The 140,568-nt window shown below is 42.6% G+C and overlaps 13 protein-coding genes and 1 long non-coding RNA gene across 23 annotated transcripts in view; 8 read left to right on the forward strand and 6 right to left on the reverse strand.

Moving 5' to 3' along the window:
• Nucleotides 1–2,666: 2,666 nt before the first annotated feature.
• Nucleotides 2,667–7,909, forward strand: inhbab (inhibin subunit beta Ab). Its single transcript, XM_062481195.1, has 2 exons — nt 2,667–3,713; nt 6,276–7,909. The coding sequence occupies exons 1-2, from the start codon at nt 3,245–3,247 to the stop codon at nt 7,088–7,090; spliced, it is 1,284 nt and encodes a 427-aa protein (XP_062337179.1). The 5' UTR covers nt 2,667–3,244; the 3' UTR covers nt 7,091–7,909.
• Nucleotides 7,910–18,359: 10,450 nt separating this feature from the next.
• On the forward strand, nt 18,360–19,847 carry mplkip (M-phase specific PLK1 interacting protein). Its single transcript, XM_062481122.1, has 3 exons — nt 18,360–18,864; nt 18,954–19,253; nt 19,287–19,847. Exons 1-2 carry the CDS (start codon nt 18,493–18,495, stop codon nt 19,137–19,139), a joined length of 558 nt encoding a protein of 185 aa, XP_062337106.1. The 5' UTR covers nt 18,360–18,492; the 3' UTR covers nt 19,140–19,253; nt 19,287–19,847.
• Nucleotides 19,661–23,920, reverse strand: c16h7orf25 (chromosome 16 C7orf25 homolog). 4 transcript variants are annotated; one of them, XM_062481121.1, is made up of 3 exons: nt 23,549–23,732; nt 22,706–22,884; nt 19,661–22,333 (listed from the first exon to the last, which is right to left on the reverse strand). In XM_062481121.1, exons 2-3 carry the CDS (start codon nt 22,866–22,868, stop codon nt 21,567–21,569), a joined length of 930 nt encoding a protein of 309 aa, XP_062337105.1. In that variant the 5' UTR covers nt 22,869–22,884; nt 23,549–23,732; the 3' UTR covers nt 19,661–21,566. The 4 variants fall into 4 exon arrangements, with proteins under 4 accessions (XP_062337105.1, XP_062337103.1, XP_062337102.1 ...); XM_062481119.1 differs by lacking the exon at nt 23,549–23,732 and adding an exon at nt 23,796–23,920 and having other exon boundaries at nt 19,661–22,884; XM_062481118.1 differs by lacking the exon at nt 23,549–23,732 and adding an exon at nt 23,739–23,850 and having other exon boundaries at nt 19,661–22,884.
• Nucleotides 23,921–25,166: 1,246 nt separating this feature from the next.
• Nucleotides 25,167–27,333, reverse strand: LOC134036529 (uncharacterized). Its single transcript, XM_062481516.1, has 6 exons — nt 27,235–27,333; nt 26,422–27,003; nt 26,146–26,277; nt 25,679–26,032; nt 25,446–25,497; nt 25,167–25,330 (listed from the first exon to the last, which is right to left on the reverse strand). Exons 1-6 carry the CDS (start codon nt 27,310–27,312, stop codon nt 25,299–25,301), a joined length of 1,230 nt encoding a protein of 409 aa, XP_062337500.1. The 5' UTR covers nt 27,313–27,333; the 3' UTR covers nt 25,167–25,298.
• Nucleotides 27,334–30,390: 3,057 nt separating this feature from the next.
• On the reverse strand, nt 30,391–35,307 carry rx2 (retinal homeobox gene 2). Its single transcript, XM_062481222.1, has 4 exons — nt 35,143–35,307; nt 33,926–34,406; nt 32,635–32,888; nt 30,391–32,488 (listed from the first exon to the last, which is right to left on the reverse strand). Exons 2-4 carry the CDS (start codon nt 34,212–34,214, stop codon nt 32,045–32,047), a joined length of 987 nt encoding a protein of 328 aa, XP_062337206.1. The 5' UTR covers nt 34,215–34,406; nt 35,143–35,307; the 3' UTR covers nt 30,391–32,044.
• A 5,838-nt stretch (nt 35,308–41,145) lies between these two features.
• Nucleotides 41,146–44,335, reverse strand: cplx4c (complexin 4c). The gene is made up of 3 exons (XM_062481262.1): nt 43,894–44,335; nt 41,726–41,813; nt 41,146–41,446 (listed from the first exon to the last, which is right to left on the reverse strand). The coding sequence occupies exons 1-3, from the start codon at nt 44,067–44,069 to the stop codon at nt 41,228–41,230; spliced, it is 483 nt and encodes a 160-aa protein (XP_062337246.1). The 5' UTR covers nt 44,070–44,335; the 3' UTR covers nt 41,146–41,227.
• A 2,121-nt stretch (nt 44,336–46,456) lies between these two features.
• atcayb (ATCAY kinesin light chain interacting caytaxin b) lies at nt 46,457–55,568 on the forward strand. Its single transcript, XM_062481266.1, has 13 exons — nt 46,457–47,242; nt 49,374–49,480; nt 50,399–50,457; nt 50,892–51,119; nt 51,359–51,514; nt 51,686–51,788; nt 52,126–52,257; nt 52,568–52,654; nt 52,986–53,084; nt 53,344–53,370; nt 53,483–53,524; nt 53,799–53,844; nt 54,544–55,568. The coding sequence occupies exons 2-12, from the start codon at nt 49,404–49,406 to the stop codon at nt 53,836–53,838; spliced, it is 1,050 nt and encodes a 349-aa protein (XP_062337250.1). The 5' UTR covers nt 46,457–47,242; nt 49,374–49,403; the 3' UTR covers nt 53,839–53,844; nt 54,544–55,568.
• LOC134036359 (uncharacterized) lies at nt 50,230–62,861 on the reverse strand. 2 transcript variants are annotated; one of them, XR_009932411.1, is made up of 6 exons: nt 62,705–62,861; nt 62,243–62,458; nt 52,625–52,737; nt 51,858–51,924; nt 51,335–51,492; nt 50,230–51,135 (listed from the first exon to the last, which is right to left on the reverse strand). It is a non-coding gene; the product is annotated as an uncharacterized LOC134036359 (long non-coding RNA). The 2 variants fall into 2 exon arrangements; XR_009932410.1 differs by lacking the exon at nt 51,858–51,924.
• LOC134036807 (nicotinamide riboside kinase 2-like) lies at nt 57,374–59,795 on the forward strand. The gene is made up of 7 exons (XM_062481907.1): nt 57,374–57,534; nt 57,611–57,701; nt 58,380–58,428; nt 58,673–58,847; nt 58,938–59,009; nt 59,178–59,284; nt 59,400–59,795. The coding sequence occupies exons 1-7, from the start codon at nt 57,509–57,511 to the stop codon at nt 59,483–59,485; spliced, it is 606 nt and encodes a 201-aa protein (XP_062337891.1). The 5' UTR covers nt 57,374–57,508; the 3' UTR covers nt 59,486–59,795.
• Nucleotides 62,862–63,728: 867 nt separating the features above from the next.
• On the forward strand, nt 63,729–66,983 carry loxl5b (lysyl oxidase-like 5b). The gene is made up of 7 exons (XM_062481202.1): nt 63,729–64,858; nt 64,960–65,068; nt 65,303–65,440; nt 65,554–65,710; nt 65,841–65,936; nt 66,087–66,202; nt 66,278–66,983. The coding sequence occupies exons 1-7, from the start codon at nt 63,913–63,915 to the stop codon at nt 66,282–66,284; spliced, it is 1,569 nt and encodes a 522-aa protein (XP_062337186.1). The 5' UTR covers nt 63,729–63,912; the 3' UTR covers nt 66,285–66,983.
• A 4,545-nt stretch (nt 66,984–71,528) lies between these two features.
• si:ch211-178n15.1 (uncharacterized) lies at nt 71,529–76,823 on the reverse strand. The gene is made up of 3 exons (XM_062481862.1): nt 74,913–76,823; nt 73,635–74,289; nt 71,529–72,095 (listed from the first exon to the last, which is right to left on the reverse strand). The coding sequence occupies exons 1-2, from the start codon at nt 75,921–75,923 to the stop codon at nt 73,738–73,740; spliced, it is 1,563 nt and encodes a 520-aa protein (XP_062337846.1). The 5' UTR covers nt 75,924–76,823; the 3' UTR covers nt 71,529–72,095; nt 73,635–73,737.
• An 11,401-nt stretch (nt 76,824–88,224) lies between these two features.
• On the forward strand, nt 88,225–111,379 carry myo9b (myosin IXb). 6 transcript variants are annotated; one of them, XM_062480653.1, is made up of 42 exons: nt 88,225–88,440; nt 88,540–88,633; nt 89,058–89,921; nt 92,795–92,889; nt 93,273–93,335; nt 93,523–93,622; nt 93,787–93,887; nt 95,678–95,801; nt 96,102–96,191; nt 96,345–96,461; nt 96,615–96,749; nt 96,881–97,002; nt 97,180–97,321; nt 97,584–97,779; nt 97,884–97,980; nt 98,220–98,318; nt 98,468–98,507; nt 98,727–98,849; nt 98,963–99,043; nt 99,207–99,317; nt 99,577–99,699; nt 101,459–101,608; nt 101,942–102,081; nt 102,247–102,735; nt 102,872–102,953; nt 103,319–103,525; nt 104,009–104,094; nt 104,357–104,457; nt 104,680–104,846; nt 105,233–105,340; nt 105,522–105,698; nt 106,297–106,338; nt 106,464–106,575; nt 106,730–106,803; nt 106,985–107,177; nt 107,325–107,453; nt 107,592–107,697; nt 108,425–108,556; nt 108,862–108,985; nt 109,214–109,305; nt 109,595–109,719; nt 110,062–111,379. In XM_062480653.1, exons 3-42 carry the CDS (start codon nt 89,121–89,123, stop codon nt 110,355–110,357), a joined length of 5,892 nt encoding a protein of 1,963 aa, XP_062336637.1. In that variant the 5' UTR covers nt 88,225–88,440; nt 88,540–88,633; nt 89,058–89,120; the 3' UTR covers nt 110,358–111,379. The 6 variants fall into 6 exon arrangements, with proteins under 6 accessions (XP_062336637.1, XP_062336636.1, XP_062336639.1 ...); XM_062480652.1 differs by having other exon boundaries at nt 88,225–88,633; XM_062480655.1 differs by having other exon boundaries at nt 88,225–88,633; nt 99,210–99,317.
• An 854-nt stretch (nt 111,380–112,233) lies between these two features.
• Nucleotides 112,234–128,979, forward strand: mfsd14a2 (major facilitator superfamily domain containing 14A2). Its single transcript, XM_062480792.1, has 12 exons — nt 112,234–112,509; nt 114,597–114,692; nt 117,853–117,915; nt 118,239–118,366; nt 119,946–120,060; nt 120,864–121,082; nt 121,377–121,490; nt 123,043–123,114; nt 123,436–123,548; nt 125,491–125,588; nt 125,708–125,874; nt 126,142–128,979. The coding sequence occupies exons 1-12, from the start codon at nt 112,426–112,428 to the stop codon at nt 126,352–126,354; spliced, it is 1,482 nt and encodes a 493-aa protein (XP_062336776.1). The 5' UTR covers nt 112,234–112,425; the 3' UTR covers nt 126,355–128,979.
• A 4,872-nt stretch (nt 128,980–133,851) lies between these two features.
• LOC134037084 (insulin receptor-like) overlaps nt 133,852–140,568 on the forward strand; it is a 36,942-nt gene continuing 30,225 nt past the window's right edge. The window contains exon 1 of the mRNA XM_062482388.1: nt 133,852–135,076. Coding sequence (XP_062338372.1) covers nt 134,998–135,076 — 79 coding nt within the window. The 5' untranslated portion in view covers nt 133,852–134,997. The remainder of the gene's footprint in view (nt 135,077–140,568) is intronic.

Here is a 140,568-nt window from a genome sequence, read left to right on the forward strand (position 1 = left end):
TGTGTCTCCAGCAGTTGTCGTTCCAAAATAGCCTTTAATGGCACATGCATCTTATCATGGAGCTAGGTGGGTTTGAGCAGTGTAATCATGAATATTTCATGAGCCGTTATCAGACAGTGAGTAATGTAGACTTAAATGTCCTCTGAAGTGTTGGCTTATAAAATGGGTTTAATAGAATTTATATCATTTCATATCAACCTAAAATCACTGACACATTCAGGGATGAGACATTGGTGTGAACAGGTCTACTTGTCTTCTTAAAAGCAGACGTGCAGCACACTAGGAGGCCTCTATGTGAAGGTGAAAATTACATGAAATTTCTATAGCTGTCAATCCTTCATTCTTGATGTGAATGCATATAAACATGAGGGTGTAAAATTCTTGACAAAGAATCAGTAGCAGTCACTGTGGAGCTGTTATGGTAGTTAGGAGTGGTATAAATATGTTTAAAAATGAAACTATTGTACAATTGCTCATGTGGTCTTGACATGAAGTGGCGTCTGAACTGGGTTCAAAAGGGACCCTTATGGTTCGCCATCTGTTTACGTTATTATCACCATGACTTTACCATTTGAAAGTACAGTTCACATGAGACATAAGAAGGACTTAATTTCAGTCATAAAAAACAATGGGTGGACAGCTTGCACATCCGTGAAGTCTACAATCTCTCTTTGTGTCTTTGACTCACATACCCACAAAATATGATCCTATTTTGATGGCTGACTGATGATAGGCTGGGTTTGTCTCTTGGAAACAAATTACAAAGACAGCAGGCCAGATAAAGTTGAGTTCACATCTGGAATAAGCACAAATACACACACACACACATTTCTGTGACACACAGAAGGTAACAATTCACAATGCCAGACAATGTCATGGCCATCTCAGTCGCTAGAGGGCCTCTGACTAGGGTTATTCATTAACATGTTTATTTGCAAAGAAAAATAACACTTTTGACTAATAACATACCAGTTATTACACCCACATGCTGGATTCTTTATTAGACCATCTCCTCACCTAAAGCTGGACCTTGGAAATTGTTTGCCCTTCTGGTGGAGTGTTTTAGTCAGACAAGATGAATGTATAACTCCCTTTATCCCTTTCAGCTTGAATTTATCTCAATGATCTAAGCCTTGTTATCTATGGAGGCTGATGCAGATTTGACTGGTGGAGACCTCCTTTTTCCTTAAATCCCTATCATTTTATCTGGACAGGAAATGCTTCTGTCCCTTACTCTTGTAACAATCACTTGTGTTCAGCATCGTGTCTAAACTAGTGTAATTACAGTAAGTATCAAACATTTAATGACATTGTGGTGGATGAAGATATGGTGAATCTTAGGGGGGGGCATCGACTACTACTCCCCGTCCTATTTTATGACAAAAGGCAGGAAATTCTCTTTTTACTGGACTTTTACTCATACTTTTAGAATTTAAATGTCTTTATTTTATTGCATCATTCCAAACATAATCTCAAAGTCATAACCTAACCTCCTGTATCCAAAAGGTGTGGACAGCAGAGGACAAGAAAGCCTTCACTCGGTAGTAGAGCACCAAAAGTGTTGAATTACACTGAACCAGTTTACCATAATACTTACACAGTGGATAGGCACAATACCTGTTCATCATATTACGTAGACACAACAGAGACAGAGGAAAAGACAACAAAAACACAGGGTGAAAGATGGGGCACTGGAGATAAAGAGGGGTAGATATAAAGAAAAGGAGAAAAACAAACTAAGAAGAATAAAAGATGATAACCTCAAGAGGTAAAAGCTAAACAGGGTGACTGACTCAAATGAGCAGCAATAAATGTCCTCACGTGTATCAGTAGATTGCCACCAGAGGGAGTAGTGCTGTATTCTGTGTGGTTGTAAAAGACAAAATCATCTAATATCAACAGGTTTCATCCTTCCTCGTCTGTCTGAAACCGGTTTTGGACTGCAGCGTGATGCAACACATCTCGTGAAATGTAAAGTTCAACATTGTAAGTGGGAACATTTCAAGTACAATATACTAACAGTGAAAAATACACATTGTAGACCATTCACACACGTGAAATAACTTGCACTATTTTACACCTTGTGGGTTTATTGAGATGAGGAAGATCTCTTAATGAATCTCACATCAAACCACCTCTGTCTCTTGGTAAGTCATGAGTCTGGTGTCGTTAATCCAACAAGTGTCGGTTGTGCCAAATTGAGAACTGCTGAAAGTAGATGTGCGTGAACCTGCTCCATATGTGTATCCTGTCCACACGCATGTGTGTTAGCATGTGTGCATGTGCATGTGACGGAGGGGGAAATGTGTGTATGTCAGTGTTAAGTGTGTGGTATGAATGAATCAGGGAGACTCCGTGCGTACACACTGCCTCTTCCTCCTACTCCGTCGTGACGTGCATCTGTCAGGAAACTCCACCACGATGCTCGAAAAGTCATCCGACTGCAAGGCTCGAAAAAGCTACGTGAAAAGGGAGAGACCGAGGTATGTACAAAAAATGCTTTGATTTCTGACTCTTGTGTGAGTCTTACGTGTGAATAGGAGGGGGGGGGGCTGAGGTTGGGGGGGGCTGAAGTCAGTGACTCATGCATAGTGAAACATAGTAATGGAGGTAGGCTAGCGGAGGGATAAAAGAGGCAGGGAGGTATAATTACAGTAAGAAGATAAAGAGAGACTGTTCAGAGAGAAAGAGAGGAGAGAGGACCCAGTAACCCTGCCCACTTCCACAAAGCCATTCAGCTCTGGTGCACGGAGCGCTCAGAGTCTGTGGCACATCAGCAGGACCCCACTGCAGCTCAGTAGCTCTCTCCCAACTCCCACAAGGACAGGACAATCTATCACAAAATCATTCCACTACGTCTGCAAGAAAAGAAGACCGGCTTAGTGAGACAAAACACCTGCTGTACACATCAAGAAAGGTATTTTTTGGAGGGTAACTGAAGCAAATACTAAATGAGACCTTAAATGTTCTGTATTTGTTACAAGATCAAGATTGGTATTGCTGAACTCTTCTGCAAGACCTTTTACGGAAGTATTTAACTTTTTTTAAACTTTTGAGAATCAAAACGATCTGTCCTTGATTTTTGCCCTCCTGGGCAAGAACAGTTTTCTAGTGGCAACACCTCAACACCTTGTGATTCAGCGAGGTAAGGAGAGGAGAACTTCTGTGCACTTGTCCTCTTTTGTCAACACCGTTTGTGGGTAAGAGTTGGTAAGAGAGTACGTGTGTCCTAAATCTACAACCCATGATGCCCTCGTTAGCTCTTGTGACTGGGATATTGGTACTGCTCATGGCAGCGTGGACAGGTTGGGCTTCACCGACTCCGGCAGGGTCAGTGGGTGCGGACGAGTCCATGCAGGGGCCAGCAGAGGAGATCCAGGCATCCTCCTGCCCAGCCTGTGCTCTAGCTCAAATGAAAAGGGAGTCCCCGGATTTGGTACCCAGCACTGGCACTGACTTGGGTTCAATGACGACAGGACAGACTGACATGGTGGAGGCGGTGAAGAGGCACATCTTGAACATGCTCCACTTAAGTACACGGCCCAATATCACGCACCCCGTCCCCCGGGCTGCCCTCCTTAATGCCATCAAGAAGCTCCATGTGGGCCGGGTGGGTGAAGACGGAAGCGTGCAGATCCAGGACGAGGTGGATAGATCGGACGAGGGACTACCGCCTGAGCCACCTTCTGAAATCATCACCTTTGCAGAACCAGGTGAGGTGACAACTGTGTGTGTGTGTGTTTGTGTTCAAGGGTCTGAGGGAATATTGCTCCAAATCTGTGTACCCTGTCACTTTTAGTCAAAACGTATTTTAAGTAAGTATTGAATCAAATGTATCACTACATTTTCCGTTCTTCACTTTTACAACTCATGCTAAATATTATTAATTGCACACCACACAGTCATTACTGGCAAATATTTCCTAAGCTCAAAGAAGATTAAATATCTATGAAATGTTGTTAGCCTAGTATGGATTTATATATTATGTTGATGTAAGTGGGAGGGTCTGTGCGGGCATAATGCCCTAAAGTGAAAGCTTCGATTTGAGTATATGTGCATAGACAAAAGCTAATTGTCTGGGCAATAACGAACATAATATACATTTCTGTATATCTGCTGTGAGGCTAATCCATTGGATTTAAATAGCGAATCATACCTCTTTCTAGGAAACTCCATGAGGGAGCCATAATTACTCAATGAGACCTAGTGACTAAAAGCAGGAGAAAAGACTCGCTCAATCGGACAAACAAGGCGATTGGCTGTCAGTCTCTGTGACTCCCTGCAATACACTGTGTTTCCCATTGCTGTGGGAACCCTGACAATAATTGTACAACAATGCATTCATAAGCAAGATGTGGCTTTGTCTTTGCACAAAGAAATGAATACATGAAACACATACCAGTTTTACACATCTTGTAATCTAATGTGTGTAGTCTTTGGAGACTGTTGGAAAGTGCTAGCGAGGGATACCCACCCAGTAGCAAAGGGAAGGCTGCCAACAAGACACATGTTCCCCAGCTGTGTCTCAACGCTGGTGCTTTGTGTCAGCCCAGGAAACCCCACCGTACACAAACGTAGATATAACTTAAGAGCAGCACTGCTAGTGCATGCTATGTCGCCACGGCATGCTGATTACTATTAAGATTTGTGTTGCACCATTCCATTGATCAGTTGCAATTTCAGTTGGTTACATGGGGATGAATACAGTTCTCAGTTTAAATAATTGAACTAAGTTTAATAAGTTGAAGGTATTGTACATTGTCATAATTAGAAATCCAATTTGGTACAAATTCCTGTACATGAACAGCAAGCCACCCCAAGCAGGGGGTGCATCACTCCCTGCTCTGCTGATCACAGCCATTGTATGAATCAGGCTGGAAGACCAAGCGGGTCACAAATGCATTCTTTCCTGCCTTGTTTGCTTACATAAATGTGCATAATGGCCACGGGCTATAAATAGTATATCCCTTTGAATGAAACCTTCGATTAATAAAAGGCTGCTCAAAGAGTTGCCGAAATTAGGAGGGGGTAGTGGGGTAAATTGGGGCTAGAACCAAACATACCCACAGGGCTTTTGGCCGTACATAATCACTTCATTCATCCAAATATGGGCCCCAATAATTACTTTGGGCTGTGTGTAAAGGCTATAAATGGAGAAGGGGGGTCAAGGCATTGCACAATGAGTGAGACAGACAGAGGGCAAGGGAGGAATAGAAAATGAGAGAGAGGGGTATTGGGAGACAGAAGGAGAGTGAGAGAGCGAGAGGTAAAAGGATGAGACAGAGAGATGGAGAAAATAATCTGCGTGCATCTCACAGCAACTGCTGCTGTCGTCTGACTGAATGAAGGACAAACAACAGTGTTGACAACATTCCTGTGGCTGCAGTGGGTCTCTCCCTGACACAAATGTTTGGAATGATTCAGTTTTTTTTTCCATTCTGATATTTAGTCAAATGCTTTTAGGGGCATTGCTCACATTCAAGTTTTTATAAATTCTGATTATTATAACATTTGGTGGTCCAAAATATTACTTTTTAACAAGCTCAAGACTTAGGCTCTCATGATTGTCTGTTCTTACTTCAGGTTAAATGGATAATATGGTCATCCTTAGGATTTAACTATTTTTCCAATTCCCCAAATGAACATAAAAAAATATAAGTAATAACTGCCTTTTAAAGCCTCACAAAGAACCTCTCTCGTAACATTACAATGTAAATATCTCACAAAGCAATTGGCAGGCACATTCAAGCTTATCGGAAGTCACAGACCTTTAGCAAACAACCTTTTGTAACAGTGTTGAGTTTTCAGAGTGGACTGTCCTAAGATGTGACATACCATGCAAAATCTAATTTTTTTAGCAAACATACAATCTGCATTCAGTGTAAGGTAGTTGCTCTTTATTGTCATAGCTGATAGTCAGCAACATAGTATAATATATTTGAGATAGATCAAACTGCTCTAAATAACCTGCATAACTCATTATCAAGATCATTAACCTTTACATTATTTTAAATATATATTTTTTCTTTAACAATAATGACACTGAAAAGTTGCTGCATACATACCATATGTAAAAAACAGATAGTCTGGGATTTTTTTTTGTATTGCACTTATTTCATAAATATCATTTTTTTTGTTGAGATCCAAGTGTTTAAATTAATGTGTCCTAAGGTCTTTTTTCATATATGACAGTATATACCAAGTGTTGTACTGATGTCTCAAAGGAAATACTGGGAATTCTGTTGGCTAACAGAAGTTTCTTTTTGCATGCTTAGGGGACTCTCCAACCAGTGCGACCTTTGATATATCGAAGGAAGGGGGCAGCCTGTCTGTGGTGGAGCAAGCCAATGTCTGGATCTTCCTCAAGCTGCCCAAGGGCAACCGTGGCAAGGGCAAGGTAACCATCCAGCTCCTACAACGACACCATCTAAAGGGCCCTACGTTGGGTACTACCAACTTGGCCCAAGAGGAGGAGTCTATATCTGAGAAGACAGTTGACACCCGCCGCAGTGGTTGGCATACATTACCTGTAGCTCGCAGTGTGCAAAGCCTCCTAGACAGTGGTGGCAGTGTCCTCAGCCTGCATGTGTCTTGCCCTCTGTGCGCCGAGGCCAACGCCTTGCCAATATTGGCCCCAATGATAGGCGAGCAAGGTACGGAGAAGGATCAATCACACCGACCCTTCCTCATGGTGGTGCTCCGGCCAAGCGAGGATCAACCCCACCTGCGCAACAAAAGGGCTCTTGAGTGCGACAGCAAGATCCGCATCTGCTGCAAGCGGCAATTTTACGTGAACTTCAAGGACATCGGTTGGAATGACTGGATCATTGCTCCGTCAGGTTACCATGCCAACTACTGCGAGGGCGACTGCCCAAGTCACGTGTCAAGCTTCACAGGGTCCTCACTCTCCTTCCACTCCACAGTGATCAACCACTATCGCATGCGGGGCTACACCCCCTTTCAGAACATCAAGTCCTGTTGTGTTCCTACGCGGCTACGTGCTATGTCCATGCTCTACTACAACGAAGAGCAGAAGATTATCAAAAAGGACATCCAGAACATGATTGTGGAGGAGTGTGGATGCTCATAAAAGACATGGAGGCTTGACAAGAGACTTGTGTAAACTAGTGACTTGGATGAGAAAATGGACAATCGTTGCCATTTTTCCTTTCAAAATGCTAATGCTTGTCTGTCTTCATAAATGGGATCTAAGTTGTCTGATATAAAGGTCTCTGTTTATAATATATTTTTGTTAAAGAGAGTAGAACAATGGCATTTTTCTGTAAAATTGAATTTTTGATTTGCTGCACTGCAAAGAAAACGGAGTTTATAAGGAACCTGAGAACACTATGCAACTAATCAGGTGTTATGACTTGAGGTCACGCCCCGTCCGCACCCCTCTCCACCCCCACCCCCCCCACACACGCTGAAACACACCCCTCCGAAAACCTTTTTGATACATTCAGTTTTTTTAACCTGTTTCTCTTTGTTTTTTTGTTGAGCAATACTTGAAAAATGTTTGACTAGCTACTGGAGCCAAACTCATATCTTTCTGATAAGATATATAATTATTGTCAATATTAATATTATTATCTCTTTACTATCTTGTTTTGTACATAAAATATAATGAATGTTACATTTGCACTATACCAACATTCTTGCTAGCTGTGTCATAGCTGGCACTGAGAAAAGAGGGGCTGCGTAAACCGCTGCTAAGTACATAAAGAAAAAACTTTATATTGTACAGTATGAACACAAGTACACTGACTAATACAGCTGCAGACTTACTCTCAATTAAAGTAATACCAAAGATAGGTGACCACTAGACTTCAATGTACAATTTGTAATCATTTGTAATATTAAGGTTCCTAACATCTAGCAATGAATGACAATGATTTCAGAACACCGATAACATGGGAGTCAGGTGGCTGAGTGGTGAGGGAATCGGGCTAGTAATCCGAAGGTTGCCAGTTCGATTCCCGGTCATGCCAACTGACGTTGTGTCCTTGGGCAAGGCACTTCACCCTACTTGCCTCGGGGGGAATGTCCCTGTACTTACTGTAAGTCGGATAAGAGCGTCTGCTAAATGACTAAATGTAAATGTAACATCATAACTGAAAAACAGTAAGACACCGTAACAAGTAAGAAAAACGTAAACTCACTTTTTGTGCATTTCGCAACTGCATTAAGTTGTAAAGTATGGTTATTGCTTTGTTTTACAAATCTGAACAGTGCTTGTGGATGTTTTTATATAATTTATTTGCCATCAAAATTTGCTTCATCATTAAATATGCTGTACTAATTTTGTTTAGCGTCTTCTGTTATAGCTCGGAAAAACATAGTCTCCTACTGGTTGCACAGTGTTTTAATTTTACAGTGCTTTGGTATGTTCCATTTACACGTGAGACAATGGTAATTTTAAATATATCTTTTGGGGCATTGTTCATGCTTTATTGGACCGTTTTAAAGACAGCACGCAGCTAAGGGCCAAGGCAGAACTTGAACCCAGGCCGCTGCGGTGAGATCTCAGCCTGCATGATACACGCACTTATCCTCCTGTGAGCTTGGGGCGCCCCCAGACAAAGGTAATTGGATATTAAAACATTCAGGTATACAAACCAGTTCATCTTCAGATTTGAATAAGATTGGTACCAAAAAAAAGAACAATAGTTATACTAAAACTCAATCCCATTAAAACTTTCCTAACATTTTCTCTCGGAAATCTTTCATGTTATACGAATAATAGTTTAGTGCTTTATCCAAGTGTGGAAAAAGGAAATTATATGGTTTGGTAAAGGACAAAGATTTGGTATAGGAGGAAGTAGGCCAGCTGTGGAGGCAACGTGTTTCCTGTTCCATGTGTTGCATGTGGGAACACCAGCAGTTAGAGTTTGATAGCTTTGTGAAAGTGCCAATAACAGGGAATTTGGGGAAATCCACATGTGACATCCATATGTTTTCAGACTAAAGTATAAACACAGCCTCTAGTAAGATGATTTGAATGATATATTTCTGGTCATCGATAGTTATCTACAGTATCCATCTGGCCATCTATAGTTTATCAGTACTTGAATTTGTCTGACCAAAGGAAAAAAATCTTAAACCCCAAATTACAGTAGTAATTGAAAGGGGTGCCAGAAACCGTCTTGAGCTCCAGAGTGCTGAAAGAGTGGAGGTCTATAGCTTGTTTTAGACTATTTCACCCAATCAGCTCATGTTTAGACTGGGGTGCAGGGGGCCAATCCACCCATTAGGAAATCCCCATTTAAATTAATGTCTGTTTTGCCTAGTTTTGTAAATTGTACATCTTTCAACAATTGCCATATCTACTGTACCACCATTCTACCTTAACGGTTTGTTGTAAACTTGTGTTTCTTACATAAGTTGTTGATAACAAGCCCCTTTCTCTAGTTGGTGTTTAATGTATGAAGGGTATGCACGAACAGACAGGAAGAAGGTAGAGGTAATGCCTGCACAAAGTTTGAACGTCGCAAGCAGCTAGAGATTTTTCCCAATGGCTAAAATGAATGCATGAGAAACTTCTCAAGATACATTGCCAAGTGATGCTAGTGATACAAGAGGAATCAGAGAAACAAATCGAGAGGACATACATTACACCCAAGGATATCTGACATTCAAAATCAGCAGAGCATAGAGTAGGACACACTCACAAATTATTAGGATGAATAGGCAATATGTTCACACTCTGAAATACATAATTTTAGGTAGATGTAAAAGTTTTACACTGTGCTAATCTGATCTAATTTGCAAACATTGCAACACTCTCTGTGCTTGGAGTAATGTGCAATCAATTAAACCAAGTATTTCCGACTACAGTGCTGTAACCTTCTAATAAGGCCAATGCACTTTGACTGTTTGCAGAATCCTTTCCGTATTTACTTTAATCTTAACCAGTCGCCACTTTTTTCTATCAATCTTTGTCCCCCACCCCCACCCCCCCTTCTTCAAACATTGTACCCATTTTAAAGAAAATACCACTAATGAACTTTGTCCAGTTGTGAAGTGGAGGCAAGGTCTACTCCGGTTCACTTTCAATTAAATGAGTGGGTATTGACGGTGTACGTGAGTGAAATGTGTTCCAGGTAGAACCGGACGCCATGACGTTGTACAACGGTAATGTGAGTTTTAGCAATGACCGCCAGAGGGCAACAGTGAGAATGTTTAGGTGGCAGCACCCTCACTTGCTGCAGAAATGGAGGTTATGGTTATGGAGGTTGGTGGAAACAAAGAAAGGGCATCGACTCCCATCCAGCCAACTCCACCAACTTCATGGCCAGCAGTTCCTGACTGCTGATGTCGTAGTTCTTTTCTGTAGACGAAGGTTTCAGCGAGAAGTATGCGTATGGATGTAGCTTGGCCGGGCTTGCTGTGACAATGGGATTGGACGGCTCCCACTCTGACCACAAATCCATAGTCGCGAAGTATGTCATTGTCAAAGGCCTGGAAGACTGAAGGAGTGTTTGCTAGCCCATATGGCATCACACAATATTCGTCCTGCTCATTATGAAGGTTGTCTTCCACTCATCTCTATCTAATCTGGACAAGTTTGGCTTCTGAAGTCTAATTAGGTGAACATTCTGGCGTGTCAGAGATGCTGTGGGTACCAATGGAAGAGGGTACCCTATACTTGATGACATGGTTTAGACCCTGATCATTTATCCAAGGATGAAGACCACTTCCCCTCTTTTACAAGAAAAAGAAGCTGGCCCCAGCATGGGAGGCTGGGGGTCAAGTGAGTCCATGGTCCAAGGCTTCCTGGGTGTAACTATTCATTGCCTTGGGATGTACAGTTTTACCTAATTAATATATATAATACAATTATATCCAACAAAACTAATCAGAGCAAAGCTCTGGACGGGTCACTGATATCAGACAGTGATATTTCCAACCTGGCTCATCAAGCCATACTGAAGATTGTCCCTCGCTGAGACAATAAGCATTCAATAAATGCAGTCGAATTTCTGAGCTGTAATAGAACAGAACATTTGGGCGCATGAAAATACCTTTCCAAACGGGAAGCACTCGGGGAAAAATCATCAAAAATCCAGTGCTTGGATGTTGTTGTGCACAATATTCTCATGCATAATGAATGCCACTAGACATTCTTGCCTCTATCCCTCCAAACTACGTCTGGAGTTCGAAAACCTGGCTTTGTATTGTTCTGGTGTTTTTGAGACCCAAGACTACTATGCACAGACAGCCACTGCAAAATCTTTGCACACTGTTCTACACATAGCAATTCGTTGGCGATGTTCAGCATCTCTATATATTACATTTTTGAAACTATGTCGGTGAATTTCCATCTCAGAATCATACATTTAGGTTATTTCAGTCTCTGCATAATTACTCTCTTATTTTCACACAACTCCCTTTTGTACTATCGGGCACCTGATTGGTTATAATAGGGACCCACCAAATTACTTAATTAAGCAATTATTCCACCCACATGGTGGAGCCGGTCTGTCTGCAACCACAATGGGGAGCCGGTAGTGTAAGTGTGTGACTTCCGGATTAATTGCAAGAGCAGGTTATTTTCATGTTGCGTTAGTCAATAGTGTTAGACTGGTAGCTGCTACCCAGGAGACTTTGTGGTTAGAAGTTTTTGGCCAAGGAAAAGATACAAAGGCTCGGGTAAACTAATGTCTAATGACACACTTTCCATCGCGTGTAACGTCTGTTTGCTGTTGGTCCATCCTAAGAACCAGAGGAGCACTTCGAATGTATTGTTGTATTTATTTATTACAGTGAGCTTCCTATGGCATTGGGCATGTTTTATCCAGACAACTATGTATTCTGGTGGCCATACTTTGAACATAATTAGGGTGTTCAAAGCTTCCAAAGAAATAAGTTTCAATAGTGTCCGGTTTACCACGGTCAATATTCACACTGGCTTACAACCTGCTTAGAGAATGAAAACTTAGAAACTTGTGGTCCCACCCCAACTTTTGTCAAAATAGACAGGGTATCCCCTGTTAGCCAACCACTCAGCCCACACGCACACAGACTTATTCACTTGCACACAACAGAAATCAGTGGTCCCTTTTTCTCTGCGTTTAAGAGATTACTCATGCCAAAAGAGAATTACTATATTTGGTACTGGATGCCAAGGATGCTGCAATAACAGCACATGTGAGCATTACAAAGTGTGTATGTGGGTGGTTTGTGTTACTGTACACCCCCCCCCCCCTCTCTCTCTCTCTCTCTCTCTCTCTCTCTCTCACCCTCCCTCTTTTTCTCTTCATTTTCATGTTCAGACAGGAGCATTTTACTAAAACAACTAAATGAATCTAATGCATACCATGGTGCCTGGAAAAAGCCCGGGATTCTGATCCTACTAGTATGGCTCAACTCACAGTTTTAATAAATTGGATTCATTTTTGATATCTCACCATTCTATCATGCAGAAGTTAACCTTGGTAGAAAACTAAATTAAACTGTAGGGCTGTTTAACTTTGAGTTCCATGGCTCTTTAGGACATCGTTTGGTTATGGGAAATCTCCAGGTTTATCGTTGAATCACTCAGAGAAAGACGGAACCACTCCACATAAGGAAACTAGGCTTGATGGGCTTAAGGTGCGTGAGGTCCTAAACGGGATGGTACAGGGGAATGATACAGTGTACACACTGTACAGACAAACCTCCAAGGACAAACAGGATCAACATCGGATGACAAACATTCCTTCTACTCTACAGTTTGTGCCAAGCATGCCTCCAGGCAACCATTTTTATCTACCGGGAGCCGTCTCTTTCCAATCATTTAAATGCAATTTGGAATTTTGTATCCTTTTACAGAATAAATGGATCTTTACAAGTACAACATTTGCATATTAATTTATTAATTAAAACAGGACAAATTTAACATGGACAAGTTTTGCATCGTGATCTATGAATATTCTTTCCTGCATCATGACCATCATTTCTACTGCGTTTTACACCCACACAACACCTTCCCCTGCTTTTTGACTTGACTTAAGGAACGCATCAGTGCCCGGGGGAGAGGTGTGAATAATGTGTGTGTGGTATAAGTGTGTATATAGAAATAATTAAATGTGAAGAATAATCCATTACCAGTCTGGTCTTTGATGTGTAGGTGTCAAAGGATCCATGGCTTACTTCACTTCCACAAAAACGATTCAAATCATTGAACACTCTGGAGTGTTGTGGATTTGTATTATGTATTCAATGGTTCATGCCCTAAGAAAAACAATTATCATCAATTTGGAGGATCATAAAGTTCATATTTTATCATCTAGTTATAATCTATTTTCAGTCAAGTCATTGAATTTAATTCTGTACAACTAGCAATGCCAGTACAGCAAATGCCAGCAAAAGCATTTGTGAAAATAAAGTGATTGATTCCTTTGTTTCCAGCAAGTATCCAATAAATACAAACTGCTCCTCCATATGTACTGGAAACAACCCTTCATAAAAAATAAAACCCTTCATAAAAATAATAAAGATGGGCAAATTAAATCCTTTTTACTCGGCCTTAAACTAACTGAACCACATCACTTCTCATGTTGACATATAAACAGTGAACATATATTGTGTTAGCTAATCCATGTTAATCTTGTTTGGTCCGTTGTGGGGAAACATGGCTCAGAAAGGTCAGCCCCTGAGCCAGGAGCGACAGCTCCATGACCAGACAGACAAGGCTTGCAGAGATTGATGGGGACAGAGGGGCATCAATAAACTGTACTAGACAGGGCGGTTTCAAAGCCACAATAAAAGACAAAACCCTCAATCCACCACCCATTACCCATTTTCCCAGCATATAGGCCTACATCATGGCCTGAAATAAAGTTCAATAGTCCTTCATTTACAATATAAGCACAAAATGTTTTGCTACATAAATGCTTCAAAACTGTTTGAATCATTTCAGGGTAGGAGGCAACCTAAAATGTGTGTTGGCAGCAAAGTGATGCTGTTCTGTTCCTGCCACTTGATGTGTTACATCTAGTGGAAATGACATACAGATATTTTGGGTCTGATGTTAGCAAAAGGCCTAAACAGATCAAATCTGAGAAAACAATCAACAATTTACTTTAACAGTTGGGTCTTGTCATTAATAAGGGAAGAGGGACATAACTACCATGACAAATGCATTGTTTTAGAGGGAGTGACAAGTTCACATGAATCCCAAGAAGACACAGCCAAGCCTTTTTTCAAATGTATTACTTTTAATTAGGACACTGTCTTGTATGTTTCCCCACAAATGGGCAACAGTTTTCAGACTGAAAAATAACTTGCCACTCTCAAACCCACAATCACTGAGGTTTTTGTATTGTGGTTTTGAAAAGTTTATACATCATTCATTAGGATTGGAATACATCTTAGGGCTCTCATTAAGGCTGGACTGTATTGAAATTTAAATACATATTCTGAGAAGACATATACTACTCTATGCCATAGTTCATGACAGTGTAATGCCGTTAAAACACATGTACAGTGTGATGCTCTGGGGCAAACAATGTGGCACTAATTATGTTTTTGGAAGAACATTTTATACAATTGGCCAATAGAACTATATTGTTTCCGCGACTGATCACGCACAGGGTGGCTTCATGCTGTCCCTCACTACTCGACCCTCACAAGCTATCGGTATTCTCCTTGATCTGTCCCAGATCCTTCTGTTCTTTCCCTCTAACCCTCAACTCAGAGGTTCTACATTCCATCTGAAAAGGCCGACATAGCCCATATCATCAGACGGAGTGCTTTCAATCAATGGGCCTTTTTCATCTGGGGCTGCCATGACGTCAGCACACACCCTCCTCTGACCTCTAGATCAAGGTGACCTCACGTGTAGTCGCCCCCTTCACCTTTTCCGGTTTGTCACTGTGGGGTCAAGAGCAGAAGTAGGCTCTGCATGCATGTTTTCATATTGCAGGGTTTCTACATTCCATTTTCCGAAATGTATGTCTTTGCAGTAAGATTACTCATTAATCGTCTTATTTTATGTAAAGCACTTTGAGCTGCAATTCTTGTATGAAAAGTGCTATATAAATAAAGTCTTACTTACTTACTTACTTATGAGAAAGTAATTTAGTACTTTTTTTAACCCAACCAAACTACTCTGTAACTGTTCTCTATAACCAACACCATGGCTTAGTTATAGTGAAACAGTCCTGGTCTTTAGTACATTTAAATAGCTTATCAGACATATTTACGTAACTTATAGCAGAAGTAAATCAGGCTTTTTCCCTGGTGTTGGTGTTCCTGACAGAAACAAGAGAGTGGTTCTCTGTGATGTACTGCCTTCTAGATGTAGGTTATGGTATTGCCGGGCTTGGTTGGAAAGTAGATTGACTGATTGTTTCACCTCAAAAAGCAGGCTAGTCTGTGTGAATTATTTTTAGCCACAGGCTCAAATGTTTACAGATATGATTGAAAAGTACATACATTGTCTTTGTACATCTGAGTAAAGTAACATTTGGCGATTGGCATCTTCCTAAGAGAAAAGAAAGTGTCTGGGCCACAGTGCCAATATACGGAGGGGTGGGTTGTAATACTTATCATTGTAGAACTTATTGTGTCTGTCAGTGCAATAAAATGTCAGTGACAGCTGTTTAAAGGTGTGCATGGTTGTACACTGGAGTCATAAATCCACTTTCCCACTGGTAGAGCACAAAAGGCCAGCTGGGGAAGAAAAATGTGTGTGCACGTGCTGACCCAAGTAGTTAGGCATTTCTGTATGGCCTACATTGGCACAGTTGAGTAGCAATAGAACTAGGACGTTAGGGTTTCGGTTCATTAGGAACGCTTTTGGAAATGTTCAGTGTTCTGAAGTTGATCAGACGCCATTGTTATTTGCTGAAGTACTTTTAATTGCTAGGCACTGGGTGTGTAAGTGTGTGTTGCACCAACACAAAGCAATTGTCCAAATGGGATCATTCCTTTTTTGTACTGGGTAAGTGATGAGGTCATGATGTACCTTTTAGAATATCCCAACAATTTTGTTACATTTTGTCACAAATGATACTGGCTGGAGTGCTTTAATATTCTAGAGAACAGATGCTGTAAAATATGATTATGGCAATAACTTGATTAAATAAGATATGGTAGCCTGTTGCTGTGGTTTTGTTATTTGACGCTTGTCTGTATGTTCAGTGCTGTACCACAGATTGCCTCGCGGAGGACTTTTAAGTTATGGTTAGCTAGGTGTAAGAGAAATGTATCTTTCAGCAATGCTGTTGCTGGCAGCAATGTTGCTGCCAGCAAAAGCTTGAAGGACAGTTTTTGAGCAATGATTGCTTTGTTCCAAAACATTGTGTTGAGTTGAAGCTGAACTTTTCATGCAACCAAAACACAAATTGAATTTTGAAAGAATAGAATTTTGAAAAAAATTCAGGACACCTTAAAACCAACCACACTTAAATGTGTTTTATTAATTATAACCTTCACAAAATTATTTCAATGCTGTTTTGTTGGCATCAAATCAGCAACTTTTAAGAATCTTAATATAAAAAAGGGTCAATTAAGCAAATGGACAGAATTGTATCAGTTAGGCTGGGAGACACCCTGCCCCCATATCTTCTATGCTTAAGATTTGAGCTGCAGGATAGGTTTTGCCTGTTGTTTTCATGCGCCATTGTCTCACCTCCTGTTGTCATGTATGCTGATCAGTAAAGGTCAAGGTGTGGTCTGATTGAGACATTTAAGAGACGACCACAGTTGATGCTTAGGTACAAATGGGAATGTGGACTATTGTGAAAAGCAAACGACTTCACTCATTCACATTTTAATGAGCACGTCAGCTGAAACCTTGTGGTGCAGGTTATCTTTCCACTGATACCATTAACGCCATCAATGCTTGGTCTCACAATTGACAGTTAAGTTCTATCTATATATATATATATATATGCCAATTGACTTGAAAACAGGCTTTGAGTTTTCATCTAGTTAATAAGAGTTGATAAGCGGGTATATCAAAGATGTCGAGGATATCTATGAATCCTTATCAATAGACATACATACATAGATTGAATTGTGTCCCGGAGCACATTTGCAGTTAGGGTTTCAAATGCATGGGTTTAAATGTTGTCTGACAATTGTGCTGTGGGACAAAGTTCTATAGATTAATTCATTTTGTGACTGAGCACAAAAGTGTGGTACCAGACTGAAATTATAGCTTTCGTGTATTCTGTCAAACTGTCACTGCTTTTGACGTTCCTGAAAAAAGGGAGTTAATGCAATGTAGATTACAATCCCAAACAATTATTAGATTTGAATAGACCGTTATCATGGGTAATCCAAAATAGGGAACTTATTGTTAGAATGTTCCAAGTGTTATAGAGAGGCACACTAAATAGTCACAGGGAGCTGGTTAGGAATAGTTTGTGACTAACAAAGCATGGACCCAGATGACACGGTATGGTTATTAGAGCATGAATCAAGTGCAGAGACAACGCTTTAAATAAACAGCCTGTACTGTGAGGCCCAGACAAGGCCTCTCGGTGTTATGTTGGACCCGATGGACCGTCCAATAACAGGATACGCATTCACAGGAACAGGAAGCCATAATGCTGATCGGTGTTGTCTCCCTTCCAACCTGCCGTTATGATTGACCTACAATCCAGCTCTGGTACAGAGGTGTGCCATTTCTCTGAGACACGCTGTTTTGTAACATTCATTACATTTAGTGGATGACAAGATGGCATGCATTTGGACATTATTAAAACGTATAACGATGTGCCATTTAATCATCCATCAATTATTAACAAATACACAGTCAATTCAATTTCCATTCCGTTGCTACATTCATCTAGTCACAAATGCGTTTTCAGTTGTAGACAGGAAGTGACATGAGGGTCATCACAGAGAGTTGTATTTTATCTAATTAGCGGATTGGGTACTAGCGGCTCATGACTAAAGTGCTTTTCATTTTCAGGGAGAATGCCTGTTTGATGAGAGAGGGGACATATTTATATTTAGTATTGATTCATTTAAAGGAATTCATACCATGCAGATGCTGAATTGTTTAGAGGAGCAAGGTCAATATATACCATTGTCATTAAATAAAGCCCAGTCATAAACTATAATAGTATTTTTTAATCCAAATATATACATTGTCTTGATATCGATTAGTGTAAGTCAATATTGATATATTTTTTTGTATTTTTACAAAACCTGTATGACATTTCACATTGTGTATTTTGTAAACATGGTCAAGTGGTTATTTTACTTTACAGTTTGTAAATGTCTGGCTAATAGATATCAATAACTCAGTGCAATGCAATTTTTAGTATAACTAGAGCCGATTCCGGCTGAATTTAGGAATATGTTTTGCATATTTCAAGCCATGCTCTTATTTTGAAGGCCTGTTTCAAGCTTCTATCGGACGTGACGCTCCCGGAAATGAATTTCGAAGAACAATAAAAAGTAGGCCTGTCTGCTACTCCAGCCAGATGTGTGTTTAACACTACAAATAAACTCACAAAGTACAGAGATACTCTTGTGTACTTTTACAGTTGAATGATGTATAGGCCTAACTTCAGACAACAAAGCCCGGGAGTGGGGTCAAGACGGGGAGGTTTTCGAAACTCAACTCCTACGGGGGACAATGGCGCCGGAGCTCTACAGGATGCATTTCCATCACCAGCATGGGCATTTCGTGGTGGCCCACCTCCGTCTTTTGGATCACCAAGATATGGGCAGTTTGACTCCCCAAATAATACCCAAAGACATTTTGGTGGCAACGCTGGAGGTTGTTATGGCGGAAGTGATGGTAAAATGAAATACGATAACAGCGCATCACCTGGACATACGCCTCGTAGATGGAATCCGAATCAACAAGGCGGTTCTCCATACAGAAATTCTAGTCCCAGGCGGTTTATGGAATATGGGGTAAATGTCAGTTTCACATTTCTATCGTCAATTTCTTAATGTTATTTTATTTTCCCGATGTATAATTAATTCTTCAATCTATATTTAAGAATTCACCACGGAATTCCTCTCCTTTCGGGTCGACACATGGCAGAGGTAAGGGGGCAGATGGTGTGGAAAAGTATTACAGCCCAACTATGCTGCAAGACCCCTGGGCTATTTTACAGCCAGTTGCAGTAACAGACTCTAAATGCCAACAATCCACAAACACAGGCAAGCCTGGGAGATATTACTAAAGGAATATATAGTATAGTATTTGTTTATACGTGTTTTAGGTTAGGAGGTGCATTTCTAGCAGTCTTAACGGCATCCTTTATGGCATGGGTTCCTGGTCCTCGGGCCTCCCTGCCCTGCATGTTTTAGATGTTTTCCTGCTCCAACACAGGAAATATCTAAAACATGCAGGGCAGGGAGGCCCGAGGACCAGGATTGGGAACCCCTGCTTTATGGGATTTATGGTGTGAAAGGGAAATCCTCTGTTTATATTACAAAGCAAGAGTGCATTAGAAATTAACGGATTTCGGCTTTATTCAAACCCTGTGAAGAACCATTTTATCACTTACAACAAATGCAAAAATGTGTGGTTGCACTTCAGTATACATTAATGTAGATTTTACGTCCTGCATTGTATTCTACCGTCATTGATATTGAAATGTACCCTATCCAGGTCAATCTCACTGTCCACCGTGTGTTGTAAATCTAAATGTGAAATTTACTGACACCAGATTATCCAGATTCTTTTTTTTTTTTTTTACACTAGTCATTTTTTATATCAATGAGAAAGCTAGAAATTAAAAGCAGCTTTATAAAATGAGAAATCTCTACCTTTGAGCACCTGGCCAGGTAAGCCATGGGCAGGAACATTTTAAAATGGGTGAGGAGTCCCTTTCACCTTGAATACAGACCTCAATTGCTCTCAGTAAATTGCAAGGATACTGATTAATGATAGAAAAAACATTGGAAAATGAATTGTAGGATTTATTTCTTTGTGTTTTATTAAAGATTAGTGCAAATGTTATGCATCTTAAAATCAAATGTGTATATTTTCAAGTTTTTTTTAAAAACAATTGTCTAATTAAAAACTATGACGAAGAGAATATTGGAAAATAAAAATTGTGTATTGAATTGTCCTGCTTCTTTTCCCTTTCAGATTCTAAATCTGCCTACATAATCTGCCTACCTATACAATAAATCATTAATTTACAATTTTGTGATTATGGTAAAATAATAATCTCATTTATGTTAGTAAATGCATTAGCAGTCAGGAAGGACAGTATAGTTTGTATATTTTTTCACCAATTACTACAAAATTAGACACGCTATTTTTGTGTTGCATTTTGGAATTTTTTAAATAAAACATGGACGACTTTACAGATTCCAATAGAATCTTGATAATGAGAAAACTATTTTGCCATTGTTTGCACTACAGAAAACTGTTGTATTGATTAAAGCTGCAATACAATTAGAATTCTTAGTTTAGTATCTGGAGCATCAGCAATTGAGGGTTTGTGGCCAGAAACAAAGAACTTTCTTCTGAAACTCGTCAATAAATTCTTGTTCTGAGAAATTAAGGCCAATGCTTGCTAAATTATAATTATAATAATTTCCAAGAAACTGAATATCACTTCACAGAACAGCTTGACAATGTCACGTTTAGCAACAATCTTACACCAGACCTTATGGCAACCTTTCACTTACTCTTGAAATTTAAGTTGTTGTAAATTGACCCTACTTATGACATTCTTCTTAATAAATGAATCATGCATTCAAATATATACTACATTTTAGCAACAGCAAAATGATTTAATATAAAATGCCCTCACATGGTTAACTGAGAACGAACAAGACTGTCACAAGATGCAAAATGTAATATTATAGTATATTATTATTATAATATATATATATATATATATATTATATATTCAATTCTGAACATTAAATAAATGTATTAAAATACGTTTTTGAAGATGCTTTATTTGCATCTTACTTAGACTTTCAATACAGAGTTTAGAATTTAATCAGCAGCACATTTGTCAAAGCAGAATAATTTACCAAGCAATAACCGTCCGGCATCAACAGTCAAGCAAATATATACCCAAATTGGATGTATTCAAAAAGCCAATCTAAATAATAACAAACAAAAGGAGTTAGTAATCTTAGAGTTCTGCTGCAGTTTGCAATTATTGCACAAATTACTTTTACATTGTAGTAAATTATTTAAACAAAAATACATTGATTCAAAAAAGCACTGCGATAGCCGGTATAATCCTTGCATATGATGCCTGACAAAAAAGCCTGGTTCTCAGCCTCCAAGTGATCTAGTGTTCATTCTACAAAGCTGGAGCTCTGAACTTGGGCTTCTCCTCTTGACAGACCAAATCCTCACCAAAATGAACCAGTAAATTCATAGTCTCTCCTTGCAGCCTTCTTTATCTTCCTTTTCTTGGTTTCTTAAGATCCACACATCTTTATCCCACAAATGTGTAAAGTAACCAAAAATAATTGTTCTCAGAATACTCTGTGTTCTGACAAGCCATGTCCAAGCAAGCACGCTGTTTGAATTAAAACAATTAGCAATCCCATCTTGAACCCAACCAGCTTGGTTTGTGGTTTATGGACAGCCACAAATTGCAGGCTACAATAATGGTTCTGGTCACTTTGTTTCATACCGGTGTGGCCCTCCATTCCTTACCCTCTGTAAGTGCTCTGGGTTGGTGAATAAAGACACTGTAACGTACACCCTGATTGGCTGCCGCTCTCACAAAACCACTGTTAGCGGTCATGGTGACAGCCTGCAAGGAGTCTCCTGTGCCGAAAATCATGAGTGAGCGGTGGTTTACTTTGGAGCTGGTTGTCAGTCGCTGGGTGCGATCTGAGGGCTGGTCAGGCACCACATGGAGCCGGGCTAGGAGTTTCTCTGCACGGGCCTTCTCCCCAGGTCCACCCAGTGTTTCAAGGATGACCCGGAAGTCCTGTACAGCAGATTGGCAGGCATACAGCTCCTTGTCCTGCATGAACTCCTCCAGACAAGGCAGCACCTTCTCCCGACGCTCCTGTGCTGCCTGTTCTGTTAGCACCTGCTCCTTGAAGGTAAAGTGGCAGCTGCCATGGCTGAGTGAAGACACGTAGGTGATGAGTGTAGTGATATCTAGGTTGGCCCGTTTACACACATCCACTTTCACCTCTGTCGGGAAGGCTAAGCTAGCTACAATGGTGTCCCTGTCTACTCTAGTGTGCTCCATACACAGTTCGCCATTGTCATCTTCATCGGTCGAGTCAACTCCTTCATCAAAATGGTCTTTGTCCTCAACAACTTCGCTCTCAGCCCCTTGATCATCAGCATCATCCACCTCCCCATCATCTTCAGTAACTACGGAGTTCACTGCAACAATGTCTCCACGCACAGAAATGCCCATTTCTCGCAGACGATCTGCCATAGGGCAGGAGACGCCATTATAGAAAGCAAAGATAATGTGTGGATTGCTGTACTGGACGGGCTGCTGATGGCTGGCCTGGATAAAGTCCTCGGCTTGATGCACCACACTCTTGTCCCCATACTGTCCTCGCCCCTGCCAGATATTATGCAGGGCCTCTGCCTTGCGCCCAATGGCTTTAACCCAGGTATGCCCACCATTAGCAACAACATCAACCACCAGTGACTGCTTTACGCCATCAGTGTCCTCATAAGCAAAGACATGAAGAACACTAATCACCCCTTCCAGGCTTTCAGCTGACTCAACTATAGCTTTGAGGTGAGTAAGATTGGTGCTCTGGAGATGGGATTCTTTGATCGAAACCTTACCAGCATCCACCTTGGAGAGAAACCGGAGTTCTGCACGTAGCTTGCTGCAAAGTTTAGCTCTTCCTTCTACATCTTGTGACTGACGGTCACATAGAAGATCCACTCTCCCCAGCAGCTCCTGGGCCACCCTGATTCGCTCTTGAAGCATAGCCTGCACAGCCATCACATTGGCATTATTCCTGAAGACACAAAACATTTTTAACAGAAGACCAAACCTTTTCTGCCACCTGAAAATTAATAGGGTTGCTGCATTCATCGATATACTATAGAAAGTTTTAAATCCTTTCTAGAAACCACACAAAGGAACAAGTTAAACATTATGAGCCATAAACGTCATAGGGCAGAAGGATTGGAACCTGTCACTGCTCACTAAAGGGGCAGTGTAAACACCATGTACATGGAGTTTCTTTTTTTACTCAGCAGCACAGCAAAATGAACTTCAGTACCTTTCTGAAATCTAAATCCTGTTAATCACAGAAACAATGATTGCAATTAATTGATTTCCTGCATGTAACCAGAATCTGATGCCTTTAAGAGAAGCCCCAGACACGTTTACTGCCGAGTCGAGGCTACCACAGCAATTCTAACGTCGCTGGCAGATTTGCTGTATACGATTAGCCTACGTAGCTAGTTGTCGCAACTGAACCTAGCTAGTAGTAGCTAATGACTGAACTAGCTAGCCAAATCCAGGAGATAACATGTAATAGCCATAGCTCTAGCGATTTTGCGAATATATTAACGCAAGCCACGTTAACAACAAAAACGAATTTGAATGTACATATTTATATTAGTCATGGAGTATTAAAAATATTTATAAAAAGGGTCTGACCCCGCCTTACTTACCAAGCTGGTCTAGCTAACAACAAACAAGCCACAGCACAGTCACCAGCGAGCTAGCCAGCAAAGTTGACCAAGTAGTAGATAGCTAACAAATAACTAGATACAATTTACACGTTATTTGGCCATATGTTGAGTCTTAAAATGACAGATTAAGTAATGCGTTAATTTCAAACAAATTAAAAGGCCAAAATACCATAAACGCGTATGAGAACCTTGCAAGCCGACTACTGTTAGCAGCGTGCTAGCTTACGTAGTTTGGTACCAACAAGTCGCACACGTAGGTACGGTCCTCTTCTCTTCTTTTTTGACTGACTGACCGCTGATCGCATCCAACTTAAAGGTTCATATGCGCCACCTATTGTGCAGGAGTGTATGGCCATTCAGAGTAAGCTTCAACAAAAAAACTAATTTCCGGTTCATTTCTTGCATATTTTCTGAAAGTTTCCTTTTATATTATAATTGAATATCTATGTAAAATTATATATCTAAAATACACATAATTCTTCTGCCTTTTTCCAACAACTTCAGATAATTCTAATTCTGAGGTTTTGGTCCCATTAAATGGCTTTCAAAGAGCTTTTCTTCTTTATTCGATATTGTGAGATGGGATGGGTTGGACTGTATAAAATCCCATTCAAGTCAGTTAGTCACCCCCGGTCGCAGCTCACTGAATTAATAGTTAACCAGTCCAGATCACGAATAGTAGTCGGTAAATCAGTGTCTGGAGCTATCTAGATTGCTAGTCGTCTGTAAGATTCAGTTGTTGTATTTGTCAAACATAGCAATGATTTAGCTGTAGTGTTTATTTGAGCCCGTCAGACACTTGCCAATGCAAAGCAAACCAGGTACACAGATAGGATCATGCTAAATCTTGACAGCATATTGTATTTCTTGCATCTGATCATGTGTGTAAATGTTGAATTTTGATCGATATTGTAAGACTTCATTCACTCAGTGCACTCAGGCAAACACACTTTCTAAACATGAAGGTGCCTGTGGCTCAGTTTGCAGTTTGCAATGTCAGCGTTCTGGACACTGGCCATTCATTTTATATTATATCTGGCCAAAATGTCAGCCTTCAGGACACTGGCCATTCATTTGATACTATATCTGGACAAAATGTCAACATTCTGGACACTGGCCATTAATTTGACACTATAGCTGGACAAAATGTCAGGCTTCTGGACACTGGCCATTCATTTCATACTGCATCTGGACAAAATGTCAGCCTTTTGGATTACAAGTTTGCTTCATTGGTTTCAGGACCCTGGACAGCAGCATTAAATCTCACGCAGTGTAGGCAGGCCTGTGATGGAGTTTTTCCTAAGAGAGTGAGTGGTATTTAAAGCATCAAGTAACCGTGTGTCTAGAAGGGAGGATGCATGATCTGAACATATAACCAGCATTTAAATCCGAGCATAACACTAAGATTGATTACCCAGATTGGCTGATTTGATAGCTGGTCTATAATCAAAAACAAGAAGCTTACACATTCAATGGGGACACTCTAAAGTAAAGGAAAGGACGAATGCAAGCCACTCTAAGTATTTGGGTATTATTATACTTTAATATGTTCTAAAAATACAAATCTTTACACCTGTATTTAAAAATGTTCTGTAAATATGTTGGTTAGCTGGTGTGATGACTCAGATGGTCCACATGGGAGGGTTCTAGTCTTCCTCTGTGGGGAGGCCGCAGCAGCAGCAGGAAAACAATTCACGAACACGCCTGAAGAATCCACGGATGCCTCCTTTCATACGCTTTTCCGAAGGTTCTGACTGACATCTGAAAATGACAACTCTTTGATTATATTCATACTCTGCAAGCCACAGGAGAACACATATATGTCATCACAAGAAACGATTTGGATGTCGAGATCAACAAGTAGGCCCACACTCACTACGGTTCTCCTCTGCCACGTCTCTGCACACATCTCCCAGAACCTGAATGGTCTAGAGACACAGAACCGTGTAAGGGAACAGAAACAAAATCTACCCTACAGTAAGAACCATTGACATTATCCAGAATGAATAACAATACGTTGCAATGCCATTAAACATGATACAAAGTTGATACAAACCCCCCCTCCAAATATCTTTTTTTTCAGAACATCAATAGATTGTTGTGTCTCACCATGGATTGATGGAGATCAGAATTGGTTGCTAGGACACAGCCAATGACCACGCTGGGTTTCTCATCTGAGAGTTCAGGCTCCACCTTGGGAGCTTCAACCTCCAGGAGGTTGCTCAGAGTCTCTTCTGAGAATCTGGATGCAGCAGTGGTCTTTGGAGACCTCAGGGAAGGCTGAACCTGGTCTGAGGTGACCTCCGTGATAACTGCCTTCATCACTTTATCATTGTGAGCCATGACTGGTTCCTGGAGAAAGTCCTCCATGGCAACTGCCAGACATCTGGCCTGGGCAGAGATCTTGGGGGCAGCCTCATGAAGGTTGTCTTTCACTGTTAAGCCTTCGCTGATGTTGTTGTTCTGTAAACAGTATAAAGGTTTACTGATTTTTGGTACACATTATATGCTGTGTTTGGCAATACATGTCACATGGAAATAGTGAGATGTTTAACTTTTGCAATTGCGGCCTTTACATTATCAGCGATAGCTCTAGATGCTTTCAGGAGAAGGTCTTTCATGGAAACTTCAGGGGTACTAGCTGTGGTGGCAATCTCACACATCTGGTTGGAGAAGTCCTCCGGTACATCAGTGCCCCTGTCCCCCATCTTCAGCAAAAAGAGTATTATTTATGTACATGTGCTGTAGGTGTCTCGAAATCGAACACATACCAATGCCAGGAGGGCCTTCTCTTGAGATCTATTCACATTTATGTATTGTATGATATTAAAAACAAGACACAATTACAATACCTCCATGTCATCCACGATAGCTGAGATCATAGAACGAGTCACAGCCAGACCATCAAATTCTGTGCTGTCATGTCCTATCAGCTGGAAGGATGTTAAGGCATGCTCAAACTTCTGCAAGATGGCAACCACCATGTTTTTTACCACTCTGTAAGTGATGGAACCCAGTGCTGAGACATCCTGGGGAGTGAGCACAGAGCTGGCTGCATCCTCCACAAGCCTGAAGACATCTACAATGGCTGCCTTGGCCCACGGCCCCTCCATGGAGGTGAGGCCTGGCTGCTCAGAGCTGAACAGTGATCCCCATAGCTCCTCTTCTCTGTCCTCCAGGAGGTAGTGGAGAGTAGCTGTCACCAACTCAGGGACCAGCTTCTCTGCTCTTTGGAGCAGCGTTGATGTGCTTGGCACATTCTCATTTGGAGACCCTGCATCCCCAGCAGGTGGAGAGGACTCCATTTCGCCCTTTGTGTCATGCATGGCGCTGCACGCAAGGTTGGAAAACAGGGGGAGGAGGAGATTTCTGACCTCAGCTTCGGCTGATGGCCTGATCATGCCCAGGAACATCTCAAGTCCCTCCAAGGTGACCTAGAGGAACAGGAAAGAGAGAGTGCGAAAGAGAGAGAGAGAGAGAGAGAGAGAGAGAGAGAGAGAGAGAGAGAGAGAGAGAGAGAGAGAGAGAGAGAGAGAGAGAGAGAAAGAGGAAGAGAGAGGGAGAATGAGAATTAAGAGAGATAAGGAAATGGTGAGAAGTCCACTCTACCAGGATTTTCCCGGGTGTCTCATGAGAAAACTTCTTGATGTTGTCTTATAGCCTACCTTCTTCCCAAACTTCTTAGAGAGACGTTGCTCCTTTTCCAGTTCTGTAAAGACCTTTCTCTCAATCCCCTCCAGCATAGGACGGCTGAGGACATGTTGAGGTCTACAGAAGAGGACATGTGTGACTGGACACACATTTTCAGTGAATGTTATAGAATTGTAAAATGTGAGAAGTGTAAAGCTTGCTTACATTGGTCCGAATCCTGCCTCTCTCAACAGAAAATCTTTAATATGCTCCAAGTTCACCTGGTCAGGAACATCTCCCAGTTTCTTGACAATCAAGAACTGTCGCATGATAGTTTTCTGCAAGATACATACTGAATTTACTGGTCTATGGGGATGGTTGTAGTGATCATCATGCTACCAGTCCAATAGTACAATATTACCTGTCCTGTACACAAATCCATTGTAAGATTCATCATCAAGCAGATGACTACTGTCCTAGAGAATGAGATAATGTTTTGAATCAACATAAACATTATTAGATCAGATGTAGGCCTAGAAATAAACATTTTGAGAGAGTTGAAAACTATCTCTAATATTATGGAAATCCAATGTAGGCCTAGACCAACCGACCACGCAGGTTATGTTAAGCATAATAGAGAAAGGTTGGAGCCTGCCTGAGAGATCATCCTGCAGGCTAGGTTAACCAAGCCTAAAATATTACAAACCGGCTCGAAATACCTCAATTTAAAACTCTTAAATAAATGTGTGTGAAGCCAGAGTAGTCATAAGTGCGAAACCTACAATAGTCGACGGGTGAGACGTAGTTCTTGTGTTAAGCTGCCATAATTATCTGTTTTTAATTGTCCTTTGACAAATGAGACCGTGCAACATAGTACTCAGTGTTACATGATGTGACTAATGAGAGTAGGCTACTTACCTCACACTAAGAAACAATTGATTGGGGTTACTTTTTTCGATTAAATACAGTTAGAGCACTAAATATGTCGTTTAGTGGTGTTGATTTGCCCGTGAATTATACCGCCTGTATCAAAGTTCTAGATGCAGTTTTTGGAATGTTGAGTAACATTGTGACACTTTTATTATCAGGGTGCTAAGTGGCGTGAGATTACCATACCTGTCAATGTGTGTGAGTGGGTTCGTTTCTTGCCATTAAATTAATTGTAAATAGTGGGACAAGTTATTCCTTAGGCTACTTCTCAGCGCGAGAAATACAGGGTGTTGTTTGACAGCATGAGAAATGGTTGAAAGGCGTGAGTCTCACGGCGAATGCGAGACTTGAGAGCCCTGCTAATAAACCTGGCACTTGGATTCTACATTATCTGGCCAGAGCCAGAAGCCAGAAAAAATGACAAAATGACATGTACTTCACAGATGAAGATGTTCAGCTTTGAAAGACTAGTTGCAAAAATGTGATCAAATGTATTTCGCAATGACGAAAGTATTTTTGATGATGCTCATTAGACCTGATGATTATTGACCTATGCACTTTTTGTAAAGCTCTCTTGTAAGTCGTTTTGGACAAAAGCGTCTGCTAAATGACTAAATGTAAATGTGAATTATGCATATTATCAAACATTTAACAAACTCCCTAAACCCACATACTTGTTTAGATCACTGAATATGACAATATTACTTATATAGCTCGAATTGTGTAAAGTGTAAAAAGTTTAATCAAACTTGGGTCAGTGTTTTTGTGGTAACTTTTGTCTGTAGAGGGTGCCATTTTTCAGTCAAAAATGCAGGCACACACTTTTAAATACTCTTTCCTGTCAAGCTCTGTGACCTGACCAGAATGAACTCATTAGAGGCATATGTGTTTACAACAGTACATGTGTCTGAGAGAGAGAGAAAGAGAGGGAGAGAAAAAGAGTGTGTGCAGTGTAGCATGATCAGGGGTGTCCCCTTCTGACTGACACATCCTTTTTCCCCCAAGTGAACATTGGCAAAGGAGACAAGTAACTGGCGCCAGCCATCAAATCACCCCCTGCCCCCTGACTGATCCCCAATTATGTCAAGAGGAAAAAATTGTGTCCCTTTGAAAAGCGTTCTTAATCAAACCCAATTAATTCCGCTCATTTCCCTTATTATTTCCACCATGGAACACGTCCTCCCAGTCAGCCTGTTAACTGCAGCCCAGGCCCTAACCGAGGTCATGCTTCACCAAACAAAATAACAGATAATGTGGTAATTAGTAAGTAGTTAAGGGTGTTTCTCATCCAAATTCTGAGGCCAACCTTTATGTTGAACAACTGCCAAATTATCCCCCTACACCAGGTGTTTTTCGAAAGTTTGGTCAAGTTAACTAATGCTAAACACAGAAACAGCGATATGACAATCAGAAATGACGAAAACAGCAAGAAACAACTCATCAATTAACTTCTGCATAGAACCTTCTGCACTTTTCCTGTTCCAGATTCTCCTCATGCTTACTTTATGTGTTTAACAAATAGGCGTGCTATTAAATGGTTTTGGCAAATATATGAATGATCAATAATGGAACATTTAATCCATGTGGTCTGTGTGTGCCTCAGTCCTAAGTCTGTCTATCATTCACGCTCCATACTCGATCACACCAGGCTATTAGCCAGTCACGGCCTCACCTATAAGCTCCCCGAGACCTCTCCCTGACCTGCTGTGCTGTGTGTGTGACAGGTCCTTCTTATTAGAAACAACTGGGACAAGATGTCCACATTCTCAGGATAGTCAGACAGGTGGTAAGCCCAAATTCAATATCTCAGTTCCATATCATCCTACAGCATTGATCACTTTGGCATGTCGTTGACCCAGATGGGGTCCTCCAAGTGTCCCATCTGCCCTCCTACACACACACACATACACATACGCACACACACACAATGCACAGAGGATTGGCTGGCCCACACAGGACACTTTAGTGCGTCCTCAGGGCAATTAGAAGGCCAGGCCAGGCCTGTGTTCAGGGCCTTCTGACACCCCTGGTGAGGCCTGATGGAGTGGAGCCTCATCTGCCTAACAGCCTGGCAGGACTCCACAGGCCTGGAGGAACACAGAGCCCAGGAACAACAGGTCACCCCCAGATCTCTCTCTGTGAGCGCTTACATTGGCCCATTGTACGCCGGTTCTCATTAACAGCATTAAGTCATGTCGTGGGTCAGTAATGCATAGTGGTCAGAGGGAAACTTACAAGCTTTAACCATCTTAGTGTTTCTATTGTATCTTTATTACCATTTGCACATGGAACATGGAAGTGTGCAACATTCTGTAGGTTTGTGATAACACAGCAACTGCATAACAAACAACTAAACATAGAAATACTTTCAATAATATAACACAGTGTACAAAGATTGGCTTATTTTCTCAACAAAGTCAATCAATTAAAAAAACATAATTTTGTCATTGTTTATGAAATATTTTCTCACCCACCGTAAATCATATTTTCTATTTGAATTCTTTGGCTTTTTGATGCACTGGAGTGAACCTGAAACAAAAAGGATGCTGAATATTGATGCTATTGTTATTTAGATCTAAACTGTCACCATTTAAGAATGGAAAGAAATGCTCAATTGTAGAACTGCAGTTAAGTGTATTGTTTATAGATGAGATTCTAACATATTCCTAGAGACTTTACAAAGCTACAAAAATGCAATTTTTGTGAAGGAAACTATTGAGGTAACATGTACGTGTATCTTAGGAATACTCTATTCAGTTTTGAATGACAAATGATGTCATGTTTTAAGGTCTAAGCCCAAAGGTCTGTCATTTTTTACGCCTGTTAGAGCCTTTGACCATTTTCTTTCAACAACCATAGACAAAGGAATATAATCAATAGTGCTTAACAATGAATCGACCCAGTTTAGTGACACATCAGGCTGCTACACACACCCGCCCCCCCCCCCCCCACACACACACACATACACAGTGAACACCATCTGACTTTGAACTCCATCAACAACCGCCACATTCTTTGAGTCTCGTAACTTAAAAAATAAACATTTGTAAAAAGTCATGCCTGTGTCTATTTATTTTTTCACAACAAACACAGAAATTACTACAACAAATCAACTTGCCTGTTTGGAACACCTTTTAAACGATGCACTGAGCATCAATTCTGACTGATCTGGATTGTAAGGACATACAAGTGTGCATAAGAAGCTGTTGCATGATACATTGCATCATATCAGCCAAAAAGTAACAAATCTTAGCAAAGGAGTGGGAACCCATTGACTAAATTGCATCTGAGTGCAGCTGCCTATAAATTATGTCTATAAACCAGTCATTTTCAAGGCTTCATCTAGGAGTTTAGAGGTATCCTTGTCTTCCTAACTTAGCTGGCATGACAGATGACAGATGCCTTTCATCGAACATGGACATGCTTGGCACCATCTCTACCATCTGCATCAACTAGATGCAATTACTTAGATTTGGCTTCACTTCCTTGAAAAATATTGTAATGTCAAAATGATATTTGTTTTGATATGCAGAGATTTTCTACATAACATTGTGGGTGACACTTTGTCAGTGATGTGTTCTTTAAAAAAAAACTTTTTGTCTTACAGTAAAAAATTGGAGCAAGAGTGTAAATCATTTATAGAATAAAACAACAAGAAAATGATAGTTTCACTGGCCCTTCATGAAACAAAACATCCATGTCCTTTATACGCACAGTCAGACCCAAGACAAAAAAAAGTAAAGGTGTCCTCATCTCCCAGAGTCATTCAATGAGCTTTCAATGTGCTTTGCATCCTCCATTGGAACATGAGATCCAGAGGCCGTTTGTAAACATACAGTACATTCACTTGTATCACTGTTAATATCCTCACAGTGTCTCCATGATATATCCTTCCGCCTCGCTTCAGCCATTCAATCACATGTGTTGCCACGTTTTATCCATGGATTGAATGTGCTCTTTGGCCTTCATCCGCAATGCTGCAATGCTGGAGCTCCTCTGGTCCACGTCCTCCATGGGGAACTTATCACTGAAGTTGGAGGGACATTGATAGGGTGGAGGGGGCATGGATTGCATACCTTGGACCATGCCCGGGGGTGTATTGAGGAAGCCATGGCTGGTGTAGGTAGGTTGTAGACCCTGCCCAGGCCCCATGAACCCTGGGATACTGTGCATGGGGGGGCCGCTGGGCATTGGCGAGGTCAACCAGGGATCCAGGGGTAGGGTGTTGCTCATCGGGCCTACATTGGAGGACATGGGGGGTCGATTGAAGGACAGCATTGGCGAGTCGTGGAGCTTCATGCTGCTGGTGTCCATCTTCTCCTGACGTCGCCATTTGGCCCTGCGGTTCTGGAACCACACCTAGGGAAGATCGTCATGGAGCGTATCAGATGCATTTGCAAGTGGATTCCGCCAAAAAATCCATACCACCAAAACACAGAGCTTTACAGACTACATATCATATCACTGATGTTTAGGCTAGTTATTGGATAATGAGAGCCTCATACCTGCACACGGACCTCTGGCAGGTTGACCTTCATGGCCAGCTCCTCACGGCTGTATACGTCAGGATAGTGGGATTTCTCGAATGCTCTCTCCAGCTCATGGAGCTGGTATGTGGTGAAGGTGGTGCGGTTACGTCTGTGCTTCTTCTTGGGATTGTCTTCCTCGGGCGGCTCTGGAGACTTGCAGTCGCTGTCCACCTCTTTCTGCAGGTCACTCATTTCTCCCTCGCACTTGTCACTGGAGAAAAGGCTCGACTCTGGTGGGAGAAAGTGAAACGGGTCCCACTCAAATTGGACAACTACCATATCTGTTGCTATTGTGTTGAAAACAAATTAACTGCTTCAGTTGTTAAGGAAGCCAACATTAGAGACATTGGCAAGAGACATAATGGAAGTATGAACTTATGCTAACAAAGTTTGGTAGGGTTCTACACACCAGTTAGTCAAAGAAGTTATAACTTTTCAGCACATCGGACAGCGCCTGCTAAACGCAAACAACTTCAAACAGCAAGTTGTTCAGCTCAAATATCGGTCAAATTATTATTTGAAAGTATTATTTGAATTATAATTTTGAAAGTAAATTCTTTACTTTCAAAAGAAACACAAGACAGATTGTCTTAAGATACAAACCTGCAGTTGCACTTATTTCAAGAAATTCTAAAATGTTAGTCAATGCTTTTCCATCTAATCAGTCTCATTTGTGAAAGTGAACACACGATGCAGCCCAACCAACCTTCTATACTGACAAACGTCTTTCTCTGATGTCGGTAATCTCACAGAAACAGATGCTGCCTGCAATCCTCAAAGTCTCCACATTACAAACCTTAATCTAGCCAAATACTTTGTTGGGTAAAGTCTATCCAGCCTGTCTTTTCTAGGAAGGATTGAAGTGTAAATGATCCATGTGTGCCTTGTTAATCAATTTGGAATCGTCCAATCACTGGCTTTGGAGTGAATAAGTAAACTTTTCAATAATTCCTCAAGTAATCCAGCCATTTCTTATTTGCTTCTGATCATGTATTAAACATGAATTCCACAATAACCTTGACCCTTATAGTATAATACTATCATATAGTATAGTATAATATAAATTGATGCAATTGAAATCCCTGACCTGGTTCTAATACTAACATTTGGCACTCACTTCTACCAAACCAAGACTAAACTTGCAACTTGCAAACTTGCCTTTGAAACTTAGCAACTCATATTACAATGCCAAACATCAGACAGCAACAAACTCAACATTCCAAATGGTGTTATTTCTGAATGAATGAATCATGACCGGAGGACTCACCATGAAAGGCTAAGTGCTGTGTGCTATCGACCAGGCTGGGAAGATGTCCATAGGGATTGGACGGGACCTGCTTCCCCTGGTCCTCCAGCTCCCCACTGTCCACTTTTTGGCCCCTTACATCCCCCACAGTGTTGAGTAAAGGGTCCTGGTCCTTATTGAAGCCTAGGATGACATCAATGCTGTGGACACGGCCTCCTCCACTGGACGCCCCTTCTTTTACCATGTCATAATTGTCTGGTGACAGGCAGCCATCATCCACCATTCCCAAGGTATCCATTGACAAATGCATCCGAACCCTATTAGTTTCTCTCTCACACGCTCTCTCTCTTCTTTCAGCGGAAACCCCACCAGGTACAACACGTGATAGCAACTGACCAAGTGGTCACTCCTTACATCCGTAAGGATTAGGAAAGAGCATGAGAGGGGAGGGTTGTAGGTTTGCGTCTCTCGGCTACCCCTCTTGTAGGGATGAATTTCCAGTCTGCAAAATGAAGAGAGAAAGAAAATTAGATCATCACTTTCTCCCAATTATTGCCTAAACTCGCTCTGTTCAAATTGAGTTATGGTGTTGCAACAGAACTGGTTCCCAGTTTTAAATGCCCCAAAAAAATGATAATACCATCAAATCTTCCTGAAAAAAGGAATCTAAATACATCTAGACAAGATGCATGCATTACACAGCCACTTTTTTGGCTACATTTTTATTTTTTACTCTGTAGGGAAAAAATAATAAAATGACAGAATTTAAGTCAAGATCTGCATGTATATTACAAAGGATCTTGGACGATATAAGATTTTCTTAAAATCATGCCATCTCATTCTCACTATGGAAACCCAAAGAAAGAAATCAATATAAAGTTTTCTAGTTTGAATCGACAATATTTTAAACATAAATTCCTACTGTGACTCATTACACATTACTTTACTTACTAATATATATTAAATATAAATTAAAATTCTGCAGCATTTAAAGCTGAAACTAGTTGTTCCTATTGATTAAAATGTTCAACAAAAAATGGGAAATACTTTTTGACTCCTGATTAAGGAGATGAAATGAAACCCTTCAATTGCACAACTTTTAGCAACTTTTAGACATCTGGGTCAAAACAAACCAAAGAAAAAATACGATAATTTTGATTGACACATTACAACTAAAATAACCAACTTAATTTGAATGTGATGAAAATTTAAATATGGATGAATGTAAAAATTCCTACCTCTTTTAAGTTTGCTTAAGGCTATATACCGCACACATGTTGCTTCTATCTCTGAAGTAGGCGAATGACAGCGAAGACACTTCCGCTCAGCATAGACTCCTCTCTCGGGCTATAAGTCCTTGAAATCCTAAGCACACAAGTGAGCAAAGCAACAACAACTGAAACTCAATGTAACAGGAAAATTAATGTTCTCTCTCTTGAATAAACCCTTCTTTAATTGTGCAGAGCACAGGGGCTTGTAAAAGAATTGAAGTAAAAAGAAAGGATTTAAGAGGTTTAATAATTGGAATCCTTCCCCTTTAAGAATGATTGACAGTTGTTTTCTGGTCAAGTAATTGCTCCAAATGTGGCCTGCATTCAGCCCACAGAGGGAGGCCATTGCTAATGAAGCCTTGACAAAACTTTCTTTCAAAAAACTATTGTCTAAAAGATAATGGCTTTCACTTAGAGTTTTTGCTAATCCCTTCATTATAGACAATATATGAGCGACAAGACACAGAGATTGGCTTTAGCTAAACACTAATGGTTGCACACACTGAAGTGTTCACGAAACATCTGAATTCAAACAAGTCCTTTTGAAATGTAAGTGGGAAAGAACTGTGAAAAAAGCAATGAAATATGTGAATGTACTGTATGTTTAAAGGATTATAATATGCAATAGAACATTGATATCCTTAGAAATATGTGAATTAAATGTGCTACTTTTCCATTTTGGCTTTCCATTTTATTTATTTTTTGTTATTTCACGGACAATTTAAAGTAACAAACAAAAGTTTGTTGACTAGTGTCAATATACTAAAATTACAAACAATTAAGATGGTCACCTAATAGAATGTCAAGGCTGTGAATCCAATTTGTAATTACAGATTTAACTCTAAATACTGAAAACATGTAAACAGATAAAGTAATTATTTAAATCCAGACAATTACTCCACTAGGTCCATTGAATCATTATGCATGAAACATGTTAAGTAGGTCACACCAGGTGAGTCATCAATTGTTTGATGCATAAGGGTAATATGCATTCTTACAACAAAAAAGCTATGCAGATCAGGGAATTCCATATTTGCATAATACTATTTATTTCTCACATGACACCCGTTGACGCGTTTGACATTGATATGACTCTTCTCCTGAGACACTGCACGGTAATCTCTCTATATCAGTCCAGGGCTTGGATTGACTCCTTGGCACAGGTGGAATGGGCAGGCCCTTTTTCTACTGACTAGATACGTTTCCCTGCGGACAGCTGGCCACCCCAAAGCTAGGGAAGCTAAGTGTCACAGAGATCAACCCTCACCTTAATGAGCCTAAAGACTTCACTGGAGATTTCCTCTGACCTCATCTGTCTAAAGATAAGTTAAAGTAGCTCCTGAGTTTCAGAAACAGCTTCATTGGAAAGGTATGAACAGGGTTGGGTGAGATTTGACATTTTGACTGATATTGACTAATTGAATATCTTATATGTCATTATATGTATTGCACTTCTGAATGATTGGACTTGATATCGAGCAAATGTAACCCAACTACGTGGCAAGTAGTTCATGGCATGCCAGAAATTCCTTTGGGCAAATAATCTGATTCTGTTTCTCACTTTGTACATCGTGGCAGATGGCCCATTTAAAACAATAAATACAGAGCCTTGGGAGAAAGCAAAGGCAAAACAATCCTCCATGATGTGTACAACAACATCAGTTCTTCAAGAATCAAAAGCTTTGCTAAAGCTCAGACTGAGAGGGAAAACACCTGACTGCATTTGTTGCAGTCAGGTGTTTGTTGCATTTGTTGATGGAATTATCTTTTTGCCAAGACACCCAGTGACTGATGGCCAGCCTCTTACAGTCTTAGTCGTGGATATGTGTGATAATCTTCGTTCAAATAAATGACTTAAGTGGTGCACCTTTAGCATGTGTACTATCCATATGTTGTTCCGTGTTGGCAGTATGGAAATACCACAGAGGCTTACAGTATATAGTACATCATGTGTAAACACACACTTTACAAATACCAATATCATCAATAATTGACATAGTTGTATACTATGGCTCCAGGCCCGGTCATTGGGGAGCAGTTTTAAAAAATTGGGAAAGGCAAAGTGTGGCTTTGTGTTATACGCTGTATGTTTTCAATTAAGACCACTGTAATTGTCTTAGTAAGGTGATTCTTCTTGGCTGCAGAATCTGCAGAGGCCAGTTAGATGGGATGATGATTAGATGTTCTCAGATGTACTAAACCACATTATATGGAGATCTACAGGTTATGAAGTGAAGAGTTAAGAGTTTTTCTGGCAACATCCTAGAAGAGTGCATGTGCTTTCGTGTCTTTATAAACAGTGCATTTAGTTTGACTGTTTTGATTATTTTTGTAATATGTCAATTTATTTGTAAATCAGCATGCAAACTTGAGAACTCAACAACTCTATGGATCCTTGTTGGATTATCTATAACAACATGCAACCTGTAATTGACTGCAAATAACATGTACAAGTTGCACCTGCATTTGTATAAATTACACAGAATCCCTTAATCTGAGATACAGTTTGACAGTCAAATAAAAACAAATATTGTTCTGGTAAAGAGATGAAAACAGTCATAAACACTAATCTAAAGCCTAAAATGTATTTAGCGAAGTAATGTTTTAACATCGGCATTTGTTAAGTCAAGTAATAATCATTTTACAAAGTTAATATATTAAGGCTGTACTTTGCCTGTTTCCTCATTATCCTAATTGAGTACAAATTGGTTAAGAGGGTACAGCGTAGCTATCAAGCTGCTTAGTTTTATCAGATGACAATTTAAGTCTGGGAGATCCTATTAGGAAGAAAGCAGCTAACGCGTGAAGGTGCTGTGTCAGCTAACAAGGGGAAAGGGGGATGGGGAGCAGAGAGGGGGAGATGGAGAGAAGATTGAAAGGAAGGGTAAAAGGCTAAGAGACTTGACATGTAATGTGTTTGTCTAAGTTATATGATACTCTGGAACTCATCTCCTTTCATGTCTCATGTTCAACCACTGTCTCTTTCACCCCATTGTTCATATAAGTATGTATGTATTGTATGTATGTATATATGTATTATTAACCGTAGGCTTATGGACTGTACAGTGTGTACTGCCTGTATTTTACTTTATTTAGCCTATGTATTTGTTAAACAGTCACTTAACATTTTAACTGCATTATCATATTCTGTTGAATAGCATTACCTGTAGAGCCATGTACAGGTAAATCCGTATATTATATCATTTACTTGAACCTCTGAGAACAGAGTGTAATTCTGTCAACATTGTTGTTCATGTGACTCTAAGTTTGGTTACCTGACGACCTGTAAGCGCATTCCCTGCTTCATTCTCTGCTTCATTCAGGATAATTGTTGCAAGCTTCCTGAGTGCTTACAGTCAACCCCTTCTGTTCCTGCCTTCAGATTCAAATAGCTATTCTGCACTACTGACTATCCTCCAAATTCATAGGGAATAACAAGTATTCAAAGCCAAATACATCTTTACACTACATATTTGTTTATTTATTCATTTATTACATAGACCTGTTACACAGCAGCCCTCTCCAGCAACCTCTGCAAAACCTGGCTACATGGCACCAAATAATGACATGACGCAGAATCTTGTTAACTTGGTAATTTGTGTACATTAGTTTTGACCCAGCTACAAATACAATAGCAAACCTATAGTACTTGTGTAACAATTTTACTTTCAAACCTAAATCAGACAGATCAGTACAGCTATTTTATCAATCATTCTCCAAAACATTTGAGTCCAGACGTGGTCATGTACATACTTAATGCAATTGACCAAGTGACATGTACTAATTGACCTAACTTGTTGTAGGCTAGATCTAGTTCTCTGATCTTCTGCAATTAAATGTATCTGGCTTCAAGCTTCTGACTACAGATCTAATTTAATGTATGCGTATGATTGTGTTAGGATTTTTTTTGTTGCAATTGCTACTACTGAGTAGAAGTGTTGAAATGAATGGTTACATTTATATAAATGTGATGCGCATTGTGGTAGGTGTAAATCCTTTAAAATGCTTTTCCTATCCATTTCTTTCATAAATGTGATTGTCTCTGAAACCCCCGAAAGAATAATGTGAATGCCATTCTGATTAGCTTTTGGGGGTTACAGAAATAAATATATCTATCAAGTTCTCATCCACAAACTAATCATGAGCAAATTATTGAAAAAAATATAAAACATTTTACTCCTAAGGAAACCTTTCAGACAAAGTTTTCATTGGTGATTTGTTTTCTTACAGTAACATGTAATCCACAGTCCCTGGCTACTTTAGGAAACTGTGAATCACTTTGGCATGTCATCTTTTAGTTTCAGTCACAACAGTCACCAACCAGATAACCCTGAAACCCCACCACCTGCTCAACTTAAATAAAGTCCATTCTGGTATGAAATAGCTGTAGGTGACAAAAAATACACAGTTACCCCTCTCAAAAATATTTCTCAATCCCCAAAGAGGAAGTGATCAATTTGGTCAATTTAGACACTGCAATGTAAACACAAATATATAACGAGATATAATCAGATGCAATATAGTAGAGCTCTCAAATAATTGCAATTAAATTGTCAAATGGATAATCTGAGATGAGATTGGTATTTTAGATACATTCAAAATAAATACATGCACACACTACATACACAACTGCATTGTATTATAAATACACATACACAAGTAAGTGCAATACAATTAACACACATTTACATTTAGTAGACGCTCTTATCCAGAGCGACTTACAGTAAGTACAGGGACATTCCCCCGAGGCAAGTAGGGTGAAGTGCCTTGCCCAAGGACACATCGCCATCTGGCTCGGCCGGGAATCGAACTGGCAACCTTCTGATTACAAGCCCGCTTCCCTAACCGCTCAGCCACCTGACTCCCACAAAATTGACAAATATTTAGGTTTCAGGCATGGCTGCTAATCTTATGAGTATGTGTATGTGAATGCACAAATATGAATTGGGTATTACTTTGAATGTGTGTGAATATTTGCTAATGAACGTATATGCATTTGTTTGCATGTGTGCATGAGAGTTTGGATGATGTACAGTTAGATGGCTTACATGGTACAGTCACTGGGAGCTACAGTCAAAGTTAAAATTAGCCTGAGAAGGATATTAGGGTCTATCTGTCAGTCTGGCTAACAACAACTGTTAAGATTCTGCGTAGGAGGCAAAAGACCATTTGAGGTGACACCAATCGGACAGCGGATGAGTTATCAAGCTCCTCCCCTTTTGTCATGGTGACTTGCCATGCACAGTCTGAATCAGTGGACCCATACTACACAGTACATCGTGTCCAGATTCAGATTGTTAAACAATTATTACAATTATATTTATAACAGTAGGATCCTTGAGAAAAAAGGGATTGATAAAGTGCATGCATGGTTTACTATGATCTTTTAAAAAGATTAGCAGGCTATATGTGAGATGGATATTTTAAAGGACGACATACAATTGTTTTGTTTGACAAACTTCATTAATATACAAATGCTAAGAGTTGTATGATTTAAGAAACATCAAGAGTTTAATGTATTGTAACATTATTTAATAGTTTATTAATTATTACCTACATTTGACTGAGTGGGATTATATCACTGTTCATTAAATGTAATTACACTTGTTGAACTGTATTCACAGTGGCAAATGTTTTTTATATATATGTATATCATTTTGTTACTAATACAATCACAGGCAGATATTAATAATAAAATGTGTACCATCAATGAGGAGTCACTGTTCCTCTAGATGCAAAACCTTTACCCCTTCTTGGGTAATTTAAATCATTTTTAAACAATATTAATTATTAACTGTGTATTCGCAGAATAAAAAAGTTTTTGAAATTAAAGAATTTATAGTGTAATTGATCTGTGTGAACCTCTGTTTATGGAGAATGTGTTTCCAGAATACACAAAGACGATATCGTCAGTGTTGTTAAGTACTGACTTAATTGGGATATCTATATCAAAAATATTTGAAATATTTAAAACTATGAATTCGATATTTTGGTGACTTGGATTTTGACGTGTGGCTGAAGTCCATTTGTGGAAGAGCAATCCTGTGAATAATCACATGACAACACACTTCTCCTCTGCTGCCTGCTTCACCTCTGTCATAGTGGTCTGAGCTTTGATTCTTATTGCATCCATGTCCATGTTTTGAAGATTGCCCAGGAGTGAGTCATTGATCTCCTCCTCTTCTTCATCCTCTTCTACCATCTTGGCAAGATCCTCTGGAAGGTCAATATCATCTCCCGCCATCTGGATGGTTGCATCGTCTTGACCGCTCTGAGAGCGAGAAAATTAGGTTCAATGCATCTGTAGTTATGATATCCACACAACTAAATATACATTACAGAAAAAATACAAGGATACATTATTTTGGGGAGATTGAGAACACATAGCCAGATAACTGACTTTGAAAAAGAAGGCATGCTTGTTAACCACTAGACAAACTGCAGATTTATAAAAGTACGGAATCAAGTACATTTTAATAAAGGAAGATTTTTGTAATTGGACGTTGTGCAGTCAAAAGAGTTGCTGTGTTCATAAATGGGAAACAATTACCTCTGGGAGGCGATACTTGTCTCTCAGAGCCACCCTGAGATTGGCCCTCTCAGCCTTTTTAACAGCAAAATCCTGATCTCGCTGAATCCTGGAGGGGAAAAGTACTCGGATTAGTAAGTCACCAATGACCTACACATCAATAAATTGTTGCATGCATTTTTGAGATTGGTATTTTAGATACATTCAAAATAAATACATGCACATATTACATAAAATAAATAGATGAATGATACAACTGCATTGGTTCAAAATGAATGAAATGAAATTAATTTTTAAAAATTAAGTGAAAGACTCTTCATTTATTTGTATATTGATAGTGTTGTTTGTTAGATAGTGGTCTATGTTAAACATGTAGTATTGTCTTGCGTATTTAGTATTCTGTACATTCATGTGTTACATGCTTTTATTTTAATGGTGGATTCAGGCCTTAAAATATAAATAATGACTCATAAATGTATGTGCTGTATAAAACCTAATGAAAAACAGTAACATGAATACAGAAATGTTGGTACCCCTGCTCTGGTCATGTTTGAAGACCTCAAGTGTCCAGCCCCGAACAGAAGGACCATGCATTAAAGGGTCACTGGAGGTTGGAAGCTGGACAAGAGAACAGGTGGTTTGCAACTGAGCATTCCAAGAAAGTCCATTGTTTTCTGAGCAGTTTAATCTCACTGTCATGTGGATCTTCAAGGAAAATATTCCATGCGGTGAACTGGCTTTTATATATGCACTGCAAATCAAATAATTGGTGTGTGAGCTAATATTATTACACTTCTATTGAAGGTGCCATGGTTGATCAAGGCCACTTTGGATTAGACTTCTGTACAGTACCATGGTTGATTGCACTACAGTAGATACAGTAGCTCTATAGAGGCGTCTAGGATATATTTCTGTCCTTTATACTGCACTGGTTATATAAAGATAATATACAAACAAAATGCTGTAATGCTAAATGCTGTCACTTTAATTACCTTTAATGAACAGTGATATAATCCCACTCAGTCAAATGTAGGTAATAATTAATAAACTATTAAATAATGTTACAATACATTAAACTCTTGATGTTTCTTAAATCATACAACTCTTAGCATTTGTATATTAATGAAGTTTGTCAAACAAAACAATTGTATGTCGTCCTTTAAAATATCCATCTCACATATAGCCTGCTAATCCTTTTAAAAGATCATAGTAAACCATGCATGCACTTTATCAATACATTTTTTGGCAAGGATCCTACTGTTATAAATATAATTGTAATAATTGTTTAACAATCTGAATCTGGACACGATGTACTGTGTAGTATGGGTCCACTGATTCAGACTGTGCATGGCAAGTCACCATGGCAAAAGGGGAGGAGCTTGATAACTCATCCACTGTCCGATTGGTGTCACCTCAAATGGTCTTTTGCCTCCTACGCAGAATCTTAACAGTTGTTGTTAGCCAGACTGACAGATAGACCCTAATCTCCTTCTCAGGATAATTTTAACTTTGACTGTAGCTCCCAGTGACTGTACCATGTAAGCCATCTAACTGTACATCATCCAAACTCTCATGCACACATGCAAACAAATGCATATACATTCACTAGCAAATATTCACACACATTCAAAGTAATACCCAATTCATATTTGTGCATTCACATACACATACTCATAAGATTAGCAGCCATGCCTGAAACCTAAATATTTGTGAATTTTGTGCCCCCACCCCCATACACACTTCTTACCTTACAACATTAGAAACAATGCTAATCACAGTCACTAATTGTCTGTTTGTATAACATACAGCAGGTCACCTCACACCCCTATTCCAATGTGGAGGCTACTTTACGGTAACTGCCTAGCGTGTTTAACTTTATAAACACTGCCAGGATGGACTTCGTAGTTGTTTGGAGCTGATACATTGGTTTCTGTCACACATGTCGTATAAAGCTGTAAACATGTGTTTACCTTTTCAGCATTCTCAACCTGTTACACATTCTGGCAATCCAAGTTCTGGGACAATTCAAGTTTTGGGATATATTTTACAGTAATATTTTTACCTTGCAGGACTTGTGTAGCTTATGTATTTGAGTAATTGGATTAAACGGCAATACTTGATATGCAAATGCATATACAGCAACCCTTTATATTCCATTCACTTGAACCCCTAAACATCTGCCTACTCACTTCTCCTCCACCAGTTGCTTCTGATACTCCTCAAACTCCTCTCGGGACATGCCTTTGGATGCTGGAGTCTCCTTGCCGTCTGCAGCCGCAGTGCTGTCACCCTCCTCTCCTCCTCCTCCTCCGCCTTTCATATTTTTTAACTTGTCCCCCAACATGTGCTTCATGAGGAATGTCATGGCTGCTGGTGTTCTGGTGTAGAGGCGACACTGTGGAGGAGAGTGAGGGGGTGCCGCAGGGCACCAGTTTAGGGTCAGGAGCACCTCAGATGGAGAGCCAGAAGGAGACTTTTTGGAAGATGGCAATGCTGGGATATTTACAGCAATTTGAAGGTATTCCAGGAGTCCAACCTTGTTAAATAATATCCCCAGACACCATTGACACCTCTGTCTATTGTCTCTGTCAAGGTGAGGGGCTGCGGGTGTCAATATATTCGGGCTAGATTAAAACCGCTCAAGGGCTTAGCTCATTATAGCCTACTGACAATGGGAGCCTTTCACCTTGTAACAAGGTCCCACTGAAAGCCCATAGACTTGTATACACCAACCCCTCTGAAGCCTGTAGGTGCTCTTACCCCTCTTACAGTGCAACAGTAGCCTACTACATGAAACAATAAAAAAAAGTATTTGAATGAAATTGAAACAGGATGCATCATTCACAAAATAATCTTGTGAGTTCTTAAGATTGGAGATCTCTGAATTGTTTAATGAAGGCTAAGCTGTATGAAACCCACAAGAACAGGGCAACAATTGACTGTGGCAATCTACAAACACAGGTCGGACAGGTCACATTTTTATGTGTAAATACAGTAGGTGCTGTATTACCGTAGTAGCTCCTGTACATACAGTGTTATATCAGTAGAAGCAGCATTGTAATGTGCCAACTGGTGCTAAGAGAGAAGGAGTATCTTCCTCTCTCACAGCCTAGCCTCCTTGGTTTGTGACTCCCAGTGAACTTGGATAATGATGTTCGTTCACACCTAGAGTGGTTAGAAAGATTACCCCTAAACGGACAAATTAACAGACACAAACACTCATAAGATCACACTCACGAGAATTAAGAGTCCTGATTTTCGAATTCTCGTGAGTGCAATCTCATGAGTCTTATGAGACTTAAGACACACTTTAACGCAAATTGGCTTGGTCTTAACAAGGAACATTGCAAGGTGTACTTAAAGCTGTCAGATATCCTCAGGAGACCTTTCCAGCCCATTGACTTTAGCTGACCGTATTAGCATAGTCCCTTAAATGTGACAAGAGCCAGAGTGGATTCACAAGATTTTGAATTATTTTGGGTTTAAAGTTAAATTACTTAATAAAGTTTTTTATTTTTTTATTTAGTTGTGGCAAACATCACCATCTTCAAATTCTGTCTCGTCGTCAACGTCTTTCATATAATACCGTGTAGCATGGACGCTTTGTGGGTTGAAAAACACACACCCAGGAAAGATGACCTTTTTTTGTAGTGCCAAGAGACTTACACTACTGCATGACAGGTGAGGGCAGGTTGCAGCTTATCTTCTTAGAAAAGGACCTGTTTTCAGTTTGTCCAACATTTAGGCTGCCAAACCAGACGAGGAGAAAGAGAAACTTTTATAAATGACTTCAATTTTGGCACACACACATGCATGCTGGAGCGTCCAGAGCCAAAATTCAACTGCCACATTTGACCCATCCTGCTGCTCCTGCCTCCCAGGGCAGCCAGGAGCAGCAGGAGTCAAATTATTAAAGGGGGGGGAGTTCAATTGTGAGTGCGAGTTAACTTATCAACAGGGTGGGGGGATAGGGATTTTCTTTTGGGGGGTGGGGCAACGTTACTGAACATGGGTCCCCCCCTGGACCTTTACATGGGGCCCCCTGGGCCTACCCTTTGACACCACCTGACGGCGTTTAAGAGGTGAGCAGATTCGTGGTGTTGCATGTTTGGACCACAGCAGTACGCTCTCTTACACCATCTTGTGGTAGAACTGTATAATAATAGAAAATACAATACTGTGTGAGGTTTAGAGAAGACAGGTGCCTACACACAGATACCCACACACAGACATGTCTTGCCTTTATACCGTAGTTAGATAACCATCCCAAAAAACTGAAAAACTCCAATCCCAGAACATCAAATTCAAAATAAGTATTTTTCAAAACATTATGACCATGGACAATCTCAAAATTATTAATCATGTAATTTACTATATCTATAAATATAATAGTTAATCCATTTAGGTTTTCCTTAAAAAAAAATGTCCATACTATATGCCTAATGATATTTTGTAGTCATCATTGTTCACCACTATTTCTATGTGGGGCAAAAGCTTTTACAAGCTGCTGCTTAGACGGAGCATAGAAATGTGCAGAGTGATGTTATTAATAGAACGATGTAAACACACCCCATAATGCATTTCACTCTGCCAACTAGCCAATCAGAAAAAAACACTGGCTGGTCTACAGGGGGAAGCACAGCGCCAGAGGGATGATGCTCTCTGTTTGCTGACACTGCCCAGAGCCTAGTGCAGCTGTGTGTGGAGAAGCAGGAGGGGGAGGGACACACGCGTCACAGACAGAGTGAGAGAACAGGGAGAGGGAATTATGAGGAGGAGTGAGAGAGAGAGAATGAGAGCTACTGGAAGAGTAGAGCAGAGAGCGAGAGAGAGAAAGAGAGAGATGATGTTGCCAGGGAACCATGGCCAAGGGAGAACGGTTCACGTTTAACAGCTTGAGAGGGACACATGCAGGAACGCACCAGGACACACGCCACAGTCATTGCATTCAGAAAGGCCAGATAATATACTGCACCATAAACACACACACAGAGAAAAGCATCCAAGAGAAAAGGACTGCAGATGAAATTACATAACAGTCGGCTCCCAGAGTGATATCATCATCAGAGCAGGATTAGAGCAAGGGGGTGAGGGCACTAATCTGGTGAAGAGAGGGCGAAAATGAGAGAAGAGGATGGATACCAGACCCTGGCCTAAATGAATGCGCGCAAACAGATCAGCAGACAACTTAATAACATGGCGAGGATTATCCATTGTTCAAAACTAACGGTGGGAGGAATGCAGGAATCCAGCTGAGACAGAAACCGTGTTTGTGAGGGTTGTTTTCGACCCAGAGCTCTTTCGCCCGATCGCAGCTCGTACCGTCCCAGTCTCCTTCGGAACCGCAAAGACCAGGATTCTCTTTGCTTTTGTTTGGTTTACAGCTGGAGCTGATGCTGAGCCCACAAGGCAGTCAACAAGTCTCACCCACGGATGAAAAGATGTCCCAGATCTACCTCGACTCCCCTGAGTAGGAATTCTCTGACTCAAAACAAGAAGACAACTATCAGCTAGTGCACGGAGTGAAGTACATTGCACGTGAGTATTTGAGTCACTGCATTTTCTGTTTGTGGTCCTTTGTAAACAGGATTTCGGAATGGCTTTTAGCGGTGCCCTTCTTCTGACAAACAGCAGGTGAGGGCTTAGGGGCGACAGAGATGATGTGCTTGTGAGTGATGCTCACAGACTTCTCTCGGTCTTAGTCTATTGTGTGTCTGACATTTAATTCATCTAATGTGGTTAAAATTACAACGACAGTGTCTTTCTCTATCTGTCAAGCTGGGGGATTCTTTAGCAGGATATTGGAGTCAGTATCCTCCTACGCAGAATACTTCATCAGCCTGACTTCCAGCCTCTAGCTTACTGTGTACATTCTGATCAAGGACACAGCCAACTGCTCACCTGATCTCTTAGACCTGACATCAACACAACCTGATATTAACATACTGCATACACAAACATATACAGCATAGAACATGTCTGAAACCAACAATCAGCATCTTTATATCATGACATCAACATAACTTGACATTAGAGTACTGAATGTGCGGCATATACTTTTGAAGGTAACGTGATATGAATTGAGCAGCCTAGTATCAACATGTCTATATCCCTGCATCTTTATAACTTGACGTCAATATCTTATCTCATATAAACATATCCACATATTACCTGTACAGCAACAACAACTGTACACTTTTCATCATCAGATATCCATAAATCTATGACCTGAGAAGAACATTACACATATATTGAGCACATATCTCAAATGAATCAAACACATAACGTGTATGTCTTGATTAGTCACAGACAAATCTAAAATCAATGTCTGTAAACTGGTACCACAATATCCAGAGTATGATGTCACCATCTAATGAATCCATCATCGTTAAACTCCTGCCTGATATCATCGTCTCCACATCCCTGTTTCTATAGCCAAATTATAGTCAGATCAATGTTTCTATTGAGTGGAGTGTATCAAAAAATCCCTGTAGCTTTGAGGCACAATGCGCCTGATGTTAAACATGAGCGTTCATCAGGCGCCGAATAGAATGGGAAGCATGTGAGCTGGTCGGGCGGGAGAACGAGGGGACTGGTCACCATCTGGAGCTGAAGCCTGGTGAACACGTGCTGCTGACTCGTTAGTGAGGCCTGTCTGTCTGTCTGTCCCAACCTTGTGTGAGCAGCTGGAGCCATGGCCAATGACATCTGCACAGACAGCAGCACACACTAATCTTCTGCTTCAGTGTGAATTTGTTGGTTCAGCCCTAACAAACAAAGGATTAGTACATGTTCTATGGAGGAGAAGTTCTATGTTTACAAGAGAAAGAGAGGAAATGAAAGAGTAATGTGACACATTGTTTTTTTTTCCAGTTGCTCTGTAAGCAAACTTCCTCTCCACCAGAAAGGTCCCAAGGGCATTAGGGTCCTCTTAGTCACCATTTGCAGATTTGTTACACATGGGCACCCTTGCCAGGGTAAAAAACATCACTGCCATGCCACTGGACAAATGGACTCGGCAAAGGTCTGCACTTGTATAATGCTTGACCTAATTAGTGGTGGAAGCACAGACACACACACACATTCCACCCCTCCCACACGCATACACTCAAACATTTTTCACATGCGATACACTCAAACATTTCTCACATGCGATACACACATGATGTTCACTCCTCAGTCACGCTTGATATGTTGTTCGCATGACAGCACGCCACACACAGTTGAGAGTGGGGCGCCTAGCTCTTAGATGACATGACGTCACTCTGCTCAGAGAAAGGCATACTCATAGCTTGAGGATTTCATGATGTCATCCGTTGGTTAAGCTATGGCTGTGTGTTTATGTTTACATGGATGCGTGTCAGATACCCTTATTTAATTGTGAAATGGAGTTAAGAGTAGCCTTTTTTTTTTGTTAAGCCTGAAAGACATGATGAGCAATATAATGCTAACATGTATGTGTAGACCCTTGCAGACAGCAAAAACCCATCATCAAACCACTCCTTGTTTTGCTCAAATGTGTTTGGTTTCACATCCTCCATCAGGTTATAGGTATACATTGTGTTATTGTAGTGTTGTCAACTCTTTGGTTTGTGTTTATTATTCTTAATAATATTATTACCAGTTTCACTGATCCAGGTGATGATTGTGACGTTTATGTCATCTGCAGCGACCTCTGACCTGTCCTTTTGGTTGGAGGATGTGCTCAGCGGAGGTGACTTTCCGCATGGACAATATGGAGGTGAAGGACGAGTGGCAGGATGAAGACTTCCCCAGGTGGGCTAGACGGTCTCCTGTCTCACTATGTTGCAGACCAGGATCCAGTCAAGTAGTCCTCAATCAGAGCTCTAAAATCACATTGAGTTTGCCCACTTGTTCTATTGTCTATGGGCTCACAAAGATAAACAAGTCTTGAAAAACTACAGAAAAGTATATTGTTTCATTAAGTAGTTTGGTAACACTTTATTTGCAGAGTCAATCTGGTTAAAATATATTTTAGGACATTTAAAAACAATATGGCTATGTTTGTAGAGTTAAATCATTACATCATAATTACAATCTACTAATACATTAGTTCATTACTTCTATAGAGCTACAGTATGTGCAGTAATTTAGTACCAATACATGAATATTTCATGCAGTTCAGTGGTGGCCCTGTTTGTGTAGGGTTACAGATTTTTCCTTCCTTCACCACCACTCAGTATACTCTTTCTTCCTCCTCTTTTACCCCTCTTTCTCTCTTATTTGTCTGCTTAAAGACACTGACACGGGTATAATCATAGCTATTGCACAGGCATTGATGTGGCTTTTACTGCACAAGTCTGTCAATTCTGAGGCAGGCTGGTATTTAAAATACAGCTTCCAGCTCCTTCTGTCTCTTCACTGCCCCTTATAATCCCCATGTATTATCATGAAACATCCTGAGAAGGCATTCATTACTGGTGTTTGTTTTAGACACTAAAAACATACTCTGTCACTCTTTTATAGAGAACAAAGGAAGCCCCAAGGCAGAAGCCTCTTAATGGTCAAGATTGATTGAATACTTTATTTTCAGAAAGAAAAAAAAACTTGTAAGGAGTCCTAATAGACATCAATTGATTTAATACCATTAAAAGCTATACCAAATACCTTCAGGCAAACATTTGGGAACGGAGTGGTTTCTGACAGGGTTCTCTGGTTGTGTGTTCTGTGTAGGCCTCTGCCAGAAGAGGGGGAACTGGAGAACCACTGTGGTCTCACTGACCACAAAGTCGGTACGTACAGTACATCCTGACTACTGTATCCAAATGACAGATTGGTTGAGTACAATAACCATTAAATGAACGAATGAATGGAGGAAGGAAGGGATTCATTCATTCTATAAATCAATGCCATAAATGTATATTTATTTATTATTTGTCCAGTTTGTTTAAACTACTTATTCCTTGAAGGGCTTTATTGACACATTAGTTTTAAACCACTGCATCCTATCATGTACAATGGCACCGGAAAAACAAGTTAATAATGCTGTCTGTGGGTCTCTACAAGAACAGAAAGCAAAGATTTTTTAAATAAAATCTAAATACATCCCGAGTATCCCATATTGCAGAAACCCCCCAAATGTTTTTTTATAAAAAAATCTGCGGGGGTAGACTTTAATATAAAGTGTGGTCAAGGACTTTTTGTCAAGATAGTTTCCTACTTCTAGCTCCGCCCACCACTCTGAATGTGGGTGAGTCTGCCGCCCATTGCAAACGCCGTACGCTCGTGGCTCCGGAGATGAACTTGTCCCTAGACCAGAGTGAGGGATCGGTGCTCTCAGATGACTTCCTGGAAACGCCCGATGACCTGGACATCAACGTGGATGACATCGAGACCCCTGACGACAATGACTCGCTTGAATTTATCAACAACAGCAACGAGTTGGAGTGGGAAGGTTAGACAAGGGGACTCTGAGGGAGGAGTATAAAACAATTTAATATGTTTTATACAATGTATTTAGCATATTCACAAGTAAATATATTCAGATAGTCAATATTATATCTTTATATTATACTTAAATTTTGCAATATATTGGATTTGTTGCATAACATAATGTTTTAGGCTTCCGTAATTGATAATTGATTAATTATAAATGGGAGGCTACCATACCTTATTACCGTATTATTTTGTTAGATGACACCCCGGTGGCGAGCGCCAAGAGTCTACCCGGTGACCACGAAGAGGAGGACAGCGCTGAACGCCTTTGGAGGACCGTGGTCATCGGGGACCAGGAGCAGAGGATAGACATGCAGGTCATCAGGCCCTACCTGAGGGTGGTCACGCACGGAGGTTAGAAGACGTGCACGTGTGTGTGTGTGGACGTGTGTGTACATAGGTTTAGATTTTTTAAGATGTGGAACAATAATATCATCAAAGGTACAATATTGAACTCTCTCTATCCCCTCTCTCTATCCTCTCTCTCTCTTTCTCTCTCTCTCTCGCTCTCTCTCTCTCTCTCAGGTTACTATGGAGAGGGGCTGAATGCCATCATAGTGTTTGCTGCCTGCTATCTCCCTGACAGCAGTTGTGAGGACTATACCTACATCATGGAGAACCTTTTCCTGTAAGAACCTCTATATTATATTATAATATATTAAACACATTTGCTAAACCTTTCCAACAGTTTAGTTACCTTTTCCATGCTTTGATTTTAACTGCTTGATCAGGATATTGACTGTTGTCAAAGAATCCTGATAGATCTAGGGAGGGATTCAATTTCAGAGATAGAGTCCGCCTCTTTAGAACACCGTCAATTACAATCACAATTCAATTAGAATTTACAGAATTTGTTTTGTAATACATAAGATCAGTAGTATATCAACTGTAAAGTCAGAACCATATTTTCTGTACCGAAAGTATGTGTTTGTGTGTGTTCATATTTGTGTGTGTGTGTATCTCAGGTATGTGATCAGTAGCCTTGAGCTTCTGGTAGCTGAGGACTACATGATCATCTACCTGAATGGAGCCACGCCTCGCAGAAGGATGCCTGGCATCAGCTGGCTAAGGAGATGCTACCAGATGATTGACAGGAGGTAAGACACTGGATAACCAATCAGCAATTGCCAATGGCTTTTTCATCTCCACAGTTGTCAGTCAATAGCTCTATAGGTGCTCTCGATCGATTATGTCACCCTGTACCATATATGTGGGAGGAATAACTGCTTGAAATGTGGCCCGTTTACTGTTCTAAAGTAGCATGATCAAGTAGCACGACTAACAAGCTAACTTAATAACAGGACAATATTGCATCATATAGCATGACTTCTATCACTAATGACTAATGAGAAAGTTGAAGAGCTGCACAATGTGAAATGTTGCTTTGGGTCCGGCTCTTCTCTGTAGGCTGAGGAAAAATCTGAAGTGTATGATCATCGTTCATGCCTCCTGGTTCCTACGTACCGTTCTGGCCCTCTCAAGACCTTTCATCAGGTAAGGTCCATCGGGAATCCACCATGGAACGAAGATCCATGACACATCACACTCCATGAGGGATTAGAAGGCTGGGGAGAAGCCTGAAAGAAACAAAAGTGAAACGTCCATTATTTTCTCACAGCTTCTGTTCCGTTTGAAAACCTCGAATCTGATCGGGGCAGTTCCATCATGTCATGTATCAATTCATCGGACGTCTTTATCCAAAGAGAAACACGCGGGGGATTTGAACCTAAGACGTCTTGATCTGCAGACCTCTAGATCTATACCACTGAGCCATACAGTAGCTATCTGGTAGTGACTGTGGGGTGTTGCTGTTGCCCGTCTGTAGTGTGAAGTTCATGGATAAGATCCGGTATGTTCAGACCCTGGAGGAGCTGAGTCAGATCGTCCCGATGGAACACGTGCAGATTCCGGTGGGTGTGCTGCAGTAAGTCCTCACAGCCCCCAGAGGTCACTAATAAGACAGTTAACACTAGTAACAGTAAAGCAATGTCATCTCCAGAAAATAATGCCTTTGCCAAACCTAACCAGGTCAATAGCGATATATATTAGTTTGAAATAGTACCTGCATATTTTAAGTAGACCATGAATTACAATACCAAATGTTGACAATTAGAAATTATAAGTTATAGTTAGTCGGTGGAATGTAGTGAGTCACAAAATAAAACGTTGGCCTTTTTCATCAGGTACGACGACGAGAAGATAAGAGCACGGTAAGGAGGTTTTTAAAAACACGTTTATGTACTAAACCTGGACCTGGTTCAGATGTACGGTATCACATTTGTTGTAAATGCCACTCTCAAGCTGTTCTCTTCCAACCCTAAGGCTGGAGCTGGAACAGCCGACAAAGCCTGGCCCTACAGAGAGGTGACCCATTTACTGTCCGCAGACTGACATGTGTTCTGGTATAATAAGTCAGTTCAGAACAGGTCACTAGTTGATTGGTGATCACGTGTTGTTTATGTCTTTTATGATTCATTCTTTAATTGTATATCATTTGGCAAGACCCTTTATCTATGCTCATTTAAATTGAGAAACATTCTAGTTCAGGATCTGGTTTTGCCGCCAACGTAAACCAGAGTTAATTAGTAGCTGAATGTTGTGTGCCAAATGTTGTGTTGAAACACTTGTTGTGTTTCAGGCCGAAATCAATGCTATACGACGCTGGGCGTGACATTTGACGTGAGGCAAGTGTTCTTCCTCCCATCATATTAGTCTACCACCTTTTTTTAGGGAGCTTTTTATGTCTGTATCTACTGAACTTAGCTGCACGAAAGAAGAAACTTCAAAATGGATGGGTTCCTCCTTCCGTCCTGGCTGGACGTTCATTTAAAGACCGACCTGCACCACTTGTTACATAAAGCACATATGCTCAGCTCTTTATCGCACCCTACCCCAGACACATTGATCACTGCTATTTTTACTGGGCAGCAATGCAGAGAGGGACATAAGGCCCAGGCAGCCGGACGGGCAGGGCACACTGCGTGTTGAAACTGGGGGAGTACCCACCCCAGCAGGGGAGGTTATTTCAGAAGCACTCAAACGCCACCAACACCCCCTGGGTCACAGACTGTGCTTGTGATCCGATCCATAGATCACCCACATATTCCCTGCCACAGCTGCCATTTAGGTGGGTACAGTGTGTGTGTGTGTGGGGGGGGGGGGGGGGTAGGGACTGGCTTCTAGGGAACATATCTGTTGGCCTAGTGAGATGGGGTTCAGGGGCTACAGGAAAAAATAATAATAATAAACATGATGAGTCCAGTGGAATTCATCAGCTAGTGTACCTTATCCTTCACCAGCGGCAGTGATGATAGTAATGATGATAGCTATAATGATTGCGTTGCAGTTGGCCCCGTGTTCACCCTGCATTGAACATTCCTGAGGCTACAGTGGAAAGGTGAAGTGGACCCATGCGGGCGAAGCTTGATCTTGACATATCATCAACGTTTCCAATCCTGTCCCCCATTGAGATGCCAAGGCATGCGCTCTGTTGTCAGTGTGATGGCACAGGCACACCTGTAGCACAGTGGACCTTCCAGGGGAGACAACGAACGCCCTGCTACAGAGATTAATCCCTGCAGCACATAAACAGCTCCGAAAAAGCACAGAGAAAGAACTCCTATGTGTCCAACGTTCCAGCTCATTTCCTGCAAATGAAATCTCCTCGCTTCACGAACCTTCAGTCCTACGTCTGAACGTTTCAGCACAATCTCCAATCCCTCTTTGCATGGACAGCTGAGTTTCACCTGTAGTTTGCCTAGTAGCCTAATGCAAAGATCACATACTGTTTTACCTGATTAAAGACCAGGCTGGATGAGCATTTTTAAAAGTTTCAATGCAGTTTCATAAATGTCATAGTACCTTCATGAAACAGTACAATGTGACAAACTGTTTTGTGATTTTGTATTACGGTTATGGTTTTTGTTTTATGTACAGTAAGATGTGATACAAGAAAGGTTTGGTTTCCTACGATTATTTAATTCATAATAATGATATTATTGATAATTGATAACTTACTGAAGGAAATGACATTGACTGTTTAAATCAGATAAAGGCAGCTACAGTACTGCATGTGCTTATTTATTGTGTACCAGAGATTATTTGCCATGTGTTCTATAAAGGTTCATGGTTAATATATGGCATGCTGTTTTATATTGTATTTCCTTGTCATCTGTCAATGATAAAACTTAGTTTTCTGCTCTTGATTATAGATATTTCAATTAGGGATACAGTACATCCCTTTCTCCCTTGTGTTAATGCCAACATTCATTTGAGAGTTATGCATTACTGTAAACAAACTAGACCATTGTTAGTGACAAGATTATGTATTTTGAAGTCAACTGATTTGCTTACATTCCACATTAAATGTGCCATGAATGAAACTATAAATAAAATAAATGGTACAACCTGCTCACTTGGTTATTAGACATGAAGAGCATAAAAGTATCCTTGAAGAATCTTTGGATATTTGATTTCATCGTAAAACCACCTGCCTACAATATAATAATTTTGTGTGACTCAGTGTCTAAGAGAGGGGCTCCATTGTGTTATCTTGAGGACATGTTCCTTGATGTCATTTGTTTGGTAGAATAATGGCAGCTAAACACAATGTCATTATGATTTATGTCTAAGGTTGTTCACTTCTTTAACACACCTCCCTCAGGCAAAGTATTGTTGTTGTTGAAGCTATAAAGAGCTAATTTAGTGGCATCAATGCTCACTAGTAAAAAGGGAATGGAATCACAGGAAGTGTCATTTTTCAGGGTTATACTGGACATGCTACTGCAATGTCCTTACAATCATGACATAATTATTTCAAATACGGATAGCTTAATTTATGATAGATCCATCATAAATGAAGTAATTCCATATTTATTTATTTATTTATTTATTTATTTATTTAGTCATAGCCTCGAAGTTGTTCCAAACCAAGGTCATGAGAGAGAAAACATTATATTGGACAATCTCACTTATGTACTACACCTTATAAAGTAAAATAATGTTTTCTGTGATTGGCAAAAAATTATGTTAGTCAGATGCAGATTTGTTAGAATTTCAAAATGATCAACAGTTCTTAATCATGTGCTGCCAACCAACCACTGTCATGTTTCTATTAAGACATTTACAACAAAGGATATGAGTTCCATGTTGTGATATCTAAAACTCAAAGTTCAGTTCTTAACATCTAGATAACACAGATAATAAGCTTAATAAAAATTAACTTGGTCAATACCAGATGCATAACTCGTTGCCTTTCTAGTAATAATGTAATCTAATAAGAGCCAAGTTCAAAAAGATTGTGTTTGACATGAACCTTTTGTAAGATAAATCCTAACATATTTTTGACACTGCGTTCCAACATGACCAGAGGCAAAGTGGCTTAGTCACATGGGTTGGGGACATGCCACTAGTTATCCAGCTGGTTGCATCATAAGTATGTGTGACGCAGCAGCAGCAGGTCACCACACTCGCACATATACACACACAAACACACCACACATACATACACACACACACATACACAAGGCCATCTAAATATAGTGGTTCTGCTTTTTTCACAGAACTCTCTAAGCAAGGACATGTTTCAACCCTCCGCATTGATAATATGTGGCTGCATTCAACACAATCAGTATGCTGACCAACACTATCTATGGTCTTGAGGAAGCACTGAGAACCGGCTAATGAAAGACATGGTAAGCTTTTTTCAGTGAATTATTAACAACTCAAAACAAACACTACACACCCTTTCTCAGCCATGTTTTACAAGTTCTTACACATGGCACAGTGATAAAAGACCCATTTCTGATTATGTATTACCATGGGGATTTTCAGGAAACTAGTAACATTAAAGAATGAACACATCTTAGTCTGTGGCCGTTTCTCTATTTTATTCCAGGACTGTGTCTAGTTTGGTGCTTAGATGTCATGTAGGACACTTGTCCTGCTCCTGCTTGGTCCTCCCTTGCCCACTGACCCCCCTGCTGACGGAGGTCCAGCAACAGGTGGACATTTGGAAATCTGCTGGTATGCAAATGTACACCACCATGCAAACTCTGATTGGACATATCTGTTGTGCAGTAATGTCTTATTGGCTAGCGTAAAAGATACCGATTGGACGGGGGTGCAACAAGGTCTCGCACGAGGTCTTGACAAACTGTGACGCAGGGCTGGATCCCTTTAAATACCCGCGAGAGAACTACCCAATCAATGGAGTAGTAAAAGGGGGGAACATTCTGGCAGATTATGAAAGAAAGGCCAAACTTTTAGCAAAGCCTTTGACAGTTTGTTGTGGTTGGGTTCCCTTCTTTTATCTACTTTGTTGCCCAAGACCAAGATCTACAGATCAAAATGAAGTTAATCATAGGCATTGGCGGGTGAGTCTAATTTCATTAGGGTTTTATTATGACAAATTAATTTCTTCAAATCATTAATAATCTGCATTTCTTTCAGCGTGACCAACGGCGGCAAAACAACTCTGACAAATAAACTTGTGAAGACATTACCAAACTGCTGCGTGGTGCATCAAGATGACTTTTTCAAGGTAAGACATTAACTACATCAACAAAGAAATCTCACAATAACTATAATTTTTATCAAGATATGCCATATTGTGGTAAAGTTAACTGGTAGCGTGCCCTTGACCGTTTTTGATTGGCTAAAAACTGCAGGTGACATTCCACACTTGCAGATATTAGGCTTGGTATTTTGTTACTAATATACTGGTCTGATTGTGTCTTGGACAGCCAATGTGTTGAAGAAAGTTGGGCATCCCCACATAAAGTCAAACTGTGTGCATTCATGTTGCTAGTAGTGCAACATCATTTTGGACTGACCATATTGCTTGTGGTCTTAGCTTCAGCCATGTTGTTATTCAACCATAATGACCTTCCTATACGGCATTGAATTAGAACATAAAGAAATGGTCCAAATTGAAATAGATAAGGTTTATTGTCCTTTTTCCCTTAATCTCAGCGACTTAGTAGCTTCTATCTTTGAATAGATATAGCTCCGTCTCGCTCACTGTAACTGCAGGCTACTGTGAACTCGTGGTCAGAGGACCATGTGCTGTTTCTGTGACAGCAATAGTACAGAGGGTGGAGTCAGGCCAGCTTTAGTGGAGACGAGGCCTTGGCTTCGCATGTCCAGGTGTGATCCGCTCTGACTGGTAACTCAACATCACCTCCAGGTTGCAGCAATGTTTTATTGGTGACTGTTTCAGAAACCCGCTCAGATAGAAGTCGGGGAGGACGGCTTTAGACAGTGGGATGGTAAGAGTGGATTTCGCTGTAGAAAACCCCAGTAAAGTAATTTTTATTTCTGCACATTTCAAAAGTACCATACTTTTGTTCCATACATCAAGTATGAAAATGTAATATTTTAGAATGGAGTAACCCTGTGAATGCTACTCCATTCATGAACAATGACTAATGTGTGTTGATGCACATTGGTGGGCTGAATCTGTTCTTTTGTACTGAAGAGTTATATTCTTTATCCCTGCATGTTCTGTTAAAGTGATCACTTCCCTGGACATGGAAGCCATGTTCAACACTGTCAAAGGCTGGCAAGAGAACCCTGCCAAGTTCGCTCGTTCCCACGGCGTCAGCTTGTCACATGAGGTGGAGGAATCGGACCCCGAGACAGGGCTCCACATTCTCATTGTGGAAGGATTCCTACTGTACAACTACAAGTAGGCTCTTTTCCACTTTACATTCAACCCTTGTGTCCAAATTCAACGCACATTGACTAACTGAATATGAACCTTGGTTCCACCCTGTAGGCCTATGGTTGACATCTATGACAAGTGCTACTATATTGCCATTCCATACGAAGAGTGCAAACGGAGAAGAAGGTAACATAACATTCTATGGGCGTATGTGAAGCCCTCTGTGACATGCTTGCGTGTAAAAAGGGCTATACAAATACATTTTTATTTGATTTGATTGAACATTCTTTTTAGGACATTTGATTCTGATTTTGAGAAGCAATATGTTCAAATGATGGTGAATTCATTTTACAGTACAAGACAATACACAGTCGCTGACCCCCCTGGGTTATTTGATGGTCATGTGTGGCCCATGTATTTGAAACACAGAAAGGAGATGGAGAACAACTGCAACTGCATCAGTAAGTAACTGTTCTCAGCTGTGTCAATTAATTGTGTTTTTTTAACTGTGCATCATTTTCCAAGTTTCATTCCTTCACAAGGTAACCTTGTCACTATTTTTGGACTGACCCACAGAATACCTTGATGGCTTGAAACCACAGGAAGAAATTTATAACCAGGTGTATGAAAGCATTCAGAACACCCTGCTGAACATCTTATAGCAGGAGCCGGGGAGTCTGAAGACTTGTGTATAGACTTGTAAATATCACCAGCGCCATACTTCTGCCTTCATGTTTTTGATCTGTAAATAGTAACGTAACTTATTGGAGAAACTTACGGCAGAAGCATAGGATTTTGTATTTTCTTGTGTAACTTTTTCTAAATGCAAAGTTTTTCGAAACGACGAGCCAATTCTAGAGGCCCAGTGTTGAACCCTGGTGAACAGGTCAGAGTGCTGACCTTGTTCACAAAGTGAGACATCCCACACTGGGATGAAAGAATATGTCCCATTCAAAGAAACATCTGAATTCACCTCATGTGTTCTGTCTTTATTCTCTTCGATTAGGCCCTAGTGGACACAAGCATGTAGGAAACAAAAATAAGACCACACACTAACTATTTTAATGCCCATCAACCACTAATGCAGCTATTGGTCATCAAATAAATCAGCGTTATGTATTATTATTGTAGCTCAATTTTAAGTAACTGACCTTATAGTTTTTTTGTTGAGTGAGCTTAAGAGTTATAGCTGTCTTATCATGAAAGCAGCATCTCATTTTGATATTTATGTCATAAATAACCCATGACACACCTGCCAATCACATGAAAGGGCACCAACAGTCTAAACAATTTAGAAAGTTTATCATTGGCAAACTTTGTGGCTCTATATAACAGTGATACAACTTGAAACTGCTTGACTTCAATCACACCCAACAAATCAAACCTTCCCTGTCCTGACATCATTTAAAAACACTTCATATTGATTGATTCATTATTCATCTCTATGCAAACACTTTACAATGACTGGTGTTCTACCATTGCAGATCATATTCAATATGGCCATAACATCAATATCAAGCTATCAAGCTACCTATTTCTCACATGCTGGCTTCAGAATCAGAAACAGGGACCACCATGACCTTTAACAAGTCATCCACTCTGCTCTCCATAAAACCAGTGAGAAATAAGGAAAGGCACTTATGAAAATAAAACATTGTTTTTTATTGAAACTGTAATCAACCTAAAGTTACAACCTAAAAGTTCAGCTACAAAGTTCCTTTTTCCCAATGGGATAATTGTTGCTAAAATATACGTTTTTTAACGGTGATCCTTTTGTGTTGTTGTAATTATAGACTATCAACCTCAGATATTTGAACACTCAAGGTTGTATCTGGCTTGATAGATGGTCAACAAAGATAAGACCATGTACAGTTCAGAAAACGATATAATCGATACCTTGTGAAAAGCAGATGCAGCAATGTTTGGACGTATAGAAGAGTTATGGAGGGCGTGAGAGGACCGGCCTTGTGATTCATTTCTGGAAGTATTTAGGTGCTTGCCGTCGGCCAGCTGAGGGGTGGCTGGTGGCTGTGTTTATATTTAGGCCAAATGTTTGGGGTGTCAAGGGTTTATATTTAGGCCTCTACATAGACAAAAACTTACTGAACTCAGACTCAATGACCAATCACAGCTTGGACAGGGAAAGGTGATCATCTCTGAAGTGGCTGAGGGCCAACGTCACATAGCTCTGTAGTAACCAAACTGTAACCAAACCATCCGGTTCTTCCATATTTGGGTTGTGAGGCCAGAACCCTGGAGTGAGTGGACTATCACCGGCTATTCCCTCAAGTGAGGCCCACATGAATAGCTGTCCTTTTGCTGCTGTGAGACAACTGCACTCATGGCAAGCAGAGACTGTGGAAACCACTTGGAAATGATCATGTTTAATCATTTCCAACCTTCTACCACAAGCTAATGTGCATTTTATTTTTCTCAGTGAATAATGAACATTCAATCTTTTATTGAGGAACAAAATAAAGGCTGCTAGTGCTTAAACTTGACAGGATAAAGGTACTTGAATAGGAATTAGTGATCCTGTCCCAACATAAGTTCTTACAAACAACAAACATATTGCAAAGCATCATGAGGGTCAACTGTAAATATATGTGTGTTTAAACTCTTGTTAGACCAGTGTTGTCTTCATTTCCTTTGTCACATTTATTTAAACCATGACCTTCTCTGTTTTTAGTGGCATCCATTTTGTAAATACCTTTAACTTATACAGTTGCAAGGTTTAGTTTGAACTTATTGACAAGAATTGGACTACATTTGGATTAGCCTATTGCACTTTTTTGTTTAAAAGATATGCCAATATGCCATATAGACCTACTGTAGAACAGAACAGTAGGTCTGGGCTTTAAGGTTGAAAAGAGATGAAAAAGGATTCAACACATGTATCTGACAAAACCATTAACATAAGTAGGCTAACTAAACTGAGCCACGGCATAAAGACAGGAGTCCAAGTTGTCACGTGTCAGTTATTTCCAGGGCACATGCAGTTATCATCATATCAGTTGCATATCAATGTCAACAACCAAAGTTCAAATGTAATATAGCCATGACGAAAGTCACGTTTGGAATATTAGCTCATTTAAATATAGCAGACAACAGACTGTGAAATCTAAAAGAATATGTAGTATTGGTATTCTTCGAGAAGACCATATAGTAGGCCTAATATTTCAAATGTAACTAGTGAGCAATGCCAAACTGAGCTGCTGTTGAGGTGGTGGCTAATGCATATACCACGGTGGGAAACGTGCTCCTTGGTGTGTTAATACAAATCCCAGGAGTAGCCCCATACCACCTGTCCACATCTCAAAACTGTAGGCTACCAGACTGTTTTTCCATCAATGGGAGCGCAATTTCTGAACAGTTATCTAACTTTGTCTTTCTTAAGATATTTATTTTCAGTGTCTCACCTGTATTGTCTCCCCCATGATCTGTGGTAATGTAAAGATGACGTCATACCCTCTGGACATATCATTTAGTTGATTATTCCTCAGAATTGGAAGTGTGAGCCTCAGGGGTTACAGGAAAGAGAACAGAGGTATTCCTTGGGCTTCTTGTAGTACAACCTTTACAGACCATCTTCGTTATACCTCACAAGAAGCAAAGATCAGAGGAGCCCTGGATACCTAGATTTATGGAATGAGATATATTCAAAGCGTACAAGAATTAGTCTCACTTGTCGGCCGCACCACAGGGGAAAGCTAGGTGTTTTGTGAAAACAACCACAAGTGTCATGAATAGGTGATCATTTTATTTTCAACAATAGTTAACAAATTAGTTCAACCCTTTTTGGCAACAGTTTTTTGTGATTTGTTTACGTATTTTCCACGTCAGACACACATGTAAACACTAAATGTAGCATAAATACTTACTGGCTAAACTTTGTATGTGTCCTGCTTGTGAGCGAAAGTCTTGTGCCAAACATGTGGTGAGGGCTCGACGGTCTTATACAGCCTCGCCTTCGGGGCGGCGTTCCAGGCTGTTTGCCATGTTACGGTCAGATATCCGGCTAATTATAGCAAGCAGGCGCCCAATGAGCTTTTGCCCTATTTGGCTGAAGATATGCACATTCAGCATTTCCCCACACTTGATAGCGCCATACATTGTGTTACTTATGTGACCTCACTTGCATATAGTCAATCACTTACATTAAGGCCTATTATATCTTATAGTCACTTCTTTTACGCACATTTCGCCGCAAGTGTTTCCAATAGATCAGCTAATTTCAAAAAACAAATATCACCAGCACCATCAACGTCAACCTAAGGATGTTATTTTGTAAAATACAATCATTTAAGCCTACATTGGCGCTCCTTTCATGTAGCTTACTTGGCTTATTATTGGGAACAGTGGTGGGGGCGGATGTAGACTGCCACCCAGTGGTCTTAATTTTCCATTGAAGATGGACTGCGGCTTTAATCGAGTGATGATTAGGCTACGTTTCAGTGAACAAATTAGTTTTAAGGAGGGACATAAAAAAAGCTAAATAGGCTGTAAAAATGTAAACTGACTAAAGTAATGAAACACGTGCTTAGTATTTTGTCTGATAAAGTAAAAGTGTTGGGTAGTCACATTGTTAATAATGGTCTACTTTATCAGCTACTTTGCACTTTGTCGAAGCAGGCCTAAAGAAACATAACCCAAACATAAGTAGATTCACCAAATATAAGTGAAATGATGAAAATACTGTCTGAAAATACACGAAAAACGTAAGCTACTAAGATTGGAAAGACCCTTGGTGACACGGGAGTGTAACATTTGTTCAGTACACGTCATTGTCTGAACCTTGTGTAACTGAAATTCGCCGGAAAGAATGGGTTAAGTCTTCTCTCCCGAAATTCTTGCTTTCTGTGCATGCGTAAGTAAACTAGTCCATTTTGTTAAATGCGTGAAAGATCCGACACTCCTGTTCTCTCCAACTGTCGGTCCCGGGAATTGACAGGCTATGCCGCGTAACTACTGGAACGGATAGCGCACATTTCTTTCTATTCAATTTCTACAAATCAGCATTTTTCTGGAAAGTAGGCCTAGTCATATGTTGCCCTGTTGTTTATGTTGTGAATTCTAAGTGGCGTTAAAAATGGCAAAGTGCTCTGTTTTACTTTTCTACTTGCTGCAAGGATTGGTTCACCTCATCATAGGACAGCAACCGCCGCGCGAGCGCGTCGGCCCGTGGCGGCAGAGGATTCAGTGGGAGAACAACGGTCAGGTGTATAGTTTGATGAGCACTGGATCAGAGTACCATGCACCGGTGCGCCCAAGAAGCCAATCCAGGGTCTTTGTCAGCAGAAGAGATGGCACCGGCCATTCCGTACCCAGAGGAGCGCGTGAAGGAACATCTCAAACTAGAACCGGGCAATTGGATTCACATGTTGGCGGTGGTTCAAGGGACCGTAACAATGCTGTCGATCCCGGTTCTATTGGTCATGGACAAGACAATAGACAATATATGGCCGCCAATAGTCGCGCGTCAGGAGCAAGACAACAGCCGGAGCTCCCATACCGACAAGGAATTGCAGGGTCTCCTGGCGCACGGCGCTACACCCCAGAGTACACATACCGAATAAATGCCTCCACACACGGAATTGTACCCGAATTCTCAGGGAGTGGGGTACAGAGAAGAGGGCCTCTTGCTGCTCAGAATGCTAATAGTGATGCTCAGTCGAGAGTTCCTACATCACCGTCCAGAGGCAGTGAGTCTGCGCCTGGAGAAAGTTACAATCAGGTGCGCCCAGAGGCGGAGGCATCTGTCTCCACACAACTTGTACAGACGGAAATCTTAAACCCCGAAAATGTTGGCTCTGACGACAGAAATGTTCAGGGCCCTGCCCTCGGTCCCGGTGAGAGTACATCAAACGAAACTACTACTAACGGTGAAGAAATGGCCGGGGATGACCCTCGTAATCCATTGAAAAATCACAGGAATTCAGTTTTTTACAACATGTACCCCTCAAGAGGAAGACCAGTTGCGCGGACGCGGCGTCCACCACCTGGCACTGGATACGGAACACGATATTTCCAGAATGGTGAGACTGTTGGCTTATTGTTATCAACCATCAAGCCACAGGGTTTTAAAGGTTAGCTGTTTTCAGCACCTACATTTAAATTGAACGTTTGTCTCCAATAGGACTCCCAGATCTCATTCCAGACCCCTATGCTATCCAGTCCGGTGCCTACATCCAGCGCATGCAGATGTATGCTCTGCGCTGTGCAGCTGAGGAAAATTGTCTTGCCAGGTAACTTGATTGAAGCTTCGTCATCCTTCTGACCTGTTTCGTTTTCTATGTGACAATACATTAAACATGATCTATTTATTGTCCAATTCCTGTGTGAATGAATGTATTTTCACAGGAAGGAAATGACCTCACCACACACCTACTGCATGAAAACATTGAAATGACATCGTCCTAGTTCAGACACAGACCTTATCTTTTCATGTGTATACATATGTTCCCCCTGGTTTTCCCAAGGTCAGCATACAGCCCCACTGTGCGAGACATTGACTACAGAGTGCTTCTACGGTTCCCTCAGAAGGTAAAGAACCAAGGCACAACTGACTTCCTGCCTGTGAAACCAAGACACCAGTGGGAATGGCACAGCTGCCACCAGTGAGTATGTCCACCCCCCCAGGTCCAAGGTTTGACCGTCGCTCTCTCACCTCCAGTCTCTAGTCTTCAACATGTCCCTAACTTTTCTTCCAACTCCCTCCCACCGTTCTCAGGCATTATCATAGCATGGACGCCTTCAGTAACTATGACCTACTGGAGGTCACAACTGGACGTAAGGTGGCAGAGGGACACAAGGCCAGCTTCTGCCTGGAGGACACTGGCTGTGATGCTGGATTTAGGCGACGCTATGCGTGCACCGCACATACACAGGTACTGTACTCTCCCGGGTGACCAGGATGTCACCTCAAAGTCCTTTGTCTAATAATTTTTCTAATGACACATTGTTTGTTACAGGTGTATTTGGTATGTACATTTTATATATATTTTTTGTGCTGGGCAGGGGTTGAGTCCAGGCTGCCATGACACCTATGCTGCCAATATTGACTGTCAGTGGATAGACATAACTGATGTGCCACCTGGGAACTATGTGCTCAAGGTAATATCATTCATGTTGTTCTCTACAAATGTCTGTCTGTCTGTATGTCTTTCTTTTCCTATCTTTCTCCTGCACATGGACCCAGCCATTTCCTCCATTCGTTAGGACTCTTGCAAATAGTGCTCATTTATGGTGTTTTATATTTTCAAGGTGACAGTCAATCCCAGTTTTCATGTTCAAGAGTCAGATTTTTCCAACAACGTGGTGAGGTGTGACATCACGTACACTGGCACGCAAGTCCAGACACGCAACTGTCGGGTAACGAGGTAAGATGTTTGAAATGAAAAGTGTGGAGTGTCTGTACTGAGATTGCCATGCTAATCTCTCTCCTCTATTAACAGGGGTTGAAACTAAAGAAAGAACGTGGAACAACATTGAAGTGCTTTCCAGTGAGCACCTCCAAATACTGTATACAGCAACAATATTACAGTTGTTGCTTTGTATAGAATGTTTTGTAAAATTGTGCAGCAATCCTTCAATCAACGTATGTGTTACTAGATTGCATTGAGTATTATGTTTGCAAAATGTTCACATTGTGCAAATGAAACAATCGGTTTATTTTGTATTTGAATGAAATAGCATACATTTCATTACACAAGCTTAACAATTTGTATGTAACAAATCCATTGCATATGGCTATTTTTGTATTGTAAGAATAAAAGAATTGTGGTACTGCTTGAATTTGAACTTATGCTTGAATGTTATGTTGCATTAATATGATAGTATTGACATGCACGTTTAAAAGATTGCAGTTGTGTTTAACCACTTGGTGGCCACATAAATTAATTGAAAGTGCCTCTTCAGCCTGTATAGAATAGCAATTAGATAATATATTTCCATTCACTTTGTAAGTGTGTATGCATGTGTGAGTGAAAGTATTTTTTTATGTAAAGTAATGTCATGTAAAATTTTATTTATGCGCTATAACCTATTATTTTTGTAATTTTGTCGATGTTGTGCAAAACACAATAAACACAGTAAATACAGTGTGTATATTACCAAGACGCTCAAACTTTTGTCCCCTTGTTTTATGTGACAGATGTAGAACACTGCTATACAGACCATTATCGGAGTAAAGCAGTTGACTCAGTCACAAATCTTTGTTGTCAATGTTAATGATTATGTTCAAATTATATAAAAATCTTCCCTTCTTAGAAGGCATTTATCTACTGCATGATGCCTGTCTGTTTTCAGTTAAGCCTAGCTTGCTAGTTTGTTTTTTGTTACAAAGGGTACTGTAAAGTTTTTATCTCTATACTACAGCACAACTTAGCTTTGGAAATTGCTACATTTATTCTCGTTCCATCCTTCCTGCCAACATTTGAGACTCAGGAGACTTAAGCTGTCTGGTTGGGTGCGTGCAGATTGAGCTAGTGCTCATGGGGGCCATGCCAGGGCCCCAGCAAACAGTCCCAGAGGCAGCTTGTCTTGTGTTTACTGACAGGGCCCTGTGAAGACAGAGACTGAAGGATGTTAAACTGCCATGTCATATCCACTGAAGCCCCGCCAACGCCAGACCAATGAAAGAGACTTCTTTCTCTGCATTTTTCAAATGAAACACGTACCCAGTCTATATTTCTGACCACAAGTAGGGGGAGTGTGGAGAGGGTGGGGTCCTTGACGCTAATGAAGAACATGCATCCTTGTCATTATATCAGACATGTTGACAATAGAGGTTGAATGTGTTCTTCAAGCATGCATGGCACATCTGAAAGCAGAGAGATTCAATTTAGGTAGAACAACGGGCATTAATATTAACAGCAATTCAAATGGTTTACTCTGGACTCCACTTGGATGAGGCTGCCAGCATAGATTGTCTATGTTATTGAAAGAGTCTGGAAAGTTCCCCCTCGCTCCCTTTTAGTCAACTCCATTCCAGTCTGTCTAGGAATTCCAACCCAATATTTACAGATGGTGACGATCTCAGCGAAGCACCACTTTATTGGTGGAGAAGACTCTTGTTACACTTTTCCGTTCAGGTCAAAAGCGCCAGCAGTATTACACACTGAACATAGAGTTATTTGAGTAAGAGCGTTCAAGGTTCAGTGCTTGGGGTTTACTGGGCTCCACCGCTATCTCACCCGTTCCTCGTCTTTTTGGACAGGCCTGTCATTTCAAACATGTCACGTTAGAGAGAAGACGGCTTGTTTGTTCAGCTGTGGGGCATGCAGACTCACCCTCGCTGGCTCGCTCAGACATCTGGAGCACGCCTCGCTCCTTAGCCTTGCACAAGCAAGCGCGACGGCGGGCCACAGAGATGCCTGTGTTCGTCAACACCAGACTTCAGCAGAACTCAGTGTTACATCCAGCTCATCCATACGGCCCAGTGTTCTGGTTCTGAGTAGGAAGTGCTGCAGTATGTTGCCCACAGAAGCATCTGGTCTACCTCAGCGTGCCATCCGAGCTTCACCCTCCAGCTGAGTCCTGTCTGCACCGTCCACGCACACTACAAATACTGCTGGTAAACATTGACATTCTTCCCAAATATACCTGCACGTAGGTGGACTGTGTGTGGGGAGAGGTGTTAAGAGGGAAAGCTGGGCAGGATGTTAGCAGGTCAGATTTGACATATAAGGGGCACTGTGAGACAGTGAGGCACAGTAGCAGAACGTGCAGGCCCTCGTCTGTCCTCTCACTGGCAGGTTGGTTTAGGCACAGAGCAGAGAAATTCCTCAAGTGCTCAGTCATCTCATTAAGATGAAGAATAGTGCTGGGCTGAGCCATAACATACTGTACATGTGATGGGCCTGACGCTCATATCCTTGCATGGGTCACTTATACAACTGGCAGACATCTCCACCAACATACAGTCTAAACATTGTCCCCGCTTACCAAACCCTGGAAACCATACATAGTCGTCATCTACTGGATTCTTTCCTCTGGGATCGAGACCTCTGTTAAAGTAGGGATAGGTGGTATAACCAGGTGTTGCAGTCCTGACTTTTATTTAGTTTTTATCTTCATCTTTTTGAAGGAAGGATTGAGTTGTGTGTGTGGGCCTTCTCAGACCAATTATGTAATTGTTGTTGATTTATTAGATTTTTTTTACATCCTATGGACAACTAGCTTAAGGTTTCTCTAGTTAGGGTTTTTAAAAACATTCAACATTATGTTATCACCAAACCCACGCACATAATTGTGACCTCAAAGGACACAGCTTTTTCAAAATTGCCAAAGTAGTCAGTCCCACTTTTATCCGAACCTTTGAGTTTTATTCAGCGGTTAATGACTTAGAAATCAACAACTGTAATCAAGCACTTCATGGTGACAGATGCTTTTCTGGCATCTCTCAACTTCCAATTTGTCCCACTCTACCTGTTAAAACTGCTCCACTTCTCCCAGATTTGAAGGGTGTCTTCTCCCAACTGTTGTTTTCACTCAGTTGTCACAAGTTCTGGACTGATTGTTGGCCACTTCAAAAGTCCTTTTGTCTTGAACCAATACTGAATGCTTTTTAACATGTATTTGAGCTCATTGGGCGACCCATGACCTTTGAAAAATATCTCTAAAAGGTCTCTAAAACTGGGTTGAGCATTGCCCAAAAATCACCACTCCTAATTCACAGTGCCATGCACATGTGTTAGGCACCCAGTGCCAGAGGCAGCTAAACAACCCCAACACATCACTGAACCTCCATGTTAAAGTGTGGGCCAAGTGTTCTTTCTCTAAAGTATTCATATCTAAACATAGACACGATGAGGGTTTTCCAATTGTTGCTTTTATTTATTTATGTATTTATTTACCAAAGAAGTGTGTTCTTATATACCTACAGGACATTGCCTGGGAAGGATTTTGGCTGGTTCAGATGTTCAGTCAGGTTTTCCTATGTCTCTTAACCATTCTCAGCTCCTCCTGGTTCTCCTGCTTTACCGTTTAACCCAGGAAAGTTGTGTTGAGGTGACATATGGTGCTTGTTGCAACAGTTGTGCCTTGTGTCTGAGGGCCTACTTGAATGTATTTGTCAGTCAGTTGAGGTGCTTTCTCCACTAATGAAACATCCCTTGTCACAATCTTTTATCAAGTTTTGTCTTGCGCTTGACTTCATATCCAAAGTAGATTAAAATATGTTGCTCAGAATCCAATTACTTGTAACTTTTGGGCCAAGCAACGACTGAGAAAAAATGGCAGTTGTTAGTGTTGCTGAATTGCGAACCAAAACAATACGTGAGTGGTTATCAAAATATTATATTTTCAACAGTTGTCACACCTATTTCAGATACTTATTACAATTGTTGTGAGGAAATGTAACATGAACAACAGCATGTTTTTGTGTTCCAGAATTCTCCACTGTTGACCCTTACATTTATAGGCACAGGTTGTACCTCCTAGCACCTTACTGTGGCTAGGCACAGACATGCTCTTTAAGACTCTCAGTGCTATCCCGTGGTGCATTCTTCCAAACATACGCTGCAATCAGTAAGAATAAACAGTTGGCTGTACATTAATATCTGCTGAACAATGTCTTCAGACAAGCTCTTTAGGAAACAGCCTAGAACCCTATGAACCTTTCCCCTGAAGTTCTGACAATCACAGCCAGCAGCGAAAACAGACTGTTTGTCTGCACACACCTGGCTAATACCTAGCTGTATTAATAGCAAAGGGAATCCTATTATTTTTGAGTGGAGGAGGCAAACAGGAGGTGGTGGTGTACCAAGATGGGGTGTTGTTCTTGGTAAGGACCCTAGCGTACATACCAGAGTGATTCGACTGTTTACAAAGGAGGCACCGCCAACATGGCAGCTAGTGCCGTCTGTCTGAGGAGATGAATAGAGACAATAGACAGCCTTGGCAGGTGGTTGGTTCAAAGACTTCTGGGCTTTAGAGATCTGATGGTTTTCTGAGTACACGGCCGCAATTTTGGTTTCATTTATTTTGATCTGAAACGATGTTCGTGCTTATTAAATCATGTTTTTTAATAAAGATACTGCTCCGAAAAATATAGAGGTTTAGTATTGATCTAGGTGAAAACTGTTTTCAGAACAGGAGGCACATCAATAAGTATGTCAGGATTTTACGGTATGCGTGTTGTGACGTTTAAGCAAATTATTCCAGTTACTTGCCTGTTTCTTGATGGTTTGACAGGTAAAAATGGCTGTTGGTCTGTGACCTCTACCACCATGGTTAACCTTCATTGGCTTAGCGACTACTTACAACCTCACCCCTCAACATCCGCACGCACATCACTCTTTCCTAGCCCCAGAGACAGCGGGCGTAAGTGTCGGCGGGTGATTCACAGTTTGCACTTGTCTACATCGGTCATTCGTCAACACACCTTTACGCCAACTCTGGGAGAACTGGGAGACGCATGCTGGTCTTGTGTCATGTTTGTGTGTGTGTGTTATTTTGTATGTGTGAGCGTTTGCGTGTGTGTTAGGATGTGTTTTGTGGTAAACCGCAGAAGGAGCTGGTGAATAGACGTGGACACAGAGATGGGGGATGTACGCTCGAAAAAGAAGCCTCTCGGGGTGAAGTGGTAAAAGTTTGAGACAACTTAAACAAACAGAACCACAGACGTTAGTCTGACCAGAACAAACTGTGGGTCATGATTTCCTAAAGCCGAAAGGTAAAGCATTTGAAAAAGTCAAATTAGATCATCAGTCATGTTTATTATAAGATGCTCTGTTCCACTCTGTCATAATAAACTCAACATTTTCAAAATTATCTCTTATCATTTTGTATTTGGAAAATGACAGACATGTCCACATACAAGTGCACATCTTAATCATCGTGCAATCCATTTATACCATCACCAAGTTCTTTTTACATTTGTCTTTGGCAAGTCTCCCACCATAAAGCTTAGAGGATGAAGAGGGGCTGGGTTAACAATGAAGTGCTCACTGCACACATCTCAGGTGCTCACTGCATACTTTTCAGATGCTCACTGCACACATCTCAGGTGCTCACTGCATACTTTTCAGATGCTCACTGCACACATCTCAGGTGCTCACTACATACTTTTCAGATGCTCACTGCATACTTTTCAGATGCTCTCTGCACACTCTATATTTCCTTGACATTTACTGTATTCTGCCCTGGTCTGTACATCCTGCAGGAAATGTAGATTCACTCAACTTGATGGAGAGTTTTCCTTTGGAAATACCCCCATCTTCAGGCCGGGCCGGGCTCCACCCTGACATGTTATTTCTGTTGTGGAAACTCCTGTTGAAGACAGAAAATAAACTTTTAAAATTTGAATCTATTCGCTACCATGTTAAAAAGCCATGCCATTTTCCCCTCTGAGAAAGGTTTCTCCATAAGTACAGGTAGACGGAGATATATACAAAAATATTATACATTCATTGGCTAGAGAACTGCATGTTTGTGAGTCTTTCAGCCTTGCCTGAATGAGTAGCGTTGATATTGAATACATTTGATTGTTTGTTTAGCATTATGTGCATGGTTGATTGTACAAAACAAATTATATCTCGGTACTCAACCTACCATTCGACAAGTAATGAGTCATTAATGCAGAAGGTTGAATTATGTACAATGTTTTTCTTTTGTTAGCACATGTTTATTTTTTAAAACAGATTTAATCATGCTGATTCCATGCTGTTACAAAGAAAGGAGAATGGGGTGAGACATAGCGGGGAACAAGCAATAGAAATGAATTATCATTAAATTTTTGGGTGGTTCATTGTCTGAAAGGGCCAGAAGATAATCATATTGATGATAATTGCAAACCATATGCAATCAAACCAGATTTCAGACAATGACTCTAATTCGAAACATTTTAAGTGCAGATGACTGGTCTTAAGGAAAAACCACAGCCTTTGTCGCTTCTGGAGCTTGTCTCACTGTAGCTGAAACCTCAGAAAGCTTACTGCCATGGTGAACAACGTCTAGATGTGCTAATGTTTATATGGCCATCACAAATATAATGAGGGTTTTCCTCATTCCACTCTGGCACGTGTCCAAAGTCTTTATGATTCAAACCAGATTGTGCTTGCCCAACTTTGAGAAGGCCTTGAAAAACAGATTGCAGTTACACATATTCTGCACAAGAGGGAAGTATCCACAAGAAAGGCAGAGATCTCCCTCAACACCACGCAGTCATTTTGACTGTCACCTACGGCAAGTATTCTCCAATTCATAGGAATGTTTAGTATTATTTTCCTATATTTCTGAGTCAATGCTATTCAATACAAATCCTGGCCTCCACACAGAGGTAGATTTCTTAGTTAGTTGTGACGACTCAGATGTTGACTCATGACTATAATTGTCCTCTTAATGTATCAAGTAACGGGGGAAGCAAGATATGTCCTTCGCTGGCAGTCTCGCAAGTGCCAGAAGTGATTCAACTCCCTCCAACGCATTTCGACTGAAGTCATGACAAACTCACTGAGAAGTGGGAAATCATGTGACATGAACGAAAGCAGATCCCGTGCTCTCAGACTTCTCCACGCTCTCTTTTTTCCTCTCTCTCTCTCTCTCTCTCTCTCTCTCTCTCTCTCTCTCTCTCTCTCTCTCTCTCTCTCTCTCTCTCTCTCTCTCTCTCTCTCTCTCTCTCTCTCTCTCTCTCCTCTCTCTCTCTCTCTCTCTCTCTCTCGCATGCATTTGTAAAGTCATCCTTTTGCTTTCTCCTTCACAAATGTAACAACATTTACGGTAAATGCGACAAACACAACACTCCCTAAATCCCTCCTCCTGTAAACTGGAAATGTAAACATTGTAAAGTGTGTCTCTCTGTAATCTTACCACAATTCATCTCCCGCCTGGTCCCTCTGAGACCACCTCGGAGTCTCCCCGTCTCGTGTTTCAGGCCCTGGGCCTCAAGTTTCCTGCTCCCCCCCCCATTTTCTTACACCATACTGGAGCTCTGCCTGCGTTTCCCAGCAGGATATGGGGGAGTTCTGAGGAAGGTGGGCGGTGGTGGGGCCAGCCCCTTGCTAGCCTTCTCCACACGTCCATTGTGGGGGTAAGGGGGGGGTTTCTGACTCCTTGATAGGGAAGTACTGTTCCCCACTATGACGGTGGGGTCTAGAGTACGGGGAGGTGGGGTCGGGTCCAACTGGGTCAAATGATTGGTGTCTCGGAGTGGGCACGGGAGAGGCAGGTGACCATTGACACCACGTCGGTCAGGATGGGGGTCTTTTTGGGGGCTTGGCGGCATGACGCGGTTGGTTTTCACCACCGACGCCATGTACACGGGGGACGGGGAGTTTGTCTGTAGAATGACCGTGTCCGCTGTGTCTCTGTGTGATTTCGGTGGCAGTGCTCCGTTGGTCTTGTGGTTGTAAACTTGAATGTCACCCAAGGCCCCCGGGTGGGGGGTGTCTTCAGTTAAACTTGGACTAGGACTCTCCTTGCTGAGATCAATGTTAGCTGTCAGATGGTCAATTTGTTGGACCACCTAGAGGAGAATAACAAGCCTGTTAGGGAGATGGACTATGTTGTCCAGACCTTGAATAACAAACACATACTTTTAATATCACCAGGTGTCTCACTCTGATATTTTCATCAGGGTCTTAAGGTTGTTTTATGACATGTTTCTACCAAAAGGACATTTGGATAAATCGTTGTTTTGTCCTTATTTGTACCCTGAAATCTGATGCTGGGTTTGCCAAATCAAGCATTCACAAGTTGATGTTGCTTTTTGCATCACCTCTGCAAATGGACACAGTAAAAGCAAACCATCATTTAGAAATGGTCTGGAGGCTTGGTTTGTTAATGTGCTGTGCACATCTCTGCCAATTTCAGCAGAAGCTTGCTGGTAAAAGGTCAGTACAAATTGCTCTAAATCATTGCAAGTGAATCACAAACAATACTGCGACCTCTTTCATATCACATTTGCTTTTAGCGATCTTTTGTCTTTTTAACAGGACAATGACTAGATGGAATTTTAAAACCATTTTAACGGTTGGAGCAGCAACAGAACATCCGAAGACATATCAGGCATCAAATCAAAATAACCAATCAACCAAATCAAAGCGAATGCAAGCATAAGGTTTAGACCTTCACAAAGATCCATCTCACCTCCTTCATTTCAACATGGACTTGCTTCAGACCCCCCAAAACCCCCTCCAAGTCCGTAACCACTTGTCGGATCTGGTCCCGGACAGACCCCCCCGACCCCCCCTTCGGCCTCTCTGGGTCGGACCCCTGGGGCGTCACCAGGTCCGTCCTCTCGGGGTCTCCAGCGTGAACCATGCCCGGGCTGCAGGGAGGGAGCAGTCTGGGCCTTCTCAGGGGATGGTGTAGGTCCCTCTGAGGAACCTCAGTAGAGAAGAAAGACTTGTGAGAAGCTTGATGTCGGCTGCAGCTTCCCTTTGATCCTCCCCTCAGTTTGCTCCAGTCTAGATGGCTATCTCTGGTCTCCCCTGCCCGGGTGAACAGGGGTCTCGGCACGCAGTGTCCATTTGTCACGGCAGGAGGGGAGTGGAAGTGCTCGGGTACACGCGTGTCTGAAGGATAGTGTTCACAACCACCACACCCCCAGCGGGGCTCAGGTTCAGGCATGTAGTTCACAGGCCTCGGCCTCAGCTGACCTCTGAACTGGACTGGTGGGAGGGGCAGCTGTGGCACATGCCTGCCGTTGAAGGGGAGCATCCCTGCATCGCCACAGATGACACAGCCGCCACACTGTTCTCCCTGCACAGGCGAATAGTGTCTCTCACCCTGGTCTCGGACCGCTGGGTAGTTGCACTGGGCCGGGTGGAAATCCCAGGAGCAGTTTTGGCTAAAATTGTCCATTTGGCTGTACGGACCCGGCCCTGTGAACACAGGCCTCCTCTGTGGGTTGCGATGACCATCTCTTCCCTCCCTCTCCAGGCCAAAGTCCCCCCCTTCCACCTCATTCAGGAAGGGGGAGTGTTTGTCTGTCTGACGGTCCAGCGATGGGTGGTCCAGAGCTTGTTTCGGCGGAGTTCGGGGGTAGCCCAGCACACCAGGGTAAGGGGAACCATACTGGGTACAGTGGCCACAGTGGCACAATACGTTCTGCTGCTGGAACCTGTAGTGTCCCGTTCGCGTGGAGTCAGAGAACATGTCAGAAACAGTCCCAGGGTCGCAGTGGAAAACGCCTTAGAAAACAACTGGTTTCCTCCTCCCTTCCCAGCTCTCCAACCTAGCCATTCGCTCAAGCTGTTTTCTTCATCTAGCACTCACCAGCAGAAAAACTTTCTTCAGCTCGTTTTTTTCCCCCTTACCTTAGACTTCCCTCCCCCTCTTCCTGCCCTTTTGTTTCTCCTTTTCTCTCCTCTACTTGTTTTTCTCTTTGCCTTCCCTTTCTTTTCTTTGACCCCTCTCTCTCACTTTTTCAACTTTTCCCTGCAGCCCTCCTTCCTGCTCGGGGGGCCCCTCTCCACCTCTCTCTCTCTCTCTCTCTCTCTCTCTCTCTCTCTCTCTCTCTCTCTCTCTCTCTCTCTCTCTCTCTCTCTCTCTCTCTCTCTCTCTCTCTCTCTCTCTCTCTCTCTCTCTCTCTCTCTCTCTCTCTCTCTCTCTCTCTGTGTCTCTCTCTCTCTCTCTGTGTCTCTCTCTGTCTCTCTGTCTCTCTCTCTGTCTTTCTCTCTCTTTGTACCTCTCCCTCCTGGTAGTTCTGTCTCATTTGCTGCCGCAGCCTTCCCGTCTCACTCAGCTGTGCATTTCCCGTTTCCTCCACTCCCACCCCTCTCTCTCCACTCCGTTTCTCCACCTCACCTCACTCAGCGCTCTTTTCGGTCTCGCTCACACAAAACGGTAGCTTCCAGGACGGATTTTCCTCTCCCCCCTCCTTCTCTCCTTCCTTCACATGCGTTCCTGGATGTCTGCGTCTAGTCGAGCCCCCGGAACTGCCGCGGTGTGTGTCTCTACTCCGGCACAGGGATCATTAGCCCCAGCTAAAGCAACGGGCACTCTTCAATTAAACACTGCCGCCTGACTGGGATTCCTTAGCCTCAGACGGGAAGGGGAGGAGAGGAGGGAGGAGGGAGGGGAAGAGCAAGGGGTGGAGTAGAAGTTCTTTTTTTTTTGTTGCCTTTTTTCTTTTCTTTTTTTTTCTTTTTTACACACCGACCAAGCAGAGTATATGACAGAGAAGAGGCACTGCCTTTTGCAAGGGGGTAAAACTGTCATAACCATTCTGATTCTCTCTCTCTCTCTCTTTCTATCTTTCTGTTTTCCACTCTAGAAACTCTACCTCAATCTCTGGTTCTCTGGCTCACTCCCCTCTCTCTCTTTCTGGCTATCACACTTTCTCTCAAACATGTCAATCTCTATATCTCTTTTTATCTTCTGTCTTATATGGTATGGTGAGTTCCTATACACTTTCACACTGATCTGTTGAGACAGCTGGTATGTATGGCAAAGCCCATTTCTCAAATTCTGATAAATATAGTGCTTTATTGCAATACATAGTTTTGCATCCAACTCTATGGGATACTGAGGTTTGAGGGACTGGCCCATTTTAAGAATTTCAGTACAGCTAAAGACAGTGTATGGTTTAGCAAACACTTACTCTGAATTGACACTGACGGAAGACGGCATTTTATCATTTCAAAGCTCTGTCAAGTATTGATATGCACAATCTACGTCTGAAGAAAGCTCCTTCAAAGCGTCATCTGTTTGAATATCTTAACACGCAGACAGCTTCAGGACAGACCAAGACCAGCTCACATATCTCTTGCTTTCAAAAATAGCACAGCAACTATTGTATTGTTGCTCTTTGCTCTAAATGTTCAGGCCAAGGTATTTGTTTTCAAAGAAAACACAGCTCACTTTGAAGACAATGGTTTCAACTCAAGAGTATTGAGAATAACAACAATTTAGACAGCCATTCTGAGCATGGGCAATCCCGTCATAGACGTTCTGATGAGGAGATAGACAAGAAAACAGGCATTTTATTGAGCAGACATTGATATGCATAACCACACACGCACACAAGTGAATACACAAACGAAGGAAAATATATATATATTACACACATACACACTCACACACAGACAGTTTTTCCCCTTCCTCTCACACTAGAGTGTGTATTGCATGCATGTGGGTATGAATTCAAGTTTGCGAACGTGTCTGTTTGTGTATTTAGCTGAGTGTATTTGTGTTTTTCCACACAAGTGCTTGACAGAGCTGCAAAGCAATCTCGTGAGTTTACCTGTGTGTACGTTTGTGTGTGTGTGGGTGGATAGGTAAATGTCTGTAGTGTGTGCGTGTCTGTGTCTGTGTGTGTGTGTGTGTGTGTTGGAATGTTCATGTGAGTGAGCGTGTGTTTTTAAGAAGGCCTGTCTGCTTCACTGAAAAGGGAAAGTTACCCCCCTGAAGGCTTGCTTGTGCCACTCTGGTTTCTCAGTGCATTGAGTCGGTCTGTCGGCCTCCCGCCTGACTGAACGGCTGGGGGACATGCAAGAGGTAGAGTAAGAGAGTAGGCGAAACGCTTTTCATTTGTATGTGTGTCCTGGATAAGGTCATCCTGACCTAGTAAGACATATGGATAATTAAGCTGTCAGAGGACCATTACAGACACCTCGGTAGGTTAGACAATGCGTTGTGTGACCTCATTACTGTAAAATGCATAGGATGCCTTAATATACCCTTCATGTACAGCATGGGTGCTGTATATGTCTCCAGATGTCAATGTAAGGTCATATGGTCATTAGGCATGCTGATGTGCTCGTATAGTGACATCATAACACTGCTCATAACACAGTCACTGCCAGATGGTCTCACATGTACTCTCACTGTGTGCTTCCATGTTTTAATGCAGAGGCTATTCAGGTGTACCTGCTATGAAAAAGTCCATGGGATGTCAAACACCTTTGTCCAAAGTGACATTCTAACTTTCTCTGCCTTCACAACCCCCCTTCACAAATGTAGTCGTTTCAAGATAATAGGTGAGTAGTCATGTTGGATGTACGTTTCCATGGAAACCTTAGATCTGAGAAACTTGCAACGCCACCATGTTTGAATTAATCGAATTGGGTTTGTGAGAGTGATCTAGAAATAGTCTTTTGTTAAAGGCCAGGTAGCTTTACTTTGAGTTGTAGAAAACTGAACCTCTTAGTCACAACAAAACATCAGCCTCACGAACATTTATACAAAAACATAGATTTCCCAGACCAGTGGCATCTCTGGGGTCTTTTCAGTTTCATATGACATCGCAGGAAAGTCTCAACAAGCTCTCTGTTTTAGGACACAAAGGATGTGTTGTTTTGAAGAGGATTATCAAACAACGGACAGCTTCCAGCCAAGACTTCCAAGATTACTCAATCCACTAACGAACCAAACACATGCATGTAGTTTGAACATAACCTAAGCCCAGAGTTGGTCTAACCAGCAGGCCTACTTTGGATTGTAGATTTGAAGTGCTTTGTGTTCAAAGAAATACCAAGACTGATCACTTGAGTTGTCCTTACAGCTTTCACACAGTAAACAGCATACTGGCACATATGCAAACACTTTCATGTTCTTACAAGATTGATTTTCGTATGTGATCTGACTCACTGTAGGGCATGTGCTGTGTACGTCAAAACCACACCGAAAAATACAGATAACAAGTATTTCTTTTAGCTAGCGGATGTGAATCTAAAAATGTCAGTGCTGTTATGCTAGATGAGAACACTGAGTACTGTAGTCAAACTGTGACACTAAGTGTCCAGGTGAGCCTGTTGCCATGGCCAACAGTGAAATGATGCCTTGAAAAAAGGGTTCCAATCTCTCCCTCGCTGGCTTTCTCTCTCCTTCTTTCTGTCCTGTCCAGAAGACTGCAATTACTGTACTTCCCAATGTGAACACTTTGAACACAAACAGAGACATGGAAGAGCAGACAAAAGAGGACTTGGTTGTGTTGATGGAGCACAAGGACAGCGTATTTTTAGCACAGTGAGTACAGGAATTATCTGAATAGGGGCTCCAGTAGCACAAACAACACATTGGTAATATAAGACACTGGAAGAGAACATGTCAGCTCGCCTCATGATACATCCTGGCGACGGTAAAGTGTGGCCGGAACAGGGACTGCCCATTCAAACAATTATGTCAGTGCAATGGGATGCAAGCCCCAGGACATATATGGAGACATGGGCTTTTTTGTAACATGGGTGTTAGTTTCTCCAAGACAGTCTTGTATTAGATAATATATTATTTATCCAGATGATCATTATTGCAAACTCATCATGTAACGGTGGAGGCAGCGATGCTTCTGTGGGGATATCAGAACTTTCTTTCTCATCAATTTATTTATTTATGCCCGATGGCTAAAAGATGATGTTTTTTCATTTTGGCATTGGCCGACCCTGTTATGTTCTAGTGCTATTCATTAACTTGGGACAAAGGAGTTCAGTCTATAACAATCTGACAATTGTGACACTCCCAGTGTGTGATGTAGTTCATGGTCAGTGCTTTGTTTAGCACTAAAGGCTGGGATTGTGACACACTGAATAGCTGTGAGATCTTAAATGGAATTGGATTTAAAAGAACTGCTTACCCAAATGTATGGTTTCATTGAGGTAACTCAGCACAAATGGGCAGTGATGGGAAAAGGCTGGCCCTTTGGCCTCATCTTTCTCTGTTAGGGTTGAATGGTAATATTGGTATTTTTAGAGTGTAATATAAAGTGGTAATAGAGTAATGATAGAGTGGTATTTATATGGTAATATAGAGTATTTGTTGAACACTAGTGATAAAGCTCAAAGAGGTAGCTTAGCTTCATTTTTTGCTATTTAGTCATGTTCGATCAAGAGATTTCCTCACAAGAAGAGGAGAGGGCAAAGTGAGATGGCTGAGGATTTGAACAGTGTTGAGTCTGCGAGAAGACAGACAAGGTCAAAGAACGGCTATTCATCACAGTGCATCCCTGAGAAAGTTCCACATATGCTGAGATGTGTTCCCAGCACAGCTCTGAGAATCCATATCAAAATTATAAACCCAGTGTGTATACGAACAGTATTAATAGTGCTGAGCAATCCCTCATCAAAAAGAGATGGGCGGTTCTATACGATGTGTGTTGAAGCTCGTCCAGAGTGGCTCTCTTGGTTGTGGTTAACCTCAGTGTGCTGACACAGTCTTTGGGCAAGTCTCCAAAGAAGACCAGGCGCCTATTATCTTAAGTGGCAGCATCGTATTATGTGTGTGTTACTTCCGTTCTGGAGCTTTGTCAAGTTATCTCTTTGTCTTAGGCAATTTGGGTTTGTAATTTTATTGATAAGTTATTTACAAGGGTTATTTTCTAAAGGTTTTTCTACATAAGTGGAGGTATTGAGACAATTGCAGTTATTTTATCTGTCAAACAACCATCTAAAACTAGGGATTTTAAATCTGTCTTACATGTTTCTATGAATAGGGAATGGCATTGACAGTAATGACTATCATTATCATCTATCTAAAACTATATATGAGTGTATTTTTCTGTGTTTTGGAGTGTGTTGGATCAAACTTTGACACACCTCTATCTTTTCCACAGCTACAAGAGAGCACTGTCTGTTACCATAGAAATGGTCTGTCTGTTACAGAAATTACAAAAAATGATATTGAAAGAAGGAAATGTCCAAGGGAACATGTACACTGGATAGGAGTAATGCACTTACTCCTTACTTTCTTTGAATTTTAAACTGTAAATTGAACTATAAAAGTGAACTATAAATTGATTGGACTGATATTCAACCTTCTGACAACTGGAATGCAAACAGCCAATTTGTATAGAAATTCAGTGTCATTATTGCTAAGCTGAGAGCAGGAGGGGACTGTTCTGAATGTTGCAGCATTTACATTTACATTTAGTCATTTAGCAGACGCTCTTATCCAGAGCGACTTACAGTAAGTACAGGGACATTCCCCCGAGGCAAGTAGGGTGAAGTGCCTTGCCCAAGGACACAACGTCAGGTGGCATGACCGGGACTCGAACTGGCAACCTTCGGATTACTAGCCCGATTCCCTCACCGCTCAGCCACCTGACTCCCATTTACCTTTGAAACTCTCCTAAGCTCATTGTGCATCTTTGAATGACAAACCAGAAATGTTTTCTCTCACTCTCTCTGTCTCTCTGTCTCTCTGTCTCTCTCTCTTTCTCTGTCCCTGTCTCTCTCTCTGTCTCTCTCTCTCTGTCCCCCCCTCTCTATTACTCTCTCTGTCTCTCTGTCTCTCTCTCTTTCTCTGTCCCTGTCTCTCTCTCTCTGTGTCTCTCTCTCTGTGTCCCCCTCTCTCTATCTCTGTCTCTCTCTCTCTCATTATTTCTGTACTGATAGAAGGCACTGCAGCCTCAGTAAATACAGATTTTCAGCACTTTGTAATAAGTAGTATGCTCATCCTGTCCAGTTAAACTGCCTTTGAACTACTACTCTTGACCATCCCATAGTAAAACAATGGTTCTTTTCTGAGCAGATCTTTCGCTCACTGCTCGAGTCCAGCAGGTAGTCGGAAGAGAAGCACACAGCTTCTATGACATCACCGACGACACCGGACAAAACTCCTTTCCCTTACTCGTCACCGAGAACATATGAACAATCAACCGATAGTGCCTGAAACTTCCAGAAGCTGTCTCTCTTTACAAGGTATTTGCATTTCAGATTGTTGTTTTCCCTGAGCCAGGGTCTCACCTGGAGTTGCTCAGCCAGCACTCCCACGCTGTGACAAACACAACCTGCAGTCTCTGACATCTCTCCCCAGCAGAGGGAGACTTTACCTCCTACAAACTGTCTGTTACCAACTTCCTTGGATTCAGTGAAGTCCCCGTTTCTGGACACCAGCATCAGAGAAAGGTCATTTGTACCAATCAAAGACGCAGTAGATTTAGGCTCGACCACAAAATTCACTCTCCTTTTAAAATGCAAGGAGGGAAATACCGGGTTCCCTCTTACATTTACAATATAACTTTCAGCTTCCAGTAAAGTACAGTCGTGTGAAGTCATAGAGTCCAGCAGTCAGATGAGATATGAAACTATCAAAAATATTTCACAGGTTCGTCTTAAAATGGTTCAGTCTTTAAAACGTGTTCAATCTGGGATTCAGGGAGTTGATTTACTGTCATTGTCACACGTGATAATTGATCAATGTGATCAGTGCCCGTGGCTTGTACTCACAAAGTACATATTGTGATACAGCTGGGTTTATCTCCCTTTGATGTTAGTCCATGATTGTTGTTAACCTTTTACTGTACTGACATCTTTATCAGAAGTCTAATTCTACCTTATTACTATGTCTGTCTGACATAACATGGCCTGCTATAGACAGAACGGCATTGAGACATCTCATAGACGTCTTATTAACATTTTCAGTTTTCCTTTGTATGCAAAGCTCTCATATGTTCGCTATTCATATCCCGTTCTCCAACACAGCATATGTTGCACATTTTGACCACTAGGTGGCAATGTTAAAACTGTCTTACTAAGATAATAAGGCTGCAACACGTGCTTTGCAGAATGCTTTGTCATGTTTCTTGTGGAGAAAAATACAGTTATACTGTGTTACTTTGTCATCGCCCACATTCCACATTCCTAGTTCATAAATGAATTGAAACAATGAGGTATCAATTTCAGATGCAAGGATGACATAAAAGCCGCCGTAATGACAATCTGAGTAATCATGACTGCCATGATTTGATTGTAATGTGCAGAGTGCCTTTCACAGGGCACTCTCATGGAGATTGCTGCGCAGTCTGTAGGACTGTGCTGTTGTACCAAGCCCCGGATAGATAATGGACAGGGAGTACCCATGGAGCCAGAGAGCCCATTAAGCTAGGGTTAATGCATCCAGGACACCTTGCAGTGCTCCACTGAGCTGCCCATCACTTCATACTGGATCTGGTTTCACACAGGGAGCCTCCTTCTCTCACTCTCCATTCCTCTGTTGTAAACTCAGGAAGACAAGTTTAAAAACTGAAGGGGTCAAGCGATGGGTCAAAACAACATGAACCGCTCCCCTGTCTTCCTACATTGCTTTAGCATCTAAAATGGCACCAGATAAAGTTCCAACACACACCAATCATGAGCTGACGGTTGACAAGGATGCTGATAACCTATGTGACGCTATAAGCGGTCTGAAAAACCTTTATGGCTGACGAAGGTGATGTAACTATGACTGCAGACATACAGGAATACAAGTTGGAATTGAGGCATGAATACATATAACATTTCAGTTTTTTCAACATATAACATTTTCTGTTTTTTCAACTGTCCCTCGGCGGGCATGAGCTCAATCTGCGGTTGAAATTGTTTCGATGGTGCCTATGTTCTTGGGTTTCACAGTGTTTTCCCCCTCGCTAAATGGACCGGGTGCATTAGGGCTAGAAGAGGAGCACGCTGCAGAGTGGTCTTAAAAGGTAACATTAAAAAACCCCAGACAGCTTATGCTTTGTCAGCTCCCTGCCCTGGTGTAGAGAGACAGTGACACGTACCGCCCTTGTATGGAAGCGAGGAATATCAGGTTTCGCACCCTCAAATCAAAACAATTATTCCGACCGTGTTGTGAGAATGGAGGAATTTTACAGGCAGAAGGTACATGCAGCCCTCGTTCTGATTCTTCATCACGTCTTCATGCCCCCCTCTTTCTTTGTCTATCTCTCTTCATTTCTCTCTCTATCTCTCACATACGCACACACCGCACACACACAATACACCAAAACACACACACATTCTGTGGGGAAGGAGTGACTGTTTTGACACACGTTCAACTAGTGTGTAACACCAGTATGGTAGGAGGGTGTGTAAATTCCTCACCTGTCGCACTGTCCTCCCATCCCTCCCTCCTCCCTCCCCCCTCCCTTTGCCTCTCCTTCACACGCACTCCCTCTATTCCTTTCTCCCACACACCCCTCGTAGAGCACATCTTCAGGAGCTGAACTCTTGTCTACATAGGAGCATTCAGTTGCAAAAATATGTACCTGAACTACCTGACATAACCCTACTCTATTTCCAGTTATCCACAGTGAATATGTCGAATTTGGTGAGTTTTTTAAACGTAATTCTCGAACTGTAACATTTCTTTTTACTGCAGGAATGTTAAAAACTTCAGCTTCAAACTTTCAGCTTCATCTTAAAAAGAGTTACAGTTTAACACACACCGTGACTATACATGCAGAGAAATTCATACATTAATTATATTGAATATGAGATTTTATTAAATGTGAATAAAAGGAACCGTAGAATGTAGCTTCCAAATGCATGCACTTCTCTAGACAGTAAAAGAAACAACAGTAATTGTTATGTTAAGTTAACAGTAATTGTTATGTTAAGTTTTTTTAAAAGTAATGTTTACATATATTAATCTAGCAAAAATCACAGACGCGTGCATCAATTATGTAGATAATGTATTTCTGGACAGCACAGATCATACTTTATCGTTTAAATGAATCAAAACAGTGTTGTGAAATCATTGTATGGGACCAGGGTAGGTTTGCGTTGTTGTTGACTTAATCCCAATAGGTTGGATTCTACTTGGCCAGAGGAGCCTGCGACTTGACAAAGGCTGCAGCTGCTTCTGTTCTCCAGAGAAGGTGAGAAATGACAGACTGGCTCAGGTAACTGCATTTTGACATAGATACCTTTGAAAGTAGGATACGTGTTTCCAATGCTTAATCCCACTGTGGCATCTGAATTTAAATTCTCTAGGGTTTGAAGATGTATCCAGTATGAGAAAAAAAAGTGGAAATGAAAAAGTGGAAAATAACAATACTGTACTGGCTTGGCTTGTTCCTTGTTATCTTGCAGGTTCCTTATAGTCTTGACTGAACAGTATCCCACACACTGTGGATTTTTGAGTTTAAATCTTGTAGGAGTAGGACTTTAAATCATAAATGGCAAGTCATCTGATGTTAGTATTTGACTATTGTTCCAATGTGTATTATTATTAAATGGTCAGTTTGGATTGTGTGGGGGTAACTGGCCTGACTGACTCCCTCGTGTGTGACACCAACCCTTCATCTCCAGCTCCCTTGAAAAGGTTTCTATCGTGAGAGATGCCTCTCGTGAGCAATGATGTCATGACATCTCTATTTGTCTGCTTAATAGTTTACTGTGAAAGCTGACCCCTTGTCCTGGGGCTCAGACAGACTATCTGAGTTTGGAAGACCAGTGAGGAGATTCCTGCAAACCATCGCCAGAAGAGAAGGATGAAAACATACACCCTGGATGAAAGAAAACCGATACGAATCTGTCTGTTCTTTTTGCATGCTTACCCAACAACCCTCTTTTCTCAGAACTCAAGCCTTTAACTCTCTGATCACAGAACACGACAATAGCGTAATCTTCATGCAAGCCCAACATCTGAGACCAGAAGGTAAACCATGTCAGTTTGGGGTAGATCAAATTCGATGTGTGTTTTCAATATGCTTGATCATTCTTGGATTGTGTCCTTTTCTTGTTTTAGAGTACAAAAACAAGATGGATCTTAACTGGTATAGTGCTATAGCTATCACTGACACAGCAAGATAGTTTACTTTAATCTGATTAGTATAACCTAATTTACAAAGGTTGTTTGGCAATGCAGTATAATGTTGCCTTAGAAGGAGATAAATTGCAGTTTCAAGCTCACTTGAGTTGTTGAAACCATGACAACACAGGGCTAACAATGTTTTCTTGAAGCTCTGAGTTCAGACATGGTCCACATCGGCAGACCATCAATACAATTCTGAATTGGGGATCAACAGTACACGTCACCAACTCAAACATCCTACTATTCCTATGAACTGACCCTGCCTGTAAATGTTACTTTTGAGACCATCTGTCTTCAGTTCAGGTGGACCTCTTCTTGGTGCAAAGTGACTTTCTGAAGATACAGAACTTAGCTTACTGGTGAGCATTGAACCAAAATGATTTGTTCACAGTGGCTAAGTTCAGTTTCCGAAATGAAATAAAAGGTTTCCCTCGCCTGCTAGGACGTCTGCTCCCCCGCTCATGGCTCGGAGGTAAGAGAAGAGGACACTCTAATGGGATAGGACAGGTTTGGCCCCCTGTTAAATGTAAAGGAATGCTCTATGAAAGTATGCATGTCTCGACATACAGTACAGCATGCAGCACTCACTTGTTGGTAGGGGGAGAGTTCCCCACAGAAAAGATGAACTAACAAAGTATTAGGACCACAGAGTCAGTTGGCTGAGCGCTGAGCGGTGAGGGAGTCGGGCTAGTAATCCGAAGATTGCCAGTTCGATTCCCGGTCATGCCAACTGATGTTGTGTCCTTGGGCAAGGCACTTCACCCTACTTGCCTCGGGGGAATGTCCCTGTACTTACTGTAAGTCGCTCTGGATAAGAGCGTCTGCTAAATGACTAAATGTAAATGTAATCATCAAATAAGCTACTGTCCACAACCTGCTTTTAAACAGGAGTCTGCTTAGAAAGACACAAAGGAAACCTGGGATCTGAGACCAGAGTTAGGAGAGGGCTTACAGAAGTGGAAGGCAGGGAGGGTTGCACACTCCTGTGCCTACTGAACTGGAATCAGTGTGTGTTGAGAACTGGCTCAGTACAGCAGGAACCGGAATGGAGCCTACTACATCATCATCATCATCATCATCAACAACTTTGTGTTAGTACAGGTGAGACATGGTAACACGTTACCATGTATCACCTATAATAATGCATGTATGGGAGAAGTTCAGTCTAATATTCTCATGGGCCCAGGTGATACATGGTATCACCTGGGCCCCATACATGCACCCTCCCATACATGCATTATTATACAGCCATAGGGACAGCTGGGGTTTAATATTAGAGATATTGATCGTCTTAAAGTGACATATTGATTTATGATGGCTTCTGTTTTTAGGGCATGACAATTATCTTTCACCTTGAGACATGCACCAAAGACCATAGGCAAGATTTCTGCAGACGTTTGCTACATGGCTTGCCGCCACAGACCTGCTTACTAGGCACAGAAAGACACTGTAATTGCATTACTTTAGGAGGAAACTAAATCTATGTTGGAAGACCAAATGACCTGCCATAATTTTGCCACCTTTTTTGCCACAATTTTGCCACATTTTTAATCCATTGATTCAGTTTCAGATTAAAGTGAATATCGATTAAATGAACACTGAAAATTTAAGTAAAAATGTTCTTAATTGATTGAATTTCATTAATGACTGAAAAATGTGTATACGGAATGTAATAAATACTGTAAAAATGAACCAACTGCATTCAAACTGTTGCTTATTTAATACTATTGAGTGTACAACAGTTTTTTATCACAAGGTGTCTGTAAAGTTGAAATACATAATCACCTAAATGCTGTGACTGAATTCCATGTGTGTAAAAAAAATTACAGTAATGCCAGTACAGTAAGTGCCTTTAATCTCCACTAGGGGGTATCAAACCTCGCACACGAAAGTATAAATCAATCAATTGCTCAATCAGACAGTCTAAGATTACTTCGGCGATGCAGTAGGCATGTGAAACAACAATTCTGTCTTTAAAGTTGAAAAAATGAATATATATTGGTTTATATTATAACTTATCTACATATTTGAAATGTATTTAGTCAATTACTGTTCAAAGGGAATACATCTGTAGGCGACGCCAGCTCTGACAAAACCGCGTGGAAAAATCTAGGAAGTAGCAATTCGACAAGCAAAAATACATTCTCGCAGTCAATTGTCGGTAAGACATGAACCTGACCGACAAATTCGCACTCTGCGAATAATTTTGCGTTCGTTTCAATTAAATGACATACATTTAACACCTTTCGGTACCACGCAGGTGATTATTTGATCTGAACGTGTTTTGGGAGACCAGTGAAAAAGAGAGTTTTATTTGTCAACAATGTTTTTCTCTACACAGCCCGAATAAAAAGGTAAGGTTTTCGACCACTTAAGTAACTTTTATCCTATTATTGTTGTAAAAGTTGTATAGCCCTGCAAAGGTTAATATATTAGAGATGATTAAGTAGAATTTAACCATATCACTCCATTTGTGTCCCTTGTTGGTACAATAGTTACTGAAGCCAGGACAAGTATGCACATGCTTATCTTATTGTTTGCTGGGATCATTTTAAGCTCTCCTTTAGCCCTCCTTTTGGGAGCTTTATGTGTGACACATATCTTACACGGGGTATGGACTGTAATTGAGTTATTCCATGAACCTTTCAGCAAACTAGTTGGTCTAATTTCAGTGAATAAAAAAGTGATTGTAAAATCTAACGATACAATTTCAACTATTCTCTTATCCCAATGTCTTCAATCTCATGTCATCTGATGCATGTGTCTTTGCCCTTCCAGCATTGTGTACATGTTGAGTTGGGGTGTGTGAAGGTATGTGGAGGGGTCCCGGGACGTGTCAGTATGAGCGTCACTCTCCCTGAGGGAGCAGCCGATCAGGATGGACAGGCGTTCATGCTCCAGATCTACCCCAGGCTGAGCCAGGAGGACATCGCATCATGTTGCACCCTCCAAGTGAGCGCTGTGGTCACTGCAGCCCGTGTCATCCAGAACGCTGGGGCCACCCTGGGCTTGGATATGAGCCGGCCATACTCCCTCCTGGAGGTCCAGAGGGAAGGAGGGGAGACCAGGGCCCTGGAGCCCAGGGAGCTGCCTGTGGAGAGAGTCCTTCTTTGGCCTCCCAGGTTTCAGAAGCAGCACCCTCAGAGCCAGGGCTACTTCTTCATCCTCCAGAAGGGAGATGATACAAATCAAAGAAGAGCTTATCAGGTACAACAGACTGACCAGGCGTTACAGGGCGAGGACACCAACGACTTATGTAACCTCTCCGTCCTGACCGAGGACAGTATTCTGGGCTCTCTGCGCCAGCGCTTCTACAAACGGCAAATCTACACCTACGCCAGTGGGATCCTCATCGCCATTAACCCGTTCAAGTTCCTGCCCATCTACAACCCCAAGTACGTCAAGATGTATGAAAACCAGCCGCTGGGGAGGTTGAGACCTCACGTCTTTGCCGTGGCGGACGTGGCCTTCCACGCCATGCTGAAGAAGCAGGTTAACCAGTGTGTCGTCATATCCGGGGAGAGTGGCTCAGGAAAGACCCAGAGCACCAACTTCCTGATCCACTGCCTGACCGCCCTCAGCCAGAAGGGCTTCAGCAGTGGGGCAGAACGCACCATTCTGGGGGCAGGCCCTGTGCTTGAGGTAGGTCCTCGATGGGAGGGTAGCCACTTACTGTCACGCCACATACAAACACAGCTCCAAATGAGCGACTGTAAAGGTGGACGGTAGTGAAAGTTGGTTAGTGTGGTTCCTACTTAACGAGTGTCACTTGGGATGGTTTTTAGGAACAGGAAGACGGTATTGAAAGTGTTGTCTCGTGGGTCGAGACTGCGTGTGGAGCGTCAGAGTTGATAACGCTCCTGCATTGTTGCTCGAGGATCTAAATGGGGACACATCACTGTAGCTGCTGTTACTGTATGTGTCTCTCCTGAAAGACGATTTCTAATGAAGGGATGAGTCTTAAGACGAGGTATAGCCCAGAAACATGTATGAGACACAAATGCACTCACATAGAAAGGAGGAAAACCGAAAAGCAATCTAATTTCTTTCTGAGAAGAAATGACGTGCTGCAGACACTACCATATATCCGTCAAGGAGGTAGACACCACACTCAGACAGGAAACAAACAAAAGCACAGCAGTAGCACTATTTACTTATAACTCAAAGCACACCCTGAACCCACCATGACCACGGAACGGATTGATCATGTAACACATTGAGCAAGGCCTATTTTGATCTTTAGTTGTCACATTTAGGACAAACACCTGATTCGCTAGCTGTGTTTTGTCAGGGAAAGGAAAAGGGATAACCAGGCTATGCACTCTACCAACTTTGTTCCTGTCAGTGCTGTGTCTACCAGTACTTGTAGTGCTCTGGTGTTAAAGGGAAACAAACCTTGAAAATATTGTCTTTATTTTCTAAATAAAGGTAATCTAATAACACCTTTCCTTGCCAATGATATGGCTTGATCCCATGATTGCAAAGGGAACCATCCATGTCACTTTACATTTGTAAATGACAGCTCTTAAGACAGGTGTTTGTTTTCTACACAGGTACACCATATTTTTTTTCGTTTTTTTTTTTTTTTTACAATTATAGTTAGTGGTTGATTTTATGTAAATTATATCCATACATTTCTTGTTTGTCAGTGTTATTGATAACCCTTTGCATACGCACAGGACTCAAAGGACTGTTCTATTGAACACCTAACACACCCATTCCTGAAGGCACTGCCTGCTGGATTCGTTTTCCCACTGCGTCTCTCTAAACAGGCCCAACAGGTTTCTCTAAGGTTTAAAAACAGCTATTCACTCTGTCTACCCTCCCCTGGTCTCTCTTTCCATCCCATGCATACCTTTCATTGCCAGTCACTGGCTTAGATGTATCTTTAGTTGGAGCTGAGAGGTATGTTTTGTGTGTTGGTTCAAATTGATTTTTCAACCTAATTGAATAGGAAATGGGTATTGAGAACTTGTGCCAAAGTGATTTGCCTCTGGTGCTACTGATGGGTTGCGCAATCAACAAGCCATTAGGCTAATGTTAACTCTACACAAGAATGTCTCCTTTCCAACAGAGAAATCCCTATGAAAGGTTAATGACATTCCAGTGTTCATCAATTTCCTGTCATTATTATGATGTGTACTTCTAAACGACATGATCTCCGTAAGAAAAACAGTCAGTAAAAGGCATACAGTTTAAAAATATATATATATTAATAGTCCCTGTTTGCCAAGTTAGCTGATGTCAGTGTCATCCTTCATTTCAGCATATTGCACAATTCCATGTCAAACCAGAATCCAGAACAGAAAATAGCAAAGTTCAAGTTCCTCAATAGGGAACTGATTACTCTTGATGTGTGCAGTCCGCCATGTTATCAGTTTAGAAGGCATTGGTAGGAATTGTTAACTGTCCCGAGAAAACAACGGAGACTATGGCCCCTGCCGTGGAGAGGAAGGTAGGTAGGGGTTGTGTGCTGTGAGCAGCAGCGGCTCAAAGGCCCCATAAGGAAATATAGAGGACAAGGGTGTTGGCTTCCAGTGACAGACAGGAAGAGAGGGATGGAGAAATGAGAACGTGTCAAGACAGGCTGGGTCAGGTCGTCTGGCAATCCCCCCAGCCTACCGCGCAGGCCCGTCAAATCACACGTGCGCGTTTTATCTGGCTTTCCCACTTCTTCTACCTAACCTTCGAGCTACCTTTGTGTCTCTCGTCCTTCTCTCTTTCCCTCTCTCGTCTCCCTCTCTGTTCAACCGGCTGACACTGGGGAAACGGACGGGGTGGAAAGTAGAATGCCACACATATTAGGCAGAGCCTTTGTCTGTTTATGTAGAGGGTACAGTTGGATCAGAATCCTGTGTCTGGAGCCCTGCATAACTTTAGCGCTTTGGGTCGAGAAAGAAAACGAGTTCGACGTGAAACTCTTTGTAATTAACGGTCATAGATTGGGAAAGAGCCATGCCTGGTTTGAAGCCAGGTGTAAACACAGCCTTGGCCTGTCAAGACAGGAATTTATGGCAGGATCCTCCAACACACCATCCCGGCCAATCAAACTGCAGGGATGTCCCGGTGTCATTCCTACACACAAAACAAAATGGTTGTCAGTGAAACTTGAGTCTTATCAAAGGTATGCCATAGTGACTGTTGAGGGGGTAGATTCCTATATAAGTGTGCCAGTTTTCAGTTCATGCGTGAGTTTCCCATTGAGAGTTCTTCCAAGAACACTAGTGGCATCATGTGTATGTTTCAGAGCAGAACACATGCATTACCCTCAACTACATCACGATGAGGAAGCTATACAGTACATAACTGCAGTGGTTGAATTGACATTGGACAGTGTGAAGTATACATGAGGTGTTCCTTGTGACCTACTTCGTTTTATGGCCTGCACTAAACATATCTTCCATGTTTATGTAATCAGACCAAGCCTAATGGGAATTTTCTTGCAATGACAAGTCCCTCATTGCACGGTACCAGTTTATTTAACAGTAAAACACCTGTGTATCTTTTCTCAACAGGCTTTTGGCAATGCTAAGACTGCGCAGAACAACAACTCCAGCCGCTTTGGAAAGTTTATCCAAGTCAACTATCTGGAGAGTGGTGTAGTGAGGGGGTGAGTCACGGCCTACATTCAGGCACATACCCACCAAAAGCAACGCCTCCTGTTGCTGACAGTAGTAACACTAAGACAAAGCCACAGCCAAAGTGCTTAGAGGTTCTTTTTGTTCAACTAATGATGGATTCGTTATTGAAAACCAGTTTTTCCTGCTCAAACCGAGTATGATTTAAAGCTTACCAATCTTACCAATTGAACACGAGGGTTTGATGTGTGCGGCTTTCTCTGACGGCCATGAAAGTCCCTTTTATCTTTATTTGTTTTACCTTGGTTTCTGTTACGGTTTTGGTCCCACACATTCTCTGGACGTTTTGGGAGCTTCCTAATCTGACCTTCTATCCCATTTGATGATATTGACAGTTTGCTTGTCTCGTATACAGGGCGGTCATAGAGAAGTACCTGCTGGAAAAGTGTCGCCTGGTATTCCGAGATAAGAGTGAGAGGTATGAACATGTCCATTGTAATGCTGCCATGCCTCTTGAAGACAGTGAACTCGTAAAGCAAATCCGTCAGAACCTCAAAGCATGTTTTCTTTAAAAAACATTTTTTATTGCGGTCCTACAGAATGACTCTTATGAGTAACTCTTGCTCTGATTAGCCTGATGTCTGTGTGACCTCTGACCCCTCCAGGAACTACCATGTGTTCTACTATCTGCTGGTGGGAGCGGCCAAGGAGGAACAGAAGGAGCTTCGACTATTACAGCCCAAAGACTACCTCTACCTCAATCAGGTGATCCCTTGTGCCCTGACACACATGGACACGCCTGTTTTTGTATAATGTATAACATTGTATGGTGATCTAGCAACAATGGTTTTGCTGTGAAGCATGCACAAGATGCTGCATAATGTGCTATAATACACAATGTGTGTGCTTGTGTCTTTGTCATTATATAGGAGAACTTTGATCTGGAAGATGAAGAGGATTTCAGGCATGAGTACAAAAGGCTCCATCAAGCTATGGAGATGGTCGGCTTCCTGCCGGCTACCAAAACACAGTATGTACAGAATATGTATACAATCTACAGTATGTGAGAATATGTATACAGTCCAAAGTATGTACAGTACATGTCTGATCAGGAAAAAGAGTCAGTGAAGGATCCTTTACCCTAAAACACTCCACGCTCTACAGTACCTCATACATGTATGTTACCTGCCCGGTTGTCATCAATTCCTGCAATGTCATACTGTAACCATACCCCGAGACAAATTAACATAAAGTGTTTAGGAGTAGGCATGAAATCACCAAATGTAAGTAGATTTTTCTGATTTCCCTTGTAAGCTGGTTGGTGTTGCTGTTGGTAGGTGTGGATATGGGTGAAAGGACAAGAGGTCAGGGTTTCCTCTAGGTCAGAGGGGAAGTGCATTACGTATAGTTAGTCCTTCTGACTCAATCCTTGCTGTGCCTGAAAACATTGCAGTCAAGCTGTTATTAAACTAAATGAAACCAAAGGGAGTTATTCTATGTAAATGTCAAAAACTTTACTTAATAGAAGTCAACATAATCCGATTAAAGTATCTAAGCGAGTGAGCTAAGCAAAGCATTTACGAAATACAACCGTGTACAACGTACACAATTTTGAATCTATATCCTGTTTTTTACATTCATTGATCAGACACCAACTAAAACTTGGAATGATCAAAACCAGATACATGTCCATTTCTTATCATCAAAATACATTCATCAGCCTAAAGTCTACTTGTTTAAAGGAATTACTTGTATAATGGAATTTCCAAGAATTCCTCCTCGCTGTTTGGGGACAGCAGCAGGTTGGAACAAGTCAGTCCCGGCAGGGCAGGAATGCAGTTCTTATCTCAGACAGGCCCTGCGTGCCTCAGGGCCCGACAGGCGCAGTAGGGCTGTACCGAGCCTCTCACCTGATCCAGGGTTCTCCAGCCCTGGCTCCTTCTGAACCTCGTCCATTGTGGATGATGTAAATGGGTTGTTGTGAATAGTGTGAATAACTCATAAACAATGTCGATGTCACCTTTTGAATTCACAATCGTAATCTATGTTTGTGCAAACTTGCTGCAAAGCTTATTCTGATTCTGTTCATATTGCAGACACTTTTATCCGAAGTAGACAAGTCCTCACAGGGCTCAACGTTAACATTGAACCAGTGGGTTTGAAACTTACTGGCTCCAAGACAATTTGTCTACTGCCCCCCCCCCCCTCCCCTCCAAAAGTTGTAATTTATCATTGTTACAACAAAACCAAAGACTAAGTTGGTCTATTAACATGTTTAACCATTTATTAAACACATCCTATATAAAAAGGTAATAGTCAGCTAAACTATTTACTTTTAACCTCAAACATGACGTTCTCACTCCCCTGCTGACAGCCATCAGAGTATATCTGTCTGGCTTAAACTGTGAAACCTCTGGTCCCTCAATGCTAATATATAAAAGCTTCCATAGCATTTCTACAGACAGGCTGCTCCTCCAATCAGTTTAAATTCTATCAACCACTCGTCACTCACTACTCAACTCTTGATTGGCCAACGGTGCGCGCCACAAGCTGCAAAGTTATTTATGCATTTAGAAGATAGCAAAACATATGCAGGATGTTAAGTTTAAAAAAATCTTTTTTTAGGGTTGAGTTAAAAAAAAAAAAAAAAAAATTATCAATGCTTTGCAGTGGCCCGATCCGGCCAGTGAGTTGCTAGTTTAACTGTCCCAACGTTACTTTTTACTGGCCCCGGGCCAGCGGGCCATCGTTCTTGTCGAGCCCTCCCTCATGCTATTTACTGTAGGTAATTCAGCTGTGTTGTTATGTGTGCATGTACAGGATCTTCTCAGTGCTCTCTGCCATTCTCTACCTGGGCAACATTACCTACACACTGTCTGAGGAGGGACAGGTGCTAGAGGCAGGCCCTGCCAACGTCCTGTCAACCCTGTCTGACCTGCTCACGGTAAGTCCAGCAGCTCTGTTTAGCACTGTTAGACTCATTTACAAATCTAGATCTGTTTTTCTACATATCTGTCTACGTACGTGCTATTTATAAAGGCATCTCAATGATCTGCTTCTGGGGTCGGTGCAGAGCATTTTCCATTTGTGATTTTTCAAAATAACTGAACCAAGCTGAAGAGGAGAGATTTCTTTGTTTGTTCTGCATTGTAGCGGGGGTGTATCATCGTGTTGAAGTTTGTGCCACGGTATGTTACCCCAGACTTGTTTTCCAAAAGAAGCCTTTTTTTAAATTGTCTTCCAGGTCAAAAAGCAGCTGTTGGTGGAGGCTTTGACCAAGAGGAAATCGACCACGGCCAAGGTCACGCTGGTCCTTCCTTACTCACTCAAGGAGGTGGAGATTCCTCACACCTATTGTATTTCCACATCATCATCATCCATCATTAATTACGTTACCAGCTGATTAGTTCAGTCGCTTACTTCCTGTTCGCTTTTCACGCGAGCAAGTTCTGACCCGTCCCTTGGCCTTTTATCGCTGTCCCCGTAGGCCACCACGGCAAGGGACTCCATGGCCAAGTCCTTGTACAGCGCTCTGTTTGACTGGATTCTCCTCCACATCAACCATGCTCTGCTCAACAAGCGAGACATGGAGGAGTCCGTCTCGGTGAGTCCTCTTCCACAGCCGGGTCAGAGAGTGGACGTGTATGTGAGACGTTTTCCTGTCCAGTGACCCTGGGTACAGGTGTGACAAGAGAACAGGACGCTCACCTTTTTAGGGGCGTGGTGAGGTGACGCACATCTGCTGGTTTGGTTTCAGTGTCTGTCCATCGGAATCCTGGATATATTTGGCTTTGAGGATTTCATGACCAACAGCTTCGAGCAGTTCTGCATCAACTATGCCAACGAGAGGCTTCAGCATTACTTCAACCAGCACATCTTCACACTTGAGCAGGTGCTAAGCCCCCCCTCCCCTCCCCCCACCCACCTGACACAACCCTCCTATTTGTCCACAACGAAGAGCTGTTGTTACAATTGGCATTCTCATCAGCACGTTCCTTTACCCCCCCCCCCCCCCCCCCCCAGGAGGAGTACTGCAAAGAGGGCATCACCTGGCACAACATAGACTACACTGACAACATGAGCTGCGTTCATCTGATCAGCAAGAAACCTACTGGGCTCTTTCACCTGCTGGATGAAGAGAGCAAGTACGTCTTCATGGTCTTTACTGTCTTCGTTTCCCAGTTCCACTTGTGAACATGTCTCCAGTGTTGGTTATGAATGATCAAATCATTCATATATACTGTAAACAAGGTTGAATATTGTAGTGCATGTTGAATGGAAATATCATGAATGCTTTGGAAATTATTTTGTCCCCTGTCCAGCCTCCCCCAGGGCACAAACGACACCCTGCTGAACAAGTTCAAGCAGCAGCATCAGAACAGCCCATTGTTTGTGCCCACACCTGTGATGGAGCCAGCTTTTGTTATCCATCACTTTGCTGGGAGGGTCAAATACCAGATTAAGGTACAGGGGAGTGAGGGGGGCAGCCTTCTCTAGCTGACCTTGTTGACTGTAACAGGCACGTTGAAAGCTCCAATTGGCTGTCTGTGCATGCTTGCTTTGTGAAATGTAATATCCCTTGATATTTGATATGTATAAACCTTTTTTCTTCGAAATGTCTACCCGCTCAACTTTAAACACTCCTCTCTCTCTCTCTCTCTCGCTGTGTCTCTCTCTCTCGCTGTCTCTCTCTCTGTGTCTCTCTCTCTCGCTGTCTCTCTCTCAGGATTTCCGGGAGAAGAACACGGACCACATGCGGCCTGACATCGTGTCGCTGTTGCGCAGCAGCGAGCGGGCCTTCGTGCGTCAGCTGATCGGCTCCAACCCCGTCGCCGTGTTCCGCTGGGGCATCCTGCGGGCCACCATACGCATCCTCGCCGCCTTCAACGATGTGGCACGCCAGCGGGCCAGGGAAAGATCCGGTAGCCTTCCTCCCTGGATTAGTATAAAAAAACGAATGTGGTATAGAGTTGTAGGACTTAGTACAAAGGGGTTCGTATTGATGACAGTGTATTGCCTGATGCAGGAGGCCCCGGTCAGTTCACTGGAGGGGTGAGAAGGTTGAGCTCCCGTGTATCCCTGGGGAAACTACGAAAGAAAAGCTCCGGTCTGGAGTTGTTGAGGTAAGATCTACTGCTGCATGTTCATCTCTCCGGGGCACTGATACCGCACTCAACAGTCCCCTTCTCAATACCTATGTGCACTGAAGCGTTCTGCCGTTAGGTCATCACCTGTGCGGACATCAAATTCATTACAAACTAAAACAGACTTGGATAGGCGTTGGCAGTAAAGCAGGTCATGTGTATTGCCAATAACTGTCGTCTGTTTTTTTGTTGTTTTTTATTTGTCCTTGCTTGCCCAGCCCAAACTCCAGCTCTGTGCTCGATTTCTCCTTCGACCGCTCAGACGAGCTTCCTCTTGAGGTGTTTGAGGACGTCTTTGCCAGCTATGAAAAGGGGAAGTAAGTCTCTCAGGCTGGTGCTGGAACACGGCCTCGGTCGTCCAGCGAGATTGTGTGTGTGTGTGTGTGTTTGTTGGCCTCGCTCCTGACTGCCTCTCTAATTCACTTCAGTCCATTATCACCCATTTCTCTGTCCTCCATTTCCACAGGAAAAGCAAGGGCAGCCGCCAAAAGCAGCTCATTCCTAAGGTAAGGTCATGGCAGCTCTCGAAATCAGATGGGCCACATAGATTCCATCCGGTTTTTTTCCACAAAGGTTTTTTTTAATGAACCGTTATCCACCAAGCCCTCCAAAGTGATCGTCTCGTTCTGTTGCTGTGTCTGGGAACAGTATCTCCCACTCTCCCCCTGTGACGTGGGCTTGTTTTTGTTCTGTGGGGCAGTAATGTGATGTTGCTTCTTCCACAGAACCTAATGGACTCCCAGTCCCTCAAGTACATCATGGGTCTCACCATTCACGACCGCACCACCCAGGCTCTCCTCCACCCTCACCAGAAGAAGAAGCCCCCCAGCATCAGTGCCCAGTTTCAGGTCTGTGGTTTGTTGACGGCAGGGAATAGTTGTGGAGCATGCCAGGCTAGGGCTGAAAGGAACACGTGGGGCTGTGTGTTGGGCCGACGTATTCATCTGGATGTGTTCCGTAGGCGTCCCTCAACAAGCTGCTGGAGACGCTGGGAAAAGCGGAGCCTTTCTTCATCCACTGCCTCCGTGCCAACGCTGAGAAGGTAGGGCGCTTTGCTCTACCCTCCGTAGCAAGGAGTCTGACCTTTTTCAAACGCTCATATCTGCGTGGCAGCCGCGGAGCCCCTTTGTGTCGACGAATAAAGATCGCGTCGCATTTGAATTCATTTTCGAGCGTGTTGTTTGCTTGTGTGTGTGTGTGCTCAGAAGGAGATGCACTTTGACGAGAGCCTGGTGCGGAGGCAGCTGAGGTACACCGGCATGCTGGAGACGGTGCGCATGAGGAAGTCTGGCTACGGAGCCAAGTACACTTTCAAGGTAGGTTACTGTGTTACGTCTGGCAAGCAGGCCCCGGGCCCCCCTCGCTACGCCGTTCTGCTCCCTGAAACATAAGCTTCACGCAGATTAATGATCGGGCTAATTGAGTTTGAAAGTGCCCCTGGATTACCGTGACACCGACATGGTTATACACCCGATGACGTTTGTATTGCTGATTAAAATTCAAAGAAAAAAGACCAGTGTACAAAAAAACAAACTGGAGGAATAATGTGATTTTGTTTTTTCCTGGGTTATGAAGGAGTTCCTGGAGAAGTTTAAAGTATTACTGCCAAAGAAGGCTAGCGCTACCCCCCAGGACATATCCAGCTTTCTTCAGAAGATGGGCTTGGAACAGACCACTTACCAAATCGGAAAGACCAAGGTAAACCTTGCGTAGAATATACAGTTAGGTCCATAAATATTTGGACATTGACACAATTTTCATCATTTAGGCTCTGTATACCACCACAATGGATTTGAAATGAAACAATCAAGATGTGCTTTAAGTGCAGACTTTCAGCTTTAATTTCAGGGTATTTACATCCAAATCAGGTGAACGGTGTAGGAATTACAATACATTTTATATGTGGCCCCCCCCTTTTTAAGGGACCAAAAGTAATTGGACAATTGGCTGCTCAGCTGTTCCATGGCCAGGTGTATGTTATTCCCTTATGGGAGTTCGTTATTTCATTGACAAGGAGCAGATAAAAGGTCTAGAGTTCATTTCAAGTATGGTATTTGTGTTTGGAATCTGTTGCTGTCAACTCTCAATATGAAGTCCAAAGAGCTGTCACCATCAGTGAAGCAAGCCATCGTTAGGCTGAAAAATCAAAACAAACCTATCAGAGAGATAGCAAAAACATTAGGTGTGGCCAAATCAACTGTTTGGTACATTCTTAAAAAGAAAGAACGCACTGGTGAGCTCAGCAACACCAAAAGACCCGGAAGACCACGGAAAACAACTGTGGTGGATGACAGAAGAATTCTTTCCCTGGTGAAGAAAAACCCCTTCACAACAGTTGGCCAGATCAAGAACACTCTCCAGGAAGTAGGCGTATCTGTGTCAAAGTCAAAAATTAAGAGAAGACTTCACCAGAGTAAATACAGAGGGTTCACCACAAGATGTAAACCATTGGTGAGTCTCAAAAACAGGAAGACCAGATTAGAGTTTGCCAAAAAACATCTAAAAAACCCTGTACAGTTCTGGAACAACATCCTATGGACAGATGAGACCAAGATCAACTTGTACCAGAATGATGGGAAGAGAAGAGTATGGAGAAGGGAAGGAACTGCTCATGATCCAAAGCATACCACCTCATCAGTGAAGCATGGTGGAGGTAGTGTTATGGCGTGGGCATGTATGGCTGCCAATGGAACTGGTTCCCTTGTATTTATCGATGATGTGACTGCTGACCAAAGCAGTAGGATGAATTCTGAAGTGTTTCTGGCAATATTATCTGCTCAGATTCAGCCAAATGCTTCAGAACTCATAGGACGGCGCTTCACAGTGCAGATGGACAATGACCCGAAGCATACTGCGAAAGCAACCAAAGAGTTTTTTAAGGCAAAGAAGTGGAATGTTCTGCAATGGCCAAGTCAATCACCTGACCTAAATCCAATTGAGCATGCATTTCACTTGCTAAAGACAAAACTGAAGGGAAAATGCCCCAAGAACAAGCAGGAACTGAAGACAGTTGCAGTAGAGGCCTGGCAGAGCATCACCAGGGACGAAACCCAGCGTCTGGTGATGTCTATGGGTTCCAGACTTCAGGCTGTCATTGACTGCAAAGGATTTGCAACCAAGTATTAAAAGTGACAATTTGATTTATGATTATGTTAGTTTGTCCAATTATTTTTGGTCCCTTAAAAAGGGGGGGGGCACATATAAAATGTGTTGTAATTCCTACACCGTTCACCTGATTTGGATGTAAATACCCTGAAATTAAAGCTGAAAGTCTGCACTTAAAGCACACCTTGATTGATTCATTTCAAATCCATTGTGGTGGTATACAGAGCCAAAATGATGAAAATTGTGTCAATGTCCAAATATTTATGGACCTAACTGTATGTTGTAATCCCAAAATGTACTATTCTGTCTGTTCCTTCTGGCTGTTCCTTCTGACTGGTCTGTGCTTGTCTAGGTGTTTCTCAAAGAGCATCAGAAACGCTGGCTCCAGGAAACCCTCAACAAGAAGGTGATGCAGAACATTGTGATTCTGCAGCGCTGGTTCCGGACCTGTCTGATCAGGAAGCACTTCCTGGAGAAGAAGGATGCAGCTATTCTCATACAGGTATCAACGTCGCGGCAGTAGACCCTAACATTTTTTTAACCTTGCTCACACTAGGAAGGTGTTTGGTTCTGTGGTGAAAATCCTAATGGCTGGGTTGGACACTACTTTTGGAAAGTCTAAACAACGTCAGCTAAGATGACATTGAATGAGATCATTGTTGATAGTATTGCGACTGACTTATTAGAACTTAAGGGGGTATACATTACCCAAGCAACAACACCACAGTCAAGGTCACGCCTATGGCAAATCTTTGTCGTGTTTTGTTGATTTTATGACGATTCATAGCAGTAGCTGGCTGCTGAACTCTCCTCCCTTGCTTCCCTCTCGTCCTAGAACATGTGGCGTGGGTTCTGTGAGGAGAACAGGTGCCAAGCTGCTACTGTGATCCAGGCTGCGTGGCGCACCTCCCTGAAGAGGAAGGAGTACATGCTCAATCGTGAAGCGCACAACGAGGACCTCTCAGAGCGCCAGAGGTACTGTACCACCATGTAGCACCACGGTCATTAGAATATGGATATCCCCCCACTCTTTAGACTGTCGGCTAGGTAGTTTATAAGTAAAGACAAATGCATGCAGAAAAACTTCTCTGAGAAGTACAGACCTTTTATTTTTATTTTTTTCCATGGGTCTTTCTGTAGTCGTTCTCCAGAGGGGAACAAAGGAACTGGTGATGTGAAGAACCCTGAGGAACCGGAAAGTCCCGTGGGTGATGGAGAGAGGCCTTCCTTGCCCCTGCCTTCCAGCCAGAGGAGCCTGGAGAGAGCGGAGCTGAGGAGGCAGCGAGGCTTGGAGCACAGCCCCAACAGGAGCCAGGAACCAGGCACCATCAACGGCCAGGACGCCGCCAGCAAGGCTCAGCCCGTACAGAGGACTAAAGACGGGGAGCGACAAGAGGGTAGAGGGTCCCCACCTCCCCTCAGCCGACCTCTCTCCCTCCCCCTGGACAAGACGCCGAGCAGGGACACCAGTCCCTCTAACACAGGCTCCCTCCAGCGCTACACAGGGAAAGAGGACATCAAGGAGAAGGGTGAGAAGTGGAAGGAACGAAGGAGCGATGGAGGGCAGTCGAACAACTCCAGTCCAGAGGCCAATCAGCTGAGGACTCAGCGGACCGACAGTTTGCTGAAGTATGTCATTATCCTTCTCCTCCACCTCAATGCCAACTGTTTTCTTACCTCTCCTCCAAATGTGTCTGAATTGCCTTCGTTTACTGTCCCATGGCTTAATGTAATTTAACGGTGAACTTCTCCCCCTGTTTACTAGGAACAAAGGGAAGTCCATGTCGGTAGACAACTTGACCAATGCCAGCTCCTCTGATTCTGACACTCCCCCTCCTGCATCTGAGGTACTGTGTGTCTCTAACACTCCATGCACCGCAGGTTGGTTAAAACTTCACATCTGCAGATAGGACATAGAGTGAACGTACATTCACAGAACATCCGGTTATTTGACTCAATGGATATTCTTTTATATGACCTGTAAATGTTATCTGCAATCTTGAAAACCCCTAATCGTCAAACAGTGTTGCAGACTACTCATGTGTTGTGTTACACAACCTAAATAGAGCTGTCATGTGACCTTGTTGTGCTGTCATCCTGCAATCGCCCTGTGCCATCAACCCATGTAACGAATGGGGGAGATTGGAAGCAGGTCAGCCACCCCCGACCCCTCCATGTCTCATTGCTTCACCTCACCCCACGCACACTCTAGGCCAGGGTGCGCTGCTACAAACGGACCAAACACAAGCGCCGCTTAGCCCACGCCCGCAGTGGGCTGATAACTGGACTCCATGACTATGGGAGGTCCATGGAGAGCGCGTACTGGAGCTTCCCCCTGCCCCCCATCAGCCCCTGTGTGCTCAAGCAGGCAGACAGCCTGACCCACGTAGAGCTCCGGCCCAGCAAACGCTGGGTCCAGGTACTTCCCCTGCCCATCGCCTCTGCCCATCGCCTCTGCCAGGCCAGACTCTGGGACGTCGCCACCCCCGCTGCATGCATGCAGGGCTTTGCTTAGGTATAAGGAGACTCGGACCGCTACTCCTGCCCAGGCATGTGAAGGGTGCTGCTCTGCGCTTGGGCTCCGCAGCATGTGGCCGTGAGAAACAGAGCTGGGACAGTGACCCCGACCTAGCTGTGCTACAAGTCCTGTTAGTGAAGAGCTGTGAGAGGAGAGATGGGTGTGGTTTTCTGCAGGGGAACATGGTTGACAGCTGTTTTGGCAGGGTGGTGTGTTGTTTGGGATTCTTATATGGAGCTTTGGGATTCTAGACATGAAAAATATTTTCTTTCTTCTTTTTTTTTTTCCCCCCATCAGCAGACATTCCACGTTCTCCACCCATTTGCAATTTGATACGCAGTTTTTTGATATCTTAACCGATGCTGGTTGTTGTGTCTTTTCCAGCCATCTTCAGACATGGATGGGTCTAGGCTCAGCACAAGCTCAAGCAATCGGAATTCTACCATATCCCAGCTGACCACCCCTGAGAAGTAAATCTCCTTTAGCTACTTGACAATATAAGCATCTCTGTCCATCAAATCAGAAGAGAAAAGTCTAAAGTATCTGCTGTTTCAAAGGCCCGGATGATTGGGTGCAGTTGAAATCGATAATGTATTGTATAAAAGGCAGATGTACCCTCTAATTATTTCCCCTGTCTCACTTGCCTGAATAGGAGACAGAACTGGAGTTACTGCTGGACTGTACAAAATGGTAATGGTTAACACTGTGGTGAACACATTTTATCTGCCACAGATCTGGCTTCCTCAGTAAGATCCTGAAATGGCGGACGCCAAGAGACTCCCAGAACCTGGAGGATGGGAAGCTGGCCCTCCAGAAGGCACAGCTGGATAAAGGTTGGCTCTTTCGCACCCCTCCCATTAAATCTCAAATCAATCCAACAGGACCCACAAAAAGTTGCATCTTTGCTGCCATCTAGTGGCTCATGACAGTGCGAACCCTAAAAGAACACTTGACATGTCACTCGTTAAAGAATGTCCCCTCGAGAACGTGAGTACCCAGAAAGAAACGTTTTTCAGGCTCTCTGATCACCCCCCTCATCCTCCTCCGACCCACAGTCACCTCTCCTACCCAGACGCCCTACCGGCTGTCTAGCCAGGGACGGAACCCGTCCATCAGAATCAGCCGGGCCACGCGCGTCTCGGAGGAGTGGAACGCCTCTCTGGACAGGGAGATCAGAGACGTCAACGAGCTTCGCCACCTGGACGAGTTCCTGGGCAACCAGGTGAGCACATTTCTCTTGATTGGAGGATTCCGATCAGTCCACTGTCCAACGTGTCAGTATTAGGTTCAAGAATCCTGTGAGAAACCGACAGTTCTTCACTGAAATAATTCAGTGTAGTTGAGAGCAGGAGTCATGTTGACTTTTATCTTGCACTTGCTGACAACATTACTGTGACTGGATTGTGTTCATGCACTTTAAAAAGAAGAATAATATCACTTTACTAATCACCCTTTTGGACACTCTTTTTAATCCATTATGACCTAGGCTCTAGATTGTCGCTGAAAAATATTTGACTGTTTACTATATTCACAACTGGATCCCTCAAAGTGTAGTGACTGCATGTTCCTTAGCGACACTAAGTGGGCGTCGGCCGTCTCTGCCCCCAGGTGAACGAGCTGCGCGGCAGGATCAAGGAGCTGTCTGACACGGAGAACATCTTCCTGGTGTCCACCATGCAGTTTAGAGAAACCATCAAGAGCATGTACTCTGTCTCTGTGAGTGTCCTTTCAGTACCTGAGACTGCTGAACACATCCTGTCTGCCCGGTTTTGTCCCTAGAACCCTACACTTTTACACTCTCTTAATTTACGTTAAGCGTTGATATTGTTCCAGTCTTAACGAGTTGACAGTTGCTCTTGTCCAGATGGCTAACTCCCATCTCCTCTCCCCTGGCTAGCAGAAGCCACACATGGGCTATAAGGGGCTGATGATGGGCTATAAAAACAAAGTAACCAGCCTGGCAGGACCCAAGCAGATGAACGAGGTCCAGCTGGTGGTCAACCTGTTCCAGTCTGTACTGGATGGCTTCATCCGCGGGGAAATAAAGAGGAAGGGGGCTGTCGAGCCTGTTAAGGTATGGTTGCGTGTTTAAATATTTGGAAGTCTTCGATTTTTTTTCTTCTTCACTTAACCCGTTAACCCTCGTGCTGCCTTCGGGTCACATGACCCAAAGGTTCATAACGAACCATCGTTGTGTTTACCCAATTTTACCCAATACAAAAACAAATTAAAATAATTTTCTTTTAACCTTCGCAATGTGGGGGGTCTGAGACAGCCCAACGGTTAAAAGAAAATGCTTCACTTTGTTTTTGTATGCGGTAAAGTTGTCGCAATACGACGGTGGGTCACAATGACTGATGGGTCAGAACGACCCGAAGATAACACAAGGGTTAAGGAGTAGCGTCACACATATGTGATTCTGAACATTCCAACCGACTATTTTCCGATAGACAAAAACTATATGACAAACGCTATAGTATGGCTTCAAAATTTACAATTAGGAGGCTAACAAGTAACACTAGCAGGTAGTAGCATTGCTACGAGTATTATGCTAGGTTGCTAGGTAACGGAAGCTAACTAAAACTAGCTAGCTTCCGTTTTGGAAAAATAACTCACTCCTGATGTCTGATGATTGAAGCCACTGTCTTTCTTGATCTCTAATGAACTTTCAGACCAAAAAAAAGACAAAGAAGAGGAGGAAAAACGACATGTGTGTAAGTCAAGCTGGTTTCCTTCCACCAATCAGGTTTAACCTGAGAGTTGGCCTTCACATGCAGCTTTTTGGGGAACGTCCATATTCTAGCAGCCCTAGTTGTAATGTGGAATTGTCCTTCTACAGACAGACAGTCCTCTGGATCACATGTTCAGCACCTACCAAGTCAACATCATGCAGTCCTGTGACCTGTGTGGCTCTTACATCTGGGGCATGGAGAAGGCCTGCATGTGCAGCGGTGAGCGTCTTGTACACATGGAAACACGTCAACGGCATGCATTCATATAGCAGGAGCTTTTGTTTCGCAGCACGACGTAGGCTCAGGAAAACTGGAGCCGGGTTTCAAACGGCCCCTTTCACGTGTTCTTCTTCTCCTCTGCTCTTGTGTTAAGCATGCAAACTAGTGTGCCACAAGAAGTGCCTCGCCAAAATCATCACCGATTGCTCCACGCGCTGCACGAAGAAGGTAGGCTCGGACCGTCCCTGAACACACACCCTACAGGCCTAACCGTACGAAGGATCCGAGTCAACTAGTTGCGTCAATGATTACGTGATGCTAGCTATGTTTGGCCAGCTACGTTAACAATGATAATATGTTGTTACGTCATATAATACGTGAATATTTCTTTCTCGTCGGTCTGTTGCAGAACGATGGCAGCCACGGCTCGCTTCACTTCGGGGTGCCGGTGTACGCCCTGACCAGCAAGTCCAACCCGGTGCCCATGGTGGTGGAGATGATGCTGGAGCACGTGGAGATGAACGGGCTGTACACCGAGGGCATCTACCGCAAGTCAGGCTCCACCTGTCGGGCCAGGGAACTCTACCAGCTACTGGAGACGGGTACGGAGGGCTGCTGGAGAATGTTCCGGCTGTTTGGTTCAATTAAATTCCTTTAATGAGAGAGCACTATTCCCGACTTTATGCGTAATCATCTTTGGTACGCTCATCATTTAAAGGTGATGTTTTTCTTCCCTTCTTTGTCTTAAGATCCTAAGGGGGCGTGTCTGGATAACTATCCAATCCACACCATCACGGGGCTGGTGAAACGCTGGCTCCGAGAGCTGCCTGACCCCCTCATGACCTTCACCCTTTACGGTGACTTCCTGCACGCTGTGGGTGAGTCCTGTGTTTATGTCCTAAATGTCTGGAAGAGATGCCCATGACATCAGCTGTCCGGATGGCTCTTGTTCGCAGTCAGGCTGCTCAAATACAGGAAATCATGTTATGGAAATATACGAACAATTTTATGTGCAGAGTTGCCTGAGAAATCAGAACGCATAAGAGCCGTGTACAAAAAGCTGGACGAACTTCCCTCAGCTAACTTCAACACTCTGGAAAGACTCATCTTTCATCTTGTCAGGTAGGGAGTCTTGTGTTACATACACTATATGGCCAAAAGGATGTGGACAGCTGACCATCGCACCTATATGAGCTTGTTGGACATCCCATTGTTCCAAATCATCTCACAGGTGTTTAATTGGGTTGAGGTCAGGACTTTGTGCAGGCCTCTCCTCCACACCAATCTCATCTAAGCATGTCTTTATGGACCCCGCATTCAGCACAGGGGCACAGCCATGATGGAACAGAAGTAGGCCTTCACAAAATGTTGCCACAAAGGTTTGAAGCACCCAATTGTATAAATGCTTGGCATTGCACATGTTGACGTGAGGCTTGCATATAGCCGCTTTGTCTGTGGAGATTCCATGGCTGTGTGCAGGATTTGATGCACTGGTGAGCAACAGGTGTTGCTGAAACACCACATGTCAATAATTAGTGGGGGCGTTCACATACTTTTGTCCATAACTATGTGTACTTCTTTACAAGTGGTATATTACTTCTAGGGTGCAACTGTTTAGTGTTGTCTAGCCAATCCATTATATTTGACATGCAAGTTTAAAGTTTTTCAGATGACCTGTTACTAATTATTCCTCATATTCATACTTTACTCCTGCTATAGTATTTGTTAGTATACAGGGGTGTAGGTTTCATTATACGTGGATGGGACATGGCATGTAATTAGAACATTCTAGTAGTACACTAATATGACACGTGGGAAGTGTCAGACGCTCACTGAGTTTTCATTGCAGAGTGGCAAAAGAGGAGGCAAACAACCGCATGTCTGCCAACTCCCTGGCCATTGTCTTTGCCCCCTGCATCCTGCGCTCACCAGATGCCTCTGACCCCTTCCTTGGCATGAAGGACGTGTCCAAAACCACCTTGTAAGTCTAACCTCTGACACGGTCCAACAGAGATTGTCGTGTTTACAGAACCAAGCGTCACACTTTTTGCATGTGGTCATTGACATTAAATGATGATTAGGGGGTTATCGTTATTCGTTTTTCCTTGTTTCTTGGTTGGTTATCAGTGCTGACCTGTGGGCAACTGTGTAAAAAGGGCTACACATGTAAAGTTTGATTTCATTTGACTTAGGATGGAGCCTACATATTTTCCAGTTATTTTTGGTTACATCCACAGGTTTTCAAGTGAGGTACATGTGGGAACCTAAACATGTTTTGAATCCCAGGTGTGTGGAGGTCATGATACTGGAACAGTTAAGGCGCTACAATGAGAAGATGCAAGAGATCCAGGAACTTGAGTACGTAGAGAACCTGGCCGTCAACCAGCTCAGACTGAAGAGGCAGAACACGGTGAGGCGTGGGCCCACCAGCGGTCAACTACAGCAGGAGCAAAATATGACATCGCTTTTTCTCCTGTGTTTAAAAACCAACCAACTGCGCCACCAAATTTGTAGCAGTGGAGTAGCTAGCTAGTATAAGTAGAACAAAGATATGAAGAAAAAACCAAGATCAAGAATGTCTCTGTCTACACTAAGGTCTTGTGTTTGGTGTGTTGACCTCTACCTGTTGTGTGTTCAGATCCAGGAGAAGCCCTCTTCAGAGCTGTCCCTGCCCCATGTGGACTCAGAGACGTCCCTCATTGAGAGGATCAGATCCATCAAGCAGGAGAAGTCAGTCAAGTCCTTCTGTCGTTTTTGAAACTGCCACTTGACAGTGCAACACTTCACACTAGAAAGACACCGCTATTCAGAAAACACTTTCAGTTAGAAGTTCCTCTAGTGCCACCAGCTTGTGCTTGGTGGTGCCACTCTAGCATTCCTGGTAGAGTGTCGTTCCTCTAGACTGTTGTTTCCCAAGGTTATGTCGGCCCAACATCAGCACAATCCCCTGATTAGCATACTATATGTATCTTCATTAGCATCTGTGGTGTTGAGGCTTTCGGCTCTCATGTGTTCACAGGGATGAGCTGGTCTGGAGGCTGCCTGAGTTGGAGCAGGAGAACTATGACGACAATCTGGACTATGAGTCGTCCAGAAGCTCCGAGAGCTTGGCAGATGATCTCTTGCTGGGCTTAGTCATGGAAGGTCAGTAGAGAGGTATGGTACAGTTCTGATTACTGTTCTCTGCCCTCTTCAGATAATATTTTGAAAAATTGTCAGAAATTGTTTTTAATAGATGAGTGGTAGTGTTTCACCAAATACTACCCAATTTGGAAACGTGCGTGATGGTTCATGTGTGTCTTCTATACAGTTAGTGAGGTTTATAGTACTGTCAATTATTTACAATGAAGAACATTGGCCTTCCCTTCAGTAGCCTATTTGTAATACTGTGTGGTTTCTTGTGTGTTTTGCTTGGTTTGACTTGCATCTCAACCCAGCCACCTTCATCAAATCACCCAATGTACTAATCTGTAGTGTCTGTTGTAGGAGGGGTAAGTCCACTTCAGGCGGGCCAGAGGCCAGAGTGCCCTTCTAAGCCTGCTGACCTGGCAGAGAGAGTGAGAGCGCTCACTGGGAAGCCAGGTGGCCAGACGGTGAGGTCAACATCTGGAAGCCAATCTAGGCACCGCACCGATGTTACCCAATCACTCTGCATCGTCTCTGGCCAGGGAGAACTCACTCACCCCTTCTCAGCCTCCTCCACCCCCAACAACCAGTCCACTATCAAGACTAGTCGGAGCTTTGATGACCTGGACATACCATTCATAGATGAGGACTCCTAATATCGAAACTAGATTCTCAGATTCTTTTGACAGCAAGGGGGAGAACTAGCAGTGCCTCTTTTTGTTTGAGTTATTACGGAAGCTGTGTTGTGGCACAATATTGGCAAATTATTAACATTATTGGCAAGAACCAAACACGTTCTATACCTTTATCCATTCCCTGCGTATTTGGAGTGCCTGCGGCTTTGGGAATTGAGTATCTACTGTGAGATCTGAGTTGATGGTGAACTTGTTTCTCTCCAGAGGGAAAATAAACATGATGTGTTTCTGTAGTTTATTTTAAAACTAATGTATCAGGGCAAGCTTAGTAGTTTGATTTGAACAATATTCCACAAATGTACATATGTATGCACGTATTGGGAGCTTTTTATGTTGGTATTAATGTAAGTATTGGTGAATTGTCAAAAATATTACAATAATATATTGAGGATCAAGTCATTTTTAATCTAACCAAGTTAAATCTAAGATATATTTTTGACATGGTGCCTTATTTGCAATGGAATGCAGGTATGCCTGAGTTTTTTGGCAATCACCATGGACACGGGCAAGGACTTGTTTTTTAATTTCTCTGAACCAAAATGAAATGTTTTGCTCATTATTTGACTCTAGTTTAGATTGGCCACAATTGTTTGAAGTTATCACTTTAACATATTCAAATGTTTTTATCCTCAATAAGACATTCAAATGTTTTCTTAACATATTTTACTAACTCTATTCAGATGTTTATCATGTCTTGTCTTAGTGTCATATGTTGTTAGTGATCTGGCAAAACAATGAGTTCCTTTGTTGAATGAGAGTAAAAGAAAAAATAATTCTTGATGGGGTGAAAATGTTTTTTTCAATGTTGTTCTTTTATTCATCATGATGCTCTAGAGTCTAGAGTACAGTAGTTACCAAACATGGTTGTTTTGTCAATAATAAGCTTGACTATGCAGTTTCAGTGGGGATCATGTGGCCTATTCTGTTTGATGTCCAAACTGACTGTTTTTGATGTTTCACACAAATAAAGTTATGGTACAGTACAGTACAGAACTTTGTTCCCTTTCTAAGTCTAGGAATACCACACATCTCTTGTTGGTATGTGTTTTACCTGGTGAAAGAGCCTGCTATTTTAGAACTGATCTGCTAAAAACTCCCAGACTCATCCCTCTTCTAGCTCCCGTCTTCTGCAGGATTAAAAACTAAATCCTCATCTAAATGAAGCACCCCACAACCCCTTCCACCACTTCCGACAATTTTCCTCTTTCAAACCCCCAGACCAAACCTGATGTCCTAGGGTCCCTCCACTGTGAATCCTTTTGCCTGAATATCTGCAAGTTTTTTTATTGTGGCTAATCTTCCAGAGCATGTGTATATTTATCTATTTACTGCTCTTTGTTAATAAAACAGGGTTTTTTTTCTTTCAGTGTAGCGTTCTGATATTGCTTCAACAATAAACAGCACGCCATAAATAAAAAGCATTATTAGTGTTGACATTAACAGCAATACGTTCAGAAAATGATGTCCATGATGAACAATCAGTACCAAGTTATCAAGCCACATCTGGTATACTGTCAGAGCAACAAGTGTCTTTTTCTGTATGATAGGCAAGTTAGGGAAAATATGGTATTCAACAGTAAGTGTATATTTTGTTTGTATAATGGAGTATCAAAGGTTTTATAGAAACACAAGCTCGGTAACGCACAGTTATTGGTATGCTCAGTGCTCATCCGAAAAAATGGGTTTAGTCCCTTTGTTCTGGCAAACCCACAAGCATGCTGACAAATTACATTTTGGGATCAATAGTACAAACATGTTGTTCAACCTATCACTATAGACTATAATCTGCCTCCCACTAAAGCTTCACCAATCGGTGGGAGATCTTGTGCATCAGGGGCGTGTTCCGTTTTGTTCAGGAAGATGGGTCAAAGTGAGGTGGGGATGGGTAGCTAATCATTTAGCTGTAGCTAGATAGCTGGATAGCGAGGTATCGAGAAGAGACAGTATCTAGAGGAGTCAGTTATTTATATTTTTTGTGGCACAACCCAAAAGTTAACCCTTTAACATCAAGAATGGACATAAGTTAACAATGACGGGGGAGAAAAAGAAGAAAAAGCGGCTGAACCGCAGCATTCTTCTGGCCAAGAAAATTATCATAAAAGATGGAGGCAGTGTGAGTTAAATATTTATTTTTCTGCGTTAACTGGACACCTAAATAGCTTGCCGGATGGATGGTGACATTGATTTGGTTTTAAGAGTATTGGTGTCAACCTCTTTGGCTTTCCATAATTATATCCAGTGTTGTGCAAGTAACTGTTTATTCTAGCGGGCTAGCTAACTAGCCGCTAGCTAGCTACCCAGCTTGTTAGCTAACCAACAAGCCAGCGGCCTGAAGCGTAGGTTTACACGTCATCTCAGCTCACACTGTCTGGCGATGATGTTTTGGATGTCCGGGTCGCCCTGCGGTGCTCGGCCGGTTTGACTGTTACGAATACTATATGTGTCGTTTTATTTTATTACGCCTGGAACACAACCAAGTTAGGGAGCATTCTAGTCATGTAAATGTGTACATTAAATTGACATACCCAAAGCCTTGTTTTTTAGATGTCTCTAGGGGCTTGGCAACGTTGTTTACGTTGTAACACAGCAAGACGCTCAATAAGCATGGCCGTATGACGAGCCTTCGTTCGTTCATTTGAAAAGGAGCAAACCTAATAATGTCAAAATTAGCGGGCTAGCTGTTTCCTCATTTGCACGCTAACCTGTATGGGATCTCACTAATCTCTGTGGCTAATGTTTGGAAATAAAGGCTGCTAGACGTGCATCAGGTGGCGAGATATTGATAGTTTTTCTTAAACCTTTTATAAAATGTTTAATTTGCATAGCACGCCAAACTTTCTTAGAATTGTTTTCAATTAGCTGCATGAGTAGCTAGCTAACAGTCATGGAGCAAAACGGCATGCTATTTCTATTCCAGAAAATCGACAGAGCCCCATGCGGCTTGTTACAGCCTGTATAGGTTGGTACAGCCTGTATAGGTTGTGAATTAGACTTGGCTACAGACGGGAAGTAGTCAGTAGGCCTATTGATTTGTTCCCTCCTTATGGTGCCATGTGTAACACGTTTTACATCTATAATTGATTTGTAAAGAAATGTTAACAAGCTATGTGTCTGTTAAACCACATTTTAGGTTTAAAGTATGGGGAATAGTCAAATTGTTTGGTTAACGGTCAAATTAAAGAAATCATCACAACCTACAATCTGCAGAATAAGTTCAAATAACTAAAGGTTTTTCAAACCAAGTCCATTCTCAATTTCATCTTAAACCATTGTCAGTGCTATTGTTAAATATTTCCTGATGCCTAAACACTTGATGTCAGACAGGACATTACACCACCATTACATGAAACCTATTCACAGAATTAACCAATTGCAAAATGACTTCGTTGTTGATGAAGTAGTTCCTTTGAAAATACAACAAAAGCCTTATCACCATTTCCACAGCATGTAGCAGTTCCTAAATTTCTAACGGACGAAAAGTCCCTATCTAGATTCCTCTTTGTAAAAGCAGTGTTAAACACCCAGCCACACCCCACCACAAAGCCACGCTCCCCTGTGAGGACTGTACACCTGCCGTTTGGTTTTCCCATGGTGCACTTAGACAGACGGCATGGAGAAATGATTCTGCAAACAAGTACACTGTCTTCCTGAGCAGGCCCTGCCCTACTTAACAGGTTTCTAAGCGACCTAACTTTCACACACCTCACACCCTTGTCCAACAGTTCCCTCAAATATCAACCCCAGATCTGAGAGGGATCTGCACTTTGAAACATTTGGGTTTCCCCCCTCTCATTTAAAAGCGGGAGATTGCTTACAGTGATCCAGATCATTATATTTTTTTCCTTCAAATCTATAATTTGGTCCCATGGCCTCTTGCTGCAGCAAGGTGTAAGATATTTGCAGGTTTTCTGTCTGCCTCCAGGCAAATTTGTTTGCCATTCAGTTTCAGTGGTCATGTCTGATCACTGTACTATTGGCAGTTGGCCCACCCTGCATTTATAAATCGTCTAAACAGACCCGGTCTGTCACAGGCAGTCAAGTGACAAAGATTTGCGGATATAAAAGCAATTGTCTCAAATAAATTCCTTTCACTGTTTACCACAGTTGCTAGCAGAACCTTTTTAATGCGTGAGTGCGTGCAGTGTTTCTAGCCTCCCTGACTAGCTGACTGTCCTGCCCCTCCACCCTGTCTCCCTCCAGCCTCAGGGGATCGGAGAGCCCAGTGTCTACCATGCCGTGGTGGTCATCTTCCTGGAGTTTTTCGCCTGGGGCCTACTCACCACCCCCATGCTCACGGTAAGCCACACTACCCACAACCCACATGGTCAACTTGCTCCACCACTTGCTCCTCAACATGAAGTCAACTGTATGGTAAGGAACACGACTGGTTCTCATCGACGCCAACGCAGTCAAGTGTTCTCACCGCTATCCACTGCTGGTGCCTCTGAGACCTAGCCCAGGCAGGGCCGTTTCCCCATTGGCTTGGCGTCAGGTAGCCCCGCAAACAACACTGAATAATTTAATCCTAATCGAATGGCAAGAGCCAGATGACGCACCCACATGTTTGGTGGATGAGTGTGAAAGAGAGAGAGAGACCTTTGCTGACGCTAATGGGCCGAGAAATATGAAAAAAGGACATCAAACGGTGTATTGTTTAGTCGCCCTCACTCTGCGGAGAGGCACATCACAGGAAGAGAGGGGCCGCGCGGGCTGTCGTCATGCTGCTTTTGCCGATGTAGACAGCCGCAGACAGATCTCAACTCAAACGCAGGGCTGGCCGCTGGTTTCAGGCAAACAACATGGAATTGAATCAGCGTCGTTTATCGAGACAGTCCAGGGTAATTTCTTTCCATATTTCATCAACAAGGCCCAGGCCTGTCTCCAGTACGCCTACGTCTTTTCCATCTGACAAGACGTGCTCTCTCCCACCCAGGCTACATCAGGATATTTGCCTGACTTTGTCTTGGGCTACATTATCGCATTCTACAGATCTTGCACCGATCGTAAACAACAACATGCGTACGACCCAGCCGCAATAAACACGTGTTTAGCTCATTCACAAGCGATGGCATACTGTAATGTGGAGAGAGAGAGAGAGAGAGAGAGCTGCGCTCATTATACGTTTGTTGCTTCGTCAAGATTTGCATTTTGGGTTAATCAGAGCAGAGCTGGCTTTGAAGAGGCACTTTATGGTGCCCACAGAGCCCCCGCCTTCATTAGTAACTAAGGAATATGGCCCTTAACAACCACCGGCTTTCTGCCCGGGGCTGTGTTCAGATGGCTGCACAGCAGAGCAGTTAGACTGGTACGGGACTGCCCAGTAGGCTTGCTGAGGAAGCACCAGGCTGTCTTTCAGGCACACTTCTACCTGTGGGGGCAGATTCTAGTGGGTCCACGTCGTTTTGGACTAAGTAAAGGCTTCCACTATAGGATATTCATGACTGGTGGGTTGTAGTTGTGCTCAGTGTTCAGCCTTCACATCAAATCACCCTCAGGTCCTCGTTTTCGTTTCCCCGGTCACGCTCGCTGTGTTCTAATTAAAGCCAAAGGTTCGTGTTCCTATTTTTTGTCAGTGACACCTTTTGCTCTCTTCACAAGCGCTGCCACGTCTCACAGCTTCCACAGACTAGATACTGAACGAGATTGCCATTGATTTATTTAGTGTTTGTCGGATATCTTGCATTGTGTTACGTCGTAACCTTTTATGATGGAAGACCTTTGACGGATGAACGACGCGATGTACTCTCGTGCATCGCCAGCGAGCAGCAGGAGTGTTTGTGTGTAAACTCTGATGGGTGTGAAGTGTGTGTGTGTGTGTGGGAGATGTTTTTCCCCATTTAAGAATCCTTCCACTTTGGCTTCATGCCCTCACAAGACTCACACAGAGACGAGAACCAGCCTCAAATCCCCCCGGCGGCCCGGCGGGAAAGATGGTGAAGTGCCCCGATTTATTTTTCAATTGCAGGTTTTAGAGTATTTTAATGCATATTATTTATCACTATTATTTCAATCAATGTTTGGCCCTCTGCTCCCCTGGATAAAGTGGGCTGATTGTCGCTGGAGCATCACAGGAGAGGCACCATAACGGCCTCATTGTTACTGAACACAGGAGCAGAGTGTGGGGTGAGAGAAGGGGGGGGGAGACTGGAATGATATAAGGAGACTGGGGGAGAGGGAGGGATTAGACAGGAGGGATGAAGACAGAGGGAGACAGAAAGGGAAAAGTGTTTGTGCTCAGTGGGGGCTCTGGTTAACATTATGACCAGGGTATCATTCACATGAATGGTTTCCTTTTGCTAATGGTTCCACTGCAACCCAGGACCGAATGGTGGTACATTTCTCAGTCTGGTGTGCTTGTGTGTCCACGCAGCTGCTTTGGAAGGGGAAGGAATCATTATCCATCTCCAAATTCAGTTTCAAAGCAAATGTTGTTTCGTGTGATTTAGCTTTAGCGTCTATTTCAATGCACCATGCAAACCTCTCTGTCCTTTGTTGTTGATTGGTTTTGTTTGACATTCACTCACCACCTCCAGTACTGGGGCAGCAAGCAGGGAGACGTTCATGTAAATCCCTGTGTTCGGAATCAGCCGTGTTTGAGGAGAGGAGGGACAGAACACGCTCATGGTCGACATTGAACGAGTGTGTTTACTTTCCATGTGTATTCTAAAGACTAGACAAGGATCTTTTGACTTTGTGAACTTGGATCGATGGAAGCTGTGGCCCTCCCACAAGCAAAGCTTTGAACATGCGTAGGTAAGCAAACTGCCAGAGTCACCGTGGATACTGCTCATTGGCCTCCGCCACCATGGGGGGAATCACCACCTGAAACCTGGAAACCACTTTGCATATCAATTCATGGAACGGAATTGTGATTTAGAATACTTCCCCACCCCCTCAGCCCTAGTGCCTTTGTGGTCTATGTAACTGTGTGTGTGTGTGTGTGTGTGTGTGTGTGTGTGCGTGTGTGTGTGTTTGTTAAAAAGAGCGAAAGGAAACGTATCTGCCAGTCAAGGCAACTTGACTCGAACATCACTCAGTCCCTAACGTCATCCCCAGTCTGAAGAGATCCGTATTGACACAGAGAGAACCATGCCTTTCTTAATTGAAGTTTGCAAATTGGCCTCACCACAACCAGCGTATTTATTGCCCAGAGAGGCTGCTTTTTTGACCTCATATGGAACCGCAACCGGCCCAGTACTGATGCTATAACAGCCAAGCAAAACACTTCATTTAAATTTCCATGATCTTGTCTAAATGTTTAGTTGTCTTATCGCCCTCATAAAAGGGCCGACACCTCACCGGATGTGTACTTGACACACGTTGTACATGTGCTTTCCTGCCCTAGCTCTGGTGCCATTAACATTTAAATGTCAGGCTGTTAGCCGTTCTGTGTGGGGGATGTGCTGTATGTTTGGGTTCAAGGTCTAACAATGCTTTATCGCTGTTTGTTGCCCAGGTGTTGCACGAAACATTCCCCCAGCACACATTCCTGATGAATGGGCTCATTCACGGTGTTAAGGTAAGAGAAACACGAATGCACGCACACACTGTCTCTGAGACGCACACACACACACACACATATTTAGCTATACACGCAAACACCTGTCTGTAGGCAACTGGTCACACCAGTTACTTCAGTCACCACATAAAATGAGGTGCCGTGTATTTCTGCGTCGTTCCTCTTGCACAATGGGAGATGCGTTTAGAGGAAGTCAACCATTAGCGCACTCGTGCTCAAGTCAACTGTCTCCTTTTGGACGTCTCATTTTGCCCTGCTCCCTCCCTCCCCCTCCTCCCTGGTCTCTCTTCCATGCTCCCTGAACCCTGTGCCCATCCACCCAGGGCCTGCTGTCGTTCCTGAGCGCCCCCCTCATAGGGGCTCTGTCAGACGTCTGGGGCCGCAAGTCCTTCCTGCTACTAACGGTGTTCTTCACCTGCGCACCCATCCCTCTGATGAAGATCAGCCCATGGTGAGGCCCCCCCCCCACACACACACACACACCCTTACAGGATGGATTCGATTGTTACAGGACGTGTTACAGTGTTGTAGGACGATTGAGAATGTTAGAGGGTGTTTTTGAATCTTCTCGTAGTGAATGATGCATAGTTCTATGAACTGCAAACATTTAGGCTCCATCACCTTAGAGCCTTGGCACAAAATATATTTTCGTATCTGCAAAAACATTTCTTAAAGTTCTTATGAAATGTAAAAGTGAAACGAAAGGATCTCTGAAGAAGAAAAACATTGGAATCAAATAGAAACTTAACAGAATACAAGTCAGTCCAGCAGCATACAGGCAGCATACAGGACTCAGTTCTGATGTGTGCTCGTCTGTACTTCCTGTTTCACATGACTATGTTTCCTGTTAACTCCTGCCAGAGCAGGGCTTCCGCTCCAACGTTCATATATAGTTATAGAACATATATAGTTATACTACATGTATAGTAATGGTACATGTATAGTTACAGTACATGTATAGTAATGGTACATGTATAGTAATGGTACATGTACAGTTACAGAACATGTATAGTAATAGTAGATGTGTAGGTACAGTACATGTATAGTAATGGTAGATGTGTAGTTACAGTACATGTATAGTAATAGTACATGTATAGTAATGGTACATGTATAGTAATGGTAGATGTGTAGTTACAGTACATGTATAGTAATGGTACATGTATAGTAATGGTAGATGTGTAGTTACAGTACATGTATAGTAATAGTACATGTATAGTAATGGTAGATGTGTAGTTACAGTACATGTATAGTAATGGTACATGTATAGTAATGGTAGATGTGTAGGTACAGTACATGTATAGTAATGGTACATGTATAGTAATGGTAGATGTGTAGGTACAGTACATGTATAGTAATGGTACATGTGTAGGTACAGTACATGTATAGTAATGGTAGATGTGTAGGTACAGTACATGTATAGTAATGGTACATGTGTAGGTACAGTACATGTATAGTAATGGTACATGTGTAGGTACAGTACATGTATAGTAATGGTACATGTGTAGGTACAGTACATGTATAGTAATGGTACATGTGTAGGTACAGTACATGTATAGTAATGGTAGATGTGTAGGTACAGTACATGTATAGTAATGGTACATGTGTAGGTACAGTACATGTATAGTAATGGTACATGTATAGTAATGGTAGATGTGTAGGTACAGTACATGTATAGTAATGGTAGATGTGTAGGTACAGTACATGTATAGTAATGGTACATGTGTAGGTACAGTACATGTATAGTAATGGTACATGTATAGTAATGGTAGATGTGTAGGTACAGTACATGTATAGTAATGGTACATGTGTAGGTACAGTACATGTATAGTAATGGTACATGTATAGTAATGGTACATGTGTAGGTACAGTACATGTATAGTAATGGTACATGTATAGTAATGGTAGATGTGTAGGTACAGTACATGTATAGTAATGGTAGATGTGTAGGTACAGTACATGTATAGTAATGGTACATGTGTAGGTACAGTACATGTATAGTAATGGTACATGTACCGCTCCCCGCCCCCCAGGTGGTACTTTGCTGTCATCTCCATGTCTGGCGTGTTCGCCGTCACCTTCTCCGTCATCTTTGCGTACGTGGCTGACATCACGCAGGAGCACGAGAGGAGCACCGCCTACGGCCTGGTGAGAAGCTTCAGCATTACAACCCCCTCAGGATGCATACTATAGAATCATCCTAGCATTCACACGTGAATATATTTCTGGAGATCAAATGTTTTTTCCCTATGACCACTGTCTGCAAATCCATGCCTGGAACCCAAATAGTGTGTCCATGATTACAGATGATGGTACCAGGCATGCCATAAGGTTGTAACCGCTATGTAATTTGCTGCCGTTGGCCGGTGTGGAATGTGTGGACCATATGGGGTTTTCATAGGTTGTTGTTGAATGGGTTGTGGTGTCAGCCAGCATCAGAGAGCCCCGCCCTTGTTGTTGTTGTTGCTATGACGTTCCATGGTTAGAAGGACTGTTCTGAAGCTTCCCTCTGGTAGTGGGGGGGGGGGGGGGGGGGGTAGATGCATGCATTTTAGAGCACTGTCACACAATGTTTATTATTATACTCATGTTTACATTCCAAATAGTTTACTGTGCAGACGCTTTAATCCAAAGTGTCGTACAAAAATGTGCATCGCAAGTGCAGCAGATAATCAAGGACTAGAAGTGCACAGTTTCTAATAGCACTACAGCGGTTCATGAACAATCTGTTACAAGACAGCAGCGTAATTTTTCAAATCCATTAGCCCATGTGTAACTAGGGATTTAGGTTTTATCTGGTTACAGACGCAACCCTAACATGACCCGAGACATTAGGAAACACTGCCCCCCCCCCCCCCCACACACACACACACACACACACACACACACACACACTTGTCCAAGGTTCCCTGGAGGCTGAATCCACCATGCCCCCCCCCCCCTGTCCCCAGGTCTCTGCCACGTTCGCCGCCAGCCTGGTGACCAGCCCAGCCATCGGCGCCTACCTGTCGGTGACGTACGGGGACACCCTGGTCGTGATCCTGGCCACCGCCATCGCCCTGCTGGACATCTGCTTCATCCTGGTGGCCGTGCCCGAGTCGCTGCCGGAGAAGATGAGGCCGGCCTCCTGGGGGGCGCCCATCTCCTGGGAGCAGGCGGACCCCTTCGCCGTGAGTACACAACCAGGAGGAGCTGAGCTCATCGCTGGTCAGGGGCGGCCTTGCATGTAACGGGTCAGCCCCTTCACAGTGAATGGGGGACGGGACAACAACTCGAATTAGTCGAGCCATTTAGACTGTTGTGAAACAAACCGCCTTCTGAAGAGGGACTGGAGCAGGCCAACTCGATAGACAGACAACACTGCATTAGATGAACCCCAGTCTGTGGAACTGGTAAGCCCCAGTTCTTGGCATGTTGGAAGGGTAATTGGTTGCTCTATGTGTGCTTCCTGTTCCTCCCTCCAGTCTCTGCGTAAGGTGGGCCAGGACTCCACAGTGCTGCTCATCTGTATTACAGTGTTCCTGTCCTACCTGCCAGAGGCAGGGCAGTACTCCAGCTTCTTCCTCTATCTCCGACAGGTACGGCAACAACGCCTCTCTCCCTTCTCTCCCTCACCCTCTCCCTTCTCTCTCTCCCCCTCCCTCTCCCCCCCCTTTCTCTCTCCCTCTCCCCCTTCCCTCTCTCTCCCTCTCTTTCTCCGCCTCCCCCTTTCCCCCTCTTTCTCTCTCCCCCTCCCCCCCTCTTTCTCTCTCTCTCTCTCTGTCTCTCTCTCTCTCTCTCTCTCTCTCTCTCTCCAGAGAGAGAGAGAGAGAGAGAGAGAGAGAGAGACATATCAAGAGAGAGATTTCAAACCCAGGCCACTGAGTTTGTTTCTCAGCCCATATTGTACCACTGAGTTTGTTTCTCAGCCCATATTGTACGTAGCCATCAAGCATCCCCGGAATGTTTTGTTGGTGAGTCACATTGCCAATGCATCAATACCTTTTAGCAGTAACTAAGGAATCGGTTCATTTTCAAAACGATGGTGCAAAACAACCAGCGTTTGAGTCTTCAGTATTTGTTTTGGACACTAACTCAAGCTAACTTGACCGTCTCCTCCCTCTGGTCAAACATAGTGTTTGTTTGGAAACAGGTTTTGACCCTTTGAGTCTGTCAGGCCAGTCTGACTCAGAGAGACTGCTGGCCCCTCTCTCGTGGAATAAAAATAAACCACGCCGACCTAGCCAGACGACGGCTTCTCCTGACACACTGTTCCTTTGTCCCTGTCTGCAAAAACAAAACAAAAAAACAGCGCTAATGTCCTCCAACAGTAACGCCACGCGGTGAACTGGTCTGGGAGGTCACGGTGTAGCGCTCCTCACAGCCACCTGCTGTAGTGTGCTGGTCTGAGAGGTCACAGTGTAGCGCTCCTCACAGCCACCTGCTGTAGTGTGCTGGTCTGAGAGGTCACAGTGTAGCGCTCCTCACAGCCACCTGCTGTAGTGTGCTGGTCTGAGAGGTCACAGTGTAGCGCTCCTCACAGCCACCTGCTGTAGTGTGCTGGTCTGGGAGGTCACGGTGTAGCGCTCCTCACAGCCACCTGCTGTAGTGTGCTGGTCTGGGAGGTCACGGTGTAGCGCTCCTCACAGCCACCTGCTGTAGTGTGCTGGTCTGGGAGGTCACGGTGTAGCGCTCCTCACAGCCACCTGCTGTAGTGTGCTGGTCTGCGTCAGGCCTGATAAGGGACAGTGCGCTTTGACCTGGAAACAAAGTAGGGATGGCAGAGCGGCGCCCCCCTCCTAAAGTGCTGCCTAAGGCCTGCTCAAGGTCGCACGGAGGAGTGTAAATAATGGGATATGCCCCCCCCCTCTCTCTATCTCTGGCCTTGTTAGCAGTTCAAATACAAAAAGAAAACATTCTGTTCTCCATCCTCCCTTTCTTGAGGCAGTTGGCGTCACAATCCGAGGTCGCTTCCAATAAATCTGCCTTTGCACAGCTGCAACCAGTCAGGTTACACTTGATGAGATAACATGAGGTGCGGGGATGGGAGGGTGGGAACAAAGGAAGGGGCTGCGTTTGAGGAATGCCGGGGGGGGGGGGGGGGGGGGGGTAGGTGTGTTCAGTCTAACCTCTAGTGTTTTCCATCCCCAGGTCATAGGGTTCTCTTCTGAGACGGTCGCTGCCTTCATAGCTGTGGTGGGAATCCTCTCCATACTAGCCCAGGTGAGCTGCACCCGACCACCTCACGTCCTGCCCTCCTCAAGGGCTGCCCGCCACCACCGAATGAAGTTCCAATAACAAACTCCATTTCGACCAACCGGGATTATAAAAGATTGCGTGTCGGTGGGCCCATTTGTGGGGGGGGTTTCCTCGAGAAGCCTCGTCCAGATGGATGTCCTCTTGTCTAAGGCTCAGCTTTTAAAGGCTTTCTCCTGGAAACCAGATATTGTTATTTAAAGAAAAGGAAAAAATTACAAATGATTTGACTCCAGTCCCGGTGTTTAACGTGCCCCTCTGTGTGTGTGTGTGTGTGTGTGTGTGCAGACGGTGGTGCTGGGGATCCTGATGCGCTCCATAGGGAACAAGAACACTATCCTGCTGGGTCTGGGCTTCCAGATCCTGCAGTTGGCCTGGTACGGCTTTGGTTCTCAGCCCTGGTGAGTAGGCATGCGGCAATTTCATCTAGGGCTGAACGATTAATTGCATTTGCGATAATATCGCGATGTGACAAAACGAGATTCTGTGATCGCAAAGGCTGCGATTTTACTTTGGTCACGTGACACACGAGAGTAACGCAGTTTGCAGACGAAGAATCAGTGTTGTACGTTAAACTTTACCTTGACCTGTACGATGGCCATAGGCTCGACAGAACCTGACACGTTGCTACCTCACGGGGCAACATTACCAACCTAATTCGGCCCTAAAAAAAACCCACAAAGCCATGTACGATGCATTGCTAAAATGCTGAACACCAGTGGGTCAAATAGCCTAAGCCAAATAACACCCGACAGGATCACTGATCGAAATGTTTCAAAAGCCTAACTCCATATTCATGTACGAAATTACTCAAGCAGTAACAGCGTTCATCACGAAAGATATGATGCCCCTCGGTGATACACATACAGTAGGATCACTATGGCTGTCAGTGCCATACTGTTACTGTTAGGCTACTGACTGGATCAGAAATGTTCAGACAGTGTTTTGTTTTATTTTAAGATTTAACCTTTAGATGGATGAGTTCTAAATATTTCCGACGGTCCCCACAGCGCAAGTTTTTTTTTTCAAAACGGTAGCTAGCTAGCTTTAGTTAAGAAAGTGCAACGCACATGTTATTAGCCTACGTTTAGCTTTGATCTACCAAAATATTTTTGAAGAGGAACTTTGTGTGTTATGTTGCTGACTGGAGATCAGTAGTATACATCTATATTTATTAATAATAAATAATTTAATAATCGCATATTAAATCACAATTGCAATATTAGTCAAAATAATCACGATGAGCTTTTTCCAAAATCGTTCAGCTCTAATTTCATCGATCGATTTATAATATTATCTTTCATTTGAATTTTTTATCATGAGTTTTTGTAAACCATGTCACGTTCATGATGCAGGCCAGGCCTTATGAATTCAACAATGCAGAAATCGCTCTAGAAAAGGTGAACCAACTGCAGTACCCCCTCTGGACCACTGCAGGGTAGCAAAACGGCATTCTCAACACGCAGCCAAATCAGAGCACGTGTACATCCAGTGAAAGTGTTGAAGGAGTCTATTTCCCATGAAGCCTGCTGGAGCGGGTGTACTTTTCTTATCCGGGGCTGTAGCAGTGCTCTGGGCCGGGAGAGGATGTAGCTCTGAATCAGTGATCTGGATGTTTATCCTGGCCTGGCGGTATTGTCTTACTGCTGTTGTTCTTGGCCATAGCTGGCAGTAGTGGAAGAGAGGTTCAATAAAGGCCAAACTGATTGAAGAAGAAACATGCACACACATATATGTATGAATATATGCACTTGTGCTGCAGTGTGCTAGGACATCAAGTGCCAGGAAGGTGTGTGTGTGTGTGTGTGTGTGTGTGTGTGTGTGTGTGTGTGTGTGTGTGTGTGTGTGTGTGTGTGTGTGTGTGTGTGTGTGTGTGTGTGTGTGTGTGTGTGTGTGTGTGTGTGTGTGTGTGTGTGTGTGTGTGTGTGTGTGTGTGTGTGTGTGTGTGTGTGTGTGTGTGTGTGTGTGTGTGTGTGTGTGTGTGTGTGTGTGTGTGTGTGTGTGTGTGTGTGTGTGTGTGTGTGTGTGTGTGTGTGTGTGTGTGTGTGCATCTGTGTCCACAGCACCACAGTGGACTGATAAGTTGGTTCGTGATATTGCGGGGTGGAGGATTTCCGTGTTCTCTGTGTGGTGTTAAGCTCACACCGCTGTGTGTCCCTGCTGCTCTCTCTATCTCTCCCCGTAGCTTGGGAGCGCCGGGAAGGGCCTCGCCTCGTGATAGTCACGTGTGAATTCAAGAACGGGATATTTCCCATCGTTTTGTTTGTGCCGCTCGGGCATATAGGTTTGTTAGTGAAGTGAACTGATGTGCACTCTGTGTGTGTGTGTTTTGTCCCCGTGCAGGATGATGTGGGCTGCAGGCGCGGTGGCAGCCATGTCCAGCATCACCTTCCCTGCCATCAGCGCCATCGTGTCCCGCAACGCAGACCCCGACCAGCAGGGTGAGCACCACCACCTCCCTGAGTGTGGATCAGTAGCTGTGTGTGTTTGAGAGAGAATTCCTCTTTGCCACCTCGGGCCTATGTTATTAACGTGTGTGTGTTTGCCCCCCCCCCCCCAGGCGTGGTCCAGGGGATGATCACAGGGATCCGGGGCCTGTGTAACGGCCTGGGCCCGGCCCTCTACGGCTTCGTCTTCTACCTGTTCCACGTGGAGCTCACCGATCTGGACGCCGTCGACGGCGCCGACAAGGGCTCCAAGCCCAACATGGCCAACCCCACTGACGAGGTGAGCCCCCCCCTGGGAGGGCCTGGCCTCGGCCACGTCCTCAGAGCTCGCCTGGAGCCTGTCGTGTGCTCCAGTAGCCGGAGCGGCGTTGGTTATGAGGCACTTTTTCAAGGAGAAGACCCCAGGCAGGCACAGACACAATCACAATCAGACAGAATTATCCTCGCTCTAATGACGTCCAATCCTTCTCTCTCTCTCTCTCTCTCTCTCTCTCTCTCTCTCTCTCTCTCTCTCTCTCTCTCTCTCTCTCTCTCTCCCTCCTTCCAGAGTGCCATCATTCCGGGCCCTCCATTCTTGTTCGGCGCCTGTTCCGTGCTGCTGTCCCTACTGGTGGCGCTCTTCATCCCGGAGCACACGGGGCCCGGGGCCCGGCCGGGGGCCTACAAGAAGCACAACAACGGGGCCCAGAGCCACTCCCACAGCCCCCAGGGCAGCGGGACGGAGGGCAAGGAGCCCCTCCTGGAGGACAGCAGCGTATAACCCCAGCCTCCAGGGGGGAGGAGGAGGAGGAGCCGGGAGGACACACACCACCTGCCACCCAGACTACCAACCCCCCCACCCACAGTGGACAGATACATGTATTTATACATACACACGCACGCGCGCATGCATAGATTCACTCGCACCGTGATGTCCTCTGACATCTCCGAGTGCCGGGAAGGTGTGTGTTTGTGTATGCGTGTGTTTGTGTATATGTGTGGGTGCGTCGCGCCCGCAGCACAATGTGGGCCGTCTCTCCGCACGCACACCCCCTTTGTCAAAGCGAGGTGGCGTGACAGGGCTGCTAGGGGCGGCTTGGGAGAGGGAAAGAGAGTGTGTGTGTGTGTGTGAGAGTGTTTATTTGGGACTGCTGTGGAGGCGTGTGGGGGGAGGGGGTTGGAGTACCTTGGTTAAGCCGGACTCTGGGAGGCAGGACGGGGGACAGAAGACACGACGGCTTTCACCCCGACCCACCCTGCTTTGCAGCGCCACTACACCCACACTTGGTTTTGGGGTGAGGATGAGCTAAGACTCATGTGATGGTTACAAAGCCCCCCCCCCCTGTGGGATTCTGTTTCCTCTTTAGCACCCGTGCGGTGACGCCGGCGATGTTCCTCGTTCCAAAGAGACGCGACAACGGTTGATATGTAACTCGAGCTCTCCTGTAATGACCCCTTTCACAAGCTAACTTCTCGTTGTGATACTTTTGTTGTTGTGCGTGGTTTCTGTCCTGGGTTATGGGAAGAAGGGAATGCAGGTCTTCCTATGATGTAGAGCTACGAGGAGTCTCTCCTTTGGCATAACCTATCTCGGAGGGGCCACACCAATTACCCACGGGGACAGTACTGAATAACACACAGAACGTTTTTACAGAGGGACTTCAGTCTACTTGAAAGGATCCACTCATCCCCCTCCCTCTACGGAGAGAGGAACGTGTAAAAGAAAGACCACTTTGTTTGAGACATTTCCGATGTTTACCTGCCATTCATTAGCTCCGAAGTATAGTTTGGGCTGTAATTATTTTTTTTCACACTGAAGGCTAGTTGTGCTTATCAAGTTGTAATTAAAGACAAATGTTGCCTTGAAGTGACTTCATATTGATATATAAATCTATTACGTAACCTGTATGAAGACTGGGGTCTGAGTAAGGTCTGTAATCTTTGCTATCGCTCCCATCGGAGCCTCGACACCTTTTCTCTTTTTTTGCCCTCATACCCCCCCCCCCCCCGCCTTCTGCCCTTCTTGGTAAATTTGGCACAGCTTTATTTAAAAGGACAGCTGGCAGGATTCTAGTTCATTTAACTTCCCTATGGGCCGCTTTGACTCTAGTTTTTTTTGTTTTGTTATCAATGTGAGCACTGATGTTGTTGTTAGGCCGTCTTTGGAAAATATCATTAGATTCAATGAGATGAAATATCACTTGTGCTGCTGCAGTAGGAATTTAAAGGTTATGTTTGATGTGGTATGATAGACAAAGACTGCAAAAGTGGTATCTGGATTTAGACTGTAAACCAATGTAAGCGTTCTCTGATAGTTTTGCTCCAGTACAGGTTGGTAGAAGGCGCTTGACATTTTTGGAGCAATGATGTTTGGAGACGGCAAAGGATTTTCCAATACTTTATTACTGGAAAATCTTTGCTGTTGTTCTTTTGAAAGATTTCTTTTTCTAAATGAGCCTCAAGTGCATTGAAATAACCAAATCACACACTCAAATGAATTAAACCTTTGGTTTCAAACTGTAACATTTATCATTTATTAGTTTGAATTGTATATTTTGTGCCAAATGTTTTTTTTTTATGTTTCTTATTATTTGCGATTGCTTTGGGTTTGTTTGTTTTATTTTAAGTTTCAGTTTTTCTTAAGTTTGGCAGACAATTTAAGTTCAAGTGCTATTTTTATAGTTTATTTTAATAATTGGTCCAATTGTTTTTAGGATTCCTTCAACATTGTGACTAGTTTGGAAATGAATGTCCAGCATTTTACTGTTCTCAGAGTCCATCTCTGGTTCATTATACAATTCTTTGTCATTACTTAAACTTACCCCCCATGTTTATACAGACTTCAATAGAGGACATTGAATGTTCTGAAGTAAACTGTAAAGTTAAAATATTACTTTATCCTGCTATACCCCAAAGTCTTTGGCCAATATTATTATTCTATTGTTCATGTATGGTGGGTTAGCCAACTTGAGGCCATTACAACTTATTTAGATTCTAATTGTTTATTTAAATACATTGGACCAACCCATAAAACAACAATTGATATCCTGGTAAGATTCTGCACCAGCCCCTTCTGCACACCAACAGTTCACATGCAAACGGAAGTCTGTGCTTTGCTGTAAATGTACAAGCCCACCATGTACGTACAGTCAATGTATATAGGCCTATGTATGTTTAAAGGACATGGCCACCTAGAGGCTTACTGGATAGTTTGGTGCAACTACATTTGTCTGACTCTCCTGCTAGCCACTCCTGTTTTAGTATGATGTGGTCTGTGCCCTGAGTCCCTCTCTGTGTGCCTAAATTAGCCAAGAAATAAATAGGGCAACCTGAGTTACATGGTGGATATAATGTAAATACGGGAAACTAATGACAAACTATTTATTAAAGGTTTATTGTACATTGAGCTGTCTGAGTTCTTTTTGTGGGTGTATGATATGCATCTAAACTGCGCTTGATTAATATTTCCCTAAATGTGTGGTGGTGTGTTTTTGGTCTTATCTCTAAACCATTGAGGACCCACTGACAAACGGCCGGTCTATTTCTACCTTTCAGTATACTTTTTGTCTCTTTTTTTGTTCCTCTTTCCTGCCACAGAGGGGAAGTAGCAACTATGAAGTTTTATTAAAAAGAATACAAATAAAATCTGGCTGAAAATATTGCTCAAGTCCTGGCTTGGATGGAACCTTTTCCATAAATATTATTTATTATGAATTAGTATTTTTGTGTATTATATATGTATATATATTTGTATGCATTGGTCTAAAGAAATACAACATTTTAAAAATATTGTACATTTACAGATATCTATAGGTGGATGTACAAATCCAAAGAAAATGTTTTTTTTTTTTTAATCAGTTTCTGAGAAATAATATTCTCAAGACGTTTATAATCACTGGAGTATCAACTGATGGTTCCTTTCAATATGCGATAGGTACCTCCTTGGCCTGGTTTACAACAAAAGTCTGAGTTGTCTGGAGCTGCCAGTTATCTTGTGATTTAACACTGTGGAATATGATGATGTCGGCTGAAGTCCCCTAAGTGGAGCAGCAGGTGTGGTGTGGTCTTAAAGTCGGATGTAAGAGACACTGATAAGAGTCTTAGCCTAAATCCACTGTCATTGTTTCCCTATGAACCCTGTGGTGTACTCTAGTCTGGCTTATGGGTTAATATATGATAGACTCATCAGCACAATGGGGTCTCTAATTAATCACTTGATAATGCCAAGGTATCTAGTCCTCAGCTGTCTTTCCATAATAAAACAATGGAGGGTTGAAACAATCTATACTGTATGTGCACTCCTGTGCAAGTCTTCACAAAAAAACAAAGTGGTCTGTGAAAAGGTTTTGTGGCGGAGGCAGAGGCTAACAAGAACCACAGATACACCAAATATGTGATCTGCAAAAAACAGAAATTCCTGACACACCGCTCATGCTGAGATGAGGGTCATATATCCAGAACTTGCATAATTCCATTTGCTGAGGCCTGATCAACCTTTGGTGAGGTTAATGAAAGGTCCAAGACCACAGGAACATCACTGAACATGTCTCGAGATGTTTTGATACAATTATATGATATTGTAAACTATAATGGTTCTTAAAATACATTTCCATTATTTCCAAAGCAACATACAATTTGTGCATGTAGACAATGCAGCAGATTATGAAGGAGAATTGCAACAGTATTTTGTTGGTTAGAACCAAGGAAGAGTCTGTGTTTTTACCATCCGTTCATTCCAAATCAACAATAAAAATGTTACGTTTCCAGGAATCACCCAGGGTCCACTGTTAAAATGGGCCTGGCCATTTTCTGGCAAGGTGTTGTGGACTTGAGCATGTTTTGACAGGAACAACCACTGAGCAATTAACAAACTTGGAGCTCAAAAATGTCCACATCGTACATGTTGCTAGAAGAACTGGAAAGAGCAAAGTATTTCTTATTATTTGTCCGGGCACATGTCAGGACGAAAAGATCCATGTGACTGGAGACTTGCTGGAATGTATTGTGATGCAGAGTCACTGTCATAGCACATTTACTTTTCAGTCCAGATTAGGTGCACGAGACTGGAAGAATGCTTACATATTCCCAGAGCTGGCTAGTGGCCACATACACTCCACAGTGCCAACCTGGTTTTACAAATGACCCTGTACATTAACCTCACACAGTTGTAGCATCCATCAGCAAGCCTCCAAACCCAACAAATTGTTGTTCGTCCCACTGGACCCAGCACTTGGAAGGAATTGTTCTTTCGAATGAGACACCTCAGGTTCACAGGCATTCTGGAGAAAGGAAGCAGGGCGTCACACCCAAGTCTGTACACACGACATCCCCTCTTCCTGATATGGTAGTGTCCACCGTTGTGGCGCCCTGGAAGAGCCCTGGGATGAATCATGGGATGAACTTCATTGTTTTTCCTGTCAAACGGCTCGTGTGAAAGGGTACTTTTCTCTAACCCCTTGTCTCTTTCTCCTTTCCCATGTTCTATATGTAGAACCCATGTCATCTCTCCAGGCATCCAGGGACATGGTTGACCATTAACCTGAGGATGTGTGTGTTTGTGTGTTTGTTGGGCCTCTTTGAGGCAGAGACCTCTGGGCTATGACTGCTGACTCTTTGTTCCATCTGTACTCCTGCAGGGCTCGACAGATCATCCATTTCCGTCCCCACCCACAGATATATTTTTTGAACTTTATGGCATACTTGATCTACAGAATAACAGCTAACCTGAACCATGGTATGTCATATCATCTTAGTGATAGCAGAGTGAGTCAAGCCTTCACACAACTGTTATCAGCAAGAACCCTGACCTTGTTTTTTTAGTTGTCTTGCTCAAACAGGGTACAATCTACATTCACCTACGTATAGGAATAAGCCGAGGGCAACCGAGTGTCACTCACATCATCACTGTTCAAATAAAAAGTACCTTGAGTAGAAAATATATCTCAGAAACCCCTTTTAAAAGAGTTGTGCCAAGTCATCGACTGGGTGCAACACTGGTTTAAAAACAGGTGGTTGCGACAGCAAAACCTACAGAATTGAGTATGGGACTCACGAGGCAAGTACATGCAGTCTGTCCTGTAATTGATCCAAAAAAGCCATTCCTTCATAATATTCCTCTATCCTCCTGCATAGCTCTGATCATCTTAACCCAGATTTGACCGATAAACGAAATAAATGATTCTTGAGCCCAACCATGGAGGAAAAGCTGAACAGTTGGGGATGTCAGGCAGGCCGCTCCTGATATTCCAGAATCAGTCAGACCTCTGGCTGCGGAATGCCTGCCCAGGCAGGCCCACAGCCTGGCACAGCTACCATGCCGTGCCCAGTGTAATGGGATTGCCGAGAAACCCCTTAGAGAGGCGAACCAGGGATCTGACCTGCCGCCACACCAGGGAACCCCCCCACCACCACCCCCACGGAACTGGATCAGGGCCTGCTTGGATTAGGAGTCAGAAGCTCAACAAACAGACCCTCTGACTCTACAGCAACAGGCAACACTGTCAGCATTCAGATCATGTGTTTATGCGTCATTTGTTTTCCTCTGCTTAACATCAATACTGCATCAATAGTGCTGAGCCATAATGAGCCTAATCTGTTTCGCAGGGGCTCAGTGAGTGCTGGGCAAACATGTATTTCTCAGGACAGGTAAACAGGAATTTATGTGGACCTACAGATCCTGCTGCAAGTTGGAAACATATTTTAGAGCATTTACTGAATAGTTTGAGTAGGATGATACTATGTGCAGTCATACAGTATTCTCAGGATGTCAAATCGTACACGTCCAGAATCATTGTTGCATTTAAGCTCCCCACACCTACAGACATAGTCTATATGTGATTATATATTGTGTATTCATCACAACCCAATTAAATACTTCCTCCCAATAATGCCAGATGTTCTTAGTGAGGTAATAAAATCGGCTCATTGGCTTAATGCTTCAGGTCAGCTCTTTCTCCGCCTCATTTCTGTCTGCCTTACCCCTTCTCTATTTCTGTCTGACTTGTTGAATGGTTTAATTACAATCGCACTGCCATTAACCCCAACCATCTGATCATTGTTTATTACTTTAACATGTTGAATATTTTGTGTAGTGCAGGGTTAGGGTCTCTATGAAAGAGCATTGACTGATATAGCCGAGTGTTGGTATGGTATTGAGCTGAGCTCTCATTATGCATGCTTGTTATTCTGATCACTCCTCTGCAGGATCTGATCTTCCTTCTCTGTGGTGGTGGTGGTGTGGCAATGACACAGGTGCCCAGTGGTTTTCCAACCCCTATATCTAACCAAAGCATTCCTAATGTACAACACATATTTCATCATAATATTGTGATTGGCTATAGAAAAGAACAGAAAGTTATTGAAATGTTACAAGGGGTGTGTATTGCTTTAGGGAGGGACGGATTACTACAGGAGGGGACATGTTGCTGCAATTATGGATTAACTATCACAGGCTCAGTGCAACGCTGTTTGTCACAAGAGCACAGGCTGTATTGGCTGCATTTGGCTCCCAGTAGAGGTTTTCTGTAAAATGAAGGCCTTTTCTTACACAACAGGTTATTTCCGTATTAAGCGTTGTTAACATAATATCTGGAATGCAGGAAGTGAACAGGCAGTGACTTGTAATGTGGTGACAGTTATGTTTTGTTTTAATCCAAATATAAAAAGGGCCAATATAACATAACAACATTATAATAATAATACAATAAAATAGGCTTATAATCATAGGATATATTATTGTCCAAAAGATGTGTCTGCTATTGTGGTATATTCTTATGGTTTTCAAAACTGAAAACTAATGATAGATATGACCTTGGTGTATCTATAAAATACATTCACTAGTGATACATGTGACAGAGTGACAGCTGAAGTCAATAGCTATGCCTATGAAAGATAAATAGGATGCATGTAAGGGTTCAGTGTGTCAGTTTCCATGTCAAGAACAAAAATAACAATACTGGGAATAGGGATGTTTATGAAAAATGAATAAATCCAACATCCATTAAAAAACAGTATTTCAAAGCCATAATTACACTTCATTGAGATTTTGACGTAAAAATGTATAGCATGCTGAACTGAGCCTACGATAGGAAGATAACTTTTCAAATATATGTATTTATTTATTTGAAAAGGTAGCTATTAATTAGCAGTTATGTTGCATAAAATAGAACTACAATACATTTCGTTTAACCGTCCGACTGTTGCTTGCATTAATCCAATTTAAAACTCCAGTCCGTGTTTCCACCATGTCCCATCTGGCTCACTGGCAAGGTTTGTTTACTGGCGGAGAGGCAGAGAAGGGGATCCTAGGGGATCTGTGAGACTGAACAATCTACCTCTAAAGTGGGAGAGTAAAATAAGTTTTTCGATTCTATTTTTGTTGTTATTATCATTCGAATACGCAATTGCTCATTTTGGACTAAGTTAAGGCGCATTTGCAAAACCTTAAAACGCATTTCATTTTTGTAAAGAACGAGGGCGGGCGACCACAACGAGCTAGCCACGGCGAAGTCTGACACTCGCCAGACTGGAACTAGTCTCACTGAAATCTCAGCATTGACTGACTCGACTCGGGCTTGTGTTGCGGATCTATCCGTAGGCTTGTATCAATGTTTTTCAATTACTGGCGTGTTAAATTGTGAATAGGTTACCGTCTTGTATTCGTTGCAGTGGAGTTTGTAGTGAAAGACAAGCCGTGTATGTGATTCGCAGTGACCCATGGGTTTTACTACGCCACGCGTGCCACGATCCTCGAGTTGTCAGAAACATAGCTAGTATCAGAATTGCAGCAAAACGTTGGAGGAAAATTACTTAAATTCTCTGAAGCAGAACGTCTAAAAAGAACGATTGAGGACATAGATATATCTGGCAAATGCATCTAACCCAATAAACTGGATTGAGAAAGCGAGAGTTGCTATCGCTAAATTTACTTGTGGCCTGCTCTATTGCTTGCTGCTACTAGTAGCAACGTAGCTATAGCTAACGTTAGCTTGCTGGCTAACTCGCACAACTCAGGCGTGATCTTGCTTGCAGTTTGTGTTTTATTACGTGATACGATAGACATTAATCTCATAAGCGGAAAGGATTGATGCCATTCACCAAGTTGCAAATGAAGCCTTTTACTTCATTTCGTCGCAATGTGGCACATACTTGCATTTGTTCGTGGTAATTTTGAATATCCCCCAGACCCGATTCAGCTATCTGTCTAGCTAGCCTGTGCGCTAGCAGCCTATTTAGATTGAACACGTTGGACCCTTCCCTCCGCCCATTTTTCCGGTGACTGTTTTTATTTTTGTTTACCTGATTTTTGCGGCTCATTAAACTCATTTCCTGCCATCATTTTCTTGGTAGTTTTAAGTGAGATCTCACACGGATTCTTCTCAATTTGTCGACAACGTCGTTGGACTGTGACTTCACTTGAGTCAATATGTGGCTCCGGACTTTCCTTGCGGTTTTTGTGACCACTGTGTGCATTTTATGGAATTGTCACCCAACTAATGGAGAGAGTAAGTAGCTATCTTATCTGAATATGTGTATTTGCTACAGCTACCATATATATGTATATATATGTATATGTTTTTTCCAGAATGTTAATTGCCATTAAAACGGTCAATTATTGTGATTGGCAAGTTCTTATGGATGATTAACATTCTTCAGTCAGACGCAGTAGTGGAGGGACAAAGGTTATGCTTAACGGGCATTCTTGCCTCCGAATAAATGTAACGACAAACGACAATGTTTTTGTCGTTTAATCTGATCATAAAATGTTTTTTTAATTGAACGATTTATGAGAACGCTTTGACATTTATTTTCATGTACAGTATCATTGTATCACTTAGCAGAAATTCTACTGTCTGTATTGAAATAAGTAATAATGATGATAATAATAATAATAATAATAGAGAAACGTTTATGCTTCCATCTCTTATGCTTTACTTAGCCTACTTTTTCTGTAGTCAGTCATTGAGTGATGTTTATGAATCAGTTTTCACGAGACACTACCGAACATTTCTGCAAGGCTACATTTGATGAAAAATAGATGGATGTAATGTACGTGGCAACAAACTAATTATTATATAGGATTCGATTAATTACTAAGTTGACACTTTTTATGACCGTAATAGGCTAGCTAAATTGATAAAGCTGCAGTCACAACATTTTAGGTGTAGTTTCTGTAGGCTACTTTAAAGATGATTGCGAGGTCCTCCGAAACAAATATAACCAAGCCTGTGGCACACTTGGCTTTGTGTAGCTGACGGAGATCGTTCGATTTTCAATCCAACTTTTATTGCATTTGTTCTAAAACGTTTTTGCAATCACTTGCATTTTGTTGTCAAAGAGGACATTTATCCTAATGTAGAATGTATTTTTGTTTTGCTTGGGAATTTGTCTATGCATTTGAACCACACACACACACAAACACTTCACTTTACAATTGGTAATCATTCTTTATAGCACTACACGATTTATAACACTATACTTTCAAACTTTGGGCATGGTCTGACACATTCAACACCCCGGACACTTTAAAGAGGAACAGAGGGTGCTGAGGCCTCATGTATTGTGTCAATATCATGTAAGTTTAGCAGGCATTTAGCCTGCAAAATATACTCCTAAAACATGCATGCAGTATGCATCTGTCCTCTATAATTGTATGCCATCTCCAAAAGAACACATACCCAAGTTTCATTTTTATTGAAAACAGAAAGGTGCAAGATTTGGGGCAATGTCATCAAACCAGTTTTGGTGCGAGATCTTGAGGAAATAAATCATAAACAAGTTGTGTAATTGCAAAGCTGGTCCCTTCTTGCTCCTCTCAGACTGGAGAATGAGCCAAAGAAGGGGAATATTGAAACACGGGGGCTTTACTGGCTTTCACAAGCTGGACCGACCAATTCAGTCAGTGAATCTTTGTATTTTTGCTGCTTCCTTGCAAGGTTCAGTAACTAATCTTCGTTTGGTCATTTCTTCTTAAATAATCTCTAAAGGCAGAGTACATTGATTTTTGAGCTGTTGGCTTAGCCTTACCATTGTGACTTGTCAGATATGAATGTCTCTATTGGTTACACTATTTCACAATAACTTTCCAATTTAAGCCTGTTTCAAGCCAAAATGTGCCAGTTTGGTTAATCTCAAGCTAAGCAAATATCATTTTAAGTGGTCAGGCAGCTTTCAAACCTGTATATTATTCACATGCCCTTGATATATGACAAAACTAGAGACCACTTCACCAGGAGAGTGGGGATCTCATGTAATCAAACTGTGACATGATTCCATTCTTGCATAATGTAGTTTATGGGTGTGTGGTATACACAAAAGAGTGGTTGGTATGATTGTCGCCTGCAACAATGGGTCTGTGATCCAGGTTGACAGTTGTCTCTAAGAAGCCTGAAGAGATATCGAAGAAAACACTATTTGCCAAACCCACACACATTTGCTCGAGCCTCTAATACTTTTAAAGATTCAAAAGATGCAGCTGACAAGGTAGCCTTGTTCTCTCTAGTCCCTGTACCCTTGACATCGTAAAAGGAAATGTCCTTGTTATTGTGTTTTTACACACCGAAGGTAATAATTATCCCAGTGTCAACAATGGCCTTCATGCTGTCAACAATGCCTATTCATGTAGCATGAGACATTTGGCTATAAACACCCTCAGTCAGGAGAAGTTATTAGTTTATAGATATGAACTGTGAACCCAGCCATGATTGCTTTTATGAGTAAGACATGAGAAATTCAAATTTCAGTAGTGGCGGCTTTCAAGAAAAATGGTTGTGATACTTTCGCAAATCGGCAAAAGTATATTGTCCATCTTGTTTGGACCCACATTTCGAAAAGAAGATGAGGAACCGAGAGCAGCTGGTGTGCAGGTGAATCACCAAATGACTCTGTGCATCTCGAAGGGTCTCTCCGTAGGCCGTTCTGTCGCTCGGTCCCGAGAGCTCGTCAAAGCTGTATGGCCGGTACCTCCTTTCTGATATTGGTAGCCCTAAATAAAACTTTCATAGCAATTTTAGTGATTTGCTAATGTTGGTCAATAGAACAGTCTGCCAGTCTGATTGATAATGGGCCAATAGTCTGACCAGTCAAAGCTCTGTAAGACTCAGGGTGACCCTGACCCCCCTGTTGGAATGTTTTCAAGCCAGTGTTATATTCTTTGCTTTAGAAACTTCACCAGTAGGCCAACCGATATTTATAGCCTAAAGGTTATTATCTTATTTATTTATGATGTTATTTTCTTTTTGTATTGTTTTGCATCAACAGGCTGTGTTGAAATGTTATGTTAAAACATTGCAACCTTATTCAGAAGGCCACATAGTAATTATATTGACGGCCATCCAAAACAAAATCCTGGTCATAAACAATTGATAAGGTTTTACAACTATTCTCATGGTGGATTACACCACTCAACCATCAGTTCCTCTCTGAACTCTTTGTTGCACTGGAGCATGAAGAAACAACAAGCCAGTGAGAGGACCCTGAAAAGGGAAGTGTTGCAAGCGCTCCGTGTCTGCCCTTTCTTGGGGCCGCCTGTTCTTTAGGAGGCCCTGTGACAACGTTACGCCACAAAGAGGCCCCTCCATCTTCCTCACACCGCTGGAAGGTGCTGGGGAAGTCTGTGGCTGTCGTAGACCCTTTTAGGGAGCACAGTCGATGGAGAAGATGTCTCTTTGGGAACGTACACAAACGATCCCCGTCTTTAGGTTTTGTGTTTGTCTGAACTAGTCAGCCTATTACTCAGGTGTTGGTTGTGTTGAAAATGGTGTTAGGGCCTGTTTTTGTGTATTTGTGAAGATTTGTCTCGCTTGAAAACAAGATTTAATGTTTTCACTTGAAGCGTTGCTTGGGTCACATGGATGTCAAGTAATATTCAATGGATTTTAAATGTGCCGCAATGAGTAAGTGTCCTTCATACATTAATGTTTGTTTAGCCAAATGAATGATGTCTCTTAAGACACAGCAGGTTTGTATTAAAAAAGAGTAAAAGTAAATGATCTTAAGCCTTATCACAGCTTCTGTTACCACTTAATGGAATGTTACAACAAAGCAGCATTAAAGGCATGTAAAGGTTGGTTTTATCTCGGCATTGTCTCCCTTTATGAAATGTTTTTTTATAAGCCTCTCTTGGCAGTATGGGTGTCTGATATAAGTGAATCTCTTGTTCCTTGGCTCTATTTGTCCCTCCGAGGCACAAACGTTCACAGTCTGTGTCTCTGTCTGTGTGTTGTCTGGCTGAGAGCAAATCTATGTTCCGAAAGCTAATGAAGTGCTGGAGCCAGCCCCGTTTCCACGGCAACCCTGTTGGTTGTGATGGGGCCCGAACCGTGTCTGCCTTCCCTTTTTGTCCCTCCTGTCTACAGGAAGTAGACAACATGTGGCATTATGGATCTAAGACCCCTCTCTGCTTGGGTTGCTGATCCCGTCGGAGGTTTAGTTCATATGCAATATGTGACTCAAGTTCAACCAGGTTTCCACAGTTCTGATGCCAGACCGATGACCACATCAGAGTCAGCCAGTCAACCCCTTATCTCTCTCTCTGTACCGCTGTTAGAATTCCTCACATACACACCAAGGCAGCGCTGTTCCAGTTTCCAATGCGAGCCACTATCGGTACAGAGTGTATTAGATTCTCAATTGGGAATGCGCTGCTAAAAATACTGACCTGGCTGAAAGTGTACCCTGATGAGAGCTGGGGCAGTGTGTGCTCCTCTGTGATGTCCTGGGCCTGCGCTCTCTCCCGTCTCTCTCGCTCTCTCTCTCTCCCCTCTCTCTCGCTCTCTCTCTCTTTCTGAGTGGTCACTCTGTACTTGTTTATTAGTCTTTCTGTATGTGTTTGTGTGTGTGAACTTGCATGAGCACCTGACTGTGTGTGTGTGAGATGGAGAGAGCGTGAGCTCATGATACTCATTCTGGGTGTAAAGGAGTTGACGAGGGTAGGGCTGTGTAATGGATCTAGTCAAGCTCCTGCTTTCCAATAGCTGACTAGTTCTCTCATGACACTAAGTACACAACCATGGTCTAGCTGGAACAGTTCTATTTAGAAACGGAAGTGTTAAAATGACAGGTTTGGGAGATTCTGCTCATTCTTGGGATGAATGGTAGCCCACCTGGGAAACCACAAACGGCAGCATAGTAGCATAGAAGATTGTTAGCGCTCTGAAAGAGGTAATGTTCACCTTTTTAATGAGTGAAGTGAGCGTAATGAAGAAGCTTTTTTAAACACTTTTCAAACGAGCAATTTTCGTAACATAAGAAAAAGGTTCCACAAGAGTAAATGCATGGATCTTTGTCATTGTGTGGACCACAGTTGCCATACCCTATCCTGAAACACTTGGTGTAAAATGAGCTGGTGCCATAAGAGCTGTAGCCCTTTTTTTCTCTCCCCCACATGGCTGACCAGTTGGCCTGAGGAGCGCCCAGCTCTGTGGTCACAGGGTTGGTAAACAAATACAGCACTCTCCCAAACCCACCCACCCCGACACTCCTCCACCTGCACCTAGACTCACACACTGTAAAATCAGGACTGGAATGTCCCATGCTGCACCTGTACAGGAACAGTCTTTATGGCCGCAATCATTACGTTATGTCACACAAAAGGCATCTGCTTCGAAGGGCATGATTACCCACACATGAACCCGTTGAGGTTGTTTTCAAATCTTAAAAGAAAGAAAGAAAGAAAGAAAAAGTAATTAAAATCTCCACTGACAGGTTTATTTTTATTAGACATAGCCTATATTTTCTGTTGGCTCAACCTATGTGACTGCAGTGTTGGATTACAAGGGCCTCTGATAAAACAGATTTGAAAAGCTCAAGTTTAACTTAGTTAAGTAACAACTGCAAAAATAAATATTTTTACGCTTAACCTTGGTGCTTTTTCATCGGATTCGATCTAGTTCAGGTCTGAAAAAGCATTAGCTAATGTTTTAAACCGTCTTATGTTACTTGTTCTTGAAGCCAAATACAAGAAGTCAGGGATGAGCACTACTTGACTCTGATGACA

Source organism: Osmerus eperlanus, chromosome 16, assembly GCF_963692335.1.
Source record: "Osmerus eperlanus chromosome 16, fOsmEpe2.1, whole genome shotgun sequence".
Taxonomy (NCBI): Eukaryota; Metazoa; Chordata; class Actinopteri; order Osmeriformes; family Osmeridae; genus Osmerus; species Osmerus eperlanus.

Excerpts from the sequence above, each read along its gene's own strand:
- LOC134036807 (XM_062481907.1), top strand. The coding sequence starts at position 57,509 with ATGAAGTTAATCATAGGCATTGGCGG. Across the intron at positions 58,429-58,672 it reads CGGCTTTAGACAGTGGGATG|TGATCACTTCCCTGGACATG; the intron begins GTAAGAGTGGAT and ends GTTCTGTTAAAG. Across the intron at positions 59,010-59,177 it reads GAGTGCAAACGGAGAAGAAG|TACAAGACAATACACAGTCG; the intron begins GTAACATAACAT and ends TTCATTTTACAG.
- mplkip (XM_062481122.1), top strand. The coding sequence starts at position 18,493 with ATGATGTATAGGCCTAACTTCAGACAACAAAGCCCGGGAGTGGGGTCA. Across the intron at positions 18,865-18,953 it reads GGCGGTTTATGGAATATGGG|AATTCACCACGGAATTCCTC; the intron begins GTAAATGTCAGT and ends TCTATATTTAAG.
- inhbab (XM_062481195.1), top strand. The coding sequence starts at position 3,245 with ATGATGCCCTCGTTAGCTCTTGTGACTGGGATATTGGTACTGCTCATG. Across the intron at positions 3,714-6,275 it reads CATCACCTTTGCAGAACCAG|GGGACTCTCCAACCAGTGCG; the intron begins GTGAGGTGACAA and ends TTGCATGCTTAG.
- rx2 (XM_062481222.1), bottom strand. The coding sequence starts at position 34,214 with ATGCATTTGTCAATGGATACCTTGGGAATGGTGGATGATGGCTGCCTG. Across the intron at positions 32,889-33,925 it reads ACAGCACTTAGCCTTTCATG|AGTCGAGCCTTTTCTCCAGT; the intron begins GTGAGTCCTCCG and ends TTCTCCCACCAG. Across the intron at positions 32,489-32,634 it reads TGCCAGAGGTCCGTGTGCAG|GTGTGGTTCCAGAACCGCAG; the intron begins GTATGAGGCTCT and ends GATCTTCCCTAG.
- atcayb (XM_062481266.1), top strand. The coding sequence starts at position 49,404 with ATGTGCTCAGCGGAGGTGACTTTCCGCATGGACAATATGGAGGTGAAG. Across the intron at positions 49,481-50,398 it reads CAGGATGAAGACTTCCCCAG|GCCTCTGCCAGAAGAGGGGG; the intron begins GTGGGCTAGACG and ends TGTTCTGTGTAG. Across the intron at positions 51,120-51,358 it reads CAACGAGTTGGAGTGGGAAG|ATGACACCCCGGTGGCGAGC; the intron begins GTTAGACAAGGG and ends TTATTTTGTTAG.
- loxl5b (XM_062481202.1), top strand. The coding sequence starts at position 63,913 with ATGGCAAAGTGCTCTGTTTTACTTTTCTACTTGCTGCAAGGATTGGTT. Across the intron at positions 65,069-65,302 it reads GAGGAAAATTGTCTTGCCAG|GTCAGCATACAGCCCCACTG; the intron begins GTAACTTGATTG and ends GGTTTTCCCAAG. Across the intron at positions 65,711-65,840 it reads CGTGCACCGCACATACACAG|GGGTTGAGTCCAGGCTGCCA; the intron begins GTACTGTACTCT and ends TGTGCTGGGCAG.
- LOC134036529 (XM_062481516.1), bottom strand. The coding sequence starts at position 27,312 with ATGCTGGAGGGGATTGAGAGAAAGGTCTTTACAGAACTGGAAAAGGAG. Across the intron at positions 26,278-26,421 it reads CTATCGTGGATGACATGGAG|ATGGGGGACAGGGGCACTGA; the intron begins GTATTGTAATTG and ends TTTTTGCTGAAG. Across the intron at positions 25,331-25,445 it reads CGTGGCAGAGGAGAACCGTA|ATGTCAGTCAGAACCTTCGG; the intron begins GTGAGTGTGGGC and ends TGTCATTTTCAG.
- mfsd14a2 (XM_062480792.1), top strand. The coding sequence starts at position 112,426 with ATGACGGGGGAGAAAAAGAAGAAAAAGCGGCTGAACCGCAGCATTCTT. Across the intron at positions 125,589-125,707 it reads CGCAGACCCCGACCAGCAGG|GCGTGGTCCAGGGGATGATC; the intron begins GTGAGCACCACC and ends CCCCCCCCCCAG. Across the intron at positions 125,875-126,141 it reads TGGCCAACCCCACTGACGAG|AGTGCCATCATTCCGGGCCC; the intron begins GTGAGCCCCCCC and ends CCCTCCTTCCAG.
- cplx4c (XM_062481262.1), bottom strand. The coding sequence starts at position 44,069 with ATGACATTCCTCATGAAGCACATGTTGGGGGACAAGTTAAAAAATATG. Across the intron at positions 41,814-43,893 it reads AAGCAACTGGTGGAGGAGAA|GATTCAGCGAGATCAGGATT; the intron begins GTGAGTAGGCAG and ends TTTCCCCTCCAG. Across the intron at positions 41,447-41,725 it reads ACAAGTATCGCCTCCCAGAG|AGCGGTCAAGACGATGCAAC; the intron begins GTAATTGTTTCC and ends TCTCGCTCTCAG.
- c16h7orf25 (XM_062481119.1), bottom strand. The coding sequence starts at position 22,868 with ATGGCTGTGCAGGCTATGCTTCAAGAGCGAATCAGGGTGGCCCAGGAG.
- si:ch211-178n15.1 (XM_062481862.1), bottom strand. The coding sequence starts at position 75,923 with ATGTTCTCTGACTCCACGCGAACGGGACACTACAGGTTCCAGCAGCAG. Across the intron at positions 74,290-74,912 it reads TCCATGTTGAAATGAAGGAG|GTGGTCCAACAAATTGACCA; the intron begins GTGAGATGGATC and ends ATTCTCCTCTAG.
- myo9b (XM_062480652.1), top strand. The coding sequence starts at position 89,121 with ATGAGCGTCACTCTCCCTGAGGGAGCAGCCGATCAGGATGGACAGGCG. Across the intron at positions 97,003-97,179 it reads CTGCTGGATGAAGAGAGCAA|CCTCCCCCAGGGCACAAACG; the intron begins GTACGTCTTCAT and ends TCCCCTGTCCAG. Across the intron at positions 97,780-97,883 it reads GCGGGCCAGGGAAAGATCCG|GAGGCCCCGGTCAGTTCACT; the intron begins GTAGCCTTCCTC and ends TGCCTGATGCAG.